A 144,179-nucleotide genomic window follows, 5' to 3' on the forward strand; every position below is an offset into this window, starting at 1 on the left:
TTTATGATGGAGAAAAGTTATATAAAGTTAGTAATTTATTTGAAAGAATGAGACGTAGCTACATAAAGGTTCATCTTTGTTTCAAAGATGTCACAGGGGCAGCATATATCTGTTATACACAGAGACGGCAGCTGTATTTAAAAACAACAATAATAATTATGCCCCATTACTCAAACGCTCTGTATTCTTTTTTGTTTCTTCTCTTAACACGTCACAAAATGATTTATAATAATAACTAAAGCATCATTATCTCATTATAACTCCTGTGTCCCAAAAAAGGGCCGAGGATCAAAAAACAAAGAGTGTTTTTAAGAGAAATTAACACAAATGTCAGAAACATATTTCACCTTTATTGCACAAATATAAAAATCTATATTTAATAAATGAAAGAATGAAAACAGTAATTTTAATAGAAACTCTGAGGCTCTCTGTCCCTCTATTAATCTGAGCTGCTGTCATAATATTCTGTGGATGACAGAGGCGAGCTGGCTGAATGAGGAGACGCTGTGCAGAGGCGAGTACAGAAGGAGACGCTGCCCTTTGTGTGATTCAAATACTCTGACTGGGAAGGAGAGGACCATTAAGTGGTGTGTTATTTACACATCATAAGCCAGTCTATTATATTGACATCCAGACGACCCAGTCCACCACTGTTCTGTGCGTGCTGGGGTCTCGCTCTGTGTTTGCTCTCAACACCAGCATGCTGATTGGGTGATTTTCTGATATGGCATTCCAATGCTCTGGACCATGTGCTAGATCTTTTTGTCTGAAATAGTCTGAAAGCATTCATTACCAGTGGAGAAATGAGACAAAAGGTCAAGAAATCGGTGTGACGGGGTGGAGCCTTGTGAAGTGAAGGTGGGGTTTACAATCCAGTTGGGGATTAAGTTATCTCTTATATCTCTTACTTACAATAAATCCACACGTCTCCATCAGAAATTTCGTGTTTAAACTGTGGAGGAGCATGAAGCAAATGTTTGACTTTATTTAAAATTCATTGTTCAGTATTACATTGGTGGTTGGGGTGAGCCCAGAGATTGCAAAGGTGAGCAGAAGGCTGTATATGTTTTATTCTGATGGAGAAATTGCAGAATTGCCATCTGGTTATTGTCCTCCACGCCATTCTGCCATTTACCAACAGCATCAGGATGTTTGACTTTGCAGGAAATACATTTTATTTGCTGGACATTTGCAAAAAGACGTACATATTATATACATAACTTTAGCATCACATTATAAAACAAAGGTCCAAAAAAATGAGCTTTATTGTAAAAGAAAAGTATAAATGGAGGATTTTAGAGTAGATTGTGCGTGAATGGAGAAGTAAGAAGATTTTATTTAAAACATGAAGCTGAAAGGAATCGATATAGTTATTAATTTCTTTTTTTTTTCTTAATATTTTTGGGCTTTTTCACCTTTAATGATAGGACAGCTGAAGAGAGGCAGGAAATGTTGGGAGTAGAGAATGGGGGAGGACATGCAGCAAATGGTTGAGGCTGGAATCGAACCTACGACCTCTGTGACGAGGACTATAGCCTCTGTATATGGGGCACACGCTTAGACCGCTAGGCCAATTCATTTCATATTTTTGAAGCTACTTTTTGCAGCTGATGTTTGGTGAAACCTAAACAAAGCTGCGTCCCAGTCAGAGAGTGATAGTATTACAAACATAAATAAAATCACATTCATGTTTTCTCATCCAGGAGGCTTATCAATGGAGTCTGTGATTCAGTACCTGAATAAAGCTTTCACTTAATGACGACGTTGCATCCAGAGTCATTCCAGTCGATACTGTTGACACAGGTCCCCCAAGTCAAATAAATCTCTCCTGGTCATTTGATGTGAACGAACCATCTGAAGAGCAGGTGAGGAGAATATATGTCCTTTTACTTAAATCATTAGAATAAAGATACAACCAAGTTATTGTTTCAGGCTTAGCTGCAGCACTCTTAATAACAGACCCTTTCCGAGCATGTTTCAAGCTTTAAAGATGTTTCTGCAGAGTGTGAGAGGAATTATCGACGGCGTCCAAATTCTCCCTGACTGGAGAGAGAGAAATTACTTTTTCAATTTGTCGGGTCTGAAATGATGTATGGGCCTTAAGAAAACAGTGTCGCTGTTTATATACCGGTACTTCAAAGATCTCTGTATCACACACATACACACACACACACTCACACACACACACACACACACACACACACACACACACACACACACACACACACACACAGAATACACGTGTACAAACTAGTACAGTACGGTAGCGTTTGGGAATAGTTTACAATCGGGGGAAATGTAATAATTTTATGACCTAAATGTTTCAGAAGCTGCAGAGGTGAAGCGTTCTGTGTGTTACAACTGAGGCTCATTTCAGCCAATCATAAGCACTTAAAGCATTGATGTTTTCAGCTTATGATCATAAGTAATCCAGCTCAGTTCTCTGGATTAGAATTAATTCAGTAGCCAGGTTACATTTACCCCCTGAATTCATCCTTTACTTAAATTAAATCATCATTTATTTGTTAGTTTGTTTGTTCAGCTGCACAATGTTGAATATGAAGAAATTAAAAGCAGTGTTTAGAAAGACCCTTAGCTTAGTGGTCCTGCTGTTTTTTTTCGATTGTAGGTATCAAATAACAAGCGACAAACTCAGATCAAATGGAGTATTCATGTTGATCCTATTACAGGTAACAAAGGAGTGAAATCTTATTACATTGCAGATCCCTGCATCCCTGTTAGATTCCCTGAGCCCCCGTTTTGGCATCACTAAAAAAGCAGGCACAGAACAATCTTAGTATCTTGTTCTAAGCATGGTTGTGGGTACAGGGCAGAAAGGACGGAGCTTTTGTCCTGAGAAGATTCAGAGCGATTTATTATAAGAAGTATTTAGTTTAATTTGAACACGTCAAACTGAGTTACTTCTACCTTCCTCCATCGATTTCACTACAAAGCTTTTACTGTTTACAGTTTTAAAAACAGCTTTTTCCTTTATTTCAAATACAATCAACCAATCACACCGACAGGCTTTGAAGTATTCCACTGATGGTTACTAAATGTAAAGCTCTTAATTGCAAATCTCTGACACAGATTACATTAGCATGGCATTTTTTTTTTCTCTTCTCTTCTCCCTCTCTACTCTTGTCTACATATATATTTCTGGTTTGTGTCATGTTTGTCACAAACTGACAAATATTAATGCAATTTATTCTTGCAGCAAAAGAAAAGAAAGAAAACCTTTTTCTTCTGTGCTTGTGACTGTGTGCATGCGACCATCACCATCCCTCTTAGAACTCTGGCCTATCTTTTATTGACAGCTAATATCATGTTCTGTAAAAGAGGGCGTGCACACCTAGGTGGACCAAAACAAATAATAAAAGAAAGTGAAAGAAAGATTACATAAGGATATACAAAGGGACAGGGAAAGAGAAGGAGAGAGAGACCTAACACACTTAGATGGAGAGGGACCATCTCACCATGACGCCAAAAAAACACCGTGCGGTGATACTAATGATTAAGCAACCCTTAGTGTCCACAATCATTACTGAAGCTTGGGTCGCAGAGGGTTGACGCCGTTTAGCATGGCATTTTATCTGACGTAAATCTACAGCCACTGAGAATCTATGACCAGCCTCTTCCTGGAAAACTGCATCAGCTGGTGACTTTTTCCTGTGACGCTTCCACAATGTTTTTCCTGCAAGTTAAACATCAGATTAGTCTTTCTTTTCTTTCTTTTTTCTATTTTTGAATAGAAAATAAACTATTTTTAAAAAATGAGGAGCTGATGTGATCCGTGCTAAACTTGGCACACAATCTCCTCTCCTCCGCTCTTCCCTGAGAAGCAGCACCCATGCAGCAAAGTTAGAGGCATCCCACTGGGAGAGGCTCTCTGTGGTTATCATACCCCATCTAGTGGCTGCAGTGGGTTAGAGAGAGAGCAGGAGGACAGAGCCTCCACCACCTCTCCACCTCTCCACCTCGCCACCTCTCCACCTCTCCACCTCTCCACCTATACAGGATAGATAGATAGATAGATAGATAGATAGATAGATAGATAGATAGATAGATAGATAGATAGATAGATAGATAGATAGATAGATAGATAGATAGATAGATAGATAGATAGATAGATAGATAGATAGACAGACAGACAGACAGACAGACAGACAGACTTGTGGAGGTGTGGAGACAGGCTCATGTTGCACAGATATGAGCCATACAAGTGTGTGAAAGCAATGCCCCCTCGATCCCCTCTTTTCACAGCCCTATTATCCTATTGAACATTGATCTCTGGTGAATTCCTATTGTGTGAGCCTCTCTCTGAGAGTAAATGCACCAAAATTGATCTCAGGTCTCTGAAGTGAGCCTGCAGAGCCGGAGTTTACACATGGGACCATTTTATTCACTTCTGGGTGCAATTTACAAACATGCAAAACTGCAAGCCCAATGCAGGAGTTCCACCTGTCTCCTAACCTTGTTGAATCGCAGCTCTCCTTCTCACAGAGGGAAAAAAAGGAAGCTGTAACAGTTTCAAACACTGTGTGTTAACAATTCAGCTCCGTACAGTGGGAATGTCATGCAGAAAGAGCAGCCACTTGGAGGATCTGCTAATGTAATGTGACTCCTGCTGTCAGCAGTTGAGCTCTACACTCTTTCCCTGTAATTTTCAGGCATGGAGACTGCACTGATAGCATTTCAAAAGCCTGCTCGCTATCACTCATAACGAAGCTGCAGGGGCTATCTGCTGTTTACGCTGCTTTAGGTGTTTCATGTTGAATTAAAGCCAATAATGCTTTTCAAACACCACTGTGTTCCCTTTGTTTCTCTGCTGACTGTGTTTTATGTTATCAACACTGGATAACAATTGTGCCTCTATTGAATCCTATGTATAGTGTATTATAGTTGACTTCCAGGGGCTGATGTATAATTCTCAATTCAGAGGGACTTAATGAAACCTGTCGTACCAGGATTATAATTCAAAGTAATTAAACACAGAGGAAAAAACTTTATTTTTTAAATCAAGAGTAGAGTCTCATTAATGTGTAACCACAACTTAAATGGGAGCCTCTTTGTGCACAACACTGGAAATGTGTCCACTTGATTATTGTGAATTTTAAAAGTGTTATAATGCTTTAAGTGAGCCTCAGCTCTCCTCTTAACTCTGGTGGGTAAATAGCTCCTTTATGTATTTGTTAAAGACTCATCTACTTTTATTATTATATGTTTAACCAGTGAAAACAGTACTCATTGGTAATAATGTTGGAGTTATATAAATAAACAAACTGTAACAGTGTAAAGTGGGACACGTCTGAGTTTTTGCATGAACCAGGAAGTGTTTTCTAACCTGTGCCTTTTATCTTACTAATCCCATGCAACGTCATTCTGCAGGTCCCCGAAACAGGACTTATAAATTGCCTCTAATAGGCTTCAAATCAAGCTCTAATTAAAAATGCATTAAACTTAATGAATCAGAAAAATTGACACCCCAATTTATGAGAGTCGTGTTTATACAAGGGCTGGTTTCAATAATACATGACGCAACCGGCTGTGTGGGATGAGCCTGTCTTCTTAATGCGAACCTCCTGTGAGTGTGTGTGTGTAGGTGTGTGTGTGTGTGTGTGTGTGTAAATGTATGCATCTGTGCGGTGTGTTTTGGCCCACGTTGTCATTACAGGCCGTGAACTTAAGCAGCATTCAGGCGTCTTTAGCATCGCTGAAGGAGACAGTGCCGCATGGTGCCAATCAGTGTCACAGGTGTTCATAATTGTCTGTCTAATTGCTCCATTACTGGTGAGAAGGCCTGAGCCCTGTCTGCGCTTCCACCACATCTGGATTTTAGGAAGCCCTCTCCAGTTCAAATGAGGAGCCTCTCTTGAGTTTTAACATGTATCAGCTTGTTGCCGTGATTTCCCAGGAGCGCGTCATTTATTTGTACGCCGATTCTGACTCAAACACCTTTAATTAAAATTCCCATGGCTGGTGGGGGTGGAGCGCTTATGGAAATTTCTGGACCAGGAGAACCCTTCTCTTTTTTACCATGAATGAGTGTGAAAAGATGTAAAAATTAAAGCATGCAAATGATGTCAGTACAGTCTTGTGCTTCAGTGAAGTCCAGGGAGGTTTTCCCTCTCTCAATGAGTGTTTTTGCTTGTTATCCCAGTCACTTGTATGTTAGAGCACCCTTGAGATTTCCCTCAAGAGACCTGCTGTCCTAATGAATCAAGCCTCTCTGATGTGGGGAGGACCTGAGGGGGAAAAACTGTGACTCTTTATTACTGAGGCTTCAACAAACCTGCCAAACTTACCCGACATCCCTTCTCACTCTTGCTAAATGCCAGATTAGTGACTGAATTTCCAAACCACTAAACAAAATCTTTCTTGAAAAGCCTTCAATAAGTTATAAACACTTACTGTCTCCCTGATAAGTCATTGTCATATAATTGCGTACTTCTCCTCAAAGGATCTGGGCCATAGATTAGAGCGAGGCCACCGGTGTTAATAAGACTTTGCAGGAAGTGCCCAAAGATCTCCTTGCTCTCTCAGATAACCTCCAGGACGCCCGTGTGAAACGGTATGAAAGGGGACCGAGCTTTAACCTCAAACCTCCAGCCACCTCTGCCCACCCACACAGACTGTTATGTAACCATGGTCACGTCAAGCCTGGGCCTGCGCACGCCAATTAATTCCCAGCCATATGGATTTCAACTGTGGCTTTCTGCAGATGTTTGTCCAACCCATTGCTCAATTGGGTCTACAAGGGATTTGGTGTCACCTTTTGGGAGTTTCGTAAATTTCTGTCAGATTTTGATTATCAGTCATCATCAGGTGGATTGGTCTTCTTCCAGAGGGACAATTAGGCCTCAAAGTGGCTGCTTTCTGTAAATGAAAATGACCTCTGCTGCCCACAGATTCAGCTTTCACTCACGGGAGTCGACTCCATTGTTCAGTTGTGCTTGAATTGGACGAACATTTACTTGCATTTCTTCAGTTATTTAAACGTTTGGCTGCACAGATCTGTTCTCCCCTGCTGTCAGATGCAGACGGGCATGTCTTGGCTTGATTCTCCCAGACAACAGAGCTACAGGCTGCTGTGTCTTCAATCAGGCATGCAGGAGTCCTCAGAGAGCGTGGTGGAGTTTGATGCAGTGTCAGCAGTCGAAACACAACATGCTGGCCTTGATTTGTATCATATTTACACCTCTGAGTGATGCTTGGTGATCACACATAGGAGACCAGCTTATATGGCATCATCCCACATGACGTGGTGGCCATTAATGAGCATTTTATGTTATAAAATTAATTATATTAATTATCAGCCTTGAGTAATAATTCTCCAGTAAATGAAAAACATACTTTATTTTCTCCTGACAGGCTGAACCTCCCTCCTTACTTCAGACCGGGTGCAACATTTCTCACCACATTCGCCTGAAATTGACTCAACAGTGTTTTATTTCAAATACAAGTGGTGAAGTATTTCATGTTCTTGCAGCTTATGTGCAATAGACTTGGCATTAGAACAATAGCTATGGGTAGTGATTTATTTTCTTAAAGTAATTAAATGCCTACTTGATCATTTTTTCTAGGAAAATGTGAGAATGTGGCAAACAAATTAAAAGAGCACTCCATGACTAAACCTATCCTTAGGATTGGTAGAAACATCACAAGCTTAACAAGAGCCAAACCTTCTTAATCTAGGCGGCTACATTTGGGAGTTTCTGAGGAAACAATTCAGAAACATGCATTCTATTTCTGTAAGCGCCTGATTAATAATTTCAATTTATGTAGCCCCACTTACTCCCACAGTTTAATTAATGATGCTTGTTATCAGCTGTGTTTAAGAGGTAATGGACAATGCTGAATTTTAAGTGTTTACAGTGCTGGAGAAAAATCCTGCTTTACCCCTTTGTAATGGACTGCCAGCAAACAAGAGATTAACAGTGTTTGTCACTCTTCCTGCAGCTGTGTTATAATGCAAAGCAAAAAGGGGAGGGGGAGAAGGGCATTAGGCACATAACTTTGAAATGGTGACTTGAAATAGCTACCACGGTCAGGAGAACTGGCATGCCCCTCCATCACCTAATCCATACCATAATTCCTGATCTAATTAGAGGAAGGCTCAGTGCTAGGCCTGCCATAAAAGAAGAAAGAACACAGACAGAGTGTGTGCCCAGTGGAAGCAGGGAATGAGAAGTCAGTGAAGAGGGAAGAGAGGGAAGTACAAGAAGAAGAAAGAAAGGAAAACAACTGAGCAGTGCACTGAATGGAGCAGGTAAACATGGCTGCTTTAAAGCCTCATGTCAGGATCTCACCCTCACTGGTGTTCATTTTATCATATCAGTGTTTTTAAGTCCTATCTACCCATTAGATTTAGGCTTATCAATATGCATGGGGAAAATGTATCTGCTGCAAATTGTTTATTTCTCAAATATTTCCAAGAATGATGACATTGCACATATGAAGAACTGCATCAATAACAGCCACACAACTCAACTCAGCTTTATTTATATAGTACCTTTCATACATACAGTATAAGCATGCAGCCCAATGTGCTTCACAAAAGAACAGAAAGAGAGAAAACAACAGAAATGGATAAAATAATAAAAGACATAATCATAAAAAAATCATTAAAATAAAAAATCTGTTTAACTTAAAGGATCAAATTAATACAAGAAATAAATAGATAGCTAAATAAATAGGTTAATAAATATTGCCAAAATAATAATGGTGATGATGATGATGATGATGATGATAATAATAATAACAACAACAATAATTATAATAATAATAATAACGATAACAACAATACTACTACTACTACTACTACTAATAATGATAATAATAATAATTATAACAATAATAGTATTGATATGATTGATAATAATAATAATAATAATAATAATAATAATAATAATAATAATAATAATAATAATAATTCTAATAATGCAGTCAAGGGCTAAAATGTAATTACTCTAAATTAAAAGCGATATAAAAAAGGGAAATCTTATTTTCTATATTACTTTTATTATTGTCATATTTATGAGTGCAAAACACACAATTTTTTTAACTTCCCTTTAACCCCCATTTCCCTACATCTCTTAGCTGAAGGCAGAGTATACATAAATAAAAGGTAAATCTTGAGTTTACTTTTAAAAACAGAGTTTGTCGCTCTTACGTCCAGATGAAGACAGCTAAACACTCACAGGGAATCAATAGAAGCATCACATAATAATTCAATTCTATCAATCCACAAGTTCCTAATATTTAAGAATTAATCAAATAATAAAGCAGACATGGTTTCACAACATTTTAGATGTGAGGGATTTTCACATCACTGATGCTTTAACTAGATGCACCTTGAGTGTCGACACAGAGCCTAGAAGTCATTTTTCAATCATTCAGTATGAAGTGGGCTGAAATTGGCCAATTGCATCATTCAGGTCTGAAAGGTTTAACTACCTGAGCAAGATTTCTTCTCTTGTATTATGATTGGAGAAAATAACACTGAATACAAAGGTTGGAAGGTGGAACTTGTATAATAACCAGCAAACCCAACAGAGCCTTTTGAAACCATTCTTCATTCAGTATGATGACTTACTAAACACTCTGATGAGCAACACAGTTTGCATTTAACATTTGTTTCAGCACTGATAACAAAACTTTATAAGACATCTCTGTGCAAAGTAAAAAAATGAGTTTTGATGGGTGACGGATGAACGTAAAGGACGCGGTGCAACAATATTAGTGATTAGTGTAATGTACGTATTAATAAACAACTTAAAAACAAAAGAGGGATTCTATCTGCTGCTAGCAAAAACAATGTTCAAACTGAGTGAGTTATTCACACAAGCATGACATTCATTCAGATCATTAACTATTAATGTGCTCATAAAAACAATCATTTCAAGGTTCATATTTCTAATGTGTTACTTCTGGACGTCTGAGGGCTCGCTGGATGGAAACGCTTTCAGCCGTACATCAAGATAAAAGCATAAACGTTGCAGAGGAAACATAACACATGTTGTCAATCTTTGTTTGTGATGCAAAAATCTGACATTTTCATTTTCATCTGGACATGATGAAGTCATTTACTGAGCCGGGCCCTGCCTGGCTTCAAAGTGTCTGTTTGAGGTCTCAGACTGGACATTTGCTGCAGGTAGAGTGTTGGAAACACTGATGCAACACCAGAAATGGTTGTAATTGGGTGATGGAGGGGGGGTGCAGATGGCGGTGGTGTGAAGTGAAGTCACCTCATGTGTCTGCCTGGTGAGACATGCAGCCTAAATTCAAATTTCCCAACATCTGAAGACCTTTTCAAAACCAAACTGCATAAAACCAAGTGGGGAGATAAGATACCTCCCCTGGGTACTCAGGTGAAAGTAATAAAAAATTACACTACTACCTTTGCAGATACAGTGGAGGTACAATAAGTTAGCTGAGGATAACACTGTTAAATAGCCAGAGGCTCTGCTTGTATCATCAGCCTGGATAACTGCACAATTATACTCCACAACCGTGCATCGCTAGTAATGCAGCCTATACTCTAAATTACTTTCATGGGGATGTCAATAGACTCCCTTGTGATGTATCTTCATGGGTTCAGAAATGAAATACAGTGATCCGCATGTAAGATAGATGTGCTTACCAAGGTCAAGGAGGCTCCCTCGTGTAATTACATGACTGCCAAACACAAAGGGTATTGTTATTAGACAAGTTTAATGCTGCACATTACCAGAGCAACACTGTTTCTATCAGCGAACACTGGCTTGGGAAGACATAGGGCGGGCATCAATTTAGCCTACTTATCTAAAGTCTCTAATTACTTGGTTTATTTGATAAACAGAACAAGGAGAATCCTTAAATGATTTTGCAAGATCCAAAAGGGGATTAATTTCTTACTCCTTGGAAAAACAAATCACTGGTAGAATCCCTTATTTCACTCTTTAATCATACATTAATTAGGAGCAATAGGGGCACCAGATACACTTGGCATTTGGTGAAATTGTGGGAGCAAGAAGGGCCTGCATTAGCCTCTCCAGAGGAGGAGGCAAGCACATCAGGCTAAGACAAAGACGACATAATCAGACAGAACAGCAGGAAGTGTGCTGGGAGAATGAGATCTGAGCTTCTCAAGCCCGTTCTCACACAAAGCAGTTTTTCTCCAGGCAAAGCTAAACTGGATACTTGCCCCACTGTCTCAACCTCATCTCACAGTCTGGAAGAAATGTATGACTGCATTTTTATTTCATACATGTTATTAAAATCTGACATCATGTGCATCATAATGATCCATTATGTCTTCCTTACATCCGCCCACCTTTGCTCAAGTAAAGACAAAGGGTCACATCTTCATCCCAGCACTAACGGCAGGAAATCCCTACTGGCCTTTAGCTGGTTAATAAACAGTTATTCAGGCATGTGATTGGCATTGCACAGAAAAAAAGAAGGAACCCCCTCTATACACACACACACACACACACACACACACACACACACACACACACACACACACACACACACATACACAAATATTTTCAACGACATTTAATCTTCAAATGAAGCTGATGTAAAATGATCATTTCTTCTCTAAACCTTTAAATGTGCATGTGATACATGTGTGTGTTCACGTCATTTTAATTCATTTACATCCTCTGATTGGACATTATTTCAGAGCTGATACATTTATCTTAACTGCAGTCTGCTTACAGAGCAACCAATGTTATGTTGAATTGTATTTTTGTCAACTAATTTGTTATATTTATGTTTTGCAAGACTAGTAAAAAAATGTATAGCTTAAACATGATTCAAAATGTGATGACACCTGCAAAGACAGAGAAAAGGGACACGGTTGTAATGAAACAGTTAAATAGCACCAATGATCTAAATGTGGACGTATATATATCAAAACACTTTACAGCCTTTGTTCCAAAGAAGCACAAAAAGAATACAACGCTAATTTAAAGTCATCCATTGCAGTGAGAAAAGGGACGTCTGCAGAACCTGTTTGCTTATTGAGGTTAAAAATAGTCTTGTTGTTCTCTTGGTTTAGATCAGCGTTGTTGGTGTTTTGATTCTCGTAACTCTGTTTGTCTTCATGCCCTGTATTTGAAATCTGTTTTGTAGTAATGCAGATGTCCTACTGTTTTGACATGCTATACATTGTGTGATAAAATAGAATTGTGAAAATGTTCATGGTTAGTCATGTGACCAGAGGTATTTATCACAGCTGTGAATGCCCTTTTGATTATGACGGGCGAACCTGAGAAAGCAACTGTTGAAACGTGTTATTTGCTCATGTCTTAGTAAAGTTATTCCAGTGTGAGGGGGGTCTATTTTTATTAGCTATTCTAAAGTGTATCATACTATTAAAGCACCCTGTCATTTGCAGTCTGGTTAGCTTGCGGCTAACATGGTATCATACTCTGAAGGACATGCATCTCACCGCTCTCAGTTCAAAACAACAAGCTTAACACAAACATTAGCATGGATACTTGAAATGCAAAGTTTCTTTACCAATTTAGTTCATAGGAACGGTGGCCAGGAGGTTTCAGATGATTTGCATATGCCAAACATTTTGCAAAAGGGAAAACACAACTAAGTTAATAAAAACCATAAATGCAAACGCCACAACACAACCACAAATAGTCACAACACAGATGCAAAGAGTGACACAACGACAACAGAAGTTGAACGGGCCGACAGTCTCCAGTGTTTCTGACGGACTGTTTTCTCAGGCGGACACACGAGGATGAGTAGTGAAAGTAAAACATCCGCTGTTTTTGAAAACACCTGCTACAAACTACCTGCAAACGTAGTATGTAGTATGTTTGAAGGTCGTCTGTAGTATGTCTGTTCTGTTGGATCTGGTCTGCAGGATGCTGGGTCAGGTGTGGCTGGATTTCCGGTTTCGGAAAGCGGAAGTAAACAACGACCAAGCTGGTAGAGACACTGGTTCTTTAGCATCACTTGTGATTTAAAAAGTTAAGAAGTGGTTTATATGGAATAATCTTCACAGCACCTAAAAACTGAGCGCCCCCATCATACACGGAAAAAAGAAGAAGAAGAACGCTAACGCTGTGAATTGTGTGAAACAGTACGTGAGGCAGACTGGTCCGATGCATACTAAGAAATGTTCCCGACTCAGTACGACATCTGGGTAGTTTTGTCATACTGCAGATTTTGGTTTTGTTCACATACTACATACTGAATTTTGGCCAAATCAGTCGGTACTGCCAGTATAGTAGGGGGTTTCAAAAAGAGCCAAAGTTTGCTTGCTAATGTTAATGATAAATATCAACTGCTGTTATGAAATATGAAAATAAGGACATTCAACACAATTACTCATCGAGATGGTCACAAAGCGATATTTATCATTTGCAAACATAGTTTTAGTTCCTTTCACTTCTCATCTCTCTCTCTCACTTCACCAGAAACAATATCGTTTTTGAAACATAACAGAGGATAAAAAAAACTGAACTTCTATTGAACACATTATTTATGTTTAGTCATTTTTTGATTCACAAATGTAAATGTAAGAACACAAAACCTCTGTGGATGGTTTTTATGAAATAAGTAGGACTTTATTGCAAATCTTTAAAATGTATTGATAAAGATATAGCAAAAAACAAACTTAATATTAAACTGTAATTAATACAGTTTAGAACTATTGGAAGAATAACCCGTGCCCCCTTTTACCTATCAATTTTTTTTCTGTTGTCTGTTCGTTATTATTGTTATTGAGTTGGGGCGGCAGTAGCTCAGTCCATAGGGACTTGACTTGGGAATCGGAGGGTTGCAAGTGGACTGGTGGCTGGAGAGGTGCCGGTCCATTTGACTGGGCACTGCTGAGGTGCCCTTGAGCAAGGCATCAAACCACCAACTGCTCGGGTGTCGCTGGTTAATGGCAGCCTCCTCACTCTGACATCACTCCTAAGCATGTTCATAGCATGTTTGTGCATTATTATATGTATAACAAACTATGTGTATGTAGCATGATCAAAAAAGAAGACAAGTGAAAAATTTCATTTCCCCAAGGAGATTAATGAAATACATTTAGGCAAGGCAAGGCAACTATATTTGTATAGTTCATTTCATACATAAGGGCAACTCAATGTGCTTTACATTAAAACATTAAGAGCATTGGAAACATTCAGACAAGCATGAAAGAGAACAATTTAAATGACAAATATAATAAAACAGAAAAGAAAAGGAAAATTTGAAATATGTTAAAAATAAAATTAGGTTAAAATGAGTTCAAATGAGCTAAGATAGGAAGGCAGTGGCATTTACGTGTTATGCACTCAGATCACTATGTTCACCTGATATAATTGATGTTTGTATTACCAAAAATAATTATATATTCAATAAGAAATAATTTAAAAAACATTCACTACATACTGTAGCTCTCTGTCGGGAATAACTGTCCGACAGTAACACTTGAAAATGTTGGGCTGTTCAACTTCCATTGTCGTCTCATCGCTGTTTGCATCTGTGTTGTGGCTTTTTGTAGTCACGTGGCTTTTTGCGGTCGTGTTGCGGTGTTTGCATTTGTGTTTTTCAATAATGTAGTTGTGTTTTCCTTTTGCAAAGTGTTTTGAATATGCCAAACATCTGACACCACCAGGCCACCATACAAAGGTCAACTGTTCAAGGTCGAAAAAAAAAATTATGTGAAAGAATCCCATTCCTAACTTATTTGACCTTTAACATGACAAAATATTCAAATAAAAAATGCGGTTTGAGTGAATCGCCATTTGATAGATGAGAAAAGTAGTATTTTTGGTCCCATTTAATCTACCTACAAAAGCAAACATCAGCCCATTGATGACACAGGAAGCAGACTATTAATTCATTCTTTTAGATAAACACACTGAAGTCTTCAGAGCATGTGAAAAAAACATTCAGAGGTCAATGAAGTGACAAACAGTGACTTGAACCTGTAAATGGTTGAAATGTTGGAGTGTTGTAAGTGTGGAGAGGAGTGAGGGGGACAGCTTGAACTCTGGGAGAGTAAAGACTAGAGGCATGGAAGAATCAGCTGAAGTCACAACTAGACGTCATGAAAGTTCAGTTGCACGTGTTTGAGTGATGCTCGAACATTTCAGTCCTGCATAAACAAAAGTCAATCAATTAAACATACACACATTTATTGTACTCCTTTTTTATTTTCATTTAATTCTCCTATCATCTAATATGGTGTCTCAAGTGTAAGTAAAGGACTCTCACACACACACACACACGCATGCACACACACACTGAAAAGTCTGAGATAAATCTTTCCCACACAGGTCTTAATTAAATCCTCAGCACAAAATTTGGTACTTTGGTGCTGGCTTAACATCTGCTTCAGCCATCTAGACCCGAGGAAAGATCTTGGCATAATATTCATAACCCTGGTTAAACATTTACATTAAGCGTCCCTAAAATTAGGTTCCGTAATTATCCAGGTTGACGGATCATTCATGACATTCCCATACATTCTGGTTCTGCAGGACCTCCATTCACATGCTTCTGAAAACTACAGCATTACATCCCCTGAACCAAACTACCACTAACACAGCTTTCAATTCTTCACTAGGACATTATTGGACTGAGTCTTTATCGAAGATGAAAAACACATCCAACACATTAAAGAAAATGGCCAGTAAAATGTGTTTTAAAAGCCTCGGCACTCAGTCTGTTTTCCTATTTTGCGTGCCTGAATAAAGGGGTAGCTTCTTAAGCAATCTTGGCCTTGTTTGTTTAAGGTAATTACTACTTGTCCTCCCATCCTGCCAGCCCAGATGATGCATGAAAATTACCATTTGCCTACTTCAATCAAAGCTGGAGAAAGAAAAGGGAGAAAGGGGGGAACAGAGGCAAGCAGATGGGAGGGGGAGGCAGTGAGACACACTGAGCTCCCTGCATGACAAGAAAGGGCACTGTCTCTGATTAATTAGCTGGAGTTGGTAATCAGTTTAATAAGACTGAAGTTGATGGTGAGAGGTCCCCTTTGGCAGAGCCATGCAAAGCTTAGCACTCTGTTCAGGGCCCTCGCTTTCTTCCACCAAGTAAACACGCAGTGTCTATTTACATAAACAGTTGTTTCTTTTTTTGTGGGGGGGGGGGCTATTTTCCTTCTGAGCCACCTGAAAGCCCAACACCACCGCTTAAGTCACTCCGAATGATGGCAGCAGGATTGCAGTCAAATTCATGAATTTTTCAACATATGAGAGCTAATTAAATTGAGGCCTTTTTGAAATGAATATACTGTGAGGTTCTCACTAGTCTTATGCATACAAAGAGGGTATAATTCAGCGATTGAATTCTGGCTTGATAGTATTCAGCCTTTTACCACAGTGAGCCATACAGATGGCTGGCGTCCTTTCATTCTTTTCTCTCTTAATGGTAAATCTCATTATTTCAGTTATCACTGTACTGAGAGCAAGACAAGAACATGGCACACAAAGACACATGCTGCAGAGATGTTGTACCTGTCTGCTGCAGAACAGGATCCTTACTGCTGGAACAGGAATTTAGATATGTCTGCAATTTGACTTTATATATCATATATATGATGTCATGTATAATATATGTATAAGCAGGATGTATAATTAGCATTTCAACGTGTTTATTCTTTCTATTTTTCAGTTTTTTCTGTAATTATTATTTTTACCTTTCCTATCATATTTGTATTTATTTTATATTCACTTGTTTATTTTTTTGTATTTTCTGTTATTATCTTCTATTTTTTCTTCTCTATTTATTTATCTTATATTTTAAATTATTATAATTATTTTTTAATTTATTTTATATCAACCTTTTTATTGTATTGTATTTTAATTGTTAATATTTTCATTGTTCTTCTCTATTCATCTATTTTCTATTTAAATTATCATAATTATTTTTTTATTTAGATTATTTATTTTTTCATTAACTAATTTATTCACTTATATAATTATTTTTGTCGCTTGCCTACATTGTTTAAGTTGATCTTCTGTATAAACTGTGTAAAATTTAAAATAAACATCTTTGAAAAACTAGCATGTCCAGAAATCTGTTCAGGGTGAGCAACCCGCTACAACCAGCTCACTATACGTTTCCTTAAATGGCTGTACATATGGACATCATGCCTCCATGCTCCTCCCATCCTGGATGTGAGGCTGTAATAACTTCTCGTTAGGCTCCGACATATGTGCTGGTGGAGAAGTCAGGGGACTGAAGTCACACCCTCTCTGCTAATCACAACACATTTAACTAACTGATTAAACATCAATGATCCCTCAGGTCGGTGCAAATAACTAATTAACACTAAACCTCTCAGGAAAGAGAACGCTTGAACATAAATCAGCATGATAACAACTTGCTGCTGTGATCAAAACCACGTTTGAACAAAAATTATTTAATGTGTATTTTAATTTCATAGTTTGACCTTTATTCTATCTGTTAGAATGGAGGAGGCAGGGTTTATGACCTATACTGCACCCAGTCAGCAGGGGGAGCTCTAAATCATTTAGCTTCACAGTCCGTGAACACTTATGGCGTCCATGTTATTATACAGTCTATGATTTTATGTATGTTCTATGGTTGCCCCTTACATATCAAATAGGAGTGTTTTCCAGCTACAACTTGTCTGCTAAAGCACTGACATATTTCAAACACGATGTTAAGATCCTTTTTTATCTTACGTCAACAGCTCAGCTTGCTGTATATCTTTAGATTGAGCATCGCCATGGTGTGTCTTACTATGTTTAGATTATTGTTCTCATCTGTTTATTTTTAATATACTTGCTTTCTGTCTTGTGTTCTCCATTTTTGGAGGTCTATCTAGTTGATCTGGAGGGAGTATGTGTCGGGGTGGGGGGTTATTTGTTGTTTTGTATTTCATATGTTGTCTGTGTGTTTCTTTGTTCCTGGGAAAAAAATGGAAAATGTAACAACTTCTAATTTTGGAAATGATTGTTTTTCTATATGAAAATCAATAAGCAACGTTTGGGGGAAAAAAACACGATGTTAGGATGTCACAAGTAAGAACAAGCTCTGGCTGATCACAGGACACTGTTTTACAGGGGAGAACATGTAGAATATTCACATTGAAATGCAGTCGGTGCTCCTCTGACCACTTCATCTTTATCCATACAATTCGGTCACTTCTAAAGGTACGATCTCAGGCGTAAAGAATACAGTTCACATGATATAAAAGAATTGTGACTACGCCGCACTAATAAAATATTTAGGTATGCTGTTTTGTCTTGCACCCAGTATTTTGCTCATCTCCTGCTACCTGCTTCCTTCTTTAGTGTATGAGTGTGATGCAAAAGAAGTCTGATATTATGATATTAACGAGAAGCTCACCTGTGTTTTTTTGTGACACAGTGGAGCTTTAAAGCAATATGTTGTGTCACAGAGTCTCTCTTAAAATATATCTATTATTTTTACTAATAGATGTGGTTAACCTTTAGGAAGACTAGTGACAGTGTTGGGAATAATAATTGTTGTGGTTATTGTTACTGTTATTATTAGTATTGTTATTATTAGTAGTAATAGTAGTTGTATGGTCACAGTTTTAACTTTTATGAAGACACATTTTATTTCTAAACATTGTCATGTATTGTGTTCTATTGATTGGATGATTGTGCTGTAGGCATTTGGGAGATTAAATGACTTATATATCAGGTTTATTGGGCTCTATTTGGTTTTGTATCTTCCTTTTTTTCATGTTATTATTGTTGTGATTATTGTTTCTTTTTATGTAAATAATGTGTGGATTGCACATATTTGGATGAGTGGACCCCAGGAAGAGTTGTTGCTACCTTGGTAGAAGCTAATGGGGATCCAAATAAATAAATAAATAAATACATAAATAAATAAATCAAATGAAGCTCTTGGTCAAAATCAAACTGCTGTTGTTCAATAGGATCAAGTCAACGTGTCCTTGTTTCTTTCAGAGGATTAACAAAAAGAAAATATTAGTGTAACAGAAAAGAATAATGTCTTGTGTTTGATCAACTCGTACTCAGCACACTATATCAATCCGCTCCACAAAGAAAACCAGTGTAAACTTACTGTTTCAAAATTTTATATCCAGCGTTTTAATGTAAGCACATTTTGAAACTTGATTTTCTTTATAATATTTCACCTCCAAGGACCCTGCAACTGTTTCATTACATCTAAGATTCACAGAGAAAACCTGGTTGTCACGATGGGAAAAACTTGAAAGACCATGTGCAAATAAATAAAAAATGTAACTATAAAAGAACAAAAAGGTTCAAAATAAACTTGCTAAAAACTCTAAGAAACTTAACTCAGATGTAAACACTAGAAAGGAAAGGAAACTCTAGGATAAAGAAACACACAGAGAACACAGAGCGAGAGGAATCCAAGCATGAACTTAAGGCAAAAAGAAAACTAAAGATCAAATCATGACACCAGCTGACACAGATTCAGACCTTAAAAAAAAAGGTCTGATACCATAGATTTTTTTACCTGCTGTATTCTTTAAATATATTTTAAACTGTCATTCTCCCATCGCGGCTGGGGATCCACATTGATCTTTGTTATAAAAACATTAGTAAATTATGTTAGAGTCTTTATGTAATCGTTAAGTGAGCACAATTTCAGTAATATAGATTTATTAAACAAACTCCTTTCATATTAAAAAGACGATTTACAACAAATATCTGTCTGACAGCCTCTTCAGCTGATGTACAGACACAAAGTCAATCAGAAGCTAATTTCAGTCTCTTGCACAGCCTGAAAAAACATGAAAACATTTATTCTGTTATGTTGGAATGAAATCAATGTGTTGGAAATGTTAGAAAAGAAGTAATACATAATGAAACTACACATAAAAATCAACTCCCTGAATAATTCAAAACATAAATAGGGATTATCAGTCAGCTGTTCAAAAAACGATGTTGTTTCCAAACGGAGGGAACTGTGTTTAAACATGGATCTCACAAGCTTGCCTTCATTAAATTAACGTGATGTTACTGAATTATATCAGCGACTGAAATCTGTGAATCCAAATCGTTGACCGATATCTCTTCATAGAGCCAATACCAATACTCAGCTGATCTATTAGTGCATCCCTGATTTACATGACTCACATGTCAAAACCTTTATAGTTTGACTCTCTTCATTGTTCATTCTCGTACACTTTAATCTAATAAGTCATGACTAAATCTGTCCTGGAATAAAGAAAGAAGTTGTTGCTGCCATGGCTGAGCAGTTTCTATCTTGAGTTGAGTAAACTCTAAGGACCGAGTCCGAGATAAGAGAGCACCGAATCACCCTGTGGCGTTAATGATCGTCCGCCGTTACAACACAAAGACAGTCAAGTAGAGATAGAGCACTGAAATAATTTAAGCAGGGCTAAGTGGTCTATTGTCATTCAAATGATAAATTATGCTTGGCAGAGGTTTTAGAGTCACTTTTACAAAGCGATGCTATTGTTTGTGTTGAGACAAGGTTTTAAGGAATTGGAAGAGAGGGAATTACTTAGGAGAGTTTGTAGTTTCTTGGGGTTTGGGCACAAATTGGTTCCTTGCTCATCTGGCCTGCTCTGACTGTTAGGAAACCCTCCCTTTAACACGGCAGCACAAGGACGACACTGCAGTGTGTGAGTGAAGATTTGCAGTCAACATGATATGCTCAGTCCTGTTATTAGATTGTAGAAGAGGGAAAGTGTTGTTTGGAAAAAAAACTGTGTAATGTAAAGTTTGATTAAAAATGACCCACATTGTTTTTGTGAGGCGTTCAGGGAATCTTTCATTGATACCAGTTATTGCCTTTAGCATCACCACTCACCTCCGTCCATTTCACACAGAACTACAGTTCCACGTTGGACCCATCAAAGCATTTCTGAACGTCTTACTACCTAAACATTCCTTTCTCTACATTCATCCACTTCATGTCGGGGTCTTTTCTCACCCTGTCGGGATTCTATTTCCCATAACTACCTGCTCACCATACATTATCCCGCTTATTACCTGGATACTAACTTAAAATACAAACGTGTTGGGAGGAAAAGCATTGATTAAAGGGGATTTAAAGTGATTTATGTTTACAGTTTTTAAAAATAGTCCCAGTGATTCCTCATCAGTGATCGTTCCATGGTGATGGATTTTTCTCTGCCTGTTGCGGTGGATTGAACATGAAACTGTCCTCATTCAGCTCTCCTTCTTCTCTGAGCTCTGTGGTTCACACACCTTTAAAACGAAACTAAATGTCACAACTTTGAACCCTGCTGCTATCATCACCACCGCTCATGGTTTAACTTTCTTTGTAGAGATCACTAACCTAAAGTTTCTCTCACCTGCTCCGCTCCTTCATCATATTGATGGACAGGATCCAAGATGAAAATGTCCATAGCCTGCCAATTTAGCATGCGGTACCAAACTAGAACTTTAGCCACATTGTTTAGATGCTAACCGAAATGACAGACTGTAAAAAAAATGGATGTCCGATCGCTCAGCTCGAAGTGAGGCTTCCACAAAAACTCTTCCTCCTGGTGGCTGGCTGCAGTACAGGTCAAAAACTCAGTCTCCCCCATTCATTTGAAAGGGGCTGCAGTCAAACTTTATAAAATAAATACACGTGGTAGGAATGTTTCTCACATCCGTATGCTGTGGTGATGTGTAGTTATTATTTGACTGTTTTGTGTTCAAGGCCTCTTTTTTCTGAAAAGTTTCTTTTTCATTAGTTATTAGAGTTTAAAAAACAGGGTTTTACTTCTGAATTCACTTTGATTGACAGCTGCTGTAGAGGGAATCTCTGTAGGACCTCGGGATGCTCCGCTGTAGGGCGGAGCTTGTTACCGTGGCAGAAATTCTCCACTGCGTAGACTCTGGCTGCACAATGGCTGCGAATTCGAACTGGGAACAAGCAGAAGCTAAATGTGTCTGAACTCTTTTCTGTGGATTGATTTGACATGCCGTGTGATTTGTTTGTCTCTGGTGTTGCTCATGTTAGCAAAAGTTAATAACCATTGTCAATGAGTTTTGACCAATCAGAACCAAGCATCTTACATAGCTGGTTAATTAGAATAATATATCTTGTTGTTGATGGATAGATGTCACATGGTTTATAATTTTATAATCATGTTTACATTCTGCTGATCTCTTACAGGCGGTGAGGATCTGGCTCTTGATGTATGCAGCATGAGTTATTTACTGAGGACTACGTCTGACCATGCAGGGACTACACTGGAATGTAGCCTCAGTCATCGACCCAGTTATATGTGGAAACAACTCAGCCACAGTCAGGACCCAAAGGATGCAAAAAAAAAGAACAGGTAACTAACCTTTAAGGGAACGTATGAAAACAAGTGGATGAAATGTGTCTCACAGACTCGCTCCATGTGACGGAGAGCTGTTTCTTCCTCTTCTAATCAAGCCAGTGGTTGCAATTACCCACCTTACAGTCGGGGAGTGTTCTTCATAGGAACTCAGCAATAAATTACCAAATGACCACACAAGGCAGACTGACTGAGGCCTTTCCTGGGACAAATCAAGGTAATGTTAATTACACCATTAAAGGCATTTGCTCAGTGTAAATCCCCCCCAGCTGCTCTAGATCATGCTGCGTCCATTCTTCAGATAGAATGGGATTTCAAGTCTGTGTGTGTGTGTGTGTGTGTGTGTGTGTGTGTGTGTGTGTGTGTGTGTGTGTGTGTGTGTGTGTGTGTGTGTGTGTGTGTGTGTGTGTGTGGAAAGAAAAACAGGTCAGTGTCATTTACACAGAACAAATATATCATAAATATACATATATATGTGTGTGTGTGTGAGTGTGTGAGTGTGTGTGTGTGTGCTCAGCATATTAATGCTTAGGCATCTTTCATTTTACACACTTCATGATTGCAAAAGAAGAAATTAATTGACAGTGCATTTCATTTTTCTCTTCTATTAGTTCTGCAGATGATAAAATAGACGCTTTCAAAGCATTTTCAACTGAGAAACAATTAATATTTAGTTTAAGTAACTGCATTTTGATGATGGAGGCAGCATATTGAAACAATCATTATCACTCTGGATGGTTGAATGTTAACTTGGCCTGATTTCCACAGTTTGAAAAAAAACTGCGTGAAGCACTTTGTTCTTCGCTGCCTGAAAATTGGATCAATGACCCCGGCACGTCATCTGTCAGAAGCCTGAAGTATAAAACATCATATCCACAGTATATATATGAAACTCTGTTATTACTGGAATTGCTGCTCCAGATGTCACAGAGGCACCCTGACACCCCCGTGCAGACAGTGCAGCAGTGAGCGAGCGCATGATGCTTCAGTTATTGGTTGGAGTGGTGAAGTGTTCCCATAATAAACACAGCTCATCCAAACACTGTCAAACTAATTTCCTCACACCACAGACATTTTGACTTTCAGATGAATCAATTCTTTCACTAATTATCAATTGTGACACTCATAATGACTGGAAGACTGCAGCGTTGAATAAATGGCATGTCTTTTGTGTTATAATTCTCTGCATCTTGACAAACATGACCCATTAAATATCCCTGTGGCCTTTTTAAAAAGCGATGATTACACTAATTAAAACTGCAAAACATCTGAGAGGAGTACAGACGTGCCAGAATTAAACAGGTCATTAAATCAGCCAAGGAATATATCAGCATGCGCACTGCCTGTCACTCCCACACGGTTACTTTGAGGAGAAGGAAACAAGTGTACCAAGCGCAGACATGTGCTCATGACTGTCATCTCATCGTATCACATGCACATGTGCGTGGGCCTCGAGGTTAAAAACTTGTTTCTATTTGTCAATAAGACATTCAATGATTTAGTAATGTGTTTTTGATAACACTGTCTATGAAGCCTACACTTCTAATGCATCACACAGGCTTTATAAATGTGCTCATGATGCATGATGTGTTTTCTTACATGTTGCATTTGTTAAATGTCTTTTAAAGGGTTCATTTTAGAATTTAATTCCTACATGTTCTCTATTGTTTTTCTTTTTTTGTTTCAAGAACTGTTTTTTTTTTCCATCTTACAGAACGAGCACACAGAAATGTATAAAATCTGAGACTGACATGTTCCTTCACTGTGCTCTAGAGCAACGGTTCGCAAAGTGTGGGTCGTGAAACACAAATGGCAGGTCGTGAGATGTCTTCCAGAGTGTTTTTTTTTTTTCAAGTTATCTGATAATACACATTTTACCCATTATAGTAAAAAATATATCAACGAAAATAGTAGCTAAACTTCAAATAAAACCTTGAAAATAGAAAATGTAATGAGTTTTCTGTCTTTCTTTGTTTCCAGATGACTCCTAAGTTTAGGGTTGGTTAACAGTTAATTATCAAAAGCATCAGTAGCAGAAGGTTAATTCATAACTTCTAATGCATCATACAGGCTTTATAAATGTGCTCATGATGCATGATGTGTTTTCTTACGTTCCATTTATTAAATGTCTTTTAAAAGGTTAATTTTAAGACTTAAATTCCAACTTTTTCTTTATTGTTTTTGTTTTTTAATTTCAAGAACAGTTTTTGTTTTCCATCCTGCAGAACGAGCACACAGGAATGTATAAATCTGAGATTGACATGTTCCCTCACTCTGCTCTAGAGCAGGGGTTTCCAAAGTGTCGGTCGGGACCATAGACTGTATAAATAATGGACGTAGTATCCGTGACGTCACTCATCTGTTTCTGAAGCGCTGTTTTGAAGCCATATTGGAAATGCTGAACTCAACCTAACTTCTGCCCGCCTCTTTATGATGTAAAGAGGCGGGGCTTTGAGCCTCCTCGCCAACAGCTACAGTGTTCCCGCTTGTCAATCAAGTCAGCTGTGCCTCTCATTGGAAGACTCTTAATCTTAATATCTTTGAAATGACCGGGTTGTGAAAAAGTTCACCCCCCATACAGTGTGTGCTGATCAAAAAATGATCTATCCAGACTACACTTGTTTTTTGTACCAGGCTGTAAACATGTTTATTTCTGCTGTAAAGATCGTCTTTTTTCAATTGGTGTGTATGTGGTTTCTGGTACTTCTGGAGCCAGTCTCAAGCGGATCCTTGATGAACTGCAGTTTTTAGCACTTCCGCATTGGACTCATATTTTAAGACCAGAGGTTGCTGCTTCGTCGGGACCCCCTGGTGGGTCGCGAGACACAAATGGGGGGTCATTAGATGTTTAAAAATAGTACATTTTGCCCATTATAGTAAAAAATATTGATGAAATTAGTAGCTTCACTTGGAATAAAACCTTAAAAATAGATCATGAGTTTTCTGCCTTTCTTTTCTCCAGATGACTCCTAAGTTTAGGGTTAGTGAACAGTGAATTATCAAAAGCATCAGTAGCAGAAGGTTAACTTATAAAGCAGCAGGAAACACAGACACATGCTCATATAGGTAGGCTAATTTTCTGCAGACCAGCTAAATGAAGCCACATTAAATCACTTTGAGGGACAGTGGGGGTTGTGAGTCTTTGGCACCTTTATTTTGGGGGTCGTGGGCTGAAAAGTTTTGGAACCCCTGTACTAGAGGAGGTAAAAACACATTTAATAATGATTGAAACCTTTTTTGTTAAAGAACAAGAGGACAAAGTTAGACGTAGGAACATTTTATAATAAAGCTGAAACACAAACACAGCAACACCACCATGTCTGATCTACACTCACTGTGAGTTGTAAGGTGTTGTGAATGTTGCTCGTCTTTATCAGCAGCATCTCAGAGATCTTAACTCAGAGAGTTAATCCTCTTCTTCTGGAGATAGCAGCAAGTGATAGCACTGACGCCTTGTTAGCAGCAACATATGTTTCCTTTCACACAACAGCAGCTTTGGAACCAGTTAATGAGATTGTTGTTGTTTTTTCTTTACCCCTACTCCACACAACAAACACTCTTCCTAGAAGTGGTTTGACATGTGCCCAAGGAATTGTCTGCACGTTTCACAACAAATCAGCCCAGGTCGGGGGCTAAGTTTGGCCTCCAGGAACAGACTGTTGAAAAGAGGAAAGTGGATTTTCCAGCTTAAAAGCAGAATCTTCTCTGCTCAAGGCATTATCCTGTGTTCCATGAGATTAATAAAGTGAGATGGCATCGATACCACGCAGCGCCGCGCTCGGATCATCGCTGGTCATGTTCAAAATGGTTATATGGCGTTTAATAATGGAGAACACCTTTTGTGCCTTTTGTTTTAAAGACCTCACAGTTCTCCTTCTGTTTAGACTAACAGGACTTTATTCCAATATCTTATTTTAAGAATTCCTGCATTATTTGTGAATGATCTAAATGCACCCAGCATTAGTCTGTGAATGAACTGACTGTTGAAATATTTCTCAAGAGGTCTTTGGAGAGAGCTGAAATCTGTCATTCCAGTCCGGTTAATATCATCTCTGACGCTTCCTCACTCCTCAGACAAAATAGATCTTTTTCAAAGCCGTCATCAAAGTGAAGAATTCCTGTGTTGGACTTTGATGTTCTTAACACATTTTCAACTTGTGTCTCATTACAGAGTGAATTAATATTTTAATTAGTGCCAATTCTCAGCTACTGACAGCATCCAGACTCCGTCACATGTTCATTGGATGTTCAATGATTAAAAAGCTGCACTTTCATTCTGAATGTATTCGTTTTCATACTCGTGTCATATCGACATCTTCAGCTCAGGTGTTTTTTTTATTATCATAACTGCCTCCAAACATTTCTTTCTATCATTCAGTCCTTTCTGCTTCATACAGATTCAGCCTACACAGCACAGCTACATGAATCCTGCTCCTCATCAAAGAAAAAGCACCCTGATATGTGCAATGCAAACAACTCAGATGGATTAATTTTAATTTTCATTACCTTGAAGCAAAGCAATCATTTTGTACGGCTGATAACAACGTATAAGCAAGAATAACGAATAAAAGCCATTATCGGTCTCCTGCTTTTTTGTTGAGCGCTGTTTGCAATTAAAACTTTTACCGGTGAGCGTTTGAGAGTGTTGAGAAGCTGCTGAAGCATGTGCTGCAGATCAAAACAGATCAAAGTGAGAGGAATCGACAGTTTAAGACGAGTTTACGGATACTAAAGAGAGCTCATCTCACAAAGAGCAGCGATTGTAGGCCTGGAGAAACAGCGCATGCCTCTTGTTCAGGCTGCGATACAATAGGATCTCTCACACTATGGGTGAGGGCCAACAGCAAAGCCTCTGTTTCATCCCCACCCCCAACAACATTCAATCAACTTCCAGTCTACAACTGCTCACAGCTGTTTACAGCAGCCAGATTTCATTTTATACTTCTAAATCCTATCCCACATTATCCTGTACATTGCATTAGGACCCTAATCTTCCCTTTCACTTCCTTGGAAGAAGAAAGAAGGACTCCCGATTAACCCACTTTACAGCGATAAATAAACTAATCATCAAGTAATGTACACCAGATTTAATTTGATGGGGAAAAAAGGCCAGAATGCTGAAATGTAATGAAAGTTACACAATGCAGACACCAATGGAAGACGCCTTAGGAATTAATTTGAATGAACTGTAATTTTTTCTTCTTTCTCTCTGAACCCTCTGGATTGATTTCTCCACAGCCAACTGAGTGACTTTTTCACCCCCACACTTTACTCTTATGAAGTCTTTAAAAATATACAAAGAGAATAAAAAGAAACAGGATCAGTGTCACAAAAAAAATACACTGCTTTCAGCGAAACACACACACACATACACACACACACACACACACACACACACACACACACACACACACACACACACACACACACACACACACACACACACACACACACACACACACACACACACACACACACACACAGTCTGTCCTTTTCACGCTCATTCACATGAAGCCCATGTTACTTTTGGTTTCCCAACGTTTCTTCGCCTCAAACCTGCAACACAGAAAAAAAAAACATCAATTACTTCAAATATATTTATATGACAATAATGCAAATACACTTTTAAATGAGCACCAAACTAAAAATCCAAACATTGAACTGATGGGAAAAAATATTTTAACATTTGTAATCGACAAAAACAATAAAATAAACCAACAACCAAAAGATCCAGGCGCCCTGTTTACTAAAAATATACATTAAAGATATTAAATATTTGGCGTGGTGTCATAATTCCTGTTGGTTGTATAGCCATGTCCTCATACTGGGGCGGGTATTACTTATGCTTATGATTGTCTCAATGTTTGAAAGTGTAATTATGCTGTGAGTTATCTTTAAACAGAGACAAAGCAGTGAATCAGAAACTTCACCAGGCGATGGTGGCCTAGCAGTCTAAGCACCCCACATCTGAGGCTATATACTACTAGCTGGGTTTGACTCCCGACTGGTAGACTATTTCCTGCATGTCTTCCCCCCTCTCTACTCCCCATATTTCCTGTCTCTCTTCAGCTGTCCTGTCAATAAAGTAAAAAAAGCCCAAGAATATAACATAAAAAAAAAAGAAATCTAACTTCAGTTTTCTAAATGTGTTTCGTTGGCTGATTCAGAAAGAAAAGACTAGAAATGACAACAGATCATGTCCTAGCGAACTTAACATTCATTTGGTTTATTTGCCGTACTAAACAAAATAATGTTTAGGCACTGACTCGTATGATAGACAGGAAAACTTTGCTACTTTTGGTGGTAAAATTATGACTGAAACGTTGTCGGCCTTCTCATGCAAACAAACGTACGTGTAGACAGGTAGATTGAGGTCCCCAAAGATTATTGGGTAAATATTTCAATAAAGAAATGATCGTGACAAGCCTAAACTCTGCAAGTGTGACTATTTAAAGTCAAACTAGTTTTCCAAGTGTATTTAAGGGATAGGCAATGATTTTCGAATATTTGAATATTTGTTCACTTTGTAAAAATCGAAGAGGTACTTTGGATATTTTCTCATTTTAAAAATAAAAATTTTCATCTTTTTTACTGGTGCCTGGTTGTAATACGGTATTCCTACCAGACGGTGGCTATTAATGGGATATGGGATATGTGAAACTTTAGTTTTCCAAATGTCAGATATGGATACATAAACATGAGGACAGAGATAGAGCCATACCCCCAGGGTATATCCTTCTTCCTTTTCTGCGCTGCTCTCAAAGCCTCCTCTTCTTGTTTGCGTTGCACGAAGTCTCGGCAATCAGCTGCTTGAGCGATCTTCACAGCGAGCTAGACAGACAGACAGGCAGGCAGGCAGGCAGACAGACAGACAGACAGACAGACAGAAAGAGACAGACAGACGAGAGGAGAGGACCATTAGAGAACAGAAACATGTCTGAGAAGGGAGGGCGGGGGGTCTACAAGAGCTGAGACCAATGCCTTTACAGGGCCATCACTCTGTATAGTAACAAAAAATTATATAACACCTTAAAAAATCGGAACAATGCAAGACAGAAACGGCACAGTAGTCTAATATTAATTATGTTGTGAACTTGTCAAATATTTAATATATTTGACTTTCCTTTTTAAATATACATCGTTTGGGAAATCTGACTCTAATGTTCTCCAGCTGCAACAATGAGGAGACATCAGAAGGTTTCATGATGAGAGCAGTTTGATTTTCTGCATTGAAATAGAAAGAACAGCTAATAATTCTTTAAATCATACGATGAAGCACAAGACTAACGGATCAATACTGAATTAAATCTGAAGTTTTGACAGCCTTCTCTGAAACACTTTATGATCTAGTCTACCTCCTCTTAAAGATTAGTATCGTTTTACTGAGATTATTCTAAACTCTTAGTCTCATTGTGTACGGTGCATCAATCAGTGTTTAGATTTTTCTTTCAGTTTTTCTTTTTGTAACTTAATCCACAAATTAAATGACTAACTGCATAAACAATGAGAATGGTAATTTGTTTCTGCAGAAACATTTTATTAAAAAGATCACATTTTCCACCAGGCTCAGTAGTTCTACACCCATATTTCAATCATTAAGAATCCTCCCCATCTTTGGGAGGATTCCCCATCATATTTTTGTCTTCCAATGCATTCACACTTTACTCCCAGCAAGCTTTCAGAATTTATTTCAGTTTAACTCTCAGATCCATCTTCATCAAACAAGGTCTGCAAACGAACTCAATCCAGCGTTCTTTAGGACGACCTTTTCTCAGTTTTCCATCAGATACAGAGGCCCTCACTTTTAGAACAGTTTACCCCGTCATATTACAAGGAACACAATCATTAACTCATTCAAGAAACACTCCATACACTTTCTCTTAGTGGAGTGAATCCATATTTCCAAACACATACCCTCCCAACTTTCCTAACTCACAAATAAATATGTGTTTTTTGTTATTTTTATTTTCTTTCCATCATTGTTTTTAATATTAATCCCTCTTATTAACCTTTTGGTTTTGTTATTGGTTGTATGTAGATATTCTGTTCTACATTGGTGCTTTGTCTTTGAGTTGATTGTTTTCTTTAGGAGGGTCTGTTAGGGTTATTTTGGCTCCTCCTGCACATTACATTTCACTAAAGTTAGTGGTTAGTTTTATTATTCAAGGTACCCATTATATCTTGGCTCATGTTATTGAGTAGCAATGTCTTGTTTTGTTCTTTTATATGTGCAATACAATAAATAAAATAAAATAAATGAGAAGCAATGCTCAGTATTTCCTCCAATAACTGAAAACAGTGTCACAGTGTTTTTCCCTCCTCATCAGCGTAAAGGAGACTTTTCTGTTTGGAGTAACAGCCTGTCTGTAGGCAGTCCCTCAAATCAGAAGTGAAGAGAATGACTGTGAGAGCAAGAAGCAAACATTCAAATCCCAGGGAAGACGTTTGTATTGTGAAGCAGAATAATCCCAATAACCCCAGTCACGCAGAAGCACAGGAAACAAAGAGAAAAATCCTGCCTTCTATGTCACTCCTGAGATAGGTTTATTATTCAGGCAAAGGCAAAGTTTGATAAACAACTTGAACAATTTCACCAAACCTTTGGGTAATTCTCTGTAATATTCAGAGTACAATCAGGGGGGAATGAAAGTCTTAAGGTAATGAAGAAATGTGCCACCACTGCACCACTTGAAAAAAAAGACCTGCTGGAAAAAAAATGTTTCAATTATAATTAAGTGGGATAAACTTTATTAGAAAGACTGAAACTAAAATATCTCCTAATGCATGCGAGGATTAAGCAGGTCAGAGCGAGCAGGCAGGAAAAATTAAACTCTAAAGGCTTTTTATCACCATATTTCAGGAACCAAGGGTGTAAAATGTTCTAATTTGGGATACATTAAAAGCCATAAAGGTCTTTCAAAAAGATTAATGGTACTTTGCTTGGATTTAAGATAAGGGCTTCGGCTGGCTGCAAGTACTGGGCTCCGGCTGGGCCCTCAAGGCATTCATCTATACAGTCACTGGAAGATTTGTGAAAGCGTCTTCACAGCCTGAAGCACACGCACTATGACAGTTCTCCAGTTCTTTGCCATTTTATGGGTTTAGATTCCTTAAATCAGGGTTTCTGCTCTTAAAGAGAGTGAGAACAGGTGATTGCGCTTACATTTGCAGAAGATTTGCAAGCAGATAAAATCACATCCCCTGCCTCTTGTTGTAGTGCTCATGCTCCTGAGAGCCTGCAACACACGCAGAGACTCTAAAGCAGACGTTTATTACACTGTGGAAAAACCTGAGAGCAGCTTCTGTGTTTACAGAGAAAAACGGCTCATTGTGAAGCACATCACATGACACTGCATGATACTACATAGTTTCATTCTGAGGATGACAACAGAGATCTGTTATTATTTTACGATGCACATATTTCTCACGTTTAGCTGCTCTGCTGGGTGCTGGTCATGAAAACACACCTTTCCAAACATGAGCAGAATTAAAACCCTCTTTTGTGCGACTCATTTCCCTCTGTAAAAAATTCATAACAGCGCGTTTCTCAGCATTAAAGGTTGTAATTTTCTCCCTTTTTTATCAGTTTAGTCTACAATCCCTGATTGTCTTTACTGGGGCTCAACCTTAATGTCAACCAAGTTACCTAGGAGACAGAGCAGATCAAAGAGACAAAAAACCTCAAATGTCTGATTAATCAAGCCTGCAAACAGCTTATTTCTTTTAGCCTGCATGCAAGTATGAAAATGAGATTCCGAGAGCAGTACATTGTGCAGATTTGTTCATTCTTATCTGAACAAAGCCAGCGGCAGCTTATTTCATGGATCACTGGCACTGTCAGCGCTGTGGCGCTGAGCAGGTGACGGCTCCTCTTTCTGTGGCGAGAACAAAATTAGCAAAAAGTCGGCACAAATTAGCCTCTCATATTTTCAGTAATATGACATTATTTTTCATTTACTTTTCTGATCCACTTTTCAGGATTTTTTTCCCCCTCCCCTTGCGTGCATCTTAGCGCAAAATCCTTTCATATCAGAGGCTGGTGGAAAATAAGAATGTAAGTACAAAGCTGGAATAAAAGCAGGAGACAGGAAACCTCCAGCATTCTGTTTATGTTGCTCCTAAAAGCCAATTCCCTCCTCTCCAACACATTTTAAAATACAATTAAACGTCTATCACGCCGTGTTTCTGTGCCTTCTGTCTCTCCCCTGTGTGGCCCGGGCACAGTTTAAAAACAGGGTTTATTCAGAGGATTAATACTATGACCTTTAGTAGATTTGAGGGCAGAAAAAAAAATGCCCACAATGCTGGCACTGCAGTGGAAGCAGCTTAAGGCCACTCGGAGGGTTAAGTCAATAGACCTGTTTCTGTTCATTCATGTTTGGGTCGTCATGGAGATTCAAGAAGAGACCAAAACATGGGGTCCGTCCAAAATAAGGAAAACAGCGTACTGCTATATGAGCCATCCATAAGATGAACCCGGTCCATCTCAGTACCAGTCTGACACTTTCAGACACTTAGTCTCCTTTTGAATCCTCCTCTAAGTGTTTGTTAGAGCGAGCATTAGGACGTCTTTGTGAGCAGCACAGGTCGGATACAAAACAACAGAGGAGAAAATCACATCTCCATCTGGATAAAGTGTTAAAGTTCTTATTAACAATAAGGAATAAATGATGGCTTTAAGGAAGAAATGGCCTTAAACCCATTCATAAATTTCCCATCCAGGAAGCCTCTTCCAATTAAAATGTGTGAGAGGTGGATTAACAAGGGCTATATGGCTTTGCTTCACTAAGTCACCTCCCCGAGCTGCTCTGCTGCATTTGACGTGTAAACGATTAATGACCAGCCTAATTCCCTTATCACACTACCTTAATGCCTAAATAATGTGGCCTTAGTCAACTTTGGAAAGGAGGGCTGTATAAGAAAGGAGTGAATATCAGATTAGGCAGCTTGTGTGTTATTTCAGTATAATATTTTAGGACTGAGTCAGAGGGGGAAGGATCATTGTGTTTCTGGCAGAAAAGACAGAGGGTGTATAGTAACGCAGAACGCTTTCTGGATCATAAGGTCAATCAGAAACGCCCATATTAGGTCAAACAGGAAGGAATACAACGTCTCATCCTGTTAGTCTAATAACATCTCAAATTTTCAGTTAAAGAGTCGAGGTATTCAAGATGCAACTGTAAGAGGGTTTCAGGTGATTTAATAAAAATATATTGCATCAATTGGTGCTAAATTTAACAAAGAGACTTGTTCATGCTTTTAATTAAGAGAATTATATCATGAATTCTTTACCTTAAACAACCAATAAATCAAAGCTGCAGTGTCACATGACCATTTTTAAAAAAGGTAAAAGTCCTGCAATGTCATGAGACTAAATCCACATACAAGTTATTAACGTGATATACTTGAAGGATCAATTCAATCAACTCTAATTCTTAAAGTATTATATACTGTTTAATTTTTATAATGCATGATTATTAGCTCAACTTATGAGATTGTAATAAAATAAAAAGGCTATTGATTTTATGGGTTAGGAGGTATTCAGAGGACAAAGTGAGTGACAGAGTCTGTTTGAGTGAGAGGTCAGGGACAATGAAGATGAGGAGATGAGCCCATGTGGAACAAAAGGTCAACCTGGATCTTTTATCATCACTAATGTGCATAATGTCACACAGGCACGGTAGTCTTCTTTGGACAGGAGTGACACGTAAGAGGTAGGAAAGCTTCTTTAGGAAATGTTCTTCTGGGTGGCGAAGAATGTGGAAGAAACTAACTGATACTCGTTACAATTCTCCTCCTATGTAGATCCCTTGTTTGGTTTCTCTGTGGTTCACAAAGACTGAAGGAGCACACCTGATACGTTTGAACATGGAACCATGACAGTTTTGACATTTGTACATACAAATCTAATAATTAGGACTGTGCTAAAATACTGACACAGAAAACTATTGTGATATTTGTTTTCATAAAAGCATATCATTTTCTCACATTGACACATTCAATGGATTTAAATGGTCTTTGGTTGTTTTTGATACCGCCTACTAAACTAGCAGTAGGTACTGATTTGGTCTAAATTCAGTATGTAGTATGTGAACAAGAGCAAAATCTACAGTATGTCAAAACTCCCCGGATGTTGTACTGATTCGGGAAAATCTCTCAGTCTGCATCGGACCAGTCTCCCTCGCATACTGTTTCCCACAATGAACAGTGCTAACATTACGCTTCTTCTTCTGTTTAAGTTGGGGGGAACTCAGTTTTTAGGTGCTGTGAAAATATTTCAAATCCATATAAACCACTTCTTCCATATAACTTTTTAAATCATAAGTGATGCTAAAGAACCAGGTTATCTATCAGCTTGGCTATTGTTTACTTCCGCTTTCCGAAACCGGAAATCCGGCGACACCTGACCCAGCATCCTGCAGACCAGATCCAACAGAACAGTCAGACTATGAGTCCAATGCGGAAGTGCTAAAAACTGCAGTTCATCAAGGATCCACTTGAAGCTAGCTCCGGAAGTACTGGAAACCACATACACACCAATTCAAAGAAGCCGATCTTTACAGCAGAAATAAACATGTTTACAGCCTGATTAAAAAAAACAAGTGTAGTCTGGATAGCTAATTTCTTGATCGGCACACACTGTACAGGGGGTGAATTTTTTCATAACACGGCAATTTCAAAGATATTGAAATTACAAGTCTTCCAATGAGAGGCCCAGCTGACTTGATTGACAGGCGGGAACACTGTAGCTGTTGGCTAGGAGGCTCAAAGCCCGCCTCTGTATGTCACAATCGCTCCACAGAAGTTATGTTGAGTTCAACATTTCCAATGTGGCTGCTGCCGACGATTGGCCTCAAAACAGCGCTTCAGAAACAGATGGGTGACGTCACGGATACTACATCCATTATTTATACAGTCTTTGTGCATACTACATATGTAGGTAGTTCCATTCTTACAAAATGTATGTCTGAGGAGTAAGCACATGCGTAGATGATGTCCTATAGATGGGCCTTAAGCCTCCTCACTGACAGTGTCAATAAAGTAAGCTGTGCCCCCAACTGTGCAAAACTGGAATCCTTAACATCTTCAAAAGTAACAAGTTATAAAAATGTAGCCCTCTGCACAGTGTGTGTGGTTAGAGAAATCAGGTATTCAGATCAAACTCTTTTTTCATCCCAGACAGTTATCATGTTTATTTTTGAGATCTGCTTTTTTGAATGGGTGTGTATGTGGCTTCCAGAGCTTTTGCAGCAAGCCTCAAGTGGACACTAAAGGAACTGCAGTTTTGAACACTTCTACTTTGGCTTCATTTCTCAAGACCAGAGGATGCTGCTTGGTGGGAAGCTAAGGGTAAAAACTATAAATGTATGCTTTTAAAGGAAATGCTGATACAATATGTGGGAACGTATCTAAACTGTACATCTGTTAGAGCTCCAGTGAGGAGTTTTTAGTCTATCACTAATACAACTCTCCTTAACAGTAATGGGGTAGTGAAGAAGTCAGAGAGAGAAAGAGAGAGAGAGAGAGAGAGAGAGAGAGAGAGAGAGAGAGAGAGAGAGAGAGAGAGAGAGAGAGAGAGAGAGAGAGAGAGAGAGAGAGAGAGCAATGGTTGGATGAAGGCCATGTTTTTTTTTATTTTACCTTTATTTAACCAGATAAGAACCCATTGAGATCAAGACCTCTTTTACAAGGGTGACCTGGCCAAGAGGTCAGCAGCACACATCAAAATAAATATTAAATTCAATAGTATGGAGCATATATACAGACAGTATGTAGAAGCAATCAATAATTAAAAGTGCAACTAATTTGCAAATAAAGTGCAATTTGTTATCACTAAACAGCATTTTTTGAAAACACAGTCACTGCTCTGTGAGCTGTCTTTCTTTTAAGAGTGAGCCAAAGGCGTCAAGTGAAATCTGATGGAGGGCTCAGCTGTCTGGTCATTGAGTCAAGTTTATTAGCATAAGATATGTCACATGAGTATAAAAGAACAGGTTTGATCAATGTTTGCAACAATTCAGCTCCTAAAATGTAAAGAAACGTTCCATTTTGCCGGCTTAAATGTCCAAATTATGATGTATGAATTATAATTATTAATTACAATAATAATAAGTATGCACTGGGTTTACCTTTTACATTAAATGGTAGTGATGCTTAATAATGAGTAATAGTGAGTACAGCATTTTACTGAATCTGCTTATTGATCACTTGATAAAAAAAGCAGATCTTCTTGGTTCAATGGCAACTTCTATTAATCCAAATTACTCTATGTTTCTGAATTTAACAACAGCAAAATCACAGCGTTTATCCATAAAGCATAAACGGTTACTGTGAGGAAATATTGATATTGTACTGCAAATTAAAAAAGAGAGTATACACCCTGATAAACTTTCTTTAATAAGTGTATCAGTCTCTGATGGGTCAGTCTCTTGACCTGGCCTCTCCTTTGACTAACAGTATTACACACAAAGAGAAAGACACTCCAGGAAGGTCAGGTGAAAACACCACACCTCCGTTTTCTTCCTGTAATCTGATGTAAAATGCACGAGGCATCTTTAAGGAGCAGACAAAAAAAATCTCTGAAAGTTTGCCTGCTTTGTGCACATTCTATTATCTCGCCTCTTCTGGGTAGGCTTATTAGCAAGCTTTGAACTCACACTCACAATAATAAGCCATCAACAGTTTTATAAGCTAATTAGAAAAACAGTTTAATTAATGAGTGACTAGCAATAAAATAGCAATCATAAAAAAAGAAACCAAGGGTGCTAAGCTTCCACTACCACCAATTAAGGCCTAATTACAAACAAATTATATATGTGTTTTGCTGTGGGCTTTAATTTGAAATATGGGCTTTAATTAAGAGAGAAAACATGCTAATTAATTAAACAGCACACAAATCTACATTGAAAAGTATGCTTTGTCTATGAAGTAATTAATGAAATACAATAATCCAAATGAGATTCTCAGGCATTTGATAACAGCTTAGTACCCATTTGGAAATCCATTTCAAAATTAATGGATGAAAATCTAATGTGAGTCATCCAAAGATACAATAAAAGTTCATTCAGTGATAAATTACTTATGCTGTAAGAAAAATGAACAAAGAGGAGAGTTTTGTTAAACTCTCTAAAAGGTGGCCTGGGGGGCTCGGAGGGGAGACAGAGTCAGCCTCTGCTCTTACGCTGGGCGGGGAAATCCAGAATCAGATAAAGAGCACTTCCCACGAAGGCACTGCTCATTAGTTCTTTGATTACAAACACGGGTACGGCAGGGAGAAGGTGATGAGAAGAAAAAGGTGTTAAATTACATGAATATCATGAAACACTCTTAGTTCAGCTCTTTGTTTCAACTAAGCCACCATGTCTCCGACTACAAAAATGCTTTGCCACCTTTGTTTCACAGTATTTAAGCGAGGGTTTCCAAAGGGTGGCTTTCAAGGACAGTTGAGTTTTTTCTTTCAGCAGTGCCTCCATTGAAATACACGCTGGCTTATAATCAAGGATATTATTACCATCCTCAGGTACAACTGCTGCAGACACCATACATGGCTAATGCATGTTCTTAAGGTTAATTATTGGACGTGGAGTGATCCAAATATTCAGAGGGAGCACGGTTTGAACAGTTTTATAAATCTACTGGTTTACAACGGGGCAGTGAGAGTGACGCAGATTTAATAAGCTAAAGGGGTTTAAAGGAAATAATTAACAATATATCACAGCCCACGCACAGAGACCAGCAACAGTGTGTGCAAGTTAAGACACAGATAAAGAGGGATGGGAAATTAAATAAGGGTAAAAGTAGAGCTTGAAAATGATGTTATCACAATATTGTATTTCATGTCAGTCGAAATCGCTAATTATCACGATAAATATTAAATCATTATTTGATTTAAATTTAAAGGCAGATTTTTGTTCCTGAGTGAAAGTTGAAGAGAGTTTGTTAGTTTGTTTCTGGATTTAGTTTTCTGAAAGCTTCTTGAATCCATCATTTCTGACGCTGCTAACAGGAAGCAGGTCTTTAATGTAAGATGAGATTTTTGTGAAGTTTTAGTTTGTAGATTCTTAGTTTTCTCAGATTGAGGTTATTTCCATTATTTGATGTAAATTTACAACAAAGATATATCAAATGTTCTACAGTGTATCAGTTTGGTAGAGTATTGTTTTGAGTTGTGCTCTCCCCTTTAAGATTACTAAGGGTTACAGGCAGAGTGATGTTGTTTCCCACAGTGCAGTGAATGCATCACAGTTATTCAGTGTTCATTTGTACTGCGGTCGTGGTGGACATTAAACGTGTTTCAAATGAACAGCAGAAGTTGTCTCTGTGCTCTTCATTTACCCACATCCTGCAAGTATATTTAATGAAGTGTATTAAGTTAATAGTTAAAGCCGAGCTCACACAGTGTTAGACTAACGACTTGTTATATTTATATAGAGAAAAATTATATCATGATAATTATATTTATTGAATTATCGCCCAGCCATAGGCAAAACACAAAGAATAAAAATATGCTCCAAAATGTCAAGACCTTTAAACAACAAGGAGTTTTCAGAGATATGAATCAATAATATGTTATCAATCTTTTAAATGTTGAATGCTGTGTGTTTTTATTCATTTATTATTTATGTTTGTCTACTGTATGATTTTTATTCTTTCACTAATGCTCTTTTTATGCATCTTTTGCACTGATAAGTGTACATGTACAATGACACTAAAGATATATTGTATTATATCTAAAATTATCCAAAGTAATGATTCCCCAGAGGTTAAATCAATGTAAACTAAATCCAAGCATCACTACAATAACTCACAAATAGAGCAGTGTTTGTAAGTCAGTCACAAAAACCACCAGGTTTGGTTTTGATGCTTGTAACTGTGATAACTTGGTATGAATAGACTTCACTTGTTAATAAAACTGATCAATAAGTCTGTTTTTATCCAGTTAACTTAAGCTGTGGCATAAAAACTTCATCTTTCACTGTTAGTTTTCTCCAGCAGTAAGAGAAACAGGTCACCTTGTAATGCCTGATAAACACGCCTAGTTGAATGTTAAAGGTCAGTGTGAACAGTTGACCTGAAGGACCTGAAGGTCAACTACAACTTTCAAAGACACCTTGTAGTTGTGAACTTTGATTTAAAAGTATTTATCATATCCTTAAGTCATAAAGGCATTTTACGGTGTATGTTAGTTAGGACAGTGATCCTTACATTATTTGATGGACTAAACAGTTTAACACTCAGGCTTTCAGGTCCAGCATCATTATGAATGTTTTTAATATCTCCTTATTGTGTGGAAGTTATGAAATTAACTCAACACCTCTACAAATAAAGGGAAGGTGGATTAGAATATAAAGTGAACAGTAGATGAAATCTTAAGGGTACAGTTCTGAACAACAACATAAATACGTGGATCAATAAGACGCTCAAAGATATAGTGAATATCTTTTTTTGAGTCATATTCAGTGAGTACATATGGACGGCAGCAGATCAGGTCAAGAAGGGTTGAACAGATTTCCCAAGCATGGATCAGGAGCCCTGTACTCTCTCTTTTATTAGGGAATCTAAATAAGTTGTGATCTGATTGACTCCATGACTGTGAGTGTTTTTGTATTATGGTGATCTGTCTTTCAAAGTGTATTATAGTGTTGTAGTCCAGTCACCAAACCATGAGAGTCCTCAAAGTGAAGTCTGAGTGGAGTCTCCAGAGTTTGAGTCCATCATTAAAATGACATCATGTTACAGAGAGGGCTCAAAACTCTGTTCAAAACTACAGACTGACAGTGTTTGAGCTTTTGGATGAGTAGAAAAAACATTTTGTTTAATAACACTAGCAAGATTGTGGCCGATCATGTCAGCATGTCCACTATCTATCAAACTATTAAAGAAGCAGCGCTGTGTGTCGTTCATAAATGTGCATTCTCTTAATGGAGAGAAGCTCTCGTTATTTCTGCAGCAGTGGGTTGCTTTGGTGATAAATTCAAAAACACCTGCAGCCCACACATCATTAATCACAACTGTAACTGACTGAACATCTCAGACTGGGTGGTTGACTCACTTTAGATGCTAACATTACCGTTAGCATGCTGACAGTAATTCAATCAACAGTCCAGGTATGCTAACTTTAGCATCTCATGTATTTCTCTGGGTGAATCGTGGACAGATGTCTGTTAAACTTGAGCTTGTCAGTAGGGGTGAGCCCGACTAAGGATTTACTTAGTCGAATCTGATTCATCAGATTTTGCCCAGAGTCGACGAATAGTCGAATGTTTGTTGTTTTTCCTTATTGACCCAAAGTCTGCATGATGGTGACCGCATGACAATATTACACATAACCCTTTACAATTAAGAGACTCATAGCTTAAAGTAAAAGGGACAACAGAATATTATAAGTATAAAACTTAGATTTTTTTAATCTATATTACAAAAACAACGAGGTGATGAAGGAGAGAAAACTCAAATAAGGCCACCATCAGTTAAACATGGAACAACGCTCCACTATAGAGAAAGGAATCAGGAGATATTTAAACAGTGTTCACACAGAGGAGAGCAGTGCTGCAGAGGGTAGTTTGTCCAACTTAAGGCTAAACATTTGTATAATGTTCAAAATCAAACCTGAACCAGCTAAAGGGTTTTTAAATCTCTTAACAGAACCTTTTAAAACAGTCTTTCATCGCGTCTTTGTCCGCTTGAGTCTTTTCAAATTGTACGTGAGGAAAACCATCATGTGTACGGGCAGAAGTGCGCTCCTTGCTTTGTTGACTGTAAATCCTGTCTTTGAGAATATCCTCTCTGATGATGTGGAGGAGGATGGGATGCTGTGGATTGTTTTTGAGGCTTCGGACAGCTTTGGGTATCCCTCCTCGTTCGTTTGGCCCCGTAAAGTTTTTGTGTGGTCCGGTAATCCTTGATCTCACAGCCCTCTACATGAAGCTGCTCCTCCTCTTCATCACTAGTTTTTAGGATCAACTGAAGTTTTATTTCCTGACATTTTGAGCTGCTATGAACGTAGAAAGATTTAAAGGCCAGCTGAGGTACGTCTGCTCCACAGGTCCCGCTAAACAGTCCACCTTTAATTACCAGGGGAGATTTAATTACCACTTTAAGAGCCAGATTCATGTTTTGGGTCAAGCTGTGAAACACATTGTTTATTGTGCCACAAGGTGTCATCGTTTTGCTCATTAAGGGCACAGGTATAAAAGTACGTCACCGCCCGGGTATCAGATGTGTGTCTTGACCCGGAAGGGCAGTTGGTTTTTGAACGTTGTTGCGTTGTTGCGTTATCACCTTGTCACGCTGTTACGTTGGATGCTGTGACGCTGGGTCGGCAGGCGGCATGGAGAACCGCGTCTAAAATGTTTGTTCGTGCAATGAAGGAGAAACTTGAAACTTGTGGACGCTGTCTAACTGGTCGTACGGTGATGCAATAAATGGATTGTATGGTGCTGCAAACCAAAGTTACGCCTAAGACCTGTTATTTCAACAACTACAGTAAACGGTATTGTATGGACAAACAAATGACCGTACAACGCATCAGCCAAGTCATTCCCGGGAGATATCAAAACACACCGGCAGCTTTAGTACAGGACTAAGCTTCTATAACCACTTTAAGGAGATTTAACACTTAAAGAGCTGTTCTCAGAATTACATTAAATAAGTCTATATTTATATCAAAATAGGCTACATGAGACACTATTTCTACGGGAAACAGGAAAATAATGTAAAATTAGACATTGAGCACCCCCATGGTTTGAATGGAATGATCCACATTCCATATGCAAATATTCGACTATGAGATTGGCAGTTGACTAAGGCTCATTAGAACGAATCGTCGAATATTCGACTATTTGGGGTCACCCCTACTTGTCAGATCCAAGATGACGCACTGCTCTCGACTGTGATTACTATAAAAATCTTTGAAAGCAAAACAAACAATTCATGGAGTCTCTTTAAGCATGTAGGTGAGCACACTGCTAAAAACAAAATAAGTGATCAGGGCCTGCGATTAAAAAAGCTAACAAAACAATAAAACAGTCTTTATAAGAAGTAAGTCCTTCTCTCAATCGTCCCAGTCCTAACGCAGTCAATGCTCAGGTTTGAGTTCAAGTCGAGTCACCAGTACTGAAAAGAAAATTCACATTTCAGGAGACTAAGACAGGAGGCCAAGTATCAAACAGCACGTCGTATCTACAAAGGCCTACAACAACACTCACAAATGAAACTTTATCAAAGGCACCACACTCAGAGAAACTTAAGTAGACGTCTCCTTTGGATATACGACCAAAACATTGAGCAGACAGTAAGAGATCTCCTGAATCTGTGATCATATTTTAAATATTTAAAAAGGAAACATTTATCAGAGTTGAATTAAAATCACACAACTCACTTGAGCCAACACAGTGTTATCTTTAGAATAAGTCACAGGTGACATGGAGGCCTCACTCAGTCTTGTATCGAGGACCTTCAAGGAGCAGCTCAGTCTGTCAATCAGAGCCACTGGATGCTATCAAGCTTCCTGACCGGCTGTGCACCATTTTCAAAAAGCTTTGCATGTGATATTAAATGCAATATGAGTTAATGAGAGGACTGTTACTTGTTGAATGAATGTAAGGCCTTAAAGGGAAAGATGTTTGAGTCAACAGACACATTCATCCTTCTCACACAATGTAAATAAAGAGATCAGAGATCTTGGGCAGAGTGAAGTAGACATTTACCATTTAGTTTTTAAAAAACAGGTGATTTGATTCATTGTGCCATCTTTATGGGTGTTAATACTTTCAGTTAAAAGCTGTGTATGTCTCCATGGATTCGTCTGAAACAAAGCCTCACAGCCTCGGGGGAATGTTTAAAAACCGTGATGAAAAAAGAACCTGAACGTGCGGTATCCAAGCAGCATGTCTCAGAAGTTTGACAGATGAAAGAACACATATCTTTGAATTTGTAAGGAGCCTTCAAAACATTTACTCACAATTTGTTTTATTGTTGAGATTATAAGAAGAAAGTGGAGCAAATGGAAATCATTAATTGATTTAGGAGAGCTCCAAACAGCAGGAACAAACATTTTTGTCTTTAAAAGGGGGATTCTGACAGCAAGCCCTCTATCTTCTGTACATTTCCCTTTGCTTTGAGGAGATAAGTGGGAAAGCGTTAGATGGAGGATGAAAATACACTGAAACATTTTTCATCCAGCATGTACCAGCGTTTCTTTCACAAAACAATGCGCAGAGGGACAAACAGGTCTCTTTAGTCCTCACAGCTGTCAGAATGCTTTTGCATTTTTGGGTGAGAGGACCGGCTCCTATTCTCCCAGTGAAAAGCCTGCCACAGTCTTATCTTGGTGTTATGACCGTAAACAAATTAAACATTCAAGCCTTTCTGCACCAAATGAGCCACCCAATCATAACCTTGAAATTGATTCTGGCCACATTAAGATTATTGATCCTCTAAATGTTTGTCACAGTACTCCTGTGGAAAGTGAACAGAAATGCTGTGAACAAACATGTTTGTGAATTGCTGTCTTGAACGCAGGCTGCATCATTTCAGATAAATCCCTTCAGACTGATTCAGAATCCCTCAAACTTTTTGGCTCAAAGCGTCCAGTGTCTTTAAATATTCCATACATCCAGCTCTGCCTCTTCCTCTGTACTGAAGCTAGCAGTGAAGAACTGTGTGTCACATAGGTTTGGGAAATTTCAGAATGGTCCATTGACTGTAATCTTGTGAAATGAAGTTATCACTGCTAAACAATGAGTTTTGTCTGCCAGACTGCTGTCACTTCCCATCACGGTGCTGGCAAGAAGCGAGGCAGGTGCCAGGGAGGCGAGAACCTCGGCTCAGGCTAAAACCAATCCACACGCGCTCTAAGAGGCTTTTTGAAAGTGCAGCGCAGGTGCCACTCACACAAGCTTTCATATAACTTCCACGTATTTGATCATATTGCCCGTAGTTAGGGTTGGAATATGAAAGGGCTCTGATGTCTATTACACACTGGGAATACTGGAGGCCACCTGAATAGTCCCAGTTCAATAAACACAACTGTTTTATTTGATGAAAACCTTATTCATTTAAGAGTGGGAGCTTATATCTAAACAGGAACAGAGACTCTTTCAACTAGGGATGGGTATTTCAAGCCAAAATGCTATTCGATAATCATTGGCATCTATGCGACTGTTGCTAATGTTTTCTTCTTCTTCTTTAGCTATTTAATGCAGTTAGTATTCTTCTTCTTTAGCTATTCTTCTTTAGCTATTTAATGCAGTTAGTATTCTTCTTCTTTAGCTATTTAATGCAGTTAGTATTCTTCTTCTTCTGTTACTGTTCTGCTACAGTTTTAAGACGCTCTATAGCCACCGTCTGGCGGAAATACTGCATTACAACCAGGCACCATTAAAAACAATGACAATTTTTACTTTTAAAATGAGAAAATATTCAAAGTAACTCTTTAATTTTTACAAAGTGAACGAATATTCAAAAATCAATGCCCATCCCTATTTTCAACACGCATTATACATGTGTGTTGAAAGTTTGTTCTATCGTTTCTGGCTGTGTGTATTTTTTCTGTCAAACATCACGTCACACCAGAGGGTCAGAATTTCATGGAGGACTTTGTCACTATCACAGAAATACACAGAACTGAAAAGAGACCCACCGGGTTTAGTTATTAATACAACACACAGCTTCATCAGAAGACGTCAGAAAAACACGGGGTCAACTCAAAAAACACTCGGAAGTCTCTTATTGAACATTTTAAGTTCTTCCTAAGCAGCAACCTCCGGCCGCAAGAATTGAAGCCAATGCGGAAGTGTTAAAAAACTGCAATTCATCGGGTGTCCACTTGAGGCTGGCTCTGGAAGTACCGGAAACCACATACACACTAATTTAAAGAAGATGATCTTTACAGCAGAATTAAACATGTTTACAGCCTGGTTCAAAAAACAAGTGTAGTATGAACAGATAATTTCTCTATCGCAAACACTGTACAGGGGTGAATTTTTTTCATAACGAGGCAATTTCAAAGATATTAAGATTACAAGTTTTCCATTATGAGAGGCACAGCTGACTTGATTGACAGGCGGGAACACTGTAGCTGTTGGCGAGGAGGCTCAAAGCCCGCCTCTTTACGTCACAATCGCTCCACAGAAGTTACGTTGAGTTCAACATTTCCAATATGGCTGCCGCCGACGATTGGCCTCAAAACAGCGCTTCAGAAACAGATGGGTGACGTCATGCATATTATGTCCATTATTTATACAGTCTATGGTTCTTTCACGTGACTTGTTGCAGCCAGTAGAAATACAAGAGGGGGTTACTGACTGACCAAAAATAAAGTGTGACCTCTGACCTCCTTTGTTTTAGCTCTAATTAAAGAAACCCAATGTGACACGACTCAAAGTTATCTGTTGAAGCGCTGCTAGGCTGACTCGAGTCCCTCTGCATCGTATTGTTTAACGTCTTTAAGCTAAGGTAGGCTAACAAGCTTCTTTCTGGCTAAAGCTACATCTTGACTTTACTTTCACAAGGGAGCTTTTAATTTCCTTCTGTAACCTAGCCAGAGGGGAATTAGACACAAAACACTGAACTTCTCATTAAAGTGAATTCACTCTCAGTTTGTAGGTTTTAAAAACAGAGTCAGCCGCTCAGTGTTAAGTTCACAACAGTGAAGCGTTAATTCACTCATCAAGCACAAGAACTTATGAGTCCAGTTGTTTTTAGAGCTGTACATTAAGCTGAACTGGTCACACTGGATATCTAAGAATCCAGAGGCCATGCACCTCTAATACAAAATTGATGCATCATGAGGGATACTTCTATGTTTCAGGTTGAGACACACGATATCATTAAAGTAATTCCAAAATTCAGCAGCCTGACTGTTAACCAACACCAAGAGACAAGACCCTATCACCCCCATTTTCACATCCCTTCACTGGCTACTGGATAGTTATAGGATTGATTTTAAACTTCTACTCATCACTTTCAAAGCTCTACATAGACTCGCCCCATCATACATCACAGATCTACTAACACCCTACAAACCCAGCCGCTGCTTACACTCTTCAGGTAGATCTCTCCTCTCTGTTCCATCAGCTCGCCTAGTCACTAAAGCCGACAGGGCGTTTTCGGTCAGGGCCCCGCAGCTATGGAACGCCCCACCTGAGGAAGTGAGGCCGGCTCAATCTATACCTTGCTTTAAAGCAGGGGTTCCCAAACTTTTCAGCCCACCACCCCCAAAATATACGTGCCAAACACTTGTGACCCTCACTGTCCCTCGAAGTGGTTACGTGTTGCTTCATACTTCAAAATGAGTTTACCTACATGCAGATGTGTCTGTGTTTCCTGTGCTGCTGTGAATTAACCTGCTGCAACTGATCCTTTTGTTAATGAACTGTTAGCTAACCCTAACTCTAACTTTAGGAGTCATCTGGCAAAGGCAGAAAAGTAATGAAATGTACTTATATGCAGGGTCTTATTTGAAATGTAAGTACTATTTTTGTCTATATTTCTAATATAATGGGTAAAATAAGCAAATTTAGGTTACTTAAAATTTTTTAAAAACCTGGAAGACATCTCGCGAACCCCCCATTGGTGTCTTGCAACCCCCCAGGGGGTCCCAACCCACACTTTGGGAACAAATGCTTTAAAATCACTCCTCAAAACTTACTTTTATAGAAAGCATTTTTAAAGTAAATTTGTTGTTTACCTTTTTTTATTTTATTTTTTATTATTATTCAAATTTTATTTATTTATTTAATTAGTTTTTTGTGAATCTAGATTTACTGATTTATTGGCTCAATTGTTTTACTCACTGTAATTTCAGCACAACCTGACTGTATCTTTCCCACACTTTTAACAGTTCAGGTCCTACACCTCATGTTTTTCTATTCTTTTTAATGCTATTTTAATCTGCCTGTGTATTTGTACCCTTGGTGTAAAGCACTGTGTAACTCTGTTTTGAAAGGTGCTATATAAATACAGTTTATTATTAAAATTCTCTTGACAGTTTAGAGAGGGGAAAATATTTTCTGATCAAACACCTTTCTTTGCAACCGATCCTCAATCCAGGTACGACAGAAATCTGAGCGCAGTTTTTTAAATGTTTGTGTTTCTTTTATTACATTACGAAAAAAAGCTTTATGAGATGCTGTGAGCAACATCATGAAACAAAGAACTTTAACTTTGATGCTCAAAGTACAGCATATCCCCCAGTGGAAAAGTAACACTGCAGCAGTATGTCTTTTTAACTACAATTATATGCGTGTGTGAGCTACATTTTATGCTAAATTAGTTTCAAACCACTTGATCCTTGATGCCTGCCAAGGCGGTTAGTTACAAAACTTCAGGCACTGCATTTAGGGATATGTTCACTTCAAAGGTATGAAACTCTTACCTGGAGAATGATTTAACAGTTGGCTTGAAAGCAATGTACCCTTCATTAAAAAGCAGAGCCAAAAGTCCTTTAGACACTGCAGCACTTCAAAACTAAGGGGAGGGCTTTCCATTAACTCAATGGAAAAGAGCTGCAGGACTAAATGGCGGGTGTCTGAGTATGTTTTTTGTTCCCCCTATGTCTTTGCAGTAGAAATGTCTCCGTATCCATTAGGCTGATTTGTCACAGCAGGGAACCCCAAAGATCTCTTATCAGCACAACGTACCTCTCGAGTGGCGAGTCTGTCGCTCATCTCCTCCGCCTTTGCAATGTCCCCTTCAGCTATGGCCCTCTCTGTGCTCTTTTCTAGGCCGGACTGCAAAAGAGAGGGAATTTTACATTTTTTTTTTTGGAAGAGGGATAGAAAAAAAAAATCAAAGACTAACTTCAAAAGTCCTCAGGGCTTTATTTTTAATATGATTGCCATTACTACAAATATGTAGATTTTCCTACACAAATGAAAACCTTTCTGATTGGATATTAGTGGGGAAATCTTAGAAATGCTACAGGAGATTACCAAATATAAATGTGCCCCTTTAATTACACATTTCCATTACAGGCCCAAGCAGAGGGGGATGCAGAGGAGCCCCCGGTTACTCATGGCGAGGCAGTTCTGCTGTGATGAGCCTATTTGAGGAGCACCAGATTTCTTCAGCCTCGAACATTTTCATCACGGTAAAAAAGAAATAATGTGTAAAGATGCTGTAAACATTAAAATACCTCTTCTGATGTTTTGTTGAAGGACCTTGGGTTAAATGTTTAAGTACAAAAACACCAACAGGCTACATCGACAAACTTTCTTTAGTGTCTTTGTTGTGATTTTTGTACCTGTGGGTTATTATTCTGCATATGAAAGAACATGACAGAAACACAACCTGGGCTTTTATATTAATTATTGTTTTTTTCATCGTACAAACAAAACGATCATCCTTAAAATGCAGTTAAAGATGAGTGTAATACTTTTGTCTGTGATTAAACACATGTCTAAGATTTGACAGAAATTAAATTATATTCATTCAAAGAAACTTCATTTAAGGGATGAAGAGGCCCTTCATTACGTTCTCATAAGCTCTTTTTTTTTGCAACGTGTAAATCGTGCCTTGTGTGCTCTCATAGTTGGTCTATTCAAAGTGAGGTTAAAAAACTCAATTTTATGCCACTCTTAGATAAATTAAGAACAAATAATCATTTAAAGGAATTTTAAATTGAAATGAGAACAGTTACGATTCACTGGGTCAGCTATAAAGATCATCAAGCTTGCAAATATTTTGCTTCATTTGCAATTTCCAAGCCTTTGCAGAAAATCCATTTATCTTCAAATGCAGAATATTATTAGAATAAAGTTTAGTTGTAATTTCTTAAATGACAATTTCATAACACTGTGGTGCACACTCAGTTATTATCCAACAGCTATTTGACTTGTTTCAGCTGCAGTAAAAGAGGCTGTATCAGGTAACCCCCTCCTCATCTGTAATCTGGATGAAGATTTAGTCTTCACTCAGAGTCAGCTGAGGAGGAACCTACATTTGACTTTAATCTCAAACACACAAACGGAGAATCATCAGAATCTTGTCACTTAAAGGAGCCAAACATAATCCTGATTTTTCCTCTTAATGTCAGGCTTCTTTACCAGGAGGATCTTCTAATCCAGATGTCACATCACATAAAACAATGAGGCATAGTGAAAACACAAAGGATGACATGGTGTACCTCCAGCAGCTCCACAGTAACAGTAACACAGTGTTAAAGCTGAGCAGAGATGTTGGGTGGCAGAAGTCTTTACCTTCGGAGGGGGTTTGGAACATGCGGGTGGATAAAATCGATCATTTACACCGAAATACTGCTGAAGCTCATCCCAGGGCTTCTCCTGCTCCTCCTGGAGCTTTCTGCTGACAGAGGAAATGTGGGTTAATTTTCACAAGAAGTAGATCAGCTCTGCGATGAGGCAGAATAACTTCATTACACCCTTCTTACTCACTCAATCATACTATGTTTTTTACTACTTTGAAGAGAGACATCCGATGCAAGCCTCACTGCAAGGTACGAGGGTCGGCAATGCAACCTGGACTTTCTTTGTGTTTAGATTCTGGCCTCTTTTTACGTTAAAGGGTCAAACGTGAGATCTCAGAGATGCTTTTACTTTCTATGTTAGGAGTCCATATTTTCAGAATCTCATCTTAGGGGAAACATTTCTTTAAAATGTTTTATTATTCGGAATTAACTTCCTATTATTATTTCAGTACCTTGTCTCTGTAGGTTCTTCATGTTTTGCTCCTGCTGAACAACACAAGAGACAGGGTGAGGACATTATAATATACAACATATATTAACATAGACAATTAGCTTTACAAGGGAGGTGTGCCATTACTGTGTGGTGTTATAGTAATTATAGGATGGGAAAGATTTCTAATATAGGTCTGAATAATTATACATACACATATAAGTGTGTGTTCATATATATAACATTTATATTTATACTTCATTTAACAAACTAATTAGAGTGTATTTATGAAATACTGGTGAACTCTTTTATTGTATTATCATGGACACCTCTCTTGGGTCGCCTTCTTCTTCGTCTCCTGGTGAATTTCATTATCTTCATTTCTTCATTCTTCTTCTTTAGATCCTGAAATTTCTTTAACATAAACACACATTGAATTCACATGTGTTCCACAACAATTGCTCTGTCACCTCCACATGTGATGCATACTTTGTTAAACCCTCTGATTAGAGTTAACCTTCAAATGCATTGCAACAAAGAATAAATACCAACACGAGAACACCGCAAATCAACATACTTGCCACATGTCCTGGGACACGCCAGGCATTGTGCATGTTGTTGAATGACTGTCTGGGTCACAGGCTGTGTGAGTCGACTTCTCAGCAGGGCTCTCCTTCTCTCCGTCAACACCATCCTCCGTGTCGTCCTGCTCGTCCTCTGGACTGAGCTCCTCCTCGGTCAAACCTTTCGGCAGGAGTCCGCTGTACATTCCGATTTATCACTTCTAATCAGATTTATCGGAAATGTTTCATCTTGCTCACTGGAAACGATCAGAGAATGTTTAAAAGACAGATATGTATCCGTGCTCCTACTTCCGGGTAAATATTGTGACGTTTCTTCTGTGGCGTCGCCTATTGGCTGAGAGCGGATAACATTGCACACGTGACCCAATCAGGGCTGTGCTTTCAGAGCTGTCAGCAGGGACAGATCAGAGGCTATTATTGGTTGTTTTGGAAAAGCAAAGGTTCCTCATTCATTTTAACCTAATAAACAGGTTTAATGCTGTTAACCATTCAGTTATGGTGACATTTAACTGTAAAACAACACGAAGGATGTATTCTAGTGTGATTTAGTATTAGGGAAGTGAAGTCAAGAGCCCGCTGTTGTGGGGAATTTGTAATTGAAGTGAGCCAAGCCACTGACAAGTACTTAAATTACCGGGAATCATTCAAATGTTAACCTATATTTGTGTCATGTTCTTAGCAAGATAAGCTTCTTTCTATGGCCATTGGTTTGCAATTTGCTCAAAATGCTTTGGGCATGTACATTATTATTAGAATGATTAGCATGCAAATCTTGTATAGCCCCTGGCAGTGGCATAGCACATCCACCCTTAAATTGCTCTTTCACACTCTTTCATTTAAAGCTTTCTTTTGGTTCCATCTTATTGCAAAGCCAATAATCTACATAAGTTATAGCCTGTAATCTGTGTTCTTCATTAATGAGGAATAAAAAGGAAGACCTATCACACCTATGTATTTCCAAAAGGTCAATAGCCAGGCGTTAGTAGACTGGACTCTAAAGGAGAAATAGGTATGTTTAAAGAAAACAGTATTCTAGGTGTGTCACAAACAGTGTTGTGTAGGACCGGAGGGGAAATGTGTTTAATTATTCCACATGGCCGGACACTGATACTTGATTTCTGTGCCACTTTCAGAACAATATCACCATAAAAACTGTTAACGAAGAGGCCACATCTCTCTAAATTCAAGCAAAACATTTTCTTTATTTAAGGCTGAAAAAAACTGACTAGAAAGAGTACTTACCCATAAAATTAACACATTTTTTTACAACCAAGTGTTGGTTTAATGTAATCTATCCAGTAAAATGTCAGAGAATATTCCAGCATGTAATACACTTTTTTCTGCTTTTGTTTATTTTATTTTATTTTAAGGGAAAATAAATGGTTCTAATAACTTGTGGATGACATCCTTGTCTTTTAAAGGATGTTTAGATGATTAATTGATCTAATGAAAATGTTATTGAAAGCCCCAACTCTCTGGAACTCTCTCCCTCTAAACATCCACAACTCTGACTCCCTTCACTTATTTAAAAAGCAACACCTCTACAAAAAAACCTACAACACGTGACATCTGCGCCCTTCCCCCCTCTGCTTTTTGGATTTTATTTTTCACATTTCATGTAAAGTGAGTATTAGAAAAGTGCTTTGAAAGTCCTATGAATTATTATAATTATTATTAAGAACAACCAATAAAATAATGTGTTGCAACTTGAATCAGAAAACAAATCCAGACATGCAATGGCCTTTTCACCCTCACACTTTAGTTTCAAACATAAAGTTTCTAACATAATAATCGATCATTTCTGTGAACTAAATAAAAGAAGAACAACCTTGAGACCTTGCACTCTCCTTGACCCCTCTGACTCCTCTATGAGAGATTTACATAGTTAAGCTTTGCAAAAGGCAGTGCATATTAAAGTGTGCTGTTAAGGCATATGCCACATTGAATGTCACCCAAACATGTAAAATCACTATCTCATCCTCTTAAATGTGCCACCATTAGCTGGTATCACTCACTCAGCCTTATTGTGACTTTAATTACTTATGTGACAATTTGATGAGCACAGTAGCTCCGAAGGTAAATGAGAATCACAAAGTCCTGTTAATACTAAACAATTTTGGCATTATAGGTCTGAATCATTCCTCCCTTCAATCCTTATTGATTACCAGACTTTGCGCTCTATTTCACACTCGAATTAGTGTTCCTCAGCTTTCCTACCATCCATCTCTGGGCTTCTCCCTCTCTTTCTCTTTCTCTCTCCCTGGCATGCGCTCCAGTTCATTATTTTCGTCATTTCTTGGTAATTTGCAGTTGGCTGTTTAAAACTTAGAGCCTCTTATTAAGTTTTGGCCATGGTGGATAAGAGGCAGGACTGGAAGAGCACAGAGATAAACTAATCATCTTAAAACCCTAATTATTTGTATCTTACTGTGACAGACTGTTTTTCCAAGCCAGCCAAATTGAGCCTCAAATGAGGAAAGGCATATCTGTAGAAGTGCTAATAATTTTAAGTCATCTCGATCTGGCGTGGTGTGGCAGAATTCATTAGTGCAGATTAGCACTGTGTGTACAAAGTAAATGAGATATCTAATAGCAAACGTGGAGGTCTAGAGACTCTTAATTTCCTTCCCAGTATGAGGGATGATGTTAAGAGGTTATATATATTTTAACATTGTGTCTTTCCATGTAGATTTGTCTGCTCCTTGCCTTGTTGACACTAAACTGCTGACTTCTAACCTTCCGTCTGCCAAAAGGACACCAGCTTGAACCCTAAATCAGATTAAACCTTGTTTCTGTGATGAAGAGGCAAGATGATTTCTTTTTCTTCTCGCAAAGATATGAAGCTATAATTATGTGTGTAAGAGGAAGGTTTGAAAAAATAATAAGATTACAAAGAATAATTTGCTGATATAATTACACCAAAATTGGGTACACACAATTGTAAGATACGTGTATTGCTTGACCTGGGTTAGCCAGTGAAATAAATCCTCCTTCTATAGCCTTTGTTAATTTGTTTTTATCATCTCCAAGTGGTGTTTGTGCAGGCAGTTCAATTTGCATGTGTAATTCCACTGTGCAAATTGACAACAAGTAGATAATTCGAGGAAATAGTCTGGTTGCAGGCCCCTGCTATCTTCCCAAGCCTATTCATTTTGAGGAACCGCTGAGGCATGAAACTCATACATCAACTATTTCCTGACAACGCTTAGGCTTATTGTCCCCTAAAATGTCATTACAGCCATTATTTATGAAGCTAATTCATTTATTAAACCATATTTACTCTGACAGAATTTGTCACATTCTATCCATATCCCGAGCATTAGTTTTGAACAATGTATTTCAATGAGTATGTATGATCACGTACAGCCGCGGAAAGTTTTGAATCAACCCCATTTGTCGCTCCAAAATAGCTGGAATATTGCAGAAACCAGCAGTGCTTCTTTGTTTAATTGACTTTTATTAATGGAAACTTTTCATGGCAAAAGTCTCAACCTCTTGTCTCGGAATAAAAAATGTACCTGCATATTTTATATTATATTTTGTCACAACAGAGAAGTGTAAACATGCACAAAATCAAATGGATTACAGCTGTTTCAGTAGTCCTGATAACCCCCCTCCGACTTCCTCCTTCTCCTCCAAATAAGAGTGAATTAGTGACTTTTTACATTTTGCAGTCAGACATCTGAAGCTGAAGACTTCTTGCATTGAGCCTCCTGGCCTGATGCTGCTGACTTATGGATCTGTCAGTTTAGTGCTGCAACGCTTCGTGACAGTGTGAATAATTTGCAGTTATGGCTGATGAAGGAACACATATGGGGATCATAAATTTCAATGTTATATGTAGTCTTTGGATCATTCCATCATACAATTCTCCTGCATCTCTTTCGTTGGACTTACTTGTCAGCCAAAAGCACTTATCACGGCAGAGGTGGTGAGCTGTGTTTGAACTGTTTTACTATATTGATTTGGAGGCATGACATTTTAATTAATACTGGGTGTTAAGTGTCATATAGGCAGTCAGTCTAATTGGCAAGAATGTGAATATATGAGACAAGCAAGGTAGGGGTGGTGAAGATAAGACTAAAGCACTTACTGTGAAAAGACTGTAAAATGGGATCAATGCAGGGAAAGAGAGACAGTCATGGGCAGAATTTGAGGTGGGAAAAAAACTGTAATATCTGTGCTCACTGTTTCTCTGTCAAGGTGTATTCTCTGCCGGATAACATAAATCATTGAGACACAGCTTGCTTGCTTCCTGCCTTCCACAGGTTGCAGAGTACGCCTCGTCATTGGGAGTCTGTACAGCCGGCACACTGAGACACAACCAGAGGGGGAATTTGGTAACATTGCAGCACTCCATTGAACAGCAAAAAGCTTTAAGGGCTTAGTGAGCATCAACATATTCAACTGATGAGATTCATCAGCACTCTTGTGTCAAATCTATTGTGACCACAGGCAGAGCTCGGCTGCAACTGCAAAGTGCAAAACAAAGTGGGAATAGCCAAACAAGGGGCTGTGTCCAATAGATGTTTCCTGATTTAAGCAGACTGAGACAGGTGATGTCTTAGCAGTGCACGTTTATCCTATAATATCCTGTAACTTTAACTTTTATATCCATTGACTGTGTGTAGAATGGATCTCATGCCTTCATTCCCGCCCATTGTGAGATGTGAAGCCAAAAAGTCTGATATTTTGCGCAGGTGAACCGAGGCCCCCTTTCCATTAACCAAAACACGCAAAACCCCAAGGTGGGTACAGTCCATGGCAGAACAGATCCTTGTGTTGGTTTGAGGCACAGAAGTTGAATGACTCATGTGTTACTGTTTGTTATGTTATCTCCGTAGACTGAATAAATAATGGACGTAGGATCTGTGACATCACCCCTCTGTTTATGAAGCACTGTTTTGAAGCCAATCGTCGGCGTGAGCCATATTGGAAATGCGAAACTCAACCAAACTTCTGTTGAGCTAGTGTGAGGTAAAGAGACGGGCTTTGAGCCTCCTAGTTAAAAGCTACAGTGTTCCCGCCTGTCAATCAAGTCAGTCATGTCCTTAAACGGGTAAAACTCATAATCTTAATATCTTCTGAACTGTTGCGTTATTAAAAAAATTTACCACCCGTACAGTGTGTGCCGATAGAGAAATTAGCTCTTCAGACTGAAACAGTTTTTTGTACCAGGCTGTAATCATGTTTATTTCTGCTGTAAAGATCGTCTTCTTTGAATTGGTGTGTATGTGGTGTCCAGTGTTTCTGCAGCCAGCCTCTAGTGGACGCTCGATGAACTACAGTTTATAACACTTCCACCTGGGCCTCATATTTTGAGACCGGAGGTTGCAGCTTGGTTTTCTCTCACCATTCCTCCTTTACTCTGAAAATCTGGTCCAGAACACTGTACAAGCCCGCATTGGTCAACAAAGCTGTCAATCAATCATCTTTTTAAAATCAAATTAAAACTTAACTCAGAAAACTGAACTCTTGGGCATAAATTAGCATGATAAGCACTAACTATAATAACTGACATCATGTTTGGGAAAAAATCATCTGACCTGAATTTTAATTTTAGTGTTTAACCAATGTTTGTTAATATGATGGGGGCGGGGTTTATGACCTACACTGCAGCCAGTCAGCAGGGGGAGTATAATTGGTATAATCTCAGATGCTGGAGGACTTTACCCCCATAAAGCATTTCATTTAAATTGAAATATTTTTTCAAAAAGTCAGATGGCCCTTCACATCATTTCTTTATTCATCTGTTTTCTCTTTCTTTCCAAATCACTATAACCTCTTCTGGATAGTTTCACAGAACGCAACCAGATCAGCATGAAATTAGTTCAGTCTGAATCTTTCCAAGGTCCAACCAGATGAGCTGAGATTTAATCTTGGACTCTATCCATAGGTTCACTTGCATGGTTGATTATAACAGCGTAAACGAAAGGTACAATCTTCCCTCGGTTTATCTTTAATCCAATATTCCTGCAAGAGAAAGAACATTTCTCTTGGAATTCAAATTCCCCTGCCCTTAATTTAAAGTGGATGCAATAACAAGGTTAAAACGAAGGACTAATCTCATTTGCTCTTACACAAAAACTCCTACCAGTCCATAACTATCCATTTCATGGGTGATTTTGACATTTTTCAATGATTCCTTTCTACAATGTCCGGAGTCCCCAGAATAATTCAAACTGCAGATATATTATAGTGAGCCAAAGAAGCAGCTCATACCGATCCTGACAGAAAATAATGCTTTGAAATAATAGGGGTTATTATTTGATGAATTAATTATGTCAGTTGCATATAGAATAGGTTATTCAAATACCATTTGAAATAACACAAAGGCACTAAATGACCTTAAACTTGTCTCATTTGTATTAAAGGATCCGACGAATGTATTTATAGGATAGAGCTCTTAGGAAAAAGTCAAAGAAACCAACAATTATGGAAGGATTTTAAAATACTGCAACAAAAAAAACCAATAGATGAAATATCACCTCTGTGGATTTATTTATTTTGTAGTGAAACAAATACCAAGAATAAATAATAAATTGGTGTAAATAATATCTGTTTTCTCAAAGGTGTTAATTAAGAAAATATATAAAACAATGTAATGGAAAATTTCTTCCAACTTTGTTTGAATGTAAGTGTTGATTGTGTCCTAAAGAAGTCCAGAATCTTAATATAGTTGAAAATGTAAATTGAAAAGCAGGAAGTGTTTTTATTTGTTGTAAAGGTAAATGGACTGTTCTTTAAAAGGGCTTTTCTAATTTTGTACATGTCACCATGATGTCACAGGTAACATGTAAAATACCCCTCAGTATAAACTAACTCCAGTCAAATGTACTGTTTTAACACAACACTGGGGTTTGGGGTTGCTCAAAGACACTTTGACATGTGACTGCAGATGATGGGATTGAACTGACAACCTTCTGTTTCAATGATGACCAAGAGGACCACAGAGTTACCATGCCCAATGAAAGTCTTTCTTTGATTTATCATAATGTGCAATAAGGACCAATAAGAAACTTAAATGTGAAGGGTTTTTTTTGAAGAGAAAGGTAAAAGAATGTGTTCTGAAACAATTAAGAAACTAACAATGACTAAAGCTACCAAGGCAATCAGATAAAATACAGGACAGCAGTAAAATAATAATTTAAATTTGTCCCAGTTTGTCTTTTTAATGATGATAATGTTTGTGTTGATTTAGTTATGTTATTAAAAAAAGCACAGAAATATTAATAATTAGAATAAAGATCCAGTCTTTTCATGTCCCTATTTCAGCCCACTTTGATCCCTTATAATAAATGTTTCTAAACCACTTCATGATTTCTTTTAAGCATTCAATGTTTGTTTTAAAAGCCTCCCTTCACCCATGATCTTTATTGTCAGTGGCAGGATATTTTGTTTGCTGTGCAATAAAGAATTCTATTTTCCATCCTTTACATAAAAGCCCACAGCAAATGAGACTCATGTGCACCTACACTAAGTTTACAGGTAAGCTCTCCATCAGCATCATGGCACAGGGGGAGGGAAAAAGCCCCCATATTGTGGAAATCTCCCGCTCCATAGAGAAAGAGAGGGGGAGAGAGATTGGGAGAAGGAATGCCTTGCCTTCCTCATTACACTGCTGTCATTTACTCTTCATCCCCCGTACTCTTTAGTGGTATTAAGACGGGATGTAAATTTGACAGTTAACGCTGTTAGAAAATGGCTAGTTCAAGAAGGGCAGGAATTAGAGATGGGCATTAGACGTTGATAAGCTCCTTTCCTCTGCCGCGGCAGCTGCTTAACATTCATAGGAAAGTCATCATCAAACAACGTTATCACAGCTCTGTTGACGGCTGAGGAACATCATCACTATGATAATTTTTTTATAGCTGTGAGCCAAAAAAGCACTCTTTTATTTCAGCGGTTTGTTAATGAGATAGGAGCTTGTTGGTATGGGCAAATGCAAACTTGCCACTCTCTAGCATTTGTTTGAGTCCCCCAGCCTCCCTGCATGTCTCTCACTGCCCCCCCTCCACACACACACACACACACACACACACACACACACAGGCACTGTTTAATGTTGCAGAGAGGAGGGGGGGGGGGGGGAGGGGGGGGGGGGCATTTTATGTACTCCTTTCGAAGTGCTCTGTGTACATTGCTGAAGGAGGGCCTTTATGTGTGCCTTTGCAGATCAGTCGCTCAAAGAGAGGAAAACATGGTTATATCAACAAACGCTCTCTCCTAACAGCCCTGTAGCTGGCACCTGTCACTCACCTGAGATTTAGCCATCTGAATAGAAAGAGGATGTTGATGGCTGTTTAAGCTGAGTAAACCCTCACCCACAATAGCATTGACAACTCTTCTTTAACCATGAGAAAGCTGCTTCAATTGACAGAATATGAGGCCCTCAGTAATTCTTGATGTTAATCATTAGTATTGTTTATCCCCGTGCTCATGGCGGCCCAGCTCAGTGGTTTCTTGCACTCTGGTACAAATGGAGCAATTCACATATGTGCTAGCATGCCAAGGCTAATCAGCTTTCCTATGGATCGGGATGCAAACTGTGGACTGTAGATACCAAAATCAGATTTTGGCTTTATCAGTGTTTGTATTTGTGGAGTGGGTTAAGAGAGATTTAATCTTTGGAAATCCTTACCAAGGGAGTTACAAATCATCTCTAACTTGGTCTAATTAATTCTAAAAACTTTTTGTTTGCTTACAGTTGGTGAGCAAAGGCAAACGCTGAAAGTTAGATGAGGCTAAAATGCTATGATGAAGTCTTACATGCAAGTACTAGAGAATATCAAGGATTAGAATAAAAGATAATAAGAGGAGGAGGATTTATTTTTATTATGTGCTTCAAGAAAAAAAATAAGATGTTGAGAATAAAGTTTAAATTTCGATTTCAAGCATGAAGTGGACAGTTTATAAGTGGCAATGTCATATATTTAGCTATTTTGAAGCTCATGCTATATATACATTGCTATTTCAAACATTATATTTCTATATTTATACATGTATGGTGATAGTTTCAATATGTGACATAAATAAATGCTTGGTTTTTATAGTTTCTTCAATAACTATTAGTATTTCCGTCCCCTGTCATTTGTACTTTCTAATTTTATATTTGGATTCATTGTCATTAACTAAGCAGCAATGAGAGAGACAACTGAAACAGTGTCATGACTAATAATGTATTAATTTATTAATAAGAGGTTTCATGAAACTGATAATATTAGTTATTAGGTGTACAGTTTTTTAACAGAAATACATCTGCTCCTGTCGTACAATAAAAGTGTCCACATGAAAGAAATAAAGTGAAGAAGCAAAGAGCATTGAAGCTAACGAAGTGTATTACACACTTATTAAAGTCATTTTCACTTTGCCTCCGAGACCTGGCCAAAAACACTTTCAAATTCTCATTGTACTCCAAGGTAAGCTATTTCCTTGTTAACTTTGAAGCAAGCTGAAAAACGTATAGGTAGACAGGGGAGGCATCAAATAATCAGTAACTTCAAAAAGCATGCTGCCACTTAGCACTCCTAGAGCTAATGTCCCCAAGACATCCAGAATGGAAATTATTCAAACTCATTTAGCAGCAGCAAATTGGTCTAAGTTCAATCAGAAAACAGACTGACATTGAACAAGAAGTGCAGCCTAATTATACTTGTTTGTCAAATGAAAATTTCATTTGGGCAGAAATGAAACCTCCAAGCAACTTCTTTTAAGGTGAGTTCCTAGTTGTATTATCAGCTAAATGCAGTAAAATCCATAATCATGTGATGATAATGAAAATGAAGCCAATGTTAACATTCAGGCTTCCAGTGCCCCGGGCACATGGTGATAAAAATTAAGTACCATAGTCCTCTGCCAGGCACGCTGACACCCGGGCTGGTCTTTAGCCTCTTAGATGCGTTTTTGCATTTTAAAAACTTTATCAAAGCACTGTTGCAATGTGGAAAATGTCAACGTGAAATGCACTGAAGGCAAATTGGAATTTCATTAATAGTAAAATTATTGCTTTTGACTGATGTATTACTATGCTTGTTAAGAGCTGGAGAGTGGAACGCTCGTCTGTCTGGTCGGCAGTCTTGCCTCTTCTTGTCCCATGCCATTTGCTGAAAGTTAGAGATCTATTTTCCAAATGAAAAATAAGAAGTTGCTAAAGTTGCTGGAAGTAAAGAAGCACATTGATTTATCAGGCGGTGAGCATTAAGTCATACTAATCTAAGATACTGAAACAAGAAGAGTGAGTCATACTGACAAATAATCTTCTGTTAAATTGCATCTTGCTGTGTTTCTTTATTTAATGTTTACCTGAAGACTGAACGACACAGTGCTGCAGAGAGGAGTCTTCTCTTTGTTAAGTGTGGTACATCTAATCTTTGAGTGCAGCCATCCCACAGTGAACAGGTATTACAGGTAGATAGACCTGACCTGGTGTGGAGCCGTCACTTTACAGGAAGCCAGCCGTGTTTATTGATTTCCTTTGTCATCCTTTCAGAGTCGATGACACTAATGTTGGAGGAAAATAATGTGAGCAGAGCGTCAGGCAGAGGACAACAGAACAACACAACGGCAGCTTGAACAGAGAGCTGGTGTTCATGTCCTCATGATGGATATGGATTTATGGTTTTTAGTCTCAAAGAAGATTCACTTTATTAAAATGTTGGAAGATGAGCCAGCATGATGAAGGAATTATTTGCTACCTTTTCATGCCCCTACATCTCTGACTTCTATTTGAAACCTGTTTATATAAAAAGCTAATACAAATAATTTCTGATTTAAACAAATATTAACTTTTCCTTCTGTTATGTGTAAATTAAAACCAAGCAAAATAATTTAAGTGGTTAGCTACTTTTTAAATAACATGAACATGTGTTTCAAATGATCAGTTGAGTGATTTAAATTATCTTCCAAGCTCTGTTTCAAGCTTTCTTTGCCACTTGGATGAAATTGACTTTTATGGGAAATATCCAAAAATGGTTTTAAGCTTAAAGACGTTTTTATGTTTAAACTATGGATACAGTGACTAGAATTTATTTTGTGAGACAACATTGGGGGTGAAAACAGCTCGATGAAGAGTCTAAAAAATGGGGATATGTTGTGTTAGGGTGACCGTAGTTTCACATTAAACTGTAAGACAAAAATGAAGAGATGTCTTTGATTTGGCTGCTCTGATTTATTTTGTATGAAGACTTTGTCACGCCAGGTGAAATAACTATTCAGCAGTTAACATTTGTATCATTAAAGAGTTTCATATTTTGATATAAATGTCAGCAAAGGTCTCTGACTTAAGACTGTTCAAAGCAACATTAACATTAACCTTTATAAAACAAAGCTGGATTAATGATCAGCTGATGAAACACCACCAGCCTGTGAAGTGTCTTCATGTGCAGAAGGTGCTTGTTTTAAACATAGACATATTTAGTTAAATATAAATGAGACAAATGAAGTAAAGATCAACCAACAGTGAGCTTTCCTTCAAAAATATAAGATTAACTTCCCACCTCAGATTTTTTACAGAGCGATGTTGTTGGTGGCCTCAAACATGTCTTGTATGCTCAAAATAACTCATTAAAAAATCGTCCTTATTATAAACAATGCTTTAATTTTGTGTGTGTGTGTGACATGTAACACATCTCACACCAGCACCTTCTTTAACAATGTCTACTTTCAAACATCTCTAATTCAGCTATAGGCCCTGTATGTATTTAAAATGGCACAATGTTGTCTATCTCTTCATCTTGTTTAATGACAGCATTAATTGGATTTGTAGTAATATTTGAAGCGAAATTATTTCAACAGATACCCTTCTTCATGATAATGATAAAGAAGCGCCTGTCTAGCATTCAGTGGATGTGGATTTGAAAGCCAAGGTATTTCCTGGCATTTGTAGTGAAGCTCTGACCTCTTGTGGCGTGTTTTGGAAGTGCAGAATCCTCATGCTACAATAGCAGCGGTGATGATGATAAGTTCTGTGGTGCAGCAGCTTTGTAAGGAGGCATTTTAATATTCAAAATTAAAGCTTCTTGGAGAGCCATTTGATAGCCCTCCGTGTATAGTGCAACCCCTCAGGTGATTCCCAGAAAATGGTTCTTCCAATGGACTTCCAAAATGGTCCCTATAGGAAACATTTGGATGATATGTTGAACAGCCAAAAGAAATGTTCCATGGGGATCCAGTTATAGGCTGTTCAATGTGGAACTGTGAAGGAGTTTTTCTCAGCTCCTGAAAGGGCCCGTACCAGAGCTGGTTGAAGAGCGATTCTGTAAGTTGTAATAGAACAAATTGGGATCAAAAAAATCAGAGCTTAATTAACGTATGTCAGGTGATGACTTCAGGGCTCACTGGTTCTGTGCGGTTTGTGATCTTAACTCAGTCCTGTCAGCGTCCCCTGACACACACAGTGCAGTGCTTTACTCATTTGATAAATAATCATGCTGATGATAACCCGAACCAGCCCCCAAATTCTACCTGTCAAAAGTTACTGCTGCTACTTTGACGAATAACAACCCCACCTGACATCATCCCAACACAAGAAACAATAGAAGTCTGTCACTAATGTTCTGCTGGAGGTCACAGGTCGATCTGGGAAGCAGAATGCTCATTAACATCTTAAACCTTCAAACAGGTCCACAGCACGCAAGACACCAAGATGTCAGACACACTTGAGGACTTACTGAAGGACTGAACTGATGTAACTCTCAAGCAAAGGGGGACCATCATCTGACCTTCCTACACAATAATAACAAGTCACTCAAGCAATCAGCTTAATGGATGTTTCCGGATTCAAATGAGCTGCAATTGAAACATCAAGGGACTATTGGTCATATCTACAGTCATAACTTTCTGTAGCTGCATCTTTTTTCTGGAGAAGTAACAGACATTTTAGTGCACAGGTTACAATTTATATTTTCTTTCTTATAATACAAAGTAAAGGACACAAATCGATCAAATGAGATGTACAACATGACATGATAGATGATTGTTTGGGATTAATACAACTAAATCTGTCTCTTCTTATTGTATTAATTTAAATGATTTACAAATGCAATACGTGTGCTTTTTTTTTCTCCAGTTCCCCGCTTTTATTCAACCTGCTTTTATTCTTAAGTTGCCTTTTAAAGCATTAGATAATTATTCATGTCAAGATCAAATGGAAAGAGTTAAATTCCCAAGAGAGCATAGATTCCCTCACAGCCTGTAATTCACCAGAATTTTGTTGTAGTCCTGAACCTTTTCTAGAGGAGTTTAGGAGCGAGTCTTTGAATTGTTTAGGACCAAGAAAACTTCACTGAAGTACCTCTAGATAAAATAAACTGCAGACTTTCAGCATGTCGTGATTATCATTATTATTATTATTATTATTATTATTATTATTATTATTATTATTATTATTATTATTATTATTATTATTATTATAAGTTGTAGTAGTAGTAGTATTAGTAGTAGTATTAGTATTTTAAACTACTATAATGACTTTTTTACTATTATAATTATTTTTTATTCTAATTATTATTCATTATTATTGCTTATTTTACTTTATATTTCAAAGAGAAGGTGTCTGATTTTTTTCTACCAGGCACAAACATATCCATGTTTCATACCTGATATGTTGAGAACTGTTTTCAACCATGACTATAAATGAAGTAAGATGATTTATCTCTCTTTTTCAGTGATTTGTAATTCTTCAAACTGGTCAGCAAGTACAGTGTGTTACCTCCAGTACCTCGGACTTTCAGCATGTGGTTATTATTATTATTATTATTATTATTATTATTATTATTATTATTATTATTATTATTATTATTATTATTAATTCAAATTACACTTTTATTATTTTAATTCTAATTATTAATTATTTTTTACTATTATTATTAATTATATATATTTATTTTTCTTATTATCTTCTTTTATTTGTTTAAAAAAGATAATGTGTTTGAATTTCTTCTACCAGGCACAAACATGTATTCCATGTTTCATACCTGATATGTTGAGAACTGTTTTGAACCATGAGTATAAATCCAGTATGATGATTTATCTCTCTTTTTTCTGATTTGTAATCCTTCAACTGGTCAGCAAGTACAGTGTGTTAAAGCCAGCTATGGAATGTAAAGACATCTATGAATGAGGGCCATTGTTGATTCAAGCTACAAATCCATCGTTGTCAGCCCGATGAATCCTAATGAATCAGAAATCTGTCACATTTACTCCACAATGAGGGTAGCTGGCAAACTTTCTCTGCAAAATGAAACTATTATCTTCAACTAGACATGCACGGGGCTCAATATAAATAAATAAAGTCACACTTATCTTGTGGCCAGTGTGATTATTGTAGCTGAAGCTGACATCCAAATTGACTGTCTTATCACGCTGAAATGATTTCGGCTGAGTAGAGACTGTAGATGAAAGCAAAATGATCTTTAAATAGTAGTCAAAGATGAGTCCTTGATAAGTTGTCCCACAACAGTTTTGATCAATGAAGCATGCACTCAATATATTGCCTATTTAGATAATGTGAGATAAACTCAGCTTCCAAATGATTCATAAATTATATTTCCTTCAGTACGTGGAAATGACTTTATAGCCACGCTGAACTCTTAATGTTGGGACATATTGTAGATGCTGCAGGGACATTATGGTGAGCTGGAGGAGATCATTTACAGACACAGTGGAGTTTGTGATAGATTTTGATTAAACTTTAAATACTTTAAGTATTACTCATATTAGTATTATTGTTAGTAGTAGTAGGAGTAGTAGTGTTATTAAAATATCCATATATTTATTTACTTTTTATGTAATAATAATAATAATAATAATAATAATAATAATAATAATAATAATAATAACAATAATAATAGAAAATAAAATAAAATACTAAACAATAATACAAACAATAATTATTCATATGATTATGACTGTGATTAGGATTATTATTGTTATTATTAATTTTATTAGTAGTAGTAGTATTAGTATTAGTAGTAGTAGTAGTAGTGGTATTAGTAGTAGTAGTAGTAGTAGTAGTAGTGGTAGTAGTAGTAGTAGTAGTGTTAATATTCTATCCTTTTTATTATTATTATTTTTTGTAATGTAATAATAATAATAATAATAATAATAATAATAATAATAACAATAATAATAATAATAACAATAATAATAAGGATAATAATAACTATTATTTTTATTGCTATTATTATATTATACAAATCCTAGTAATAATGATAATAATTTGTTTAATTTGTTTATTTTTTTTAGTTGCATTATTATTATTATTATTATTATTATTATTATTATTATTATTATTATTATTATTATTATTATTCACATTCTTTTATTTTCATTGTGGGTTTTTTTTATTATTTAAATTTTGTATTATATTTTTATTATTAATCATTATCATGTGCTCCTAAAACTGGCATTCGGCTGATATTGACCAGTCAAATGAGTCACAATGGGCCTTTAACATTGTTTCAGCAGGAAGTCTAAATAAACTTGACGACACAACAAAGCCTTCAGAAAATGTCAGTCCTGTTTTTCTTCCTGCAGTGTTTGTTTAATGGTCGCTGGAATCTTATCTGCTGCTCACTCATCATTTTTGGAGCCTAGTTATTCCCAACCCTAAACCCCATTTAGGTTTTATTAACATTATAGAATAGTTCACATTCAGGTAACAGAATCTTATTACGTTGATATAATGAAACAATGTTCAGTGGTTTATTTGAATCATGGATTCAAGGGGCCGCTTTAACCAAGGCAAACAAATGGTTGCTGTACCTTTTCTAAGAGCTCAGCGGTTTACAGAGACTAGGGTTTCATATTAGCCTCTGCACCTCTCTGTTCCACTGTGAAGGGACTCTTAGAATGACAATGATGTCCGCCACTATTAACATTTTAAGTCAGCATTTTATTGTCACAGATTGTTTCTACAGACTCCCATTCAGGAGAAGAGAACCATCCTGTTGGGTTGTTTATGTGTCTTTAGATATTTCTAAAAACTAAATACATGCACACTCAGTGCCAAAAGCTAATGAGCAGGAGTCTAAAACCAGTCTGTGATAGTTTTGGATTTCCCTGTCCTCATAAGCCTCTCATTGTGTTTGAGGATCTGCTTTGTACAAGTGCTTGCCAGCTGCTTACTAAATGAGGTTATAGTGTTTCCCTATCAACTGTAAATTTCAATAATTTGTTGGAGAGGCCTCTCACTGTCAGTTTTTATCATATTATCAATGACGACTCAATTTTCCTCTGCCACTCCATCTCAGGCAATGACCCCCAGCCCTATTACAGTCCTGTAATGAAGTGCAATGGAGTGGTAATTGGTCCACATTATACCAGATCAGGTAACATTAGACTTATTTTCTTATCACAATGAGCCCTGCTGGTGACTCTCAATGAGAAACCAAACACAGTTCCTTTCTTATGCAGGCTATCATCCAAATAACATTTCAGCTCGGACCCTTTCCCCATTTCAGTTTTCCATTTCAAGATTGTCTCCGGACAGTGCTTTTCCAGTTTCCTCAACTTAAAAGTCTCTTGAGCAACCTCAGCGGCAGTGGAGATATAAAGAAGAGCTTACCCACAGTGGGGAAGTACAGTCAATGAGACGGTAACATGAGCGTTACGTCTGCAATCTTAGATGAGCAGCGCTCAGCTTCCCCTTTATTACAGCCTACTGAATGCTTTGTGCTGCATACATTTACTTCTTATAATAATAATAATGATAACAGTAATAATACTTTATTTATATAAGACTTTCCAATACAGACATAACAAAGTGCTTCTCAATGATGTTTTTCATGTTATTCTCTAACTGCCAAATAATAAACCCTTCAAGAACCAAATTCTAGAAATAATGAACAAAATGTTTTTCATCGCCCAGATGTTGTTGTTGTTGATGTTGTTGTTGTTGTTGTTGTTGTTGTTGTTGTCGTCGTCGTCGTCGTCGTCGTCATCGTCGTCGTCGTCATTGTCGTTGTCATAGTCGTTGTCATTGTCGTTGTCTCTGATTGCAGGAATTGAACATTTTTGTTTGTTTTGGTAAGTTTTTATTTGAATGTTGTAATATCACATTGTGCAGCAGGGCCTCAGTGTTGGCAGTGCTTAATTCCCTGGATGTGCTCATACTGTCTAACCATTACACAGAACAAGGGTGTATTTATGAATAGTAATTGTTATTAGAAACATATGAAAAAAAGGAATATACAAAGCTAAATTTCCTCTTAACCCCAGTTTTTTTATCTCAACCTCTCGACTGGAAGGATTATTAATTATCTGACACATTAGAGGAAACAATGTCACATATACTTTCACACTTGGTTGAACGCATCTCCCTAAAACACATTCAGGGCTGTTCTCACAAACTGGCAACCCACAAACTATTCTCACCTTTACTGAATGACCCCCATCCAGAGAGTATTCAGAACTCTTTTCTGTGTAATAGTACTACTTCAATACCAGAAGAGATGGGACGCTGTGTAAAATGTTGATGAAAACGGATTTTGTTAGTTTGAAAAAATTATTAAAGCTCTATATTAGATTTAGAATAGGGAAAAAACAACAAATCAGATGTTGACACTGAAAATCGTTAGTATTTTTTAATGAGAATATTTGCTAATTTTAAATTTGATGCCAGCAACAAGTTTCAAACTGTTGGAGAGGAGACAACAACATATTAAAAGGTCATGGACGAACGTCATTTAAAAAAATTAAAAAGGCTCCAGATAGGTCGGATCTCTAAGAAGTAAGGATGGGAAATCACTGCATTAAAAACAGACATGACTGTAGTGGAAGTCACATCATTAAAAACAGACATGACTGTAGTGGAAGTCACATCATTAAATACAGACATGACTCTGTAGTGGAAATCACTGCATTAAAAACAGACATGACTCTGTAGTGGAAGTCACTGCATTAAAAACAGACATGACTGTAGTGGAAGTCACATCATTAAAAACAGACATGACTGTAGTGGAAGTCACATCATTAAATACAGACATGACTCTGTAGTGGAAGTCACTGCATTAAAAACAGACATGACTCTGTAGTGGAAGTCACTGCATTAAAAACAGACATGACTCTGTAGTGGAAGTCACTGCATTAAAAACAGACATGACTCTGTAGTGGAAGTCACTGCATTAAAAACAGACATGACTCTGTAGTGGAAGTCACTGCATTAAAAACAGACCTGACTCTGTAGTGGAGATCACTGCATTAAAAACAGACATGACTCTGTAGTGGGAGTCACTGCATTAAAAACAGACATGACTCTGTAGTGGGAGTCACTGCATTGAAAACAAGCATGACTCTGTAGTGGAGGTCACTGCATTAAAAACAGACATGACTGTAGTGGGAGTCACTGCATTAAAAGCATTACTGTGGTGGAAATCACTGCATTAAAAACAGACATGACTCTGTAGTGGAAGTCACTGCATTAAAAACAAGCATGACTCTGTAGTGGAAGTCACTGCATTAAAAACAGACATGACTCTGTAGTGGAGATCACTGTATTAAAAACAGACATGACTCTGTAGTGGAAGTCACTGCATTAAAAACAGACATGACTCTGTAGTGGAAGTCACTGCATTAAAAACAGACATGACTCTGTAGTGGAAGTCACTGCATTAAAAATAGACATGACTCTGTAGTGGAAGTCACTGCATTAAAAACAGACATGACTGTAGTGGAAGTCACTGCATCAAAAACAGACATGACTCTGTAGTGGAAGTCACTGCATTAAAAACAGACATGACTGTAGTGGAAGTCACTGCATTAAAAACAGACATGACTGTAGTGGAAATCACTGCATTAAAAACAGACATGACTCTGTAGTGGAAGTCACTGCATTAAAAACAGACATGACTCTGTAGTGGAGGTCACTGCATTAAAAACAGACATGACTCTGTACTGGGAGTCACTGCATTAAAAGCATTACTGTAGTGGAAATCACTGCATTAAAAGCATTACTGTAGTGGAAATCACTGCATTAAAAACAGACATGACTCTGTAGTGGAAGTCACTGCATTAAAAACAGACATGACTCTGTAGTGGGAGTCACTGCATTAAAAACAAGCATGACTCTGTAGTGGAAGTCACTGCATGGGCTCAAAATTACTTCCGTCTGTGAACACAGTTTGTTAAAACTATACCATGCAAAGAGGAGACCATATACAAACATGATCCAGAAGCACAAAGACTTCTCTGGACCCGGGTCCATTTAAGATGGACTGAGAAACTGTCCTGTGGTGTAATGAATGAAAATCTGACATCCTTTTTGGAAATCATGGATGCCACATCCACCGCTCTAAAGAGGAGAGGGACCACCCTGCTTTATATCAGTGCACAGTTCAAAAGTATATGTGTACACATCTGTGAAGGCTCTATTATTGTGAAAAGTACACAGGTTTAGGAGCAACATATGCTGCCATCTAGGGAGACACTACATTTTCAGTTTCAACCTTTGGTATGTTGTCTTTGCAATACTTCTAATTAAGTATAGGGTTTTACTGATTTGCAAACCATTAAATTCTGTATTTAACAACATTTTACACAGCGTCCCAACTCTTATATGATACCAAATTCTGTTTACTGATCCCAGGATCAGTAAACAGAGAGGTGATTAAAGGAAATGTTGATAATTTTATTAAAATCTGTATAAATTAAAAAATATATATAAAGGAAAAAACATTAACATTAATTAATTAATTGTGCATCCTCCAAAGTCATTCTATTTATTTCATTATATAAGTCATCATTTAAACCTGCCATACATCTATTGGCCTGGTGTAATGTTTGAGTTGCCATGATATTTTTGCTACCACGAAAGCCCTATATTGTAAAATTACAAACTAAACGTAACATACTGTGAATCAATTGAATCCAACAACTAAATATCAACATACTCTAGACATGGTTATGATTAAATAAAACATATTTAGGACACTTTACTCACTTTTTTCTTGACAAACCTTATCCTTTAAAATACAAAGACGAGCTTGCAGAAAAGATGAGTTGTGTGAATTTATGATTTAATTGTTAACCAATGAACAAATTTACTATCCAGAAATGTTGTGAGGATAAACAATAAGATTGATTACATAAAAATGGTGTGGAGGAAAAAAGGATGTTAAATTTAGGCAGTTAAAGGTAACGCTGTCATAATACAACACTAGGTATTTGAGGGTTCAACATGAAGCCATTTTAAACTACATTTATTCCACTCCTCAAAATCTGTCTGTGGAAGTATAAAGTTTTCTATAATGAGGCGTATTGGATGGATATTACTGAATCAAAGACAGTTTACTCATACCCTTTAAAGTAATTATGAGTCCATTAGCTGCAAAAGCCATGTTTTGTGAATAATACAAAATCTAGCTCAGTAAAATTAAATAACACAGTGGAGCAGCATCTTAAGTGCTCCAACTTATGGTAGAGTTCAAAAGCAAACTTATTTATAACCCGGCTCTTTTCCTGATCTTCTGGATGTGTGCGATACTTGATTCTGATTGGTCAAAACCCCTTGACGACAGTTATTAACTTTCACTAACATGAGCAACACCAGAGGCAACACCAGAGACAAACTGATCACACGTCATGTCAAATCAATCCACAGAAAAGAGTTCAGACACATTTAGCTTCTGCTTGTTGACACCATAGACCGTAAGGTGAGGTAAAACTGTTAGCTTCTGTTAGCATCGAAACAATGTGGCTAAAACGTTAGCTTCAGTTAGCATGCTAATTCAGCAGGCTATGGACATTTTCATATTGGATCCTGTCCATCAATCTGATGAAGGAGCGGAGCAGGTGAGAGGAACTTTAGGTTAGCGATCTCTACAAAGAAAGTTAAACCATGAGCGGTGGTGATGATAGCAGCAGGGTTCATAGTTGTGACATTAGTTTCTCTTTAAAGGTGTGTGAACCGCAGAGCTCAGAGAAGAAGGAGAGCTGAATGAGGACAGTTTCATGTTCAATCCACCGCAACAGGCAGAGAAGAATCCATCACCATGGAACGATCACTGGGACTAAAAACTGTAAACATAAATCATTTAAACCAATAAAATATTATTTAAATAATATTTTTTTCCAACATGTCTGTATCTTAAGTTAGTAGGTTAGGTTATAAGAGGAACAATGTATGGTTAGCAGGTGGTTATTGGGGACAAGACCCCATAACTACTGGGGGGGGGACTGGCATACGGGAAAGTGGCTGCAGTTGAAATCGAACCTGGCCTCTCTTACATGGGGCACCACTTCACCACTTGGCCAAACCAGCGCCCCCCTGACACACACTGAAAACCCTCTGCAGACGAAAAGGACAGGATATTGGATAACAAGGTTAAAAAAGGAGCAAAAATATTGTCTTATTAAAGTAAGGCTGCAGAGATTTGGTTTGAGCCACACAGAGAAGTGATTTCAAGGACGCCCGTACGAAATGTAACCGGCTGGTCATGCTTATGATAGCTAATGGCAGAATTAAAAGAAATAAGAGGAATCTTTTAGTACAGGAAATTGTACTCAGAGATGGGTAATAGATCACTGTCCCCTTCACAGGAAGCTTCAAAAGGACAGACAGGGAACTTATGCTTTAAAATATTAAAAGTTCTTCATTGTGGGAAGAGTTCAAAACAGGAACAAAAAACTATATTTTTAGATTTTGACTCCAAAATCAATTCACAGATGCGTGAATAAGCTCTTCTCTAGTGTAAATCCACATTTACTTGTCAAACTACACTAAACAAGTCTGAATCAGAGGAACAAAAAGACTCAGGCTTGGACTCAGAAAGAGCCTGTTTTTCTTTTTTTATCAGTACTCATATCAGCGATATAATAGTTTGGTGTTTTATTGGGAGAACAGAACAAAGGTGCTTTTGCAGAATCTTCCATGACAGCTTCGATCAGGTTTGTTCTTTCTTGATCAGTGATTATGATCTCTGGTGACCTCCTCGTGTAAATATGTCCAGAGCATTGCATGATCAAAGTTTCTGCTTATATTTAAAAGCTGCTGAAACCTTATAACTCCAGCAGGACTCTGAGGTCCCCTGATCAGGGTTTGTAAAGACAAGACTCAAAACTAATGGAGATTGTCGCACCTAAAATTTGGAACTGTGGACATTTTTAAAAGTAGTTTGAGACCCATTTGGTCCGATTTGCCTTTGTTTGATCTGTCTGCTTTTTTGTGATTGTTATGAATGTCTGTCTTGAGTCGCCTCTTAATATTTATTGTGAAGCACTTTGTGGCACCTCTTCTCGAGAGGTGCTTTACAAATAAACTTTACTTACCAATTTACTTACTTTGAACTGCTTTAATTCTTCAAAGAAATGCCATGAAAATGTACCCCAAGTGCCACCTTCAACAGTTTAGGAGCAGAGTAACTATGAAGGGCCTCAAGCTCTGCAAAGTAGTTTGTTGTTTCATCCTGAACAAGCCGCTCACATTTTAGACTTACTTTGTTTAATGCATTCGATTAGAGATAAACTCAAGCTTTGCTTTTAATCTGGGACTTCATATTTCTGTGAATCACTGACACTTTGCAACATGTTTCTTACCAGCATAGGTGGAAATACTTTACATCAGACGAGCGACTCTCTGCATTAAAGCAAATTTATAAAGTGCCATTACTGCTTACTTTTCACTTACACCTTAATAGAGGTGCCTAAATCTCCTTCCTGTGTGCCATGTGGTCTCTGATTCATCCGTCTGCATGGTGACTTCATATTAAAGCTTACAAAAGTAATTGTCTGCTGCCCTCTAGTGGTCACAGTGTGGTGGTGAAGTGTGTTTTCACTGGAAATCAAGTGTTTTATTTGGGAGGACAGTTCTATTGTGATTTTAAAACTTCAGGAGTAATACCAGTGGTGGACAAAGTCCATGTCTTCATTACTGAAGTCAAAGTATAGATCCTCCTGGTTAAACATTACTCCAATACAAGTGAAAGTTGTTCAGTCAGATTCTGACTTGAGTTAAAGTCCTGGAGTACTTGCTTTTAGTATTCAAAGTGCTTTTTAAAATATCTCTAAATGTATTTTCACAAAGCATGAGGTCAGTCAAGAATGCATGGGTGAACATTCTGCTCCGTTCTGTGTATCTAGAAAACATGATTTCATATCTAAAAAGTCTACCATGAAATATAAACTAAGTTACTACAAGCACAGACAAGTTTACAATGTTCCTCTGGAATCAAAGCAGTGTGTTAGCTCCAGACCTCCACATGCTTTCTCTGGTTAGATGCTGATGTTTTGGAGGCTGTAATGAAGTTTGTGTGATCAGATCAGAGATTTACAACAATACAAACAATCATTCTTTATTTCAAAACCTCAAACGTGGGTTTAAAATATGGCCGTGGTGCTCAGTTAGAGAATCATCATCCTTCTCAGTCATAGCCATCATCACCACGACTAAATGAGCGACTGATCTGAAGAACGTTTGATCTACGCTCAACCCAGGTACGGCTACACCACTGAGACAAGCCAAACACAAGGACACCAACAGTTTACGGTCTTTGGGATCTGATTTCAGAAAAGAAGATTCATCAGCTGACTTCAAAGATAAAGTAGTGAGTAACTAGAGCACTGATAGAAATGTAGAGGAGTCAAAAGGATGATATTTGTCTTTAAATGGAGTAAAAGTAATAAGTTCACCAAAAAATAATACTCAAGTACATTTACTTTGTTACTATCCACCACTGAGTAATAGTGACACCATTTAGGTGAATTATTTACTTACTGAGTCATTCTTTCATTTTTTTTGTTAGTTCAAAAATATATATTTATTGTGTATGCATGTGTTTCTTTGTCACCGTGCTTGAGCCAACATTTTTATTTTACATCCAGTTAGTCTATAGTTTATACTCACGATCAATCCATTGATCATAAGGAGAAACATGTTCATCGTAAAGTCCCAGAGCTGTGTTGGTTGTTTCTTCTGCCTGATCAGCTAAACGACACCCTAAGACCCTGTGTTAGCTATCAGTGGAGCTGCAAATCCATCAGGTGGAACTATTTCATGTTTGAAAAATCACTCAAACTCAGCCACACACTACTCAAACACACACCTCAGGCACAGCCAACAGGCATGTCTGAGTAGTAGATCATTTGCTTTAATCCCTGAGCCATAACTCTGTGGTGGAAGTGTCATACATGTAGGTTACAAGATCAGGGTTAACGTTTTTAAGATCAAATGTATTTCTGTATTTATTATTAAACAGGAGATCCGGTCTCACAGTATCACTCTGACGCACTCTTGAAACTCAACTCACTTCATCAAGGAAGTGAAAAAAAGGAAGAGGCTTGTGAGTTATAAAACAGGTGTGTTAATGTAGCGTGTGGATATGTTTTTTTAAAAGAGAGCAGAAGTGTATCAAAAGTGTTTCATGCAGTGTTGGATGCTGTTTCAGTTGTTCTCAGTTTTAAAAGAAAGGTGAACCTCAAAATAAAAACAAAACACTGTGTTTTTAAAAAACACTTTTTTATTGAGGTCATCTCAGCTGTGAACAATCTCATGTCTGATAAAAATAGCAGAGATCAAGTGTTATTGCAGACGTGCTGCACAAAATGACACCACTGTGGTGCATTTTCTCACTTCTTCAACTGTTTCAGGAAGTGGGGCAGAGACGCTAAAACCAGGAAACTAAGGGTTGCTATTAATACAACTGAGCAAAGAGCTACAGCTGGTGAGAGCTAATGCTGGCTCTGCTGAAGAAGAGAGATACGTCAGTAAACTCCAAAAAATCAAAAGGACACGTTTGGTATGCTCCTTGTGGATTGACTTTGTGCTGTTTGAAGGCTTCACGACCATGGAGGCACCAGCCTTAAGATCTGAATCAGGTAAATATCACACCTCTTGTTAATTTGTCTTCTATGTCCGTTCCTGATGGTCATCATATCTAAAACACGGATATTTAAAGACAGCATTTGACATTTACTCAACACAAAATGTATTATTTTGAAGAATTTTCATTTCTTATTTGTTTTCACATTATTATATTTAAGTGAACTTTCGTTTGCAAATATCTTCTGAGCTCATAAAAAAGAGGAAGCAAGCGTGTTAGCCTTCCTGTATAGTAAATTCACAGGCTGGTCACATGAAAATGACCCACATGTCTACTTTGGTCCATTATCTCACAGCTGGTGGGTCTCTGATCATTCATCAGTGTGAGTTATGATGGCAGAGAAATAGCTGTTTTACATGAAGCACTCTAATGAGTCAAACTAAATTACTCTGACCAACCAGTGTTTGCTCAATGCAGTGTTTGCACAACTTCTTGCTGGCTCTGCACAGAAACACTCAACAAATCCGCTATTCATTCCCTAATCGCAGTCACCTTGACAGCCAGGCAGCTATGTAGTGGAGAGTTTCCCTGAAGTACACTACCTGCAACAACATCAAATCCAACACTTAGTGTAACCATTGTCATCAGTGAGATTACATCCTCTTGATTTATTCCATGAGGCTGGATTAGCAGCGTGTTAGAGGAGCTAATGATGTGTGTTTTCTAGTGTATGCTTTGGTAAGGCCTTTTTTGAGACTATTTTCATGTACTGTGCATTTATCCTAATGTTTTATGTTTCAGCTAATCCTGAGTCACTCCCAGATTATGGGATTTTGATTCTGCACACAGCAGATGCACAGGAATGGGCTCAGTATTTACAGCAGATCTTAGATTCCTCCAGAAAATTCCACGAATGGTCGATTCTGCTGCATGCAGTCGTCCCAGCAGAAGAGCTTCCCGGAAATCAGTTTGAATACTTCCAAAGCTGCAAATGTATCCTGCTGCTCCTCACCGGATCCCTCTTAGACATGCTCTGTGACCGAGAGCTGCAGGCAGAACTTCAGAGACTGCTTCATCCTCCACACCGAGTGGTGGTGCTGCTGTGCGGTGTATCAGAGGATCAAGTACTGTCAGATACCTTTGAAGACTGGCTGATGTGGAGAAAGATCTCTGCTGAGGATGAGCCTGCTGTCTATGTCTCCACCATATTGGACTCCCTCAATGACAGTATGCCAAACTTTATTACTTCTTTGTTCCAGTTCAATCATTTAAATCACATCTATGAAGCTTTTTTAATCAAACTTTAAACTTATGATGAGTCGAGTGATCAGTTTGCCTCTGGTGTTGCTCATGTTAGTTAAAGTTCATAACCCTAGTCAAGGGGTTTTGACCAATCAGAGTCAAGCATCCTACACAGCCATAAAATCAATACGAGAACTGGGTAATAATAAGCTATAATGAAGTGAAAGTAGATACAAGTTAATGGTAGTAGAATTTAACAAGGAATGACTTTAAAAAATAGAAATGAAAATCCACAGTAATGAATCTTAAATGTAACAGTTTCACTTGGACTAAAGGTTATACCTGTGAACACTGTTTAGAGAGCTCTATATATGGGCACCATTTGTTAAGTTGTGAGCACTGAAAATAACAGCAACAATTCTCCACATTTAGATCCTAGTTTGAATTTTTAGAAGTCGCTTTTTTTTATTAAATTAAGAGCAATATTTGGGATTTTCTTTAATTTAATTTTGTCGTGAAAAATATATTAAAGTTACAATCAATGTTAAATCCAAATGCTAAATCTAAATGTTAAATCTAGATGTTAAATATAAATAAAAATATGATTCTAAATGTTAAATGTAAATGTTAAATAAAAATATTAAATATAAATATAAATGTTAAATACAAAATGTTAAATATAAATGTTAAATATGAATTTAAATATAAATGTTAAATATAAATGTTAAATATAAATCTTATTGTTAAATATAAATGTTAAACATAAATGTAAATGTTGAATATAAATGTTAAATGTTAATCTAAATGTTAAATATAAATCTAAATGTTAAATGTAATTGTTAAATATTAATCTAAATGTTAAATATAATACTAATTGTTGAATATAAATGTTAAATATAAATCTATTTTTTAAAAATAAATGTTAGACATACATCTAATTGTTAAATATAAATGTTAGACATAAATATAAATGTTAAACATAAATATAAATGTAAATATAAATCTAAAAGTTGAATCTAAAGAATGGAGAATTGTTGTTATTTTCACTGCGCACAACTTTACAAACGGCAGCTATGTACCTTTTAAGCTAAGCATTTAGTCCTTGCTGAACACTTTTAATTTGTAATTCATTTTTTTTTACCTAACAGGTGAATAATAGTTGTTTTTTATCTTTTGAATCTAAAGACAGACATGTGGAGGCTGAACAGGAGATCGAAGCTGTAGCTGAAACACAGTTTGACATGACAGAAGCCTCTCCAGCTGAAAATCTCATCACTGATAAAATGAAGAAAGTGACGTCTGGAGAGCAAAAGGAACATTTACAGGAAGATGACGAACTTATTACCAACAACTCAACAAACGGGGAAATAAATGCGCCTGGCCAGCTCACCTGCCTCACCGTACAACCTAACAGAGTCCAGTGCAGGGTAAATCTAAAGGAAACTGCTAACAACAAACTTATTATTTTTTATTATCTTGATGCTTTCTTTTATTAGTTTGAGACATGTTTGACAGCAGAAATGTTAAAAGTTTATATTTTATCACAGGTACTGGTGAGTTTAAAATCTAAAGACCATGTGATCTTGTTTTCTGAATAAGATAGAGTTTAGGATATAACTTAAAGGAACTGTGTTCTCTCTCTTTTTGTAAAGGAACAGGTGAACATTTTTATCATCCTCACTCATAAAGTACAATCGGCACCTGAGGTGGAGTTTTCATCTGAAAACGTTTCCACTAAAAGAGTTCCTGGCACTCTGGAGAATGAGTATACTATCAGCGTCTCTGCACCCGGCAAGTATCTGATGAGATCCCAGGACCATACATGAGTTTTTGTTTTTATGTTGATCAAGATTATGAAATCTTGTTTCTTGGTCTAGATATGCCGGCTGGAGTCATGTCATTAACCTTGTATGTTGGGCGATCCTGCCTCAGCTTACAGCCTGTCACATATTATACTGCTATGGGAGAAATCAGTCGGCTTCTTGACAATGCTTCTGACCCCGTTCACTTCATGTGCCAGGTGAGTCATGCAGAAACATTGTTGATGTCTGTTACCATTTTATTGCATTACACCATAAGTGTGAATTTAGACAGATAACAGATAACCCTTTAGATTTGAAAGAAGAGATTGTAATCATTTTATTTCAAGTAGAGTAAACTATCCAGTCCTGAGGTCCAGTGGAGAATTAAAATGATAACAAACAAAGGTTAGACGGTTTTTGGAGATCTCGTGCCGAGGTAACTGTTATCTTTCATATTCAAAACATCTGTTCAGTTTCAGTGACTCTAAATGTACTTCTGGTGATTTGAGACAGCTTTCAAAAAGCATATCCAGTTCAAAATATCTGTTTTAGAGTCAGAGGTTAAAGTCAGGGTCAAATAAAGGGGTTGGTCTTCTTTTGTTTACAGTCAGGGTTAATGTTAAAGCTCCTCTGAGGAACTTTCTCTTTGTGTCGATTTGGTGCCCCCTCTGTACAAATGGTACCTCTTATATCTTTGCAGATTTCTTCTTATACATGTGTAGATTATGTGTTCTGACCATAGACTGTATAAATAATGGATGTAGTATCCGTGACGTCACCCATCTGTTTCTGAAGCGCTGCTTTGAAGCCAATCGTCGGTGGAAGCCAAATTGGAAATGCTCAAGTCAACATAACTGCTGTTGAGCTAGTGTGAGGTAAAGAGGCGGAGCTTTGAGCCTCCTCGCCAACAGCTACAGTGTTCCCGCCTGTCAATCAAGTCAGCTGTGCCTCTCATAATGGAAAACTTGTAATGTTAATGGGGCATTCAAACCAAACACAAGTCAAATTCTTCACACGAATGAATTACAGGTAAAGTCAATGTATAGATTTAAATAGACGTGAGTAATGATCTGGCAGCGAGATTCACGCAAATTACGCGATTTAAATAGCCCATTTGGGCGAATCACACTAAAGGCTGATTTATACTTCTGCGTTGAATCAACGGCGTACCCTACGCTGGGGGTCCGCGTAGCTCCCGTACCTACGCCGAGGCCTACGCACGTAGCTGACGTGCACCTCCTCCAAAATGTAACTCCCCGTAGAGCCGACGCGGACCGCAAGCTCTGTGATTGGTCCGCTAGGCGGCTTTGTATTTCCCGCATTTACAACACTTCCGGGATCCCGGACATCGGCCGCACATCGGCCGTGTATTTCATCTCCTCCTCTCTATTCTTCATGTAATCATGTCTGTATGATAAACAGCAACATGTATCAGCTGTAGATTAACAGAACACGCTCTGAATCTCTGTGGAAAAGTAAACAGAGATCGTAGCGGGACCGGAAGCAGGCGGCCGGCTATCAGAGAGGCCGCACTGCCCTCTAGTGTTTCGGCGGAGAATTGCTGCGTGACACGGACACACCGACGCACAAGTATGTGGGGCTCATGTCCGCGTCAGCCCCTGCTGCGTAGGGGAGACGCAGAAGTAGAAATCAGCCTTAATTCCTTAGCTCGAATGAATTGAATTATACGTAAGAGTTGAAAAATCTGAACTCCAGAGAATCTGTTGCTCCTCGATAGCCAATCAGCATGCATCCTCCGGTGACATATGGTGTGACGTCTGGACCAGCGGAGATTCATTCATCTGAAATATGTGGGACACTTTGATTTTTTTATCTGTACAGCTTCCCCAAACTTTGTGACACTACTTATTTTTCATGTGGAATAAAGAGGAGCTCACTGTGAGGACATAGAGAGAGAGAAGGATTATCTGCTAAGTTGTGAAAACTTGTCTGTCACTTGATTCCAGCTATGGGTTGTCCTAGGAAGTTATCTCCGCCCTCTTTAGCTCTACTGGCTTCACCATTCAATGTAGTCGCGCTCAACCATGTTTGATAACAAAAGACTGCCGTGGCACGGCGTGGGAAACCCCCCTCCCGGGAAAATTCATATCTTGGGCACTCGTGTACACGTGATTAGGGTGAATTAAACCAGTAAACACAAAACATTCTTGCGTATGTATTCACGGCAATACCATGATCACTTGTGTTTTGTGTGAACGCGACATAATAGCTTCGAAACTGCAGCGTTATGAAAAGATTCCCCCCCTGTACAGTCTGTGCTGATCAAGAAATTAGCTATCCAGGCTACACTTGTTTTTTGAACCAGGCTGTAAACATGTTTATTTCTGCTGTAAAGATCGGCTTCTTTGAATTGGTGTGTATGTGGTTTCTGGTACTTCTGGACACTTGAGAAACCGAAGTTTTTTAACACTTCTACATGGGCTTCAATTCTCATGACTGGAGGTTGCCGCTTGGTTCTGACAAAAAAGTCTCATCCTGCTGCCTATCAACAGTGAAATGTATTACTCTGTGTGAGTATTTGCTGAGAAAAAAAGAGACCATCAAATTGAAATTGAAAGTTACAATTTGAAAGTTGTAGACCTTGTTGTTGATGGTCTTGTTTGCTTCTGTCGGACACAAAGTGGCATAATCGTTCATTTCAGTCTGTTTCGTAACCAGTCACAAAAACCCTCACTGGAGCTTTAAGTCAGTCTTTGGGGAACAAAATGAAAGTGTTTGAAATAGAAAAACCCCCAAAAAGGTCATGAGTGCACATCAGAAACCCAAAACCAAATGTAGGTTGAGACGCTGGATACTAAAGAGTGGGTGTGTGTGAGAGAGAAACAGAAAGTGTGTGAGTGTTAGAGGTGTATTTATGTAGAGGTGTAATTGAGTGGGCAGGGTGATGATCCCATGTTAAAAGAGAGGATAGTTAGTTTGCATTTAAGATGCTGCATATGTGTTGGGCATGCGTGATATGCCAAACCAAAAATGTTTTCTAGCATGTAATAGAAAGGGTGTGGGGTAAGTAATCATCACATGTTTTTATCTGGACGCACAAACAGTAAGCTATTGTCTAAAACAAATCTCCGTCACTGCAACAGAAACTTTATCAAACTCCTATAAACTGGTGAGACTCCAGACACGTCTGTGCCCGGTGCCTGCACCCCCAAACAGTCTCTTTAAACTAAAACACACGTGCTGTGACGCTTTGCTAGCAGATTTACTGGAAGAGCTATGTTTCATTGATCAGATGCTAGCACATGAACCAGCAGTAGATGAAGCCAGGTCCAGGAGCAGGTTTTACACACATGTGAAAATTGATTATTGGGAAACTGAGATCAGTGGTCCTTCTTTGTCTGCAGAACAAAAGAACTCTGTATCTCAGCACCCATTTTATTCTTTCAGGCCTTCAACTTGATGTCCAATGCAACAGAATCACTGGATAACATGCTAACTGACTCGCTAAAGTCTCGGATGCCTGGAAATAGTCTTCAGCTGTTTGGAAACAAACAGATAGAAGAGAACAACATGGCAGCATGTGAGTAAAGTTCTCTAAATTCCTTCGGTTGACACACAGGACTTATTACATGCAGCACCAGAGAGTACAAAGAGCTTAAAATTCAGCAACCAGTGGCACGAAGGGTTGATTGTGATTGCTTTTTGTTCTGCAGGTCAGCGTAATGAGGAGTTCCCCACACTGCTCCACTTTGCTGCAAAGTATGGCCTAAAGAAACTGACCACCATCCTCCTCCAGTGCCCCGGGGCTCTGCAGGCCTACAGTGTGATGAATAAACATGGAGACTACCCCAACACGCTGGCACAGAAGAGTGGCTTCTCTGATCTCAGGCAGTTCATGGATGAATTTGTTGTGAGTAAAAGTAAAGTTTCTTGCGTAACTAACAATGTGAAGCAATGTTTTACTCCCACGCTGAGTCTCATACGTGTCTCCTCCTCTCTTTCACTAAACCAGGAGACAGCAGTCATGCTCAAGTCTCATTTTGAAGACACTGTAAACACAGAGGAGAGCACCGCAGACGTGTATGAGTTGATGTCAGATAACTCTCGAGATATCATCATAAAGTACTCAGGTTGTTCAGAGGACATATACGAGTCAATGCTGGATTTAGATCCTGAATGTGCAGAGGACCTATGTAAGATTAAAACTCTTCATTTGTTTACACATACAATATCAAGATTACAAAACAGGTGGTCGACCTCTGCTCCTGATCTTGACCGGCTCTGTTTTTCAGATGAGTCGATGAATGCAGTAGATGAGAACCCACAGGAAGCTATGCTGAGGAAGTTCTTCCAAGGTATAATTTTATATATCAAGACAGACAGACAGACAGACAGACAGACAGACAGACAGACAGACAGACAGACAGACAGACATTAATTGTGTAGTAACTTTGTGTCCTCAGCGAAACAACATGCTTGTGCAAACCCTGCCAGTTTTGAGCATCTTAAAATTAAAGAAGAGGAGAAAGCTGATCAAACTGAGTTGGATCAAATTGAAGAAGAGGAGGATCCATACAAACTCGTCCCAGAGGATATCTATGACACTGTGGATGCGAACAGTACTTATGATCCAAGAATCCTGAACCGTCCACCAGCACCCATCCCTAGACCTGATCCTGACTCTGAGCCTGATAGGCCAGTAGCATACATTTCTCGAGGTATCTAGCATTTCATTTCATTTCATTTTAATTTGTTATTTTTATTGTAATTTATTTTATTTAATCTTATCTTAAATTATTTTACTTTATTTTATATTGTTTTTTCATAACTTATTTTATCTTTTTTATTTGAATTTTTTCTAAATACATTTTACCTTTTTCTATTTGACCACTTTTAATTTGATTTAATCTTATTTGATTTAATCTTAACTTTTCTTTCTTATTTTATCTTTTTTATTGTATTGTTTTACATTTTATTTAAATTTTATTTTTATTTTTTCTCATTTTATTTTATCTTATTTTATTTTATCAGTTTTTATTTGTTTTATCTTATCTTGTTTTATTTAATTTTATCTTATCTTATTTCATTTATTTGTATTTTATCTTATCTTATCTTTTTTTTAATCACGTTTTATTTTATCTCATTTTATTTTATTTTATTTTATTTTATCTTATTTTATTTTATTTTATTTTATTTTAGGTATTTGTTTATCTATTTATTTATAGTCATTAAATTGCTTTTCATTGACCAGACTTGATAAAAACTACTCTGGGAAAAATAATAATTTATTGTTTTTATAGTATTTACAGAAAAAGGCCCCTCCCAGCAAGAAACTGTGGAAGTGAGATGTCCTGAAGGTACAGCGCTCTATGACTGAAAATGACGTCTCTATTTTATCACGTTTGTTTCATCATCATTCACAATTTAAAGTGAGGTGAACTTCAGTGTGAAGGGAGTCAAACATTGTTTTACTTCACGACTAGTAAAAGCTTACAGAACAAGCTGAACACTTCCTCACTTTGCATTTGATCTCCTTACAACATGAACATCATCAGTTCAATATGTCAAGTGAGAGTATTTCTGGAAAACACAATCCATGAAATATGAACTTCAACCATCACTTTAATTTCAATAAGAGATAGGGTTCATACCAACAAGTACATTTAAGCCACTTATAACTTCCTAACACGCCCAACCCAGCCACATGATCCTACACCTTTACGTTGTGAGACATATTTCCCAGGAAGCACATTTATCAGCAAAGACTAAATTGATTTTATTTTATTGAAGAGAAAAAGCAAAACTTTCAATAGATTTTAAAAGCTTTCCTAATCCTTGATAACTCCTCTGTTATGGTTTAATGATTATTTCTCCCATCATCACAGCCCAGCCGGATGCAGACCCACTCTCTCCTGATTATGACCCTTACGCTGGGATGAAAACACCCGGACAGAGACAGCTCATTTCTCTGCAGGAGCGAGTTAAAGTGGGAGAAATTACTGTGAATGAAGCAGTCCAAGAGTTCAAGGCCTGGCAGTTTGATCACGAGCGGAGGGCCAACTCAATACGCTATCAGCAGGTAAATCGGCTGCCCGGACTATGGTCAGGTGCTGGTTTATGGCCAAGGTATTAATGTGTCATGTGTTATGTGTAACCTTTCTCAAGGAAAACCTGAAGAAATTACGAGACAGTATCACCAGACGACACAGAGAAAGAGAGAAGACTGGAAAGGAGCTCGGTAGAAAAAGCACCTCTTATTATTTCAGTCGTTTATTTATTACTTTGGAGGCTCCTGTGCAAATTTGATTAATTCAATGTTCTGACCACGGATGTACAACTTGAAGTTCTTGGTGTAAAATCACATATTGTTGTTTCTGATATTACAATGTTTGATGTCCCCACTCCTCAGATTATGAGATAAGTGCTCCACTGCAGAGGAACTTATACTGGGGCTCCAATGTGTCATTGGAGTGCTCTGTGTACGAGCCAGCACCGCGCGTGGTGGCTCCACCTCCACCTCCACCTGCACAAGCTATCCAGAGAGACACCTGGAAGACAGGTAGCACGTCCAGCACGTCCAGTGAGTCCAAAGTCTTCTTTTATTTGTTTTCAACTCTGTGAATGAACTCTTGATATCATGCATCCTTAGTTACTCCTCTGTGGCATAATAAGACAGGGTGTGATTTATGTAGGAGGTTAAAATAGGATGACAAGCTCCTTTATTCTGTCTGAATAAATACTCAGCGTCAAGTACCTCAAAGCAAATCAAGGGTTACCATCAGAACGTCTCCATTTCTTCTCTCAACTCCTTTAATACCCCATCTCCACCATCTGTTTCTCCCAGTATTTGGCTTTTGATAAAGTTTTCACTAATTGTTACCTGTTAGTGTGCACAGTTGTAGAAACACTAGTCTGTCCTTGAGTCTCAACTCAACTCATTTTTGTTTTTATAGCACCTTTCATACATTAAGCATGCAGGACCAAAGTGCTTCACAGAATAACAGAGACAGAAAATAGCAGAAATAGATAAAATGATACAAGACTAAAACATGACAGAGGAAAGTAAAATAAAATCATTACAATAAATTCAATAAAATAAAATCAGAGAAATATCAGTAAAATAAAAAAATAAAATTAAAATTAATACAATAAATTCAGGTAAATACAAGAAAAAAATGAAACTAAAATGATTACAATAAAATCTGATAAATACCAGAAAAATTTAATAATATAAAATGATTACAACAAAATCAGATAAATACCAGAAAAATAAATACAATGAAAATAAATCAGATGAATACCAGAAAAATAAAAAAATATAAATACAAATTTAATGAAAATATAACAAAAAAAAAATAAAAATAAAAATCAATGAAATGATGCTAAAGCAATAGTAATAATGGTAATAATGCCGTCCAAGGCTAAAAATAAATTACTCCAAATTAAAAGGCAGATTAAAAAGTAAACTTTTGAAAAACACCCAGAGAGCTTGTGATTTCAATGTCTAGAGGCAGAGAGTTCACAGTTTAGGGGCCTAAAAACACAAAGCTCTCTCCTTCTTTGTGAGGGACATTAGGGACATTTAAAAGGGAAGCCTTTTAGGACCTCAGGGATTGAGCTGGAACATAAAATGACAGAAGATCTTTGATGTATGGAGGAGCTTTAAAAACAAGTAAAAGAACTTTAAATCAATTAAGAAAGGAACAGGTAACCACTGCAGAGTTTGAAGAAGTGGAGTTAACTCTTTTCCTTGTTAAAACTGTGGCAGCAGTGTTTTGAATGAGTCTGATGTTTTGACAGATGTCTGAACTTATGGCAGTGCACTCTTTCAATAGTACTTAAATATGTTAACTCTCCTTCTGATGATGCAATAAGATCAAATGGTGGTAACATTTTTTAGAAGCTGGCCCTGCTCTTTTGAGACAGGAAGTATCTAATATTCATTGGCTTGCAAAGAAAAAGATGGACCACTCCATGAATAGCATTTTGTCACTTCCACATCTGTTTTAACTTTTTTTAGCCCCTGGGTTTCTGCTTGGTGCTTTTCCAAAGCATTGACCCCAGCACACAAATCACCAGTTGTCTTATTTGTTCACTGATCCTGTCCTGCACATGCATGTGTAGAATTGTCATGAGAAAACTTCTGCTTTGCGTGTGGAGGTCATTAAAAGCAGCCGTGTGAAACGGAAACTGTTTCATAACCAGATCAGAAACCCTCACAGTGTCAAGATCTCTCTGGCTATTGGTGAGAGCTGCGGAGACGTTGAGACTGTTAAAGTTATATCATTATTCTTTTCATCATTGTTTGTTTTCTGGTTTCATTTACCCTTACTTAGAGCAGAATGTAAGCATGACTTCCTGGTTGGTTGTTGTATCACACATTCTTCATTTTATGTCATCTTTTTGCACAAAAGGCTTTGAACAGCTCTTTAAATTATGTTGATGTGTATTGAATTTGCTGACAGTCTCATGATTCTTACACTAAGCTTATCTGCTATCTATTATCTTTGTTTTTGTCTCACTTTGATTGGTCCTTCCTCTCTTTGCAGACTGATTGCATAACTGTACAATCTGTCACGTAGGGGGAAAGATTAAGGAGGATTGAAGTGCAGATTTTAAAATCAAAATGTTTTTATAAACAAAAGGTACAAACAAAACTTACTTAAATGTCCTAAATCCAAAAGGAAACGCTGGGGAAACACAGAACACAGAACACAGGAGAGACGAACAATGGCCCAATTTCAATGTCCACCCTCAAACACTCATTGGGACAGTCATAAGCCTTCACTGACTTTGAGGCGCGTTCCCGCCAAGTCAGTGAGGGCTGTCCCAATGTCAAATCTTCAAGTGTGTGAGGGATCTCTCTCAGACTTTTTGAGCCCTTTATGCCCCTTTTCTGTAAGTGGGCATTTTTGCAGACTTAGCAGAATTACCCATAGTTCATAGCATTGTGACGTGAAACACGCTGTAACATGAAATTTAAAAAAAGAAAGACTGTAAACAAGAAACCGGAAGGTACAACTAATGCTGTGTTACAAAAAAGTTTGCCTGTAAGTATAAATATAGAAAACAGCCTTCATCAGCCAAAATATATTTATCTTCACACATATGTGTATAAACAGTATAATTTATATATTTATATTTATATATTTTCAATTGGGTGGTTAAGCAGTCTGTACGTTAAAAGCCTGGATCACATGACAATCAGGCAGTCAGTCTCTTAAGCGCCTTGAATTTGAGAAAAGAAAAAAATTGTGCAACAAATGCCGCTAAGGTGAGCTCAATGACGTCATGCAGGTTACATGAGAATTCCCAGAGTGCTGTCCCATTCCAGTTCTACAGTTTGAGTCCTGCCCTCAGTCACTTTCCAGGTGACATCAATGAAGTCAAGAATGGCTCAGGGTTTAGGGAGGACATTGAGATCGGGCCAATGATCCAACACAGGACAGGGGAAACTAAATACACAGAGTAATCAACACAGGTGTGAACACAGGACACAGGTGAAACTAATGAGGGGAATCAAAAAGGAGAGAAACACACAAGGACAAGAAGTAAAACTAAACTGGAAACAGGAATCATGAAATACAAACTAAAACAGGAAACACAAGACAAGACTAAGGCTGTTTTGGAAACCTCCTACTATACGAGCAGTACGTACTGATTAGGCTAAATTCAGTATTTAGTACGTGAAAATGAGCAAAATCTGCAGTATGCCAAAACTCCCCGGATGTCTACTGATTCAGAAACATTTCTCAGTATGCATTGGACCAGTCTGCCTTGCATACTGTTTCCCACAATGCACAGCACTCAGTCCGCTTTCTCTTTCCTCTTCTTTTTTGACGGGGGGCACTCAGTTTTTAGGTAATGTGAAAATGATTAAATTCCATATAAACCACTTCTTAACTTTTTAAATAACAAGTGATGCTAAAGAAGCAGTTTATCTATCAGCTTGGTCGTTGTTTACTTCCGCTTTCTGAAACCGGAAATCTAGACACACCTGACCCAGCATCCTGCAGACCAGATCCAACAGAACAGACATACTAAAGACGACCTTCAAACGCAGTATGTAGTACGTACTGTATACTGCATTCATTGGTAGTAGGGAGCAGGCGATTTCGAAAACTGCCTGAGAAACACAACAAGAGACATGGATCACTAAACACACAAGGGTGACAGAGGATAACTAATAGGCCGGCAGAATAAACACAGGGAGGAACCAAGGCATGAAACACAAGGAAAAAACTCAACTAAACATCAACTCATGACACAACCTTTGCTGTGGGACTCAAATGTATTTTTCTACCTCTGGTGAAATGATGTTGCCGTAGAATTCATCACATGCACTAACCTCAAAGAAAGTCTTATCACATCCTAACTCACACATTGACCCATTTCTTCTTTATATCAGGTAGTGAGAGCAACAGACTCAGCACTCACAGCACCTTTAGCTACAGCAGCGGGACAGAGCCTGACTTTGAGGTGAGCCTGACTTTAACTAGAGCATTTGCATCTTAAGTTCAACAACTTAATATGCCTGATATGCCTTTATAATGGAAACTTGAGCACTTTTATCATGTTTAGTGATGTTATCGTTTTTATTGTTGTATTCACTTATTATATTATATATATATATTTTAGTATGTTTAGCACTTAAAGTAGTTAGTTCATGTTACATCTGTTTGTAACTGTATGTCATGATCTGATATCTCACTGGCTGCAAAACAAGTTTACCTACAGGTCCAAATAAAGTAACCCTGAACCTAGACCTGAAAACTTCACACAGGCACTCACATCAAACAGCGCTGTGCATGACTTTGTAAGAGTCCACTGCTGCTTTGATATGTGAGCATGTCTCCTCACCACGCTGATGTTGGGTTTCTCTTGTGGTGTTGTATATGACAGAAGTTAATAATAAAGATTGTTGTGTTAGTATTACTCTGTGCTTAATTAAGATCTACAGGTGTGGTTCTACCTTTTATACTCTAGAGACTCAATGTGAAAGAACATTTTGGATGATGTCTGTGATGCTTGGTAAGAATTGTGCAATGGTTTCTCAGAAAGTGTCCGTCAGAGTGTGATCAGGACAGAGATATTCTGTTGGCTGGTTAGTGGTAACAGATTTAGCAACAATTCCTCCTCCCATAGTGATCTCTGATTAAGTTAGTTAGGCCTGCAACTGATCTCTCCATTAATAATATCAAAATCTGTTCTTTAAAATGTTAGAAAATAACTAAAGGTCATCTCAGCTTTGTAAAGTGTAAATATTCAAATCTGATTAGCCAGCAAACTCATATCAGTTCACTTTGAAAGCATAACACAAATAAAGCTAATCCTCCACATTCAGTGGAAAGCAGAACTGGAAAGAGATTGACCTTTTGCTTGAAAAAACAAGTGATGGGTTATCAGAGAAGTATAGATTTTCGTTCTGCCGAGCAACTGTTGATACACATGATCAATAAACCAGTTCATTTAGTAAGGGTCAAAGAGAGGTTCCATTTTCATGTTTTATTTTATTTTAAATGTTTTAAGAAGTCAAGAAATGTTCTTTTTATTTTTTTAGGACGCAGTAGAAAATCTCCCCCCTCCACCTCGACCTCCACGCCTGTCTGATGCTGCTTCCTTCATTCCTCCACCCAGGATTCCTCCACGACTCCCAGAGAGGTCAGTTCACAGAGCTCGCTTTAATTGATCTCAATAGAAAACTATTGTGTTAAAGGGATATTTCAGTGTTTTTGAAGTGGGGTTGTGTGAGTTTTATGTCTCTAGTAATTGTATTAGCAACAACCAAATGCTGCTCAGCTCGACTCCTTTAATGAGAAACTGCAGGGAGAATCAGCACGCAAGCTAGGCTACAGTTTGCCGCAGACGGGGTCAGTCCTGCCACGTTATTTAGCTAATTTTGAGAAACTCCAGCAAGAGAACTCATCTCACACACTGCAGCCCTGTGTGATTTGCTGCTGGTATATCTTTATTCCCAAAGGTGTAGAGGTGCTGTTGCTACAAAGTCTTACTCGTGACAGCAAATAGTTTTCTCGGTTCGTCTGCATTAGCTCAAAGATTACACTTGCACCACCAGGTAACTCCGGATCACTCCTGCTCTCCAGTTTAGCACAGAAGCTTCTCCACTTTTCCCTCCGATGCTTTGAATCACCTTTTCATCTGTAAATTGTGCCTCATAAAGGTGTCCATGTGTCTTCACAATAAACGGCATGATATCGGCGCCATCAGAACAACTCATTATTTGGTTTAGTTGTATTTTTGTCACTTTGAAGCTGCAGACCTGAACAGCTGATCAGTGCGCTGTTCAGGTCTGCAGCTTTGTGTGTCCAAAAACAGTGCAGCAACGAACAGGCTTTCTAGTGGCAAACTGAAGTGCTGAAAAAAATCCCCAGTAGAGCGTTCACCTAAACCGAAATGAGTGCTCGGGTCAGAGTCTTTTAAAATTAGCTAATCTACGTGGCAGGGCTGACCTTGTCTGCAAAAACGGTAGCCTAGCTTGCGTGGTTTTTCTCCCTGCACTTCCTCATCAAAGGGGCCGAGCTGAGTGGCACCAGATGTGGTTAGTACAGTTAGTAATGACATAAAACTCAAACAACCACACCCTTAAAAAAAGACTGAAATATCCCTTTAGATGGTATGTTGCATTTAAAAGTTCCATTCATACCATGTGTAAAACACTAAGGAGGAAATTAAACAATTTAATGTTTATTAATAACCAATCTCATTACCAAAGTCTGTGAATCCTCCCTCAGGGATCTGTTTAACTCTAGACAGGACTACATAAACAGAATAAGTAAGGCTTGTAGGGGAATATTTATCTTCAATAAATGATGGAACCATAGGTGAACATAAGAGCAGTAATAATGGTCACTGTAATAACATTAATGAATGGTAAATGAGTGTGCTTATTAAGCTTTCTCTAGTCTTCTGATCACTCAAAGCTCCTTAACATCACAAGTCACATTCACCCCACATTCATTCACTGATGGTAAGGCTGCTCCATAAAGAGTCTATCAGTCCCATTGGCAGCCAATAGCACAGCCCCCAGGGGCAGTTCGGGGTTAAGTGTCTCGCCACTTCGGCATGTGGACAGCAGGAAGTAACCGTGTAACAGTTGGAGCACTCTTGATTGATAGGCTGCTCCAAGCACATCATGGCTCAGTGTCCACCGCAATGGATGATGTAGGGAGGTATCAGGGGTCAAACTTTCTCTGAACGGTTGCAAAACCAGACAATGGTAGTATCAGCTGATGGAGGAAGGCTCTGGTGACATTCACAGAAAAATATAATGAGGAACTCTAAAAAAAATAAAGTCATAATGTGACACCACAAAATGCAAGATGTAAAGAAAACAGATTGAGAACCAGACAAGTCAAAAACCAACTTCCTGTCTCTGTGCCAATCTGTTCTAAGCTCTTATCTCCCTGTTGCACCGGCTCTGCATAAGTTGTGCAGATGAACGGTAATTATCTCTGCTCGTGGGAAATGAAAGTGTGAGTTAAGATCAGAGTGCACAACGTTACGGTGTACAACTTTACACCGACTAGCTCTGAGTCGGTGTAAAGTCCTCCGTAACAGACCGGCTGTCATGGCACCAGTCTTTAAGGAGGACTTCACAACAATTCAGAGTGAGGTGTAAAATTTAAGATGTAACATATTTTACATTGAAACAATCTCAGCTGGTGCAACGCCCAAACCATTAGTTAAGTTTAAACTCCATCCTTAATTAGAAATTACGTTTAAACTAGGCTACGTTTGAACTTAGGTACAGCTGGTGAAACCAGTGCTGCACAGAATTGACATATATTAGCAGCACATTAAGAATCGATTTAATCCTAAATAACCTTATATGTGATATTACCAAGCGGCAACCTCCAGCCGCAAGAATTGAAGCCAATGCGGAAGTGTTAAAAACTGCAGTTCCTCGAGTGTCCACTTGAGGCTGGTTCTGGAAGTACCAGAAACCACATACACACCAATTCAAAGAAGCTGATCTTTACAGCAGAAATAAACATGTTTACAGTCTGGTACAAAAAACGAGTGTAGTCTGGATAGCTCATTTCTTGATCGGCACACACTGTACGGGGGGTGAATTTTTTCATAATGCGTCACTTCAGAAGATATTTAGATTACGAGTTTTCCATTATGAGAGGCACAGCTGACTTGATTGACAGGCGGGAACACATAGTTGTTGGCTAGGAGGCTCAAAGCCCGCCTCTTTACCTTGACAGAAGTTAGGTTGAGTTCAGCATTTCCAATATGGCTGCCGACGACAATTGGCCTCAAAACAGCGCTTCAGAAACAGATGGGTGACGTCACGGATACTACGTCCATTATTTACAGTCTATGGATATTACACAGAAGGAAAAAGGATAATTCAACCTGCATGTCTTATTGAGACTCTTGAACCATAAGTCAAAGTAAACTTGCTCATCTTGTTCTGTATAAGACAAAGAAGAACACACACAATATTTGACCATTATTTAAGTTTCTATAATCTCAGGACCACACGTTCACCAGTCACCAATAATCAAAGCTTTACATAACATTTAAATGTTCACTAACTGAATATGTGTATGTAAGCAGTTACACAACTGAGCACAGGGTGGCAGTCCTGATCCATGGATGAATGAATCAACCAGAGAATTTATGGCTCTTAGATAACTTTCACAGTTCCCCGAGTTTTATGATTTTACCACATGAAGAGTTCAGATGAACTCTGATTGGTCACATATGAGTCTGTGGTGGAACTGTTTTAAACAAAGCATGTTGCCTCAGGTATTTGTATGACCCTGTCTGATACATGCCACCTTATAGAGTGAGGGAACCAGGCTGTAAGCTTGATGGGTTTGTGTCCACAAGAGGGCTCAGGTTGTCTCTCCAGGTCTTGGAAATTTGGTTGAAACGTATTTTTCCTTGAAGTTAGGACAGAATTTTAAACAAAGATCCATTAAAACTCTGAAACCTCTTAAGTAATCCAGTGAGGTTTGAAATGGAGGGAGTGGTGTTAAAGTTCTCTGTCTGACCAGGAGGGGAGAGAGCCAAAGTTGGACCAGAGGAGGTAGAGGTTGTAAGTACACAGCAAGGTTTGGATAAAGATCAAAAGGAGGTCAATACATTTCAAAGGCTGCTGAGTCTTTGTGAAGAGATTTTGAGAGAGTTTGAGGTTGGGAAAAGGCCTCCCCCTATCTTTTCACATGAACCACATCCCCCCACAGCAGAGTAATTAAACCAAGCGAGGCCACCTGTGCCTGATTGGTCAGTGTGGAGTACTTGATTAGTGTCTCCACAAAAGGGGGTAAATCTCACCAGGAAATTAGGATTATGCTTTGGATTTTGGATTTGTGTTGATTTTTTGTTCTCCCACTTTGAAATACTTTCATTGAATGTTGTTTGAGTTTTATTTCAGTGGGATAATGAATTTGTGGTTTCCCTTTTCCAATGGTTTACTCCAATTAGGGCAGAGCCAGGGCAGGTTTGAAAGAGCAGACTGACATTAGAAGAACTGAGGGGAGATTGTTGTTGGTAACAGCCTGCTGTGAGGCAGGGGTTGTCCTGTTGTGTTTGTTTGATTTTGGTTAATTCATTGAGATTTGTTTTGTTATTTGAACACTTTTTAATGAAATAAAACCACCATCTTGCTTTGCAAAGACTGCTGCCTTCTAAGCCATTCTCCGGCCTACAACTTGTGTTCAAACCAGTGCCTTACAATGACACCAAATCCCTGTTATGGTAGACTTACAAGGTGTAAATCTACAGAGGTCTGACTGATTGATTGAAAGCTGACACCTCACATTTCCTTACTCCTGTTTTTAACTACTATATCATTTTCAGCATTACATAGGAGCGGCTGTGGCTCAGTGGGTAGAGTCAGTCATCTATCAATCGGAAGGTTGCCGGTTGAACCCCATCTCCTGCAGTCACATGCCGAAGTGTCTTTGAGCTGAACCTCAAATTGCCCCCGTTGTAGTTCAGCGGTGTGTGAATGTGTACGAGATCAACTAATACTGATGGTCCCTACTACATAGCAGCCTCTACCATCAGTGAGTGAATGGGTGTGAATGTGTGAATGTGATGAGTAGTGTAAAAGAGCTTTGAGTGGTCAGAAAGACTAGAAAAGCGCTATATAAGTGCAAGTCCATTTACTGTTTACCATTGAAATTGTCGTGCACATCAAAAACATCATAGAGTCCCAAATGACAGAGAGTGTCTGATAATTCTTCAAGATAAAGGATTTCTTTAAAAGGTGTCACTGAGAGGAAGGTTTTTGTCCTGCGGGACAGGTAGACCTTTAAGTGTCATTAAAAACCTTGCATATCATGACCTGCATCAGTCAGGTCTTAATGTAGCTCCTGTGTCCTGCAGTAGCTTCAATTCTTTGGTCATTTAAATCATCCATCAGGGATGCTGAAGTGGTCTTTGGCGACACCCCACACGTTTGGCCGGTACTACAACAAACAGTAGGGAACACACAGAGGCTAATGAAGAACCTGAAGGCATCAATGAGCAACACTGTAAACGATAAACAGGAAGTGTTCAGCACCACTGAGTCACAGCTGTGTCTGAGGGAGGAAGGTGAGAAAGTGAAAGAGTAGTGGTGTTGATGTGAACGTGATCATTTTCAATCATACATGGAGCAGAACAGTTTAAATGTAAACTCATACTGTAGTTGTCATAAAAGCTTAAATGGAGAACTGTGGCTGTATTTAACTTCATTCATGTAATTTTGAGGACACTGCAGTCTAGTGCTCTTGATATGTTTTAATCATGTAGTGCCCGATAACAACTGAAGACACCTTAGTTAGGACACTTTACAATTACAGCAGGTTGACTGTCTGATGTATCTGACAGAGATCTCAACAACTTCTAAGTGAGAAGATAAATTCACAGAACTATTCTCTTGTTTTTTTTAGGGTGCAAGAGAAAGTGAACGATCGCTACATCACCTGCCCATCTCGAGCAGCTCCTCAAAGACCAACTCAGAGAGTCGGTGCCTCGGCGCCTCCTATACCTCGCCGAATGCGGTGATCAACACCTGTGTTTCTTTTTGGTTTATTCTCTTGTGAGTTATGTATTATTTTCAACAGAACAAAGGTACTGGAGCTGGAAAGACTGGAGTACTTGGCATTAAACAAGATGAAGGAAAAAAAGGAAACAACCAGAACTTTTATACCTTCATACAATGGTTTAATTTGTTGTTTTTTAAAGTGTATGATCTGTTTTGTTTGCAGCTTTAAAATATATTAAGAACAAATATGTCAATAGATGTGCTTTCACTGCATTTTAAGTAGTCGTGTAGTTATGGCATTTTAGCATACCTCAAATGATGTCAACTGAGAACTTAGGGTATTAATGTTTGTATAATGTAAAAATGTTCCAGTTGTAGACTTTTATGTGTCCTTAAAGGGATATTTCAGTGTTTTTGAAGTGGGGTTGTATTTTATGTTACTAGTAATTATACCAGCCACAATGGATGCCACTCAGCTCGGCCCCTTTAATAGAACACTAACGTATCAGTTAGTAACACCATCACTAACATCGGGTGTATTTTACCCGATATAATATACCAGATAAAAAGTACTTCAAATCAAAATATATCATAGTACAACAATACAATGCAAATTGAAGTACTCCTCTTGTATTTCCCTGTATAAAATATCTCATGAAACACACAAAAAAGTGTCATGGTGGGGCCCTATAAAAATGCTCCAAAATTAGTGAAAAATAAGGGAATCATTGATGATAATTAATGATTAATGATTCTTTTGTTTAATAATGGAGCTGGGAACTTGTTCTTTGGGCCACCCATTCCTGGGAGACGTGAGCCTTATTCAGTGAAGGCACAGTCTCCCTGGATCACTGATAACTGTGGGGGATATAAACAAAGAATTTACTCTCAATTACCAAATCACCCGAACATGTGCCTGCTGAAAAAAACAGGGATGGTAGAAGGGAAACAGGCCTACCTTGGGTGACATCAGAGAGCAGCCTGAAGCTACCCAGGGACCCATGCAACTCAGACAGCAGCAACATAATGAAAATCACATAACCACAATCGCATAGGTGAAAATCACTCGACATTAGTGTTCCAGGGTTAATGAGAAACTGCAGGGAGAAGCAGCACGCAAGCTAGGCTACAGTTTCTGCAGAGGGGACATAATTTAGCTAATTTTGAAAGATTCCACACTCATCTCGGTGTAGGTGTACGCTCTACTGGGGATTTTTTATCAGCACTTCACTTCGCCACCAGAAAGCCTGCTTGTTTTTGCACTATTTGCAGATGCAAGACAATCTTGCTCCTCCACCTGCAGCGCATTGATCAGCTAATCTGATCTTAAATGTGCATCACTGAAATATTGTCAATTTTTGACATTTTTGCATCTCAGTTTTGCATCATGGGAAGCAGGAAATGCCTAAAATAAATAATGTGGCAGAACCAGCCCCTTCTGCAGAAATCTATAGCCTAGCTGAGCAGCATCCGTTGTAGCTAGTAGTATTACTAGTAACATAAAACTCAGACAACCCCACTTAAAAAAAACTGAAACATCCCTTTAATTCAGTTTATGTATTTTTGGTGCAAATTAATGTTTTGTCTTCACTGCTCAATATTTTCTGTCCTTTTGGTCCACTTCCACAAAGATTTATATGCAAAACATTTGTACAAGTTGTTTATATCCTAATCAGCTTTTATTGGTGGATTGAAGTTACACATGTTGTTAATAGAAATCAAGAGAATATAGCTAGAAATGCTAACATAAGTTAAAGCATTTATACATCATTTTTCACTCTTGAATATTTTTCTGTAGAGAGACGATGTTTTAAAACGAGCTCCTCTCTGTCTCTGTTCTATTATAGGTTTAGAGTTAGTAATGGTTTACTGTCCTTGATGGAGTGTTGTTTGTTTTGTGAGTAAACTGACTTGAATGTAACATTTATGCAAAAAAAAATGGATGAGACAAATATTGGTGGGCTGGATAAAATACATACATGTACATTTTCTATTCTGTCAGCTATGTGGTTATAAATGCCATGGTACGATACAGAATGGATTTAACACAGCCCAACAGACAGACAGATAGACGGACGGACGGACGGACGGACGGACCGACCGACCGACAGACAGACAGTTATTAACCAGCTAGTCTACATGAGCAGCTGTAAGAGTCATGGACTTGTCAGGACTTGTAATAAACAAAGTTGAAAAAAATTTGCATTTGACTTTATTCATCTTGTTGACTGAGATAAGAATCCTCAGTGTGACAGAGAGAGCCCCATGTTTATGTTTATGTCTTAAAAGGAACCCCGGCTACCAAAACGTATTTTCCTATATGATCAATGTTTGTATCAGCTATATAATAACGATAATAAAATCTCTCAAAATTTCTTAGTTTGTATAAAACTGGAAAAAATATTTTCACTCGTAGGCCACCATTGTTCTTTGTGTCACAATGATGTTTGGGTAGTGACGTCATTTGGTTGCAACAGACTGTTTTCTTCATGCGTGTCAGCTGAAGCATGTGATTCCTGGGTGCTCTATGAAGGCTCTGATGAACTTATGTTATATTTGGGATCAGACTGTCTGTACAGTGGCTGACTGCCCTCGCTGAATAAGTCATCATCTGAGAGGAAAAGATCCAGAGACTGACTGTCCTCCTGAAACTGTTATTTCAGCTCATTAGCAGCAGAAACGTGGTCTTGAGTAATAAGTTGGTGTTCATCAGCTGGCCACTGTACCGCTGCTTCAGATGTGTGTTTTTCCGTCTGATCAACATCACTCTTATTTGGAGAACACTGTACACTTACGGACTGCTGTGTTGACTGATCGGGGGACTCGTCGTCAGCTTCCTCCGTGATCGTGGTCGTGATCGTTCCCGATGGTTCGCCATCAGAGGCTACATCTGCAGGTGCGGGATGTTGACATCCCCGCAGGAACACATCCAGCGTCTCCTGCCTATGGCGTTTCCTCGAGCGGACTTCACTCTTTTCCCGTGGGCATTTTGTCTGTTTATGAACGAAAACTGACAGCACAGCATTTGGCTTCAGTCTTTGTTAATAACTAGCAGCACCTGTGAGCTCTTTCACCAGCGTGGGTCGGCTAAATGCATCAAATGCATCTGGAGTGAAGTGGCGAGAACATAGCCGCGGGTCCTTCGGAAGTTGTGTACGTCCACAAGCAATTTCCCACTCCTTTCTTCTCTTTTTGTCTCTTGGAAAGCTGTGTAGACTGACACCAGTCCCCTTGTTTCCCTTCAACTGGAAATTACACCCAAACTCAGCACAGTGTGGCTTTATTATGGTTTCCACGCTCCTGAAAGCCAGCGAGTAAACACGGCGAAAACCAGAGGCTCGGCAAGACACAACCATTACACGTCATCAACCCAGCATGCATTGCGCTAGTAAAACAATGGCTGCGCCCTTAGGTTAGAATATGTGTTATAAATTTCGCTCTTTAAAGAAATAACAATTCTTCATGTCTATTTAACAAAGCTTTCTAGTATGAGACTAACATTAAAGCAGATTTATGCCTATTAGTCCCCACAGTCGGGGTTCCTTTCAAGGCATCAAAATCTTAATATAGCTTTGTCATTCCTGCAGGGCATGGCAACTGTGGAGGAAAATGAAGGGTAAGCTAGAATCCCCCATTGTGAAATCATCAAAACCTCTCCCTTTTTCTTTAAACCTAATTGACTGAATCAGGATAAGACATGATTATCAACAGATTATCAATTTGGTCAATGTTAATATGCAGGAATTACAACAAAAGCTACATTCCATCCATACTTCTAAGGCAGGTCCATCCATCCATCCATCTTCTTCCGCTTATCCGGGTCCAGGTCGCGGGGGCAGCAGCCTCAGCAGGGAAGCCCAGACACTCCTCTTCCCGGCCACTTCCACCAGCTCTTGCGGGAGGATACCGAGGCGCTCCCAGGCCAGCTGAGAGACATAATCTCACCAGCGTGTCCTGGGTCTGCCCCCTGGCCTCCTCGCAGACGGACATGCCCGAAACACCTCCCCAGGGAGACGCCCGGGAGGCATCTGACCAGATGCCCGAACAACCTCATCTGGCTCCTCTCGATCCGGTGGAGCAGCGGCTCTACTTTGAGCCTCTCCCGGATGTCTGAGCTCCTGACCCCCTCTCTAAGGCTGAGCCCAGACACCCTGCGAGAAAGCTCATTTCGGACGCTTGTATTCGCAATCTTGTTCTTACGGTCACTACCCACAGCTTGTGACCATAGCTGAGGGTTGGGACGTAGATTGACTGGTAAGTTGAGAGCTTTGCCTTCTGGCTCAGCTCTCTCTTCACCAAAACAGACCAGTACAGAGTCTGCATCACTGCAGACGCCACCCCGATCCATCTGTCAATCTCTCGCTCCCTCTTCCCCTCACTCTTGAACAAGACCCCGAGATACTTAAAGTCCTCTGCCTGGGGCAAAGACTCTCCTCCGACCCGGAGAGGGCAAGCCACCCTTTTCCGACTCAGCACCATGGCCTCAGACTTGGAGGTGCTGATCCTCATCCCCGCTGCTTCACACTCGTCTGCAAACCATCCCAGTGCGAGCTGGAGGTCACTGTTCGATGAAGCCAATAGGACGACATCATCTGCAAAGAGCAGAGATGGAATCCTAAGACCACAGAACTGGACACCCTCTACCACTTGGCTGCGCCTAGAAGTTCTGTCCATAAAAGTTATGAACAGAACCGGTGACAAAGGGCAGCCCTGGCGGAGTCCAACCCCCACTGGGAACGAATTCCACTTACTGCCGGCAATGCAAACCAGACTCTGGCTCTGACAATACAGAGACTGATGGCCCATTGCAACAGGCCATCCACCCCATATTCCCGGAGCACCCCCCAAAGGATACCTCAGGGGACACGGTCGTAAGCCTTCTCCAGGTCCACAAAGCACATGTGGACTGGTTGGGCAAACTCCCATGCCCCCTTCGGCACCCTCCAGAGGGTGTAGAGCTGGTCCAGTGTTCCACGGCCAGGACGAAAACCGCGTTGTTCCTCCTGCAACCGAGGTTCAACCAACAGCCGGACTCTCCTCTCCAGCACCCTAGAGTAGACTTTTCCAGGGAGGCTGAGGAGTGTGATCCCCCTATAGTTGGAACACACCCTCTGGTCCCCCTTCTTGAAAAGGGGAACCACCACACCCGTCTGCCATTCCAGAGGCACAGTCCCCGATGTCCATGCAACGTTGCAGAGGCTTGTCAACCAGGACAGCCCTACAACATCCAGAGCCTTGAGGAACTCGGGCGGATCTCATCCACCCCCGGGTCTTGCCGCCTCGGAGCTGCTTGACTGCCTTGGCGACCTCGGCCCCAGTGATGAGCGAGCCCACCACCAAATCCCCCGGCTCCGGTTCCTCCTCGGAATGCATGCCGGTGGAATTGAGGAGATCCTCAAAGTATTCCTTCCACCGCCTGACTATACTCTCAGTCGAGGTCAGCAGCTCCCCATCCACACTGTAAACAGTGCGAACAAAGGGCCGCTTCCCCTTCCTGAGCCGTCGGACAGTTTGCCAGAATCCCTTCGAGGCCGACTGAAAGTCTTCCTCCATGGCCTCACCAAACCTCTCCTACGCCTGAGTTTTCGGTCCCAACCAGGAATGTGCAGAAGAAGAGGCGGGGCTCAAATTCACAAAAATAGCTTCCCCTTTATTTTTTTAAATGAACAACTTCATATATGACTGGAATGACTTCTATTGTAACACTGAAGAGTCACTTCTTCTATTCATTAACTAAGCTATTCAGACAATATTAGAGTTGCTACGGGACCATTCCTTTAAGTTTGGTGGATGGGACACAATAACTTCATCCATATTTCCCTGGTTGCTAACACCACGCTATTAGCAAAATATATCAACATAAACAATAGTTGTTTGCAGAAGTTTGTAGGTGCAAGAGGATTTTTGGTAGGTCTTGATGTCAGGTATACGCACAGTCGTTTTTATACATGAAGGTGAGAAAAATCTCTATGGTGAGGGTTATTTCATACCTCAGGGACGCGCTGTAGAGCAGATCTTTTTTGAGGTTTTTGCATGAGACAAGTAAATTATCTAAATTTCACCGACTGCTGATGCATGTGTGAAATATGGTGAGTATTTGAGCATGTTAAAGCCCCCAAAAAGGAATTCATTACTGTAAAAGAATAAACAGTATTTTTATACCAAGAGGGTCTTCACAGCCTCACTGCTCAGGCCTCAGTGAAGCAGCAGATCAGCTGTTGTGTGGTCTAAAAAGGTGCATTTCTGTTCTCTTGCATGAAGTGACAGTGGGTTAGATAACCACTCAGTGATGATAATAACCCTGGAGATTTGGGGGCCTGAATAAAGACTGTATAAAACAAGGATAGCACTACAGCTCCCTGCAGTGAAGCCAAAACCTTCAGAGCTCCCGCTGGTGGTTTTAGGTTTTAAAGCACACCTCCTCCATTAGAGAATATACAACATGGATCGAACTCGAAAATCAAAATACATATCAAATAGTTTTTTCTCCTGTTCTGTTGAGGACTGGACCGACCAGAAAAGACAAATGATCAACAAAGTAACTAAACGACACCTGAAGAGGGAAGCAGCGACACAACACCATATTGAATAATCAATAATCATTTCCTGTGGGATTACATATTCTTAGTCTATTCTGAGTTCATTAAATTAATATTTACCATACCTTTCTTCACATTGTCTATAATCTATCTATGATATCTATATCTGGGTTACAAGGGTTGGCTCTGCGTTTAAACTTTGTGACTGTGCTTAAGTTCAATACTGTATGTTGTGTACGACAAACGATAAGGGCCTCACTACTAAAAAAAAAGATTTTGAATATAGAGTCGTAAATTAAGCTGCACGGTGGTGCAGTGGGTAGTGCTGTTGGCTCACAGCAGGAAGGTTCCTGATTCTAATACCCTGGTCGCGGGAGCCTTTCTGTGTGTAGTTTCCATGATCTCCCCGTGAGTGCATGGGTTTTCTCCAGGTTTTTCTGGTTTCTTCAGGTTTTCATGATTTTCAGTCAGGTTCACAGCAGCCCTACAACATCCAGAGCCTTGAGGAACCTGCCTTGTTCAGGCAGGTTTTCATGGTTTTCATGGTTTTCTCCAGGGCTTCCTCCCACAATCCAAAAACATTCACAACAGGTTAATTAACTCTAAATTACCCATAGGTGTGAGTGTGCGTGAATGGTTGTCTGCCTCTCAATGTTTGCCCTGTGATAGGTTGACGACCTGTCCAGGGTGTACCTAAGGATTATTTCTCCAACATTAAAGTAGTTATTGCTTTGCTGGGACCCTGTGTACCACATTTGAAGACTTTTCAAGTATTTTAAGCCTTTCAAAAAACCGTTCCCATTATATGGCACTCGAAAAATTGCTACGGCGCAAGCATATAGGGTAGGCTTATGTGTTTCACTGTTGGGTTGGGGAACAGTCCTGGGATGTACCAAAATACAATTTATGGGGAATTATGCAAGTTTTGTGGAGGCAGTAACTTCCTGTTGTCAGTAGGGGGCGCTGTGGATTTTGAAACATTTTTTGAAACAAATGGGCTGACTATGTGAGTTAAACTAAACTAAACTAAATATGGATAATGGAGTGAATAGATAAATAGATAAAACAGAATAAGTGAGGTAAGCGTGGGGTGCAAATGTTGCAATATCCAAGAAATACCCAGTCTTCTGTACATTTTAGAATTAGATGGTTTTTTTAAACTCATGAACACATGCAACATCTAGAAAATCTACATACATATCACTGAAACTGTAACATTGCATTAAATCTCTAACAGGGAACAAGATATTACATCATCAATAGCTTCATAATAATACAAACTCTGATAGGCTTGTTAAAATGTGCCATCAAGAAAGGTCTTCCATTAGTTAGATTAGATGTCCCTGTAGCAGATTGTTAAACTGCCTCTAGCTGCCAAAAATCTATAAATGGAGATTTATTTATTAAGAACACAGCTTGAACCTTCAAGTCAGTTTCAGTCTGGGTACCCCCAGGCTTTTATTTTGAAGGGTCAGTGTGCCCAGCCCCCGGTACTGTGCGCTGGTGTTGTGCTGCGGAGTGAACGCAGCTGGTGCCGGTGAGTGTGAAGCGCTGACAGGACGCTGCTGGAGAGGAGCCGACGTCGCACACAGCGCAGTGAAGTGTGTCTGCTACAGCGAACACAACACTGGATTACCATCATAGAGAGGTAAGCATGTTTCTGCCCTTGATAGCTGCTGCATGTGTTTGTGGTTCTGTTGTGTTTTGCTCCATAATCCATGAGCGCCTTTTTGAGGACAGTTTCATCTGTACCATGTTATAACATGATGCACAGCCACTGCCACTTATTTTATTATATTTAGAGCTTAGATATTGAGGGTGATTTACCTGACTCTTTTATCAAACAGTATTTTGATGAGTCTGTCATTGTGTGCAGAGAGGCACTCCAGTGCTGGGACACTTACTGCAGCAAAGGCAATTGCATGCAGTGGCAATGCGACCCGCCATGGGTGCCGCACTCTGAGGCAGAAATGAAATGCGTGCGTCGTTCTCCATGCTGAAGAGGGTACCTGCGCTCATTTTGGATGGGTTATTAATCCTTTGTCGTCAGCCAGTTTTATCGAGCTGGCAGGTAGCGACGCAGTGAGGTTTGTCAGCAAGCTGTCATTGTGAGTCATGGCTGCTCCACATGTATAATAAGGCTGTGACATCAGAACCACGCAATTTATGGACTGGCTAACGTGCGACATGTAGATCTAATAAAGACTTTATTCAATATAAATCTCACTGGGTTTTTTTCTCAGTATGAGTTGGAGTGCAGTCTTTGACATTTTTTGTTTGAGGCTTTTGAAGATGTAAAATATTCAAGTCCATGAGTTGCTTTAAGAACAGTTTTATGGAGACTATCAGTGCTTCACTAAACATATTTATTTCTTAAGGACAGTAGTTATCAATTTCCCATTGGAGTGAATCTTCATCAGCATGTCTCAGTGAGAGCTGTGTAGTGTGAGTGCATACTTACACAGCATGCAATTATTGACACAGGAGGCTGAAATGTTGAACTTCATGTTCTGACCAACAAACCTGAGGCCACATAATAAACACTGTGTGTCAACGAACTACTGTCTCACAACACCAGTGTAGAATTACAGTACACACACATAGAATACCAAAAACACACACGTCTTGCTTTACACTTTGTAGTAGAACAGGGTTTTTTAAGGATTAATATCCATACATGACCCCTCAAGATATTTCTGAATATGGCAAACAAATCAATCAATCAACCTTTATTGATGCTCGAGAGATACTTACAATGATATCGAGTCAGTTACAGAGGCCTTAAGAAAACAGACAACAAACAAACAACAAGGCATCAAGAGTATCAAAGTCATCAAATAAGATAATTTGTGATTTGGAGATAAAAACAAGTAAAATATGAAATAAGATTATACAAATGAAAGGAGGTGTAGGGGATTGACTATATAATGCACTATAATAGGAAGGGACTATTGATTAAAATGATACAATAAATACACTACCAGTCAAAAGTTTGGAAACACCTTCTCATTCAAGGTTTTAATTATTATTGTAAACACTGTAGATTAATACTGAAGACATCAAAACTATGAAAGAACATATAAAGAATTATTGAATGAACCAAAAAGTGTTAAACAAAGCAGAATCTGTTTTATATTTTAGATTCTGTAAAGTAGCCCCCTTTTTCCTTCATGACAGCTTTGCACACTCTTGGTATTCTCTCAGTCTGCTTCATGAAGTGGTCTCCTGGAATGGTTTCTAATGAACATGAGCCTTGTCAAGAGTTCATTTGTAGAATGACTTGCCTTCTTAATGTGTTTGAGACCATCAGTTGTGTTGTTCAGAGGTAGGGTTAGTACACAATGGATAGCCCTATTTGACTACTGTTGTAATCCAGATTATGGCAAAACCAGATTATTTCACAGTTTTGATGTCTTCAGTATTAATCTACAATGTTCAAAATAATTCAAATAAATAAAAACCATTGAATGAGAAGGTGTGTCCAAACTTTTGACTGGTAGTTTATATACAGGTACACCTAGGCTAAAACAGTTACAAAGCAGGGTTGAAAGGTTGAAATTTGAGTGTCTAAATTGTCAAAGAGATAAAAGTGCATTTAGTTCAAGACGCTGCTGCAACTTATTCCAGGAGTCAGGAGCAGAAAAACAAAAAGCAGTCTTTCCCAGTTCTTATCTAAAATATTATATTATATTAAAAGATTAAAAATATTTAGGATATCTCATTTTATGAATGCCTGAAAAGAAACCGTCAAACCTTTTTCTGCTGTTCAAGAGCTGTGTCATTTATCTGATTCATTAGTCTCTACCTGTGTTTTTAAATGAACTCGTACGGCAGAAATTCTGTCTTTTCTACTCCAGCAGTACCTGAGTAACAAGAAGCTGATTACCATGATGAATAATTAACTCCAACACAAATAATTCATCAAAATGCTTCCAAGACAGAGACAAGCCAGTCAGACAGATTTCCCCCCAAAGACCCCGTGAGTGTGTCGACATGTGGACTACAGCACATATCAGAATATCACCCTCTCCACTGTTTACTCTGTGTGTGCTGGGGGTGAGAGAGAGAGAGAGAGAGAGAGAGAGAGAGAGAGAGAGAGAGAGAGAGAGAGAGAGAGAGAGAGAGAGAGAGAGAGAGAGAGAGAGAGTTTAGTCACTTTGTAAAACATTTTTTTGAATCCCTTGAAGGCACAGCTTGTATCCACTCCTGTTTGATATTGTTTCCAGGAGTAGTGACTTGGTCATAATTCAGCAGAGTCTGGAGGAGATTCCTGGTGGACACCTTGGGAGCAGAGAAGTTTGAGGCGTTTACAAAGAGATTTTATGTGTGTGAATCAAGCGGCAGCCTCCGGTCTTAAAATATGAGGCCAATGCGGAAGTGCTCAAAACTGCAGTTCATTGAGAATCCACTTGAGGGTGGCTCCAGAAGTACCAGAAACCACAAAGAGACCAATTCTGGAAAGCTGATCTTTGCAGCAGAAATAAACATGTTTACAGTCTGGTTAAAAAGACGAGTGTAGTCTGGATAGCTCATTTCTCAATCAGCACACTGTATGGGGGTGAATTTTTTCATAACGCTGCAGTTTCTGAGATATTATGTCGCATTCACACCAGACTCAAATGATCATGCTATTCCCAGGAAGACATACACGAGAAAGTTTTGTGTTTACTTGTTTAATTTGCGCCAATCACTTGGGTCTAAATCACGTGTGCACGAGTACCCAAGACACACATTTTCGCAAGAGGGGGGGGTTTCCCACGTCGTGCCACGCCAGTTTGTTGTTATCAAACAAGGTTGAGCCTTACAACATATGAGAGGCACAGCTGACTTGATTGACAGGTTACTCACCACTGCACTTCTATCATATTATTTTAGCCTGTACATATTAGTCATGCCTATTTGTTGTTCTTTTGTATTTATAGCTGATGTTATTGTTATTATTTTTATTTTATTTTTATTTGTAGGTCTTATTCTTATGCCTTGTACAAAGAGAGCACAGTTTACCTAAGTCAAATTCCTTGTGTGTTCAAGCATACCTGGCCAATAAAGCTGATTCTGATTCTGATTCTGAACGCTGTAGCTGTTGGCTAGGAGGCTAAAGCCCCGCCTCTTTACGTCACACTCGCTCCACAGAAGTTAGGTTGAGTTCAGCATTTCCAATATGGCTGCCGCCGCCGATGGCCTCAGAACAGCGCTTCAGAAACAGATGCGTGGCATCACGGATACTACGTCCATTATTTATACCGTCTATGGTGTGATTTGAACAGTTCTATTTGGAGGACAGCAGCTTGGCCATTTGTTGAATCAGTCACTCAAACATGTGACCTCTCCGACCTATTGATGTGTAATTGTGACATTTAATTCCAAGCAACATATTTTTGTTGATATTGAAAGTTTACAATACAGCCGACCATAATTAAGGACTAAAGGCTGATTTATACTTCTGCGTCTCCCCTACGCAGCAGGGGCTGACGCGGACATGAGCACCACATACTTGTGCGTCGGTGTGTCCGTGTCATGCAGCAATTCTCCGCCGAAACGCCTGAGGGCAGTGTGGTCTCTCTGATAGCCGGCCGCCTGCTTCCGGTCCCGCTACGATCTCTGTTTACTTTTTCCACAGAGATTCAGAGCGTGTTCTGTTAATCTACAGCTGAGACATGTTGCTGTTTATCATACAGACATGATTACATGAAGAATAGAGAGGAGGAGATGAAATACACGGCCGATGTGCAGCCGATGTGCGGGATCCCGGAAGTGTTGTAAATGCGGGAAAGACAAAGCCGCCGAGCGGACCAATCGCAGAGCTTGCGGTCCGCGTCGGCTCTACAGGGAGTTACATTTTGGAGGAGGTGCACGTCAGCTACGTGCGTAGGCCTCGGCGTAGGTAGGGGAGCTACACAGACCCCTGGCGTAGGGTACGCCGTTGATTCAACGCAGAAGTATAAATCAGCCTTTAGGGGGCGCTTCTTCATCATTTATTCAAATATTTGTCAATAAAGGTTTGATGCTCCTGAAGGATTCCAGCCTGCAGAGTTTACTACATACTAAAGCGCATTTAAAGCACATTAGGCCAGGCACTTATCTTTTAATGAGCTGTCAACATTTAGCTCTTGCTATTTCAGAGATGCACTACATTAAGGTGGATGACTGTAAAGGAGCACAGTGCGGTCTTTTTAGGTTGACAAACTGCAATGATAACCTGTTGGAAGTGACCCAGCACTCGTGTTAATATTTTATGAAACGTGTTCAGTGTCATATTACACACAGGTGCCCTAGATTTGAGTAACCCTCAGGAACATGAACCTGAAAACTCAACTATAAGATTTGCTGAAGCCGGCTGCTTTCACTTTAAAAAAAACACATGTATTTATTTTTAACACCCTTTTATTCCAGATTATAACTCCAGTTCCCTTGCTGAGACAAATAAATGTGTTTTTATTATTTTATTTTTAATTCTTTATCAACACCATCATAACATGGATACAATCCTCGCTCCAACACCTGTACAAATGATCCCTCTGATGATAATTACAGATGAATGGATGAAGCTGCGTGTTTCAGTCAGACACCAGGTTTCCTTTGTCACTCTGTTAATGTTACAACTAGTCGCTAAGCAACCCTTTGCTCCCCCACCATGGTGAAGTGTTATGCTTCAGCTTCTCAAGGTCCACAGCACAACAGCCCCTGCATGTAAACAAGGCAGAGCGAAAACAATCATTCTGAAGTAACCGAGTAACGCAGCGCTCCTTCTCTCCACCGTCACCTCACCCTCGTGTTGTTTGTTTGTTTATCAGCAAGGGGTGAAAAACAACAGCGCTGTGTGCTCACTCCTCACATACGGAAGGTTACAAACTACAACGTAATGCACAGTTCTCAAACCGTGTTTCTAGCATGGTCCACTGCCGGAGCGGCCTGCTGTGTTTGTATCCGGGTGTAAGAGTCAGACTGGGCAGGCGTTCCTGAAATAGACAGCAGATAGGAGTCCTGCTGCTGGCTGGTTTCACACGAGGATAACTTCATAGCACTTAAAATTGCTGGATTATCCTATTGCTTTTTATATTCACGTTTAGCTGCCATATCCTATGACTCAATTATCAAGTAGTCCTGTCACATAGGCACTCAGAGAGTTATATAAGAGAACACGCTCATAGCTTCCAATCTACGCCGGAGTCAAAACAGCACAGATGAGCCAACCCTCTCAGCACTCGCTCAGACGATCATTTAAATCAGGGGTGTCCAAAGTGTGGCCCAGGGGCCAATCGCGGCCCAATGTCCATTTATTTATGGCCCCAAGCTTCCATCTTAAAATGTGTTATTTATAGCACAGATATTAATCACATTCTGAATCATCTGTACATTTGCAGTTTCTTTCAAGCGCACAAACAAAACTAAAGTAAATCCAGAAACGTCTCAAAAAGCTTCATGGACTACTTTTATAAAGCCAAAGCACTGGGAATTCTGCAAGACAGCAGAAAAGAAGAAGCACAAGAACTCTTAAAGTTGACAGGTTTTCAAATTAATGTTTTTATCACGATTTGAGAATGTCAATAAAAGTTCAGAAGACACAAAAGAGGACACAAGACAAGATTGAAATTAGGACATTTTCCAGAAAAGGCTAAATTGGTGCATAAAAATTGTTTAGAACACAGGAAAAGAATGATTGTGTTCTTAATATGTTGTCCGCTGGTCAGAAAAGTCTTACAAACAACATGAAATAGATGTGTGATGAAATCCAAATTGTGATCCTGCCATAGGAAAATAATGAGACAATATTTTTTTCCCACATTGCCCGACCCAATGAAAAACATTTTCCTCCAGAAGAAGATAAAGTTTGCTAATGCTTACATGGCTTGTGGAGAACTGAGGACTACCTAGTTACTGTTTTATTGAGATAAAAAGTAAAATAATTGTTATTAAATACATATTTCATATATAACTTTTATGATTCCTAAGTCTCAGTAGGAGCCACTGGCCCTGAGGTATTCTGACAACATCAAATGTGGCCCTCTTTGAAAACAGTTTGGACACCCCTGATTTAAATCGTCACACAATATCCATAAAAACCCTTCGTCCTTATATTTTTCATCTTTAACTTCTTTATCTCAGATATCATAAACTTCATCGTCTTATCAGTTAAACTTATTTAGATTTTTCTCTTTGCATACTCATGCAGACCTCCAGCACCGGTTATGAAGACTTATCACCCTTGGCAGCCTGTCTGCTTACAGTACAGACATTCTTATTACACAGGCTCTAACAGCCTAGCAGTCACATTTTCAATGAGCTGCCTCATAGCACAGAATCTTTTACAGGCAGTTTTGTCTCTGCAGCCAACTGCTGTCCCCCCCAGACCCTCACATGTGCCAACCAAGTGTTCCTTGTCCTAGGGATCTGGCGATTGTCATGTCCAATACCAGTCAGGGCCTCTATTAGACACAGTGGCAGGCTAAAAGCTTCCTCAGGCTCTGAAGGACACATCCTTCATCCCCTGATATTTTATTCCCCTAAATTCTGTGGAAAAAGTCCTCAAATATGATACCAATTAAATCATTAAGCCTCCATGTTACAGTGATATTTGGTTACATGAGAGTCAAAGAACTGAAGGCTTTGAAGTTGAGTATATATAGCGTCATTTAAAGGCCAGTGAATAATGTATATGAGTCATAATCCTGCTCACGGGTCAACAATGACTGCAGTGTATAAGCAACATACATTTCCTTTTTTGTTGTGGTTGTTTGAAATGAACTTCAAACAGCTCGGCTGAGGAATGTGTAGAATCTCAGGCTGCTGTCTGTCATGGAAGCTGTTTATGGAAAGGGGGGAGGGTTAGTGGAGGGTATTCTCAATTAGGGGGATAAGCTGCTGCTCTGGAGCAGCCCATTCGAGCCATGTTTGGAGCTGTTTTGTGGGATCCACTAGCAGTGCTGGAGCTTCTCTTCCCTGTGTCATTTGTTGACAAAGCAAAAGTCAAACAGTGTTACATAACATCCCTTTCTGTCTTTCCATAAAACAGCAGCTGAGCATATGATGAGGGCTCTTTAGTATTTACAATCCAATCATTAAATCCCTTTATTTGAGTGAAATCAGGCAAAGACATTACATCAAATGTTGAAATTGAAAATATCGTTTCATGAACACTATATGTGCATTTTAAATTCAATGTCAACATGTTTCAAAACGTGTTTCATAAAGTTGGAATAGGAACAACCAAACACTGGAAAAGAGGTGAAATGTTAAAACAGAAACACCCAGAGGAACCTCACCCAACTCTTTAGGTTGATCTGCAACAGGCTAGTAACATGACTCAGTATAAACGGACATTCCAGAGAGGTTGAAGTAAAGATGGGAAGAGACTCAGTTAACAAGTACTACTACACTGCTGGATAATGTTCCTCAGAGTAAAGAATGAGTGGATTTCATCATGTACAGTACATAATATCATTAAAAGATTCAGAGGATCTGGAGATGTTTTAAAGAGACAAGGAAAAAAAAACAATACTGGATGGCCATGCTCTTCAGGCCCTCAGGCACCACTGATTTCAAAACAGTCATGACTCTGTAGTGGAGATCACTGCATGGGCTCAAAATCACTTCTAATAACCATTGTCTATGAATGCAGTCTGTCGCCAAATCCACAAATGCAGGTTAAAGCTGTACGATGCAAAGAGGAGACCAGATGTAGAAGTGATCCAGAAAGGCTGGAGACCTTTCTGACCTGGAGCCCAATAAAAACTATAACTTATTAACTTATTAACCCACCAAGTCTCTCTTCAAGAAGTCAGTCAAAACTTTGAAGAGAAAACCTTTTCATTTCAATTATCGCAACATAATAAGCAAGTATAATATATCAGACAGTGACTGCTTTCAAACTTTTGATGATATTTGTTTTACTTTTAAGGCTTTAAACGGGCTCGCCCCCTGTACCATTTAACAAATGTATTAAAAACACACAATAATGTGATAAATACCAGAACACAAACCTGAGGAGACTGTCATTGACTGAGATGTGAAACTAAATTTAGTCAAAGTTATCATCTCTTCCAGGCACACATTCCTGGAACAAATTACCAGCTGATATCAGAGAGTGTGAGAACTACTTAAACACTGGTTAAAAACAAACCAGTCACGTACTCACGAATATCATCTTTTTCATCCTCAATGCCTGTTCCCAGGGCTTTGGGCTCACCTTTCTTTCTAATGAGTTTTTGAATGTGGATCTGTTTTTGTTTCTTAGGACTACGGATGAAATTTAGCTATTGTGCTAATTCCAGCATGTCAACATTGATGAATACTGCTGAAATGTTGATTAATGTGCCAAAAAGCCAGCGTCCCTGAGGATCATAAGAGTCCATGGCATGGGTAGCTTGCACATCTGTGAAGGCTCCATTAATGCTGAACAATATATATACAGGTTTAGGAGCAACATATGCTGCCATCCAGAGGATGACGTCTTCAGGATCACCTTACATATTTCAGGAAGACAACGCCAAACCACATTCTGCATGTATTATAACAGCATGGCTCTGAAGTAGAAGAGCCCAGGTGTTAAACTGGCCTGCCACTTGTTGTCAATTGAAAGCATTTTGTGCATCATGAAATTAAAAGTATGACAAATTATACCCAAAGCCAAAGTCCTTGATCAGAAGTGGATAAGGAAATGGGCCTTTGGAAAGGCAAGTGTTGGTATATTATATGAGAACGTGATTCAAACTCACCGGCCAACACCTTGGATATAAAAACGTTCTGCTTTTCCGTCTTTCTTTACATTTTCATTTACATTTAGATTTTAAGTGATTGTTCCACAAACAGGCAATGCAATCACCCTCTAAGTTATTTTATTATTTTCTTTATTTAACATAAAAAGATGAATTATTTTAAAGAACTGTGCTTTACAGCATGGTTCCCACACTTTTCAGCCAAAGATGATAGATGCCAAAGACTTGTGACCCCCACTGTCCCTCAAATGATTTAATGTGGCTTCACTTAGCTGGTCCAAATGAAGCCATTTATAATTAACTGTTCACTGACCCTAAAACTTAGGAGTCATTTGGCAAAAAGAAAGGCAGAAAACGCATTACATTTTCCATTTTCAAGGTTTTATTTAAAATGTAGCTACTATTTTTGTTGATATTTTTTACTATAATGGGTAAAATGTACTATTTTTAGATAACTCAAAAAAAAACAAAAAACATTCTGGATGCCATCTCACGACCCCCCCATTTGTGTCTCGCGACCCTCAAGGGGGTCCCAACCCACACTTTGAGAACCCCTGCTTTACAGTATTTCATATCAGTGGCAGTCCTCACACATTAGTAACTCCATCAACAAACACATGGATCTACTTTTATCTGCTGCCATGTGGCTCTGAAGAATATATCCACTCATAAATAGCAGTGATCACTGTCCGTCTTGCTAATGGAGGTATTAAGACCTTATGGAGGGTGGGGTCGCCCAGAGGTCAGTCCCAGTCACCAGCCTGTGGTGTGTCTGTCTCTTGTGGGCCGGCCCTGCAGGCACATTTCAGTGGGTAGAAGAATTTAATGCGGTGCTCTCACAGTTGTTGAGTGGGTGACACATTCCCATGTGGCATGTGGTGACAGGTCCATCTTGTCCAAACGCAAAAAACAAAAAAGCAGACCCCCTACATAGCAAGGGTCAAGGTCAAAACTGGGACAGTCCCAGACGGGACCCTCAAAGCTCAGCCACTAGTCTCCGGAGGCTCCAGAGGAACATGATGTACATGGACTGAAGATCTGCTGTGCACATCATCAAATCGGTAATGCTCAAAGATTTTTCAGTCATCCTCTGGAATGATCGTAGCCTTGTGGGAATAGCTTGTTTTGGTTGTTTTAGAAATGTTTTTTTAGTAACACCAAGAGCTTTCAGTCAAAGATCTGTGTCTGCGTGAGTGTGCTGTAGTTCTGGATGTTAGACCAGCAGATGGGCTCAAACATCAGGTCTTCACTGTGTAGTCCTGCTTTTAGTCAACAACACATTAATGAAGTGTTTGAACAAGATTTCTTGGTAGGAATAACACTTAACAAAATTATGAATCCCGATCAATTAACGCAGAATTTATCATGACTTCCTGTTTCTCATGATTAAACAATGATCAGCTCACTTTACAGCTAGTTCAATAAAGAGGCTTCACACTGCCGTACTTTCAGAGGCTGAGACTTAGCAAAATTCAGTGGAACTTGAATCTGATCTGATCCCACAGCGGTTCATGTACCAAGTAAACCTCAGTTAACATCACTTAACTGTCTATTAACCCTGAATGAGTCAAGTTATAGCGACTCAATCATTTTCTGTTACTTATTGAAGAGAAACAAGAATTCATGATACATCTTCCATTAACTCATCCTGACCCTTGTTGCATTAGTTTAGGATTACTGGATTATATTATCTGTGCCCTTATTATAATGTGTTACCTTTGAAGTCTGAAGAGATAATTAGAGTACATCTGAGCTCAGTAAGAGTACTTATTCAAGAGGACACAACTGTTCAATCTGATTTTCATAGTAATCCTTTTTTGCATGAGATATCACCCAAATTGTTAAAAATAGAAATCTGAAAGGGGCCTTGAACAGGGGCTCCCAAATTTTGCCATGCCAAGACCTTCTCCTGCTAAATGTCTTAAGTTTATTTTGATCCTTCCCATTTTAATTAACACTTAATAATCTTGTATCCATTCATTTTATTCAGTGTAGCTTTTTAATCCTCATGCAGGTTGGCTTAAACTGATGTGTTTTTGATACCCAGGTGGTATCCTGTGGTTGTGGCTCTGATGCAGTTGAATCATACTCAATCTGGTTACCTGATGATTTCAATCTATCAATCTTTATTGATATAGCACAAAATCCCAACAAACCTCAGACTCTTTCCGAACAGAGCAGTTCTAGACCGTGCTCTATGTTCTATTATTAACAAAGACCCAACATCAAGACAGGATCAGATCCAGTCCCATCTTACAGACAGGACTCAGTCTGATCTCATCTTAATCCACCATGAGCAGAGCACTTTGCAGCATTTAGCAAGTTACAGTGGCGAGGACAAACTTCCTTTAACAGGCAGAAACCTCCAGCAGGACCAGACTCATGTTAGACACACATCTGCTGAGACCACCGTGTTGGAGAGAGGGATAGAGGGAGATGAAGAGAGAGAGATGATAGTGGTGAGACTGATAGTAGTAGTTGTAGCAGCTGGAGTCTGGCACGTCCACAGCAGCAGAGATCCAGAGGAACCTACGAGACAAGGGAGCTCAGGGACTCCAGAAAGGTCTATGGTTAGTAACTTTAATGGGACAGGGAGAGTTAAAGTAAGAGACAGGGAGAAAGAGGACAAAGAGGGAAAGACAGGTTCCCAGAGTGTCAGTTTGAACCAATAGCAGCATAACTAAGAGCTGGTCCAAGCCTGAGCCAGCCCTAACTATAAGCTTTATCAAAAAGGAAAGTTTGAAGCCTACTCTTAAAATTAGAGAGGGTGCCTGCCTCCTCCTCTGCCCCTTTATAGGAGGAGGCAGGCAGCTGCTTTCTGAGACATCAGCATCACTCAAAGCAGCTGCTCGATTTCACACTAGCTCGCGTGGTGTGTCATTTTTTTTTTATAATCAAAAGACTGGAATAGAAAAAGAACACGGCTTTTAATATGCAGTGATTAATAACATCAGAGAAAGACATACTGTATAGTTCAACATCGTCACAAATATTATTATTGGTTGGAAACACTGCCGAAGATTGAAGCAGTAAAGGTTCCTTCAGGTAAGATGCAGTCAAACAGGAGTTGGGGCTCTGTCGGGCCGCAGCGCTGGGCTGATTAGGTCTCTTCTTACTTCCTGTTTATCTTGGCTAAGTCCTCTCTGGTCATCTCAGAGCTCCAGCGATGGTCTTTGCTTTTTCACAAGCTGGATGGATGGTGTTCCTCATCCAGCTCTGCTCTGTGGCACTACTTCCTAAAAAGGCCAAGGATGATCTCTGCTCCTGTGTGTTTATACAGCTAGCTGAAGGCTGCTAGCTGTCATCTTCCCGCTCTCTATTATATGTGAAAGATTCATACTCTCATGTCTTACAGCACCTGAGGAGACGGTGAAAGTAGTGTTGAGTTTTTTTTAATTCCCAAAAGGAAAGTCTGATAATCGTTTTTTAAATGAGTTCATGGATGTGTTGCCTCTCTGGGATGCAGAGCTTCAGAGAGCAAGCCAATGTTTTGTAAAGAGAGAGTGAAAAATATACATTTTCTGACACTCATCAGCTCCTCATCTCGAGACTGTGAGACATTTTAATATGTTTTAGCGTTGTGTCCCTTTGGGAAATGTTGGACTAGCTCCATTTTCTCTTCGTGAGGCCTATTTGCAGACTCTCCAGCTGGAACACAAGTCCCCTGCCTGTTCTGCAGGTTGACTTATTTACCTCCATGTGCAAACATTGTGCACAAACTGACATAAACATGAAGGGGACAAGCAAATGTTCAACTTTAAAGGGGCTTGAAATTAACATATTTTAAGACATGGATTTTACTGTTTAAATGTTGTTTTCATTTATAGATGTGTGTGTGCGTTTGTGTGTGTACGTCTTGATTCAACCAGCCCTATTCTTTGCTTTAAAATAAGGAGGTCTTCTAAATCAGGCGTGCTGGCCCGGCACAAAGGGGGGCCCAGCAGAGCTGCAGAAGTGTTTCACAGCTACCAGAAGGTGGCCTTGGTTCTGCTTCAGTGTGCTCCACTGATGCAGCTCAGATTAGCATATGTTTGTTTTCTCTTTCATCCTCCCTCTGTGTCCTTAAAGGGGAACACAACATTTTGAATACATAATCCCCAGTTTAAGGCAGGTCAAGTCTCCTCCTGGAATCGTCTTGTAATGCAGTCAAAGGTATAAATGCCAAACTCTCAATGATTCAGGAGTCAACAAGCATTAACGTACAGAACAAACAGGTTTGTTTTTAAATGGCTGAATTATTTTTATTAAAATATGGAAGAGGAACAAACAAACACAAGAGGAAGAATGAATTAAATTCTGTTTGAGAATTAAATTTAAAAGGAATTTTATATTTTATGTTTTGTAAAAGTCACATTATAGAATAAAATAAAAAGCCTTTATTTGTATACAATTAAATTAGAAGTGCTGTTCCTGTAGGTGCGTTTAATAAAAAAAAAAACAAGTAAAAAACATACCAAAGATAATATGAAATATAATATAATAAAAAATGTCTAATATTCATTGTCAGGTAGGGCGGAGAGATATTTGGTTCAGTATTACACATTATTTTAGATAATATCACTATTATTACTCATATTATTGCACATGGATGGTTTGTTTATGTCAGCTGTGTGTGTTTAGTGTTGTCATAGCTTTATTTATTTATTATCTAGTTCAAATTTTAGTCATTTTTACTTTTTTAATTTTTCAAATTCTATTTTAATCTATTTATTTATTTATTTTAAGTATAGCATCTTATTTGCTCTCAGAAAGCATCTGTCTCTGAGTCTGTTTGCCCGATATACTGGACCAAATTGATAACAATTAAAAAAATTATATATATAGAATATTTATTTAATGTTGTAAACACATTTTAAAAAAGGATGGAAGTTCCTTTCCCTGACAAAATTGTGTTAAAAAATATTTTTGTATTTCTGTTTCTTCCTCAGGGCTCTCCAGAAGAGGGCAGCATAAGACCAGGCTCAGCTCCCAGTGAGTCATCTTACTGTCACTTCAAAATCTGATCCAGTCGACTCTGTTCATCACAATGCATTGGATTGTCAGAATGATTTGCTGCTAAAGCATATTATGGTATATTTCAGCCTCATACAAACATGTGCTGACGTCATGTGTCTTTATTAAAGTTCATTCAGGTCCTCGAGCGGTCTGTGCTGTCAGGATCACTCCTCTGACGACCATGAAAGGCTCTCCTGACCTGATCCCTTCTGCAGGTGATGTGTCCCTCCACTTCAGTTAGCCTTCCTCACACTCACACACGCTTTTCAAATTAATTTGTTAACAATGTGGCCTGCTATTCCTCAACCTCAGATGGTGTGATCAAGGGAATTAGTTTAACAGAAAAAGAGGTTATTAAAAGATGGCCTGGTTTTATGTGACAGTTTTATTTTGATCATGATTTACTTGGATTCCCAGCAGCTCTGAGAGTGTACTAAATAAAACTGCTTTACATGAAACCTCGAGAAGCATAAACAAGTCTGTGTCTTTGATTGTTCTCAGATTTGGACCCCAGCAGAGTGTGCAAAGGGAAAGGAGTAGTGACTCTGAGGGCCACCCTCGTCCACATAGACGATGAGGGCCTCATCAGCGAAGAGCCAAATGTCATCACAGTGCCAAGTAAGCCGGTGCAAACTTCACAGCTGCTCCAGAACAACTCTCCCCATAATGAAAACTGCTGGGAGGATGGTAAAAGTTGCGTGACCATGAGAGAGAGAAACGGGTCCCTGTAGAATGTGGACAAAGAATCAAAACATTGCTGCGATATTAAATGCATTTCATCATCTTCCTCTCTCTCTCAGGCCTCAGAGCTCTGCTTTCATCAGAGTCAGAGTGCATGAATGCATACATGTGCATATGATATGGTATCATGGTTATATGGTATCATACAGGCTCATATGTCTCCTGATGTTGTGATTGTCAGTCACACCTAGCATCACAGTGGAGGGCGACTGCTCATAGTTTCATTTGTGCATCAAAGGGCTGTTTTGTTGAAGCCTGCCCACACTGCACTTTGGAAAGAGGCGCCTTGACTGTGGGCTTGTTTGTTACCAAGAGCACATTGGAATTGGACTGGAGGCTGGCAAAGTCTTTCAGGAAGATGCATTGTTTGTTGTAAAGCCTGGATATAAAGGCCATTGGAACAAACAGCCTTTGCAGCCCACGATGAATGAGCACTTTGTTCTGATGACAAAGTTCAGGGATTGTGGGAGAGTCGTTTTTTCCTTCTCTGGTCATATAGACATCTGTGTACATGAAAACTATGCAGAAAAACAGTCCCGTAATAATGAAACTGATATGAATTTTAATCAGCCGTTAGGTGTTGTTAAGGTCCGTGTTCATCATGTTTACTGACATGCTGAACCTCTCCAGCTCCTCAGTGTTTTTAATATTCTTTCTGCACTGGCTGCCAAACTGAGGGAGTTGTGGACTCTTTGTAGGTGACTGGACGAGCCAGATTAATGGAGACAGCTCTAAAGCAGGACTGGCTGAAGGAGGCAGCGACACCACGGCTGATTTACCTCCTTTAAACAACACTCAGTGCCAGGTAGGTTTTCTTCCATCCTGTTTAACACTGGGTATTTGTTTGCCTCTCTTTAATTCAAGATCTAAATTTGATGTTTTGCTTTCAAATACATTCATATAAATGAATAAACACATTTTGTACTTTCAGCCAAACTTACCCCAAAGCATACAAGAACATCAGTCTCCATCCGCTGACATTCAGATCTGCACCACGTCATCATCAGGCTCTGTTTACCCCTGCACCAGTACAGTTAACCCCACCATAGTTCTGCTACAACACAACAGAGGTGAGTACACTTGGATGATAAATGCATGATGAATAATTCAGCTCCACTCTCTGTCTCTGCGGCACTTCATGATGCTCTTCACAAAGTCTTACCTGTGTCCTGTCTGTGATCAAGGTGTCTCGCTCAGTGTTACATGTGTTTCTTGTTTGTCCATCATTGCTTAGTCACACTTGGCCATCCTGTCCTTGTCTGTCTTTATCTTCCAACAGAGAAGCAAAAGCATTTCTCTCAGTTTGAAGGTATGCACTTGAGTCTTTGTGATGTTTGATATTTATATTTTATTTTTTTGTTTGGTAGACGTTTAGTCTGCCGTCATGTCCATTGACAGACCATCTTAATGTGTTTTTCATTAATGTGTGGAACAAGAATGTCCCGATCCAGACTTTAGTCAAACATTACTTTCTGTGTTGTGAATTTCCCTGAAATTCCACTTCATTTTTTTTATTTTTGATTCCAGACCTCAGTCAAACGTCTGCATCCTGCATGTCAACATTACAAAAAGTTATTGCAGAGCCAGATTTATGTTCTTTATTTCATCTCTCTTTCACTTTTCATGTTTTATGTCACATACTGCAAACATTGCATGCTGTGAGAAGAACACATTAGTTTCATAATAATAATAATAATAATAATAATAATAATAATAATAATAATAATAATTTTATTTGTAGAGCACTTGTCAAAAATTAAGTTACAAAGTGCTTCACATGGGCAGCAAAATAAAACAGACAGTTCATAAAATCACAAGTCAAGATAAAGAAATAAAACAGATTTTAAAAGACATAAAAGTCCCCTAAAAAAACTCTAAAGGAATACAATTATTTTAAAATATATTTCTTAAGATGGTTAAAATAAAATGAGAAAAAGCAAAATAAAAAATCAAATTCAGATAAAATCAGGACAGGCTCTACCTTAAAAATATGTTTTCAGAAGAGATGTAAAAGAGCTCACTGACTCAGCAGACCTGATCTCCTCGGGCAGATGGTTCCAGTGTTGGACCCCTCCCTGCGAACGCCCTGTCCCCTTTGGTTTTCATCTTTATAGCAGTTTGTATCATTGAATATGTTACTGCAATGAACATTTTTGAAGGGATATTCTAACACGACTGAAGACAGACTATGTTTTATATATTTTGCTGAGACAATGCAACTTGTAAAATATTTCTCTATAAACTGCTGCAAAGCAAATGTATGGAAGATGATTACAGACACTAGAAAAAAAATGTAAGGTGCATTTTTTTTTCAACTCTGAGAAAAAATTCAGAATTCCACTTTAATCTTAGAACTATGACTATAATCTGAACTGGAAACACACCCCCTAAATAAAATACAGCAACAATGTGCAATAACTATGTGAGATAACCATGTGCAATATGGACTGTCTTTATTTGTATATCCTTTTTTTAACTGCATTTGTTGGCAATGCGTGTATGGTTTAATGATGGCATGTTGTGGGTGCACGTGTGTGAATGTGTATTTATTCATTATCTGTTTTATCTATTATTATATGGTAAATGGACTTGTATTATATAGAGCTTTTCCAGTCTTTCTGACCACTCAAAGCGCTCAAATATATACACTACTAGTCAAAAGTTTGGACACACCTTCTCATTCAATGGGTGACTTTAATCTCAGGATAAAAAAATATATATTGCACCTTGTTTTATTTTCCAGTGGCCCTAATCCTCTTTCGTACACATTTTATATAATATGTGGATATCACATTATTTTATAACTGTAAAAAGCAAGTTCCTCAACAGAAAAAAAGAAAAAAAAAAAACCTTTCTTTCTTTTTTTTTTAAATAATTTATTTAGCTTTTCATATTTAAACACAAACAGAAAGTAGACATGTATAAAGGACAGAAAAGAAGTAAACCTACTGCATGAAGAAGGTTAATATAACAGAATAAATACTGACAGTAGGTTGTTCCAAAATAACGAAAATATAAAATATAAAAACAAAAAAAAGTTACAAAAATAGACAAGAGACAAAAATGTTTCTTTATCATGAGCAAAAGTCAAATCACGATGTGTACAGTAGCAATCCTTTATAATTCTACAGCTTAACCTCAACACACCCTCTCTAACTTCAAACACTTTCAGTGTAATCTGAAATGTAAATTTACTGTGACCTTTGATTTTTGTCGGGCTTACATATTATGTAATGTTTTGTTTGTGTGGTTTTTGTGACAGACACGACACCAGAAAGAGACGGAAGTCCCGATCCTGGGAGGGACTCAGTCAGTCCAGTCCCTGATATGGACTGGAAAAGACTGCGGCTGTCACTGAACTCTCCTGTTTTAGGTCCTCTGAACAAACCCATTGTGCCTACACGAGTGAGTAACAACGATTCAGTTCATTTTGAGTCAATCTTTATGCTTATGTAATACCGTACATGATGTTTTTCTGGCAGTATTTATGTTAACTATGTTGCTAATTAACAAGAAAGATTTTTAGCATTTGATTTTCAGTACAGTTTTCAAACAGAAGATACATCTTTGAGGTGTGACTCATCGTATTAATGATGGCTCTGTTTCCTCAAACACACCCTGATAGAAGCAGCCGTGCTTGATGTCACAGTTTAACAAGTTAGATCTATTTTTGAGATTCATTAAAGCCTGTGAAAACGTTTCAGAGAGGAGGTTTAACAGTTTCTGAACTCTGAGTGAGGCAGGAAACTCTTAGTCTCTGGTTCCAAACAGGTGATTATGAGCCAGCCCGGTCAGCTATAAATATGTATATACACTCTTTACTAAACTCATGGAGGAGATGAGTAAAGCAGTCATTACTGGAGCTCAGCTTTTATAGTTCACTCTGACAATGGTTGATAAAAAGGAGAGACTAAATTAGACTTTTGCTCTAATTTTACTCTACATTACACTCTTACTTTCAGGTCAATATTTGAATCTGTATTAGCACCTGAAATTCAGATTACATCATGTAAGAACTGTACACATAACTGTACATAATCCCTCCGTCCATTCATCCATTTTCCTCCTCTTATCTGTGGTCGGATTTCGGAGGAAGCAGTCTAAATAAATTGACCTAGACATCCTCCTCCTAGCAGTCCATCTCTGGAGAACACAAGGCGTTCCCAGCCCAGGTGGGATATATAATCCCTCCAGCGAGCTCTGGGTGTACCCTGGGGCCTTCTCCCAGTCCAGGAGGCATCTTTATCAAATGCCCAAACCGCCTCGACTGACTTCTTTTGATGCAAAGGAGCACCGGCTCTACTCCTAGCTCCTGACCCGATCTCTAAGGCTGATACCTTTGGAGGAAACTCATTTCAGCCGCTTGTATCCGTGACCTCATTCTTTCAGTCAGAACTCAGGACTAAAGGGTTGGAACGTAGACCGACTTGGTAAATAGAAAGCTTTGCCTTCCAGCTCAGCTCCCTCTTCACCGCGGCAGTCCGGTACAACACCCACATGACTGCTGCACCTGTCGAACTCACAATCCTTTTCACTCTCAATCAAGAACAAGGCCCCAATATAATTACTTCCCTGTTAGCAAAGTTTCACTCCCCATTAAGAGAGACTAATCCACCGTTTTCTGGCAGTTTTCTGCTGACTCAAGATTCTGTTCAGGTATCTCATCCAACCTGCATCGCACTCTGCTTCAAACTGCCCCAATGCCCACAAACAACAGTCAAGGCCCTACTACTTGGGACCTGAAGTCAAAAGAGGGTCGCAAAGAGGCGACCCTTAGGAAAAATCCAAAACTAAGGAGCTGAGCTGGAGGCATTTAGCAAGTTACAGTGGCAAGGACAAACTTCCTTTAACAGGCAGAAACCTCCAGCAGGACCAGACTCATGTTAGACACACATCTGCTGAGACCGTGTTGGAGAGAGGGATAGAGGGAGATGAAGAGAGAGAGAGATGATAGTGGTGAGACGGATAGTAGTACAGTAGTTGTAGCAGCTGGAGTCTGGCACGTCCACAGCAGCAGAGATCCAGAGGAACCTACGAGACAAGGGAGCTCAGGGACTCCAGAAAGGTCTATGGTTAGGAACTTTAATGGGACAGGGAGAGTTAAAGTAAGAGACAGGCAGAGAGAGGAGAGAGAGGGAAAGACAGGATCCCAGTGTGTCAGTTCCCTATAGCAGCATAACTAAGAGCTAGTCCAAGCCTGATCCAGCTCTAACTATAAGCTTTATCTAAAAGGAAAGTTTGAAGCCTTCTCTTAAAAATAACGTGTCTTTATTTCAATTCAGATCAATTTCATTTAAACTGTGATTACCACAATAATCTTTCAAGTTTCATTGCAGCTACCTTCAATCAGAGTCACAGTTTAATGCACAAGGAGAGATCAAATATGTGCTTTAATACCGACTGAATGCGTAATGGAAAACAGCAGCTTGTCAGATAATGACTTCAGGCTCAAAGGGAGGACAGGAGGCTGAAAGAAAGCTGCCAGTGAGCAGGTGTCAGCGCACATACTTTAGTTAAAGTAGTTTTTCTGAAACAGAATACTCAGGGTTTCCTTCTGAGTATTGACGGGCTCAGAGTTTCATTGGTCTGGCTTTCTAAAACAGGGTCAGGGCTGCTTTAGACCTGCTTTGTTCATTTATTTGTCATTCTCAGGTTTCAGCATCAGGTAAAAATCTTTATGTCTGTATTTCAGAACACCGAAAAGTCCAAAGACTGGTACAAGTCAATGTTCAAACAGATCCACAGAATACCAGGTGAGAGAAAACCCTTGGTCAGCTGTGTCGTTTTGTTGTCATGTTAATCTGTTGGTGTCTAAACCTTGTGTGTGTTTCTCCATGTGTTTGTGTTTTATGTCCCCCTGTGTCTCCCCATCACTGTGCTCAGAGCCAATTGAGGAAAACCCTTACCGCCCCACCTACACTTTCCCTGAAAAATATGACAGTAAGACGAATTCAAAAGGTATCCGACGGCAGCGACCGTGCTCTTGTTGGCTTCACTAAACTGCTGTCGTCTTCAGCCCTTCTAATACTAAAGCTGTGCTGAACCTGCCACACCTGATCCTCTAGCTGCAGTGTATCAATCCATGATAAGATTTTTTCCCCGCCAGCTGTTAACTTAGCATTTCCTCTTTTACTTTAGGGTCCCTCATATGTAGCTTTGCTTAGTGTTTTCACTTGTGCACTAATTCTCTCACCTGTCCCTTGTTTCCCTTAGAGTGTTTAATTCCTAGCCAAATCCCAATCTCCACTCAAAAACTAAAAGTAGTAAACTCTCAGATTCTTAAATGATGTCAGGCGTGCAGTGTGGGAGACTGTGAGGGCTTGAGATGGTGGAGAAAGTTGTGCCACTAATAATAGGAAAACACCCCCAGTACATGTTCGTGCCGACTAATAAAACAAATGAATGAACATGCACCAAAAGTAAATATCATAGTCTGTATAAATAATGGACATAGTATCCGTGACGTCACCCATCTGTTTCTGAAGAGCTGTTTTGAGACCAATTGTCAGCGGGAGCCATATTGCTGCTGTCAAGCGATTATGACGTAAAGAGGCGGGCTTTGAAGCTCCTAGCCAACAGTTACAGTGTTCCCACCTGTCAATCAAGTCAGCTGTGCCTCTCATTGGAAGACTCGTTATCTCAATATCTTTGAAATTGCCACGTTTGAAAAAAATTCACCCCCGTACAGTGTGTGCCAATCGAGAAATGAGCTATCCAGACTACACTCGTCTTTTGAACCAGACTGTAAACATGTTTATTTCTGCTGTAAAGATCGTCTTCTTTAAATGGGTGTGTATGTGGTTTCCGGTTCTTCCGGAGCCAGCCTCAAGTGGATCCTACAGAAACTGCAGTTTTTAGCACTTCCCCATTGGACTCATATTTTTAGACCGGAGGTTGCCGCTTGGTAAATACACGTAAGGAATAATGTATGATTAGCAGGTAGTTATGGGAAATAGAATCCCGACAGGGTGAGACAAGCCTCCGACGTGAAGCCTACCTGCTCATCATACACTATCCCACTTATTACCCGGCTACTAACTCAAGATACAAACACGTTGTTAAAAACATAGATTAAAGATTATTTTATTGATTTAAAGTGATTTATGTTTACAGTTTTTAAAAATAGTCCCAGTGATTCCTCGTCAGTGATCGTTCCATGGTGATGGATTCTTCTCTGTCTGTTGCGGTGGATTGAACATGAAACTGTCCTCATTCAGCTCTCCTTCTTCTCTGAGCTCTGTGGTTCACACACCTTTAAAAAGAAACTAATGTCACAACTTTGAACCCTGCTGCTATCATCACCACTGCTCATGGTTTAACTTTCTTTGTAGAGATCGCTAACCTAAAGTTTCTCTCACCTGCTCCGCTCCTTCATCATATTGATGGACAGGATCCAAGCTAACGTTTTAGCCACATTGTTTTGATGTGAACGTAAACTAACGGTTTTACCTCACCTTACGGTCCATGGCGTCAACAAGCAGAAGCTAAATGTGTCTGAACTCTTTTCTGTGGATTGATTTGGCATGACGTGTGATCAGTTTGTCTCTGGTGTTGATCATGTTAGTGAAAGTTAATAACCGTTGTCAAGGGGTATTGACCAGTCAGAATCAAGCATCTTACACAGCCAGTAGATCAGTAAGAGAGCCGGGTAATAAAGGGGTAAAAAGGAACAGGTGAGAGACTGAGTGCACAGGTTAAAATACTCAGGGCGGGGCTAAAGGAGTAAAGGAAAGAAGTGAAGCTACATACGAGGAACAATAGGAAACTAGCGATCGATATGTATGAAGCACATAATATAACATGGATTGATACATGACACCAACAAGTATGATCAACATCAAACGCTTAAAGTTCTCGTAGAGATTTATACTTCAAACACACCTCAGTGTTTGTGCAGATTTCCTGTTCTATATAACCGTCATGATCCAAGTCCTTTTTGGATTTTAGACCTTTCCCAAAAATAACACATGTTACTGTCCACCAGATGGAAAAAGGTCCCAGTTATACAATGAATAATTGAATTCCATTAGTTCCTAGAGTTTCCATGTCAGGGAGTTTTAGATGCTTGCTCTTAGTAACACTGTCAGGACTCACTGGAACACCTTGATGCATAAGAGCTATTTACGGTAATATCAGTGATAATGGAGTCTTTTCTACTGTGACACATCAAGATGATGAAAAGAGGTACAAACAAAGTTAAAGACAAAATCTGTTTTGTAATTTAAACAAAAGCTGTTTTACTTAGTGTGTTTGTAAAAGTTTACTTTTTTTTTTACTGAAAATCTTAAAAGATAGCTGTCCATTTTGATTTCCTGTCTCACCATTGAAGTAATAATAAACATAATAATATCATTTATAGAGAACTTTTCAAAAGCCAGGTTACAAAGTTTTTTACATGAGCAGCAAAATAAAACAAGCAGGTCATAAAATCACACAAGGCAAGATTAAGAGATAAAACATATTTTAAAAGACATAAAATTCCTTAAAAAGAAGTCTAAAGGAATACAATAGTTTTATAATATATATTCTAAAAAGATTAAACTCATGTAAAAAGTAAAATAAAGATTCAGGTAAAATCAGGAAAGGCTCTCATAAAGTATATTTTAAGGTGAGATTTAAAAGAGATCTCCGACTCAGAAGTACTTTATCTATAATGTACATTTTGTTCATAATTGATGAACCTTAATCCACATGCACATTGAGAAGCTGCAAAAAGCAAAGTTATGTGTTCTAAGTTTAGAGGCACTCTTTGCAGTTCTGCCACCTTATCCACCTTATCTATTCACCCGACACCATCAAAATATGAACAACTCCTTCAAAACTTCATATGAGAAAGTGAATTCACATTTCAGATCCTTAGAAAGGATCTGATAAGTTATTCAGCTGTTCTTGCTTTAGACCTCTAAACTTAGAAAATAAATCATAGTGAAGTGTAAACAGGAGCACACATAGCTTCTAATAAATGGTAAAGTGTTTAATTATTATAAAAGATGAATTAAGATGAAGAGGTGTTTCTAATGCAAAAAAACACACACCCACAAGGCTTTTAGTAATGCTCTTCAGATTTCTGTAAAGTCAATTAATCAAACTTTATTTGCAAAGCACTTTTTATACAATGATATAGTAACACACAGTGCTGTACATGAAAATAATAATGGTAGTAATAAAATAGGATGAATTAAAAATAAAAAGGAAGCCCCACCCCACAATCAATATGCAAGGTTAAGAACATGATATATAAAAATAAAAATAAAATAATGATAGAAAATAAAAAAGAGAAGTTGCTGAATGAGCTAAGGAAACGCTGTCATGATATCTTAATGAGGAAACACTGGCGGTAAAATAAGATGTTAAAACTCAACACAGGAAATTAAACTCACCAAAATGAAATAAATTAATACAATTAATAAAACACTTAAAGATTAAACCAGTAAAATAAATTAAGATGCTACACTAAAAGTAAAAAGAGAATAAAATATTAAATTGCTGAGAGGTAATCAGTAAAAATCATAAGATGATAATATCTCATGAATAACCAAACAAATAATGAAATAATCCACAACAAATAAAAACACAAATGAATAAATGATATGTGTTTCTATAATATATTAAATATAAGACAGTATATGACTTTAAAATTGACTAAAATTTGAACTAGATAAGAAATAAATAAAGTAAGTAAGATGGAAGAAAACTCAGTTACTTAGAGCTAAAAGTGTGATTTGTTATTTTATTGTTGCTTTTAAATCTCTTGTGATTGAACACTGACACTACTGATAATGCTCATATCTAAACTTGTCATTTCTTTCATTAACTTTTATAATGACCTTATTACCTATAAACTGAGACTGAATATAAGGATCTCAATGTTAAGTGTGTTATTTACTGTTAGATAATCATCAGTGATAAAGCTTTGGGCAAACATGAAATATTTAGAGAATTCTGATACACTGTTTTTGATTTGTTAACCAGGATAATATACAAGACCATGCCTTAAAAATCACCCTACAAAACTAAATACGCTTAACTGTTGATTTTGAAATATATTTTTTATACAATTTTGAGATTTTTTCTAGTTTAATATTTTCTGTCAGACAGAACAGTATGAGCAGTTTTCCTGTGTAGTTGAACACAGTAGCCACAAGGTGTCACTGCAGTCCTTCTTTTTACCGTCCCTCTTTGTGTTGAGTCACTCTGCCCACAACCCTCTGACTAACTGCTCCTAACAAGCTTCAGCTGTCAGTGATTTGGAGTTTGTGTCACCTAGATTTAGTTTTTATTCGACTTTTTGTTCAATTAAACGCTTGACCTATTATTTGTATTCGCATTAGATTGAACACGGCTACATGTGTGTTCCCTCCCTCTTGTTGAGCCAGGTGTGTCCCTCAGTCTCATCCTGACATGTCTCCTCCCGTGTTGTGAAAACATTATTTAGTGATTGATACTGTTGTGTTTTTTTTCATTGCATGCATTACTTATGCAGAGCCTTGATGTTCTTCCGTGCTTGGATCTCTTTTTAGCTCCGCAGTGCTTCCTGTAAAGTGCTTTGATTTGACATACTTCGATTAAGTTTGGGAACCTGTAGTGCTTGTCCTAATGGACGGGGTGGTGAATTATTCAGTGGTCTATTTTCATTACCTTTCAATTAACAGAGTGTAGTTAGATCAAAGCTGTGAAGAATGATTTCTGATTGTTGATCTACTCTTTATCTATCAGACGATGGTCCCAGTCCATATGCTTACTTAGAAGACGGTAAGTCACTTTCCTTCATGCACTATAAAATCAAACTAAAACTGTGTATCATTAATGGTATTTATTGAGATTCATCCAAGACAAACACTCATCATGCATGCTAAACAATTTGAGTTTGATTCAGGAGTAATCAGTAAAGTGATGTAATATCAGGTTGTATGTGTCTGTCCATCTTTCCAGTAAAAGCAGTCTCACGCTCAAAAAGTGACATGGAAGTTGAAACAAGAGGCCGATCGATGCCCGTGCCAACGAGGTCCTCCTCCCTAAAACCCTCTGCCAAAAGGTGAGTCCACTACATCTGGCTCCAAACCTTCTGACAGCTCTGTTGATATGATGAATGAAGAATGACTCAGATTTCCTCATAGGTTTAATTTGGACGAGTGAAACCCTGCTCCTGTCTTCACATTTCACTGTGTATCTTTTGCAGTGGTGGACAAAGTACACGTCTTCATTACAGAAGTCAAAGTATAGATCCTCCTGGTTAAACATTACTCCAATACAAGTGAAAGTTGTTACTTGAGTTAAAGTCCTGGAGTACTTTATTTTAAAAATACTGAAGTATTCAAAGTACTTTTAAAAATATCTCTAAACGTATTTTCACACAGCATGAGGTCAGTCAAGAATGCATGGGTGAACATTCTGCTCTGTTCTGTTTATCTAGAAAACATGATTTCAGATCTAAAAAGTCTACCATGAAATATAAACTAAGTTACTACAAGCACAGACAAGTTTACAATGTTCCTCTTGAATCAAAGCAGTGTGTTAGCTCCAGACCTCCACATGCTTTCTCAGGTTAGATGCTGATGTTTTGGAGGCTGTGATGAAGTTTGTGTGGTAAACAGATCAGAGATTTACAACAATACAAACAATCATTCTTTATTTCAAAACCTCAAACGTGGGTTTAAAATATGGCCGTGGTGCTCAGGTAGAGAATCATCATCCTTCTCAGTCATAGCCATCATCACCACGACTAAATGAACGACTGATCTGAAGAACGTTTGATCTACGCTCAACCCAGGTACGGCTACACCACTGAGACAAACCAAACTCAAGGACACCAACAGTTTACAGTCTTTGGGATCTGATATCAGAAAAGAAAACTCATGAGCTGACTTCAAAGATAAAGTAGTGAGTAACTAGAGCACTGATAGAAATGTAGAGGAGTCAAAAGGATGATATTTGTCTTTAAATGGAGTAAAAGTAATGTTCCCCAAAAAATAATACTCAAGTAAAGTACAGATACTCAAAACATGTACATTTCTGTGACATTAAAGTCACCTCCAAAGACAAACTATCCTGCTCTTTATTTGCGTACATGTCCAGTTAGTGTAACAACACATGACTGAGCTCAACCGAACAAACGCAGTGTTCCTTCTTTTTTCTAATCTGACTTTTTCGTCCTTTTTGCTTCCACTCCTGCGTCCTCAAGATGTGATCGGTCTCAGTCCTTCACACTCATGTCGGCGCTGACATGCGAAGATCTATTCTCAGAGAAAAGAATGATAAAGTGTTGAAGGAGGACAGGTGATGGAGGATAAACTGTAGCTCACAGTGGATTGACCTTCCTCCCTCCAGCATTCCTCAAACTGCTTTTTGTTCATTCAGAAATGTGTCTCAGAGCAGGGGTTCCCAAAGTGGGGGTTGGGACCCCTTGGAGGGTCGCGAGACACAAATGGGGGGTCGTGAGATTGCATCCAGAATGTTTTTGTTTTTTTTCTTATCTCAAATTAGTACATTTTACCCATTATAGTAAAACATATCGACAAAAACAGTTGCTAAATTTGAAATAAAACCTTGAAAATAGAAAATGTAATGAGTTTTCTGTCTTTCTTTTTGTCAGATGACTCCTAAGTTTAGGGTTAGTGAACAGTTCATTATCAAAAGCATCAGTAGCAGTAGGTTAATTCATAACAGCACAGGAAACACAGCCACATGCTCATAAAGGTAGGCTAATTTTCTGCAGACCAGCTAAATGAAGCCACATTAAATCACTTTGAGGGGAAGGTGGGGGTCGCAAGTCTTTGGCACCAATTTGGGGGTCTTGGGCTGAAAAGTTTGGGAACCCCTTTCTTAGAAAAAAAAAAAGTGTTTTCCTGTCAGGAGTCTTCTTTGTATTATTTAACATATTATAATGTTGGTTGTCTCTTAGAGGGAATGCTGAGCTCTTGTTTGTTGTGACCTCCAACTTTGTTTACATGATAGAAATACCAATTATGTGGTAGCATCATCGGAGGAGCGTGAGACGGGACATTAAGGGAGGACGTCACGTTTGAATTGAAGACAACACATCTTAGCCTATTCTGGTTGCCAAGGAGACTACTTGATAAGGATTGGCTCTCTCTCCCCTCCCCTCCCTGTCACCCTCCTCTCCACAGGAACGAGTGGGAGCCTCCGGATAAAAAGGTAGACACCAGGAAGTACCGTGTCGAGCCCAAGAGCATCTTCGAGTACGAGCCGGGGAAATCTTCTGTGCTGAATGTGGCCAGAACGGTAAGCTAGCAGCCGGCCTGTTTGCCTGTTGTTCTCTCCCTCTCTCTCCCTCTCTTTTCTCTCTATGTGCACGCTGTGTAAGCTGTTTCCCACTCCACCCACCATCCACCACCTCTACCAATCACCATGTTTATATCTAGGCTTGCGAGGCAGCTTCACTAACAGCTAACATATGTGTTTCCCTGATCGCCATGTGCATCACATTCCTTCAGGGTGTCCCGTTGCGGTGACAGATGACACCGTTAGGAAGAAGGGGGGATGTTATAGTATTACCTAAAAGGATAGCCATAGTCATCTTGTCTTCAACTTAAGGCTATATAGCGTTTGGTGCAAGAGGATCCCTCCAGTCAGATCCTGTTAGTGGATGCTCACACTACTTCCTGTCCTAGCCGTTAAACAAATAATGAAGCATAGTTGAGTATCCCTGAGGGCAGAGTGTTGAGGATGAGCTCTGGTATATATTATAGATATCAGGCAGCCCCTGTCTAGAGTGTTACACAACACCACTTCCATATGAGTTGGTATGCTCTACAGAGTTTGATGGTTTGCAAATCATTTAAAGCTGTGCAAGAATGTGATTGTGTTATAAAAATACACAGTAAATGCTGAGTAAATTATTTTAAGTTTGATGCCAGCAACACATTTTAAAACAGTTGGTACAGAGGCATGTTTCCATTATGTTGGGTTCCCGCTTTTTTAACAACACTAACATCTTTAACAAAACTCTCTGTAAATGTCTGAGAACCAGGAGACCAGTTTCTGGAGTGTGAAGTGAAATGTTGTCCCATTCTTGCCTGATAGAGGATTTCAGCTGCTCAACAGATCAGGGTCTCCTTTGTTGTCTTGACGCTCCAAATGTTTTGAATGGGGGACAAGTCAGGACTGCAGGCAGATCAGTTTAGTACGTGGACTCTTCTACTACAGAGCCATGCTGTTGTAATACGTGCAGAATGTGGTTTGGCATTGTCTTGCTGAAATATGTAAGGTCTTCCTGAAAAAGGCAGTGTCTGGTCTGGTTGAGCCTTCACAGATGTGTAAGCTCCCCATGCCATGGACTCTTATGATCCCCATACCATCAGGGGCGCTGGCTTTGAACTGTGAGTTGATAACAAGCCTGGTGGTCCCTCTCCTCTTTAGAGCGGAGGACACAGCGTCCATGATTTCCAAAAACAATGTCAGATTTTGATTCATCAGACCACAGGACAGTTTTCATCTTCACCTCAGACCATCTTAAACGGACTCAGGTCCAGAGAAGTCAACATGTTTTAAGATATGATTTAAAGCACATGCAGTGATCTCCACTACAGAGTCTTGTCTGTTTTTAATGCAGTGATTTCCACTACAGAGTCATGTCTGTTTTTAATGCAGTGACTTCCACTACAGAGTCATGTCTGTTTTTAATGCAGTGACATCCACTACAGAGTCATGTCTGTTTTTAATGATGTGATTTCCACTACAGAGTCATGTCTGTTTTAATGCAGTGATCTCCACTACAGAGTCATGTCTGTTTTAATGCAGTGATTTCCACTACAGAGTCATGTCTGTTTGTAATGCAGTGACTTCCACTACAGAGTCATGTCTGTTTTTAATGCAGTGACTTCCACTACAGAGTCATGTCTGTTTTTAATGCAGTGATCTCCACTACAGAGTCATGTCTGTTTTTAATGCAGTGACTTCCACTACAGAGTCATGTATATTTTAAATGCAGTGACTTCGACTACAGAGTCATGTCTGTTTTTAATGCAGTGACTTCCACTACAGAGTCATGTATATTTTAAATGCAGTGACTTCCACTACAGAGTTATGTCTGTTTTTAATGCAGTGACTTCCACTACAGAGTCATGTCTTTTTTTAATGCAGTGACATCCACTACAGAGTTATGTCTGTTTTTAATGCAGTGACATCCACTACAGAGTCATGTCTGTTTTTAATGCAGTGACTTCCACTACAGAGTCATGTCTGTTTTTAATGCAGTGACTTCCACTACAGAGTCATGTATATTTTAAATGCAGTGACTTCCACTACAGAGTTATGTCTGTTTTTAATGCAGTGACTTCCACTACAGAGTCATGTCTTTTTTTAATGCAGTGACATCCACTACAGAGTTATGTCTGTTTTTAATGCAGTGACATCCACTACAGAGTCATGTCTGTTTTTAATGCAGTGACTTCCACTACAGAGTCATTTCTGTTTTTAATGCAGTGACTTCCACTACAGAGTCATGTCTGTTTTTAATGCAGTGACTTCCACTACAGAGTCATGTCTGTTTTTAATGCAGTGACTTCCACTACAGAGTCATGTCTGTTTGTAATGCAGTGACTTCCACTACAGAGTCATGTCTGTTTTTAATGCAGTGACTTCCACTACAGAGTCATGTCTGTTTTTAATGGAGTGACTTCCACTACAGAGTCATGTCTGTTTGTAATGCAGTGACTTCCACTACAGAGTCATGTCTGTTTTTAATGCAGTGATCTCCACTACAGAGTCATGTCTGTTTTTAATGGAGTGACTTCCACTACAGAGTCATGTCTGTTTTTAATGCAGTGACTTCCACTACAGAGTCATGTCTGTTTTTAATGCAGTGATCTCCACTACAGAGTCATGTCTGTTTTCAATGCAGTGATTTCCACTACAGAGTTATGTCTGTTTTTAATGCAGTGATTTCCACTACAGAGTCATGTCTGTTTTTAATGCAGTGACTTCCACTACAGAGTCATGTCTGTTTTTAATGCAGTGACTTCCACTACAGAGTCATGTCTGTTTTTAATGCAGTGACTTCCACTACAGAGTCATGTCTGTTTTTAATGCAGTGATTTCCACTACAGAGTCATGTCTGTTTTTAATGCAGTGACTTCCACTACAGAGTCATGTCTGTTTTTGATGTAGTGCTGCATGAGGGCCTGAAGATCAGGTCCATCAAGTCTTTGTTTTGGTGCTTGTCCCTTTTGTACAGAGGTGTCTCCAGACTCTCTGAATCTCTTTATGATGTTATGAATTGTTGATGATGAAATCCACTAATTCTTTGTCATGTTACTCTGAGGAAAATTATTCAAGAATTGCTGAATTATTTCTGTAACCAGTCTCTCACAGAGAGGTGAACCTCTTTCCGACTTTATTTCAGAGAGACTCAGCCTCTCTGCAGAGTCCTTTTTAAACCCAGTCATGTGACTAATCTGTTGATAATCAACCTCATTAGTTCAGAGATGTTACAAAACATTCACTGTTGTCCTTTTCCCAACAATATGAAACATGTTGCTAGCATCAAATTTGAAATGCGCAAATATTTTTCAGAAAATTATTCAATTTTTTCAGTTTCAACATTTGATATGTTGTCTTTGCACTACTGTCAATTAAATATTGTCTTTACATAATTAGCAAACCATCAAATTCTGTTTTTATCAACACTTACATACAGCATCTAAACTCTAATGTAGTTGAGTTTTATTTATCAAAGGAGGTTCTGTAATTATTGCATTCCAGATGCTCATTTATATCACACTGTTACATGTTGATAGCTGAAACTAGCCTGATCACAGTTGCAATGAATACAGTCATTATAGAGAGTATTCTTCCTCAAACTGTTGTAAAATAATGGGCTTGATTGTTTTCAGTAATGAAGAACATATTCTTTGAGATGTAGCCGGTTATCTTCTTCGTCTTCTGGCACTTGAAAATATGGAAACTAAATCCTTTTATCTTTAAAAGTATTTTCTTAAAGATAAAACTTACATGTTTGACTAAAAAACAATCACATGGAGAAAACTTGAACAAAGACTACGTTCCTGATTCTATGTGACACGTTTAAATATGTATTGAATCAATTTTTGGAGGCAAAAATTGTTCCTGCAGTCTGTACTCGCCACAAACACATCCCCTCCAAAACCTCCTTCATTAAAGAGATGCTAACTTCTTTTCACTGGAGTATCTTTAAAAGTTGTGGTCAGTATTATAGCAGCCTGTTAAGAGATCATTTTTGTATCTGAGTGCTGTTGTAAAGAATCATTGTGTTTCCTCAGGAAATACGAAGGATTAATGTCTATTTTGAGATTACGATGGGAAAAGTGATACCCGTCTCCAATCTGTCCGTTTATAATAAAGCTACATCCAGCCTCTATTTAGCTCATCCTGGCTCCAAGACTAGAAACTGAGTGAAACAGCTGGGCTTGAAACAACATCTGCCTTTCATTACATCCGCAGCTCAATAATTGAAACAATAAATGCAGATTTTTGAAGTAATACGAAACTGTAGTGTTCATAACATTAAGTGGATAACAGCCACAACTTCCTGGAGTCTCAGTTGGGTGCTTGGTAACCTGCTGGTAAACACAAGATTACAGTTTACTCATTAAGATAAAAGAAACTTTAAACTTTTGTGACTGTGAGAAAGTGTCAGACAAGTTGTTTCCCTTTTTCCAGTCTTAGAGCTAAGCTAGGCTAATTGGCTCCCGGCTGTATCTTCACATTCATCCCCTTCGATACCATGATGGTGTTCAATCCGGCCCTCAGCATGAGCACAAGTTTTACCAAAGTCTCAAACCATCCCTCCAGAAGAAACTAATCATCTCATGGTCTTGTTGTGCAGAAATCATTATCTGGTATCTTCTTAGTGTTGAAGATCATTTCTTGTGTTTGGTGCAAACGTTGGCTCAAACAACAACAATGTCCCCCAGTGTTTGTACCCTGTGCCATCTGAATTGTTTTCTCTTTGTCTCTCTCTTCCTCTTCTTGTTACCATGCCCTAGACACAGGATGTAAGTCCAGAAGATGTAGATTTAGAGAATGAGCCTTGGTATAAATTCTTTTCAGAGATGGAGTTTGACAAAGCGGTAAGTGGTTGCTGTCTTTAAAGTGACGGCATATTGTATTTTATTGCATGTGCTAACATTTATGTTCAAATAATGCCTAAAAAATGTCCGTCTATTAGGACTACTCCCACTTTCACTCGCTATATCAGACCTTACATTTTTTAACTTGGTCCTGCACGGAGAGGTTATGTAACTGCGTGTGTAAGCATCACTTAATTAAAATGATTCACCTTTGATGAGTTCTATTTTTCCACAATTGTCACCTCGTACAAGTGAAAAAGATCCTTTACCACAAAGTGACTAAAATAGTCAGCTCAGATCTATTTTTGCCGTCTTCTGAAGTGTCTCTCAACATTTTATTAGTTACTGTTCGGCTGATGGAGCCCAATCATCTCAGGCTACAGAGACAAGACTGACCACTTATCCTAGCTGTGGCTTACACCCTACTCACTTAAGAAAAGTAATGCTCAATGAGGTTGTTTTAAATGACATATTACACCACCGTGTCAACAGTCTCCTTGATAAAGAGCCGATTAAATTACCCCCGAGCTGTGTTTTGGGTTTCACCGTCACTTTAACAAAAGATCTATCTACCCACTGCAGCCTCCCTGCTTTCACATGTTTTAGCTCCACAGCCAATAGGAACACTTTGCTTGTTCTGGATGATTCATCCAAAAGTCACTCTGCACAAGGGGCTGCAGCCCAAGCACATGTTAGGCTCAGAATACACACAGGCCCTTCAAATACTTAGAATGAAACAATAAAGTCTTACCATCTGTTATCTGCTACGTTTACCGAACTATCCTGCAAGATCCAGGAATCTTAAAGTTGTGGTGAAGATGAATCCACGCCTGGGGGGCGGTTGGAAACAGACTAGCTTGGCACTGACCGCGCTAACAGCCCACAGCGGCACCGTTATACGACATGAGGTCATGTCCTAACATCAGGCAGACACGGGAGCAGAGCCTGCTGGTCCAGGTTAGTGTATATGTGGAAGAGGTTTAGCAGTTTAGGTGCCTGACTCTGTCTCATGGCAGCTTGGATGATTGCCAGATGAGCTTGGTTTGATGGCTGGCTCCTGTTTAATGTCAGAGTCACTTCTAAAGCTGTACCTGGTATGTGCAGTATTTGACCTTAAGGTCTGGCCGGACACACTCACTCATAGGAGTTTGATAGACATGTTTGAGATATGACTGGGAGTCTGTAAATGGCCAACAACAGTAGTAGTAGTAGTAGCAGAAGTAGGCAAATAAAAAAATAAAAAAATAGATTAACAAATAAAAAAAAATAAAAAAAATAGTAATAGCAGTTAGAAAAAATATGATAATAATAATAATAATAATAATAATAATAATAATAATAATAATAATAATAATAATAATAATAATAATAATTTAAAAATAAATAAATAATAATTATAATAATAACACTAATAATTATTATAAATAAAGGTAACACTAACTAATGATAAAGATAAAAATAATACTGATAACAATACCAGTAATAAAAATAATAAAACAAATACATAGTATAATACAAAATAGACATACAACAGCAATAGTGCTTGCCATAATATTTAAAATATAATAATAATAGTAATAATGATAATAATAATAATAATAATAATAATAATAATAATAATAATAATAATTATAATTATAATTATAATTATAATAATAATGATAATTATAATAATAATAATAATAATAATAATAATAATAATAATAATAACATTAAAAGCAATAACACTAATTAAAATAAAATCATCATAAATATTATTAGTATTATTATTGTCATAGCAGTTATGGTAACAATAAAAATGATAACGAAAATAATAATAATTATATAAAGAATAACAAATAATAATAATAATTATTATTATTAGTAGTAGTGGTAGTAGTAGTAGTAGTAGTAGTATTGTAAGATTTTATTTGATTATTTTATGTGTAGTCTTTGGTACTGGAACACAAAAGGTCACTTTGGTCACTTTAGTCACAAAGCAGATCTACTGTTCTCACTGAATAAACTGCCACACGTTCATCCTTAATTAGAACTTTATAACTAGAATGAATAGTTTACTTGTTCCCTCTTCTGGAGCTAACAGAGACCTAACGGGCACGGTTACCCCCCAAAAACACAAAGAGCAGGAGACCTCTCAGTGATATGTGGTAACCCTAAAAGACTGTGTTGTTTTTTCCTACTTCCTGTTGCTGTCATGTCAAATCATTCTTACCCTTCATCTCAAGTCACCTGATAGCCAATGAATAACGTGCCTCCTGTGTTTAAGTACACTGGCCCTCCGTATTAATGTAAACAAGTTTAAAGAGGAGTCTGAACTCACACCAGGTGACAGTCAAACAGAGGCTCATACATATAGATAAGTTAGCTGCAACTGAAATTCCATACATAGCTTTGGCCAGGAAAGCATTTTGACCCCCTATAACCGACAGAGTGACTCCATCTGTTGAGCACATGCTGACGAGGGGGGTTGCTACCACACTGTATCAGTGCTGAGATACACAGAACCTCCCCCCGCCACCTGACATAGTCTAAAGGAGGCAACTTCTTAAACCCGCCAGCTCATTGTGCTTTCATATTTAACCTCTGTTATACACTTAACCTTTACCTTTAAGCATTTAGTGCAGATGAGACCAACACACAGCTATTACCGGCGTTCCACACAGGGGGGCTGTTCTTTTTCATGAGTACATATCACCACAAATAAGGTGCTGGAAAGAATGAGATTCATGTTACCATGACCTACTCATGATTGCTATTTTAAATATCGAAGCGGCACACAGGAGCCAGAGGTCTGAGTAGCTTAAAGTACATTTGTCCCCTAAATCAGAAGAGTTTCATCATCTCACTTCTGCTTCCTCTGACCAGGCCTTTATTTGAAACCATTATGGCTGAAATTTGATTAAAAAAAAGGCAACTTTCTCAGAGTAATGTGAGACTTGTTGATATCAGTGAAGGAATCGCTGTGTTTTTTTTGTAGAAAGAAAAGATAACAGTAATTATGCGTCTCTAAAGAAACACAGATTTTAGTTTTATGTGTTTGTTTTGTTTACTTTCCTCTGATGTGTAGTTTTGCTCAATTACCCATAGATGTCAGAGGACTCAGACTTCTCACCCATATTTCAGATTTAAGACACGACAGAGCAGGAAAGTGCGATTTATTGAACATCAACAACATGTTCTCTAGGTTGACATGGAACATTTGGCTTTATAAATAGAACAAACTATAGACCTTCCTGCCTGATGTTCTGTTCTTATAAAGATAGGCATTTACTCTGCAGGGTTATTAATGATCATCCTGCCCTGGCAACTAAGGGGAAAGGCATGTTGTGGCAAATGAGCTGTTGAGAATGCTCCTTGTCTGGTCATTGGTGTTGGAGGCAGAGGCTTGGCCACGCCATGGGGAAGTGGATGTGGTATTAGCAGCAGGGCCAGGCTGGCTGGGATGGGGATTGTGCAATCGTATTTGCAAACAACACTTGCGCGCTCATTCATAGTGCTCATGTCATGTCTGTTATTTTTACCGGCTGTGACGTCGGAAAAGAGGAAAGCAACAGAAACAGAGGGCTAAAATTAGGACCCTTCAAAATGCTTGTGGGTGCCTCAACACTGTATGACCACCCTCTGTGTTTTAGGGATAATATTTCCTCCTTGATGCTAATTTTATTCACACTTGTTGTCCTTTAACATTTATTTACTCACTCTGGGTTTGCGATTTATTCATGAATGCCTTTGTTTCCCACCTAATCGTTTTTGTCTTTTTAATGTTGTTTCAATTATTTGTTTCCACACTGAAAATGTTTTCCTGAATAAGCATCTATTTTTCATTTTGACTCATTCGGTGTGTGTTTCAGTGTTGAATGTGTGTGTGAGAGTGTGTATACGTGTGTTTGTGCGTGTGTAATTTGGCCTGTTTGCACCACCAGCTGGTTAATTGTCCCCAGTCTGGTCCAGTGGCAGTAAGAGTGACTCAATACCAGACAAAAGAAACGGCTTCACTGAGAGACAGTAGCCCATTGGCCGAGCCTGTGACAGCCCCCTCCCTTCATGGGCGCCCCTGACCGTACACGTCTGCCCGCCCACTCTCCCCCCTCCACTCTCCTCACTGCTGCTTGTTTTCTCCAACTTGCATGCAGGCCAAACATACGCTTACTTCTCGGTGCCAAACCCAGTCCAGAGAAGCAAAGAACCCGGGTGCCTGAGAAAAAACACAGACAGCAAGTGAACAACAGAGAGAAAAAGCAGAGAGAATCTGGCCATAGCTAATGCTCCTTACTCTGTTCTAGCTGGAGGAGACTTTCCTGTGGATCTATCAATGACTTCTTTGTTTGGTTTATTGCAGAGTTCCCCCTCTTTCAGCCCCCTGGAAACAGCCTCCGACCTGCAGCAGTAGTAAGTCCATGCCACTTCTACTTATTCAAATACTTGTGCTTGAAATCTTTTAACCTCCTACCAGGATGTTTATGTGGATACATGTTAGAGGGAGATTTGTCCTCCTTGTAGCGCTTGGTCACTTACAGCAGGGGGACTCCTGCTTCCTGAGGAGATACTGTTAAAAAGGCGAAAAGCTCCAGAACAGTGTGTCCTCTGTTCGCTTTTTATGGGTGGGTGGTTGTTGTGTGATGACATGGCTGCTATGTGATCATTTATTTAAAGACAACAACCTGGAATAGCAGGAACTTCCATCTATCTGCAACAAATGATCTCCTTGTGAATGGGTGTGACTTCAGAGCTGTGATGATGAAAAGAAGATGCCAGCTGATCTTCTTGGTTTTTGTCTGCTGATTCTGACTTTCTCTGTGTTTGTTTCATCGGATTTAAAGAGTTTTGGAAAAATAAACAGTGACAGCCTCATGCAACAGTCAAGGGAAAACTAACTTCTCCCTGCCTTTATGCTCAAAACTTTCCATCTGCTACAGTCATTATGTGATCTCGGCCAATACTAAGAGAGAGGTCCCAGTCCAGCTATTGAATCCTTTGATACTTGGTTCATTTTGAAGAAAGAGACTCCTGATTGGTGGAACAAAAGTTTTGAAAGGAAGCCTCAGGTCCTGACTCTGTGTCACATGTAGTCAGGGCAGGAAGCATCTTTTTGTGGAGCTGTTTTAAATCAGAAGTTGTTGCGTCAGTGTAGCAACATTAGATGTGTTTTAGTGTGTGTTCAAGCCTTGATTAGAAATGTATACAATGTGTCTGATGATAGCTGTCTCTGAAACACATTAATATGATGGTTTGTCAAACACAGTCGATGTCAGGAGAAAGAGAAATGTTTTTTTCCCCCAAATGTGTGGGGGAAAAAATGTGTTCTCTGTCTTTTAACTTTGGTCTGTGAGGGGTTTATTTCATCTGGAGTCAATGCCAGCTGTTTGACCATGTTGTTCTGCAAAACACATGAGTGGCATGTGAAAGAGAGTAAACCTGAGAGTTATACAGGTACTCGGCTGGAGCTGATGCACCATGTGGGAATGTTCAGAGAATATTTATAGAAATCTGTCCTATTGGCCTCTCTGGAATGCTGAGATATGTGTGGTAGTCCTGGCTCTCTCTCACAGCAGACTCTAAATGTTACACTTTCTTTCTCAAGTTTGACTTTTGTCTCAGATTATTTTATCCTCCATACTTCTGTGAGCACAGGAAGTTAACCTCAGGACATATTAAATGAGAACCCCAATTTTAGCTCCTCTGTTGTCATGAAACATGTAACATCACTCCTCTCTATGATTTTTTAATCAGCTGTCTGCATTTCTCTCTCTGCCATCTATAGCTCCTCAAGCAAGTCTGGACACAGCCAGGTGGAGGAAGATGATGGATCATCTACGAGAGAGTCTGGGGCTCCAGATTGCGACCGCCAAGTTTACAAGAGTGTCCTGGAGGGTGGCGACATTCCCTTACAAGGTCTAAGGGCCTTAAACAGGCGCCAGGGCAGCTCCTCTTCCTCTAAAGGTAGGATGATACACATTTTAATATGAACACTGAGATGGAAGGTGTGTGTGTGATAGATGTGGATGTTTGGAGCAGACAGGAGAAAGACAGAAGCAATAAGTCACAGGCACTGACCTTTGTCAGACAGGGATACATGTGTTTCCGTTTGCCTTTCTGTTGATATTTACTCATTGTCTTTTTCTGCGACCTCAAAGCATCAGCCAATCACCTCGCAGCATTCATTCCCATCGCAGTATTTGATGTGTTGTTGATGCTTTGAATGTTTTCATCATATGTGTACTTGGCATCTGCCCTGGAAAACTGGCAGAGGGAGTGAGGTGGTCCTGCTAAGTTGTTGGAGGATAACCTTTAGGATTTTCCCCTTCTTGCTCCAACTGTGACTTGCCAGTCACTAGGCAGGCTCTGGAGTGTGTGAGCAGCAGGGAGAGAGATGAGCAGGATAAACAGAGCTGTGTTTTTCACAACCTGACCGGGCAGGGTGAGATAAACAAGAGGGACACAGAGGGCGGGAATGCATGAGGAAGTCAGCTGTCACTGTGGGGTCAGAGGCTGACATGGAGGACGAGAGGACACATGATGTAGAGAAAGAAAGGAAGGAAATCTGTTACTCAACATATGTCACTTCAGAAACTGCTCATGTACAGTTAGAGTTTAGTATACTTCCACGTTATTACTCGATGAATAAGTACCAAGCAAAGTTTGAACAAAGGTACATGAAGACAGTTGGTGTGACCTGAATTCAAATTGTGGAGGCACGCAGTAAATGGATTTTGCACTCCAGTCAAGGAGCTAGCATTAGCCTCCTCTTCAAAGAAACATCTGAGCACTACAACCAAACAGTTCATCATGTGTTTGTGTCTCGTGCTCACTAAATAGAAACTATCTGATCAATCTTTGTGCTCTGCAGAGTGAATCCTGGGGGACTTTCTGCAGACAGATCACTTAAATTGTCACATGGTGGGGATAGAACCAAGGTTCCTTCCTCACTGATGGCGGGGGGAAAAAATCAGTAAAATTGATTGACTGACGGTCCCTCGTGCTGCAGAAGTGTGTCATTCTCTGAAGTCTTTCACTCGTCGTGTTTTAGCGGTCAGGCTCAGGATACTTCTGTTATTGACAACCTTGTGCACAATGTGGTGCCACAGGTCATTATCACTGCTCTCTGGTCTGGTCTCTTACTGCTAAAAGGAGATATGTGAGAGGTCAAAGCAGGACAGGACGGAGTCATGCACGAGCCCCAATGTGAACCAAAATAGGCAACAAAGAAAGTGAAGAGGTTATCTGTATTCTTTTGATTTAACAATAATACTGATAGATTACATTTCTTCAGCAGCCTCCAACATCACATACCATCCCATGGCATTTTGGTGTTTCAGTGCATCATGTTTCACTTCTTATTTTACACATCCAATGCAAAAACTGTTAGATATCAAATGTTACCTTGTTCCATTTTTGAAAGAAAGCCAAAGTGTCCTGCAGTGATTATAACTTCCATCTAACATGTGACACACAGTGCATCAAGCCTGCTTCCCCTCCTCATCCTCTTTTGATGGAACTTAGACAGAAATGTGCCTGACTCTGTTTCTGTGTGTGTGAACCTGTGACCATTGCAATCTAATATGTTGTTTATTCTGTTGTCCTGCATGCTTGCCAGTGGATTATAAAGGTGGGAATGGCTATATAATTTCACCCTGCTCCTCTGTAAATAGTCGAACGGTTCTTGCCAGTAATGCAATAGGTAACCAGTGTAAAAGTATGAAGCCTCTGTCTGCTGCCAAAGCCTGCATACCCCAAATTCTGCCCTCTAAGTTCAAGCCTAACCTGCTGCCACCCAGTGGTGACAGTCAGAGAAGCAGGACTAAAGCTGTCAGGAACCCAAAGGCCCACAGCTGTGAGGATCTATACAATGGGCAATATGACA

General features: G+C 38.8%; 3 protein-coding genes across 6 annotated transcripts in view; 2 read left to right on the plus strand and 1 right to left on the minus strand.

Annotated features, from left to right (window-relative positions):
* Nucleotides 1–25,534: 25,534 nt before the first annotated feature.
* fam204a (family with sequence similarity 204 member A) lies at nt 25,535–50,819 on the minus strand. 4 transcript variants are annotated; one of them, XM_034682665.1, is made up of 7 exons: nt 50,489–50,819; nt 50,241–50,325; nt 49,934–49,967; nt 49,474–49,579; nt 47,917–48,006; nt 28,995–29,104; nt 25,535–27,829 (listed from the first exon to the last, which is right to left on the minus strand). In XM_034682665.1, exons 1-7 carry the CDS (start codon nt 50,678–50,680, stop codon nt 27,778–27,780), a joined length of 669 nt encoding a protein of 222 aa, XP_034538556.1. In that variant the 5' UTR covers nt 50,681–50,819; the 3' UTR covers nt 25,535–27,777. The 4 variants fall into 4 exon arrangements, with proteins under 4 accessions (XP_034538556.1, XP_034538559.1, XP_034538558.1 ...); XM_034682668.1 differs by having other exon boundaries at nt 27,684–27,829; nt 49,474–49,576; nt 49,934–49,964; XM_034682667.1 differs by having other exon boundaries at nt 27,684–27,829; nt 49,934–49,964.
* Nucleotides 50,820–75,070: 24,251 nt separating this feature from the next.
* Nucleotides 75,071–95,865, plus strand: pik3ap1 (phosphoinositide-3-kinase adaptor protein 1). The gene is made up of 17 exons (XM_034681161.1): nt 75,071–75,302; nt 76,049–76,474; nt 77,675–77,916; nt 78,142–78,280; nt 78,367–78,509; nt 81,700–81,832; nt 81,966–82,162; nt 82,265–82,445; nt 82,545–82,607; nt 82,716–82,970; nt 83,553–83,609; nt 84,138–84,331; nt 84,418–84,490; nt 84,662–84,832; nt 88,661–88,731; nt 89,813–89,913; nt 95,166–95,865. The coding sequence occupies exons 1-17, from the start codon at nt 75,272–75,274 to the stop codon at nt 95,278–95,280; spliced, it is 2,592 nt and encodes an 863-aa protein (XP_034537052.1). The 5' UTR covers nt 75,071–75,271; the 3' UTR covers nt 95,281–95,865.
* Nucleotides 95,866–102,925: 7,060 nt separating this feature from the next.
* LOC117812107 (sorbin and SH3 domain-containing protein 1) overlaps nt 102,926–144,179 on the plus strand; it is a 53,177-nt gene continuing 11,923 nt past the window's right edge. Inside the window, exons 1-17 of the mRNA XM_034682709.1 lie at nt 102,926–103,447; nt 117,443–117,485; nt 117,638–117,724; nt 118,011–118,127; nt 118,949–119,055; nt 119,182–119,320; nt 119,530–119,559; nt 121,513–121,655; nt 123,943–124,003; nt 124,134–124,208; nt 128,967–129,002; nt 129,183–129,285; nt 131,378–131,492; nt 136,235–136,318; nt 140,658–140,707; nt 142,080–142,258; nt 143,913–144,179. The exon at nt 143,913–144,179 is cut by the window's right edge and continues 1,146 nt beyond it. Of these exons, the coding sequence (XP_034538600.1) occupies nt 117,691–117,724; nt 118,011–118,127; nt 118,949–119,055; nt 119,182–119,320; nt 119,530–119,559; nt 121,513–121,655; nt 123,943–124,003; nt 124,134–124,208; nt 128,967–129,002; nt 129,183–129,285; nt 131,378–131,492; nt 136,235–136,318; nt 140,658–140,707; nt 142,080–142,258; nt 143,913–144,179 (1,540 nt within the window). The 5' untranslated portion in view covers nt 102,926–103,447; nt 117,443–117,485; nt 117,638–117,690. The remainder of the gene's footprint in view (nt 103,448–117,442; nt 117,486–117,637; nt 117,725–118,010; nt 118,128–118,948; nt 119,056–119,181; nt 119,321–119,529; nt 119,560–121,512; nt 121,656–123,942; nt 124,004–124,133; nt 124,209–128,966; nt 129,003–129,182; nt 129,286–131,377; nt 131,493–136,234; nt 136,319–140,657; nt 140,708–142,079; nt 142,259–143,912) is intronic.

This window comes from Notolabrus celidotus, chromosome 4 (assembly GCF_009762535.1).
Source record: "Notolabrus celidotus isolate fNotCel1 chromosome 4, fNotCel1.pri, whole genome shotgun sequence".
Taxonomy (NCBI): domain Eukaryota; kingdom Metazoa; phylum Chordata; class Actinopteri; order Labriformes; family Labridae; genus Notolabrus; species Notolabrus celidotus.

Coding starts and splice junctions, on each gene's coding strand:
- fam204a (XM_034682665.1), bottom strand. CDS start 50,680: ATGTACAGCGGACTCCTGCCGAAAGGTTTGACCGAGGAGGAGCTCAGT. Junction 50,326..50,488: donor TGTCCCAGGACATGTGGCAA/GTATGTTGATTT, acceptor TTTATGTTAAAG/AAATTTCAGGATCTAAAGAA. Junction 49,968..50,240: donor AAGAAGGCGACCCAAGAGAG/GTGTCCATGATA, acceptor TGTGTTGTTCAG/CAGGAGCAAAACATGAAGAA.
- pik3ap1 (XM_034681161.1), top strand. CDS start 75,272: ATGGAGGCACCAGCCTTAAGATCTGAATCAG. Junction 88,732..89,812: donor GGACAGAGCCTGACTTTGAG/GTGAGCCTGACT, acceptor TTATTTTTTTAG/GACGCAGTAGAAAATCTCCC. Junction 89,914..95,165: donor CCTCCACGACTCCCAGAGAG/GTCAGTTCACAG, acceptor TGTTTTTTTTAG/GGTGCAAGAGAAAGTGAACG.